Genomic DNA, 144,179 nt, shown 5'->3' on the forward strand with positions numbered 1-144,179 from the left:
AGTTGTAATAACTTAAAGCATAGGAAATTCATTTATTTTAAGCAGATCTCCTTGCATACTATGCAAATAGTTATCAATTTATATTCAATTATATTTTTACTTATTACTTTAAAAATACAATCATGGGAAGTTTTATTTTGTTGGTGATTTTGTGCCTGGATACATGGAAGATCTGCAAAACCTAGTTACAACTGTGGCATGTACTAGTTTGAAAAGAAAAGAAGAGCTTTGGTGCCTAGAAAATAAACAAGCAAGTCGATTATTTCAACCTGATGGGAAACTGAAGCATCTCTCGTGAAGTATATCTCTACAAGAGACAAGAGATGTAGCATCATAGTTCTGCGGCGCCTAACAGTTATAGAAGAGTGATATAATATCATACATGCGGCGTCTGAGAATTACAGAAGAGCGATATAATATCATAAGTGTGGCGCCTGACAGCTACAAATATTTATAACATCGATAGTTTTAGCAAAGTTTCATGTCATAAGTTTAATACAAGCCCAACAAAAACACCAGTTCAAAACATAACTTAGTGCAACACATGTGATAAGTTTAATACGAGCCCAATAAAAACATCAGTTCAAAATATGAGTCCTTTGATGTTTTTACTCTGATCCATCATTTTGTGTCATCATGTACAGCATCAATAGAGACGACATTGAAATTTTTGTACTGCTTTTGGTTGAGTCGATCGAGGTCTACTAAAAGTTCAATCTTCCACTCTTTCTGTGAAACTTGTGCCACAAGATTTTCTATATATGACAAATGTTCCTACAAAGAGAATTTTTAATTATAATTGCATAATTAATAAAAATTTAAATACCTTATATGCTGAAAATTTATGTCTTCTAAATTAACACAAATTTTTGAATGCAATGTTTTTAATTAAATTACTATGCATGTTATAAATAAAAATAAAATTGACATAATAGAGAAGTATATAAAAATCAATTTCAACGATTTTTGTTATAATTTATTTTTAAAAGTTTTTTTAATATAAACCTCAATGTATTTATAGATAATGTATTAAATATGTTAAAAATTTTGAGATAGATTTTTCTACTCGCAACAATAAAGCAAATGGAAAATAAGAAGACGTACATTTCCAGTATGATTCATAAACTCAACTGCCGAACAACCGAATGCTTCTTCTACAACTTCACCAAACATAACAGCAGATAGTCTTCCTGTACCATCATCAAGTTCAACATATGCTTGGCAGCTATAAATTTGTTGGAAATATCATTTTAAATTAGAATCAATAAAAACTATACATTAAATCTGTTACATAAATTTTCAAACGAAAGATTTGAAAGATACATACCGTGGTTGAGAAATGCTTTGGTGTTTGCAATGGTAACAAAGGAATGTATCATTGTAATCATATCCAGTTCTTTTATTATAGCCAATACATGACATGTAAAAAAATATCTAGCGCAAATCAACCACAATTATCTTCGCCTTTATCCAAAATTTTATTTTTTGCATCACATTAGAGACAATTTTTTAGAAGAATTGATTGTATAAATATTTGAATCTATTACTAAGAATAGGATTTTACTGCCATGAGTTGTAAACTTTTGATGAACTCAGCAACATCACAATTCTTGATTATTTCCCGAATGCCAACAGAAGATAGAGATGCAAATGGGTATGTCAAGCTTTTTGCAATAATACTCTTGAGTAATAAATCATTAATTGCCGCCCTTAAAATTCATAAAAACAAATACAACATAAGAAATAAAAATATGAAAATTTCATTATTCAAATTGTATGAAACAAATAATGACTTATTTGTAATGATTACCACTCTTGTAATGAAGTTGCCTCAAGAATAACAGGATTGATCATAAATTTACTTTTCGGACGTGATGATAGAGCTAATCCTTCATTAGAAATAGGCATCATAATTAATGCAAGCATATACAATGTAAAAGAAAATATAAGATTGTTAATTATTAAAAATACCATTATAAGAACGGACTCTTATTTTTGTTCCAAATATAATTGGCTTTGTCTCAACTATTTCTGAGATTTTTTTGCATTCATCTTGCACAAATCGACCCCACATAGTTAAACATATGGGGTTTAAGCTACAAAATTGGAATAAAAAAAACAAGAATTAGCGGAATATGCAAGAAATAAAAATTGAAACATAATTTAAAAAGAGTGAACTATTCAAAAAATATATTTACCCTTGATCGATAACATATATCTTTTGAATAGTTATTGGTCCATGCGCTAAAGTTATCTCTCTACATGGCTTGATTTGGATTGCAACAGCTAAAATGTCTGACAAATAAGATTTAAATTTTTAGTATATTGATAATTAAATATTCTAAAATAAAGAATGAATTACCTATTTCTGCAATTGAATTCTTGTAAGCATCTAATTCATTGAATGGAATGAGTTGGTACTTTGGTGGCTCCAATTGTCCTTCATCCTTTGGAATTTCCTCAATTATCGTTTTAGCATTCAAGATCCATTGATATTCATGTGTTTCAATTCTATACTTCGGATCCAATGGCTTCACATATGCATTAGTGATATAATATGACTGGAAAATGTGCAAAGTATCTTGTCGCGAGTCAATATCCTTATCAAATATCGTAGCTTGCAACTGATTTCCCTGTATAATATAAAAAATTGTAACAAATAATTTACAAAAAAACAAATTGTAATAAATAATTGAGTATAATGATTTTCTTTGATTTTAAATTGTTTTGAGTTATGTGTAAAATTTTTGTTTTTAAATGTATTACAGGAAGATAACTAAATTAATAGAACATCATCGACATTTATATAAGGAAGCCAAAGATTTAAAAATTCAAACATCAAAAGACCCAACAAATTAGTAGTAAAAAAAATAAAAAATAAAAACAAAACTTAATAGATATAATGCAAAAATAACAAAATCATTTACTAGTATTTAATCCACTAAAAAAAATATAAGACAATAGATAGAAATAAATACTATACCTCTAGATCAATCAATGTTAGGCTTTAGTACTTCATTGGTGAGCGTTGGCCTATTCGTTTGGGTGACTTTTCTGCCACAATCATTTTGATTTTCCAGTCTCTTGTACTTGGAGTGATATCTTTTATTGATGTATAAACCGTCCGCATCTTTAAAGCTGTTCACATACAAAGATATTAAATGTGTAAGTATAGTAAACGCAATAATAAATTAAAAAAAAAATTGCAAAGAAAATTTAAGAGTATAATAAATTAAAAAACACAATACTAAATATACAGAAAAGAAAATTCTATTAAGTGCACAATGTTGTTGAAGTAATTAAACTGAAATTATACAATCGAATCATTACCCATTTAACATTAATCTGAATATGCTAATCTTAATAATTCCGTATAGACAATATTTTTTGTGCAGTTTTTTTCTGATCGTTCAGCTGACACTGGCCGTATTAAAATCCTTACTGTAGATGCAGTCTTTGCCATTGATAAAGCCACATATAATTGACCATGTGAGAAAACAGATTGAGGTAAATATATTCCAACAAAATCCAATGTTTGCCCTTGTGACTTATTTATAGTCATTGCAAAACTTAATCTGATAGGGAATTGAGTTCGTTTGAATGGGAAGCCACTATTTTCATCAACATTTGGTAAGAATGAGATCCTTGGAATAAATACCATTTTTCCACTGTGGTGCCCAACTGCGATTTTTGCATTAATGACATTTCGATCAAAAGCCCGACAAATTAGACGTGTTCCGTTGCATAGTCCTTCTGAAGGATTAATGTTTCTAAGTAGGATGATAGGACATTTTATCTTCAGTAACAATTCATGAGGAGGAAGCCCATTTGGCGTTAGAGTATTTAAAAAATCTTCCATAATTGACTGTTCAGATGTATCTATTGCTTCCTCAAAGCTATAATATCGCTTAAGCTCACCAGGAAATCTATGAATTGGTAATGCATTTATTTCATCAATATAACTGTTCTTTGGTGTTAATATGGCCCGATTCATCATAGCTGAAATATTTATTGAATATTCATGAATATCATGGAAAACAGAATCTATTAAATGATCCAAAGAAGTACAGTCATCTTCGTACGGAACAAGCATGCCATCAGGAATTTTTATAGTTTCATCAACTGTGATTGGTGGCATTCCGTTGCCCAATTCTAACATATATTCTGAAAAGATTGGATCCAATCTTACTCGTATATTTTCAGTCAAATGATACTTGATCAATGTAGACCACAAGTAAGAAGAAACCAAACTGGCGTCAACATGTTCTTGTCTTATTCCTTTACGAACCACAGGTAAAACCTAGCGAAAATCTCCACAAAAAACGATAACTTTTCCACCGAATGTTAACTCTGAATCATTAATGTCTCGTAGCATTTTATCTAATGCTTCAATATATTATTTTCTTGATATAGAGGCCTCATCCCATATAATTAACCTTGCCACACGTAGTAATTTTGCGATGACACTTTGTTTACTGACACAACACATGCTATGTTCATCAGTATCCGGTGGAATTTTAAAGCGCGAGTGTGCTGTTCGACCTCCAGGAAGGATAGATGCAGCAACACCAGATGAAGCAGTTGCAAGTGCGACTAATTTTCTTGATCTTACTGCGGCAAGAAGTGCATTGTACAGGAATGTCTTCCCCGTCCCAGCAGGGCCATCAACAAAGAATGTAGCAGCTTCATTAGAAAAAACCTTTCCCAAAACTGAATTATAGACATGTCGTTGTTTACTATTAAGGGCTTCTGATGCAACAATATCTTCTTTTAGAATTTCAACAGCCAATTCATCATCGATTTCCCTAGATTCGAATTGGTCTTCACCAAAACAAATATCGTCATCAAGAAGATAGAACGAATTAATGTCTTTTCCCATTGATTCAAGTGTAAAAGAGATTGAGCGCAAAACTTGCATTCTTACATTCAATATAAAATCTTCAGTCGACGTAAAATCAATTGACATATCTTGCTCAAAACGTTCCCAAAGCTCTTTCAGATTGGATGGATTACAATAAACCAAAATAGTTGCAAATAGTCGTCTCAAACTGGACGGCATTTGATATAGAGATGCTTCATGTAAATAATCTTCTAAACTACTGTCTCTTTGTAGCAAACTATGTATAGTTGCTGCCTCACGAAATGTTGGAGCCACGACACCATCAACTGTCGTAAGATCTTCAAACGACAAAGGTTCTCTTATATGATTTAGTAATATCCGCAGATAATACCTCTCACCTTCAAATGGATTTGCTGTAACAATTCAACCTATAACAGTTTTTTTTTTTTTTTTTTTTTTTTTTTTTTTTTTTTTTTTCTGACGAGTCCACTCTTTATATTGTTGGTTCCAAACGTAAAATTCTAGAAATTATTTGTACAACAATGTCCTGGTAATTTCATCCACTCGGTTTAATGCAAAGAATTCTGTTAACATTGATTTTGCAGACCGATCAGAGTTGAGAACATTGATTAAGTCTTCATTTGCTCGAAAAGTTACTTGGTGTTTATCCTCAAGATGTAAATGTAAGCTATATACTGATGGGTACATTTCATTAACAATGAAGTTGTATATTCTCCACATAGCTTCAGGTTGAGCAATCCATCGGGCCGATTTGAATTGTTGGATTTCATCAATTTGTTGATTGGTTTGTTCGGGAACCAAATTGAAAGTAACACGATCATGCCCTTTGTAAATGTACTTATAAAAATATTTGATTGCTTTTATCGTAGAACAAATCTCGACATTAATGTGACAGTCAAATGTTGCAAGCAAATATGGATTATATGGAACGACCCAACGGTTATCTAAATTATGGCCTCTCAGTTTGACAGTCATTCCATTGTCAGAACGCTTATATATTGGAAAGCAATTATTTCCAACAGTCATACCTGATGCAAAACTTTTTGGATTTGGTTTTTGCAACAACCATTTTTTTTCATGCAAACATTTGTTGGATTCAACACTCCACATGGTCCATGCATCATATGCTTGATAACAGCATTATGCAAGTGCAAATTTGTATTTTTATCAGGTATTTCTGTCGATACAATCTCATCAAAAGATTCAGGCGCATAGAGTTTCCAATCCCTCTGTAATATAATTAAAAAATGTGCATGTGGAAGCCATCTTTTTTGGTGCTCAATAACATAAACATATGCCGAGACTTTTCCAAATATATGCTGCTTGAATAATCGATCCTTTAATTTTTCTAATTTTGCATGAAAGACCCGAGCAACCAAATCAGGCCGATTTTGACTCTTCTCATGCATGCGTAATTCATTTGAAATTTCTTGCCAATTTGGATTGCACGTCATTGTTAAAAAAATGTCTGGTTTACCATAACTCTGAACTAAAGTCATTGCTTCCATATATCGTTTTTGCATATCTCTTAGACCCCCAATAAATCACTAAGGCAGAATAATCCGTTTTCCAACATTAGAAGCATCAGTTTCCTCAAGTGTAATGGTATCAACAATACCTTGATATAACTCAGATCGAATATGTTGTTGTTTGCTACGGAAATAATCTAATCTTGACGTCTCGATCTTAATATACATATCGACAACAAATTGTTGCAATAGGCAACCAGACAGTAACAAAATTGATCTGACATTTTCTCTAATTTGTAATTTGTAGCAATAATATTCATGACACGAAACAATTGGATCCTTCATTTTTCTGTTTAATGCTGCAAAAGTTGCGGGGGAATGAAATATTACAAAATTGGATGTCTATAAACTAAGTACAAAATGAGAAGATTAAGATTACACTATAACCTCGTTGTTCTCTTCTAAGTAATTCTTCTGCTGACATTGATCGGTGAGGATCTATTGATCGGGTTGTTTCGTTACTTGTTAATGTGCTTCCTCTATTGACCCTTTGAATGCCTTCAACCAGTATCGCCAAGAGGAAATAACAATGGATACTGAAGTGGATCATAGCAGCCAAAATAATATTGAACTATATGACTTCCACTAGAATGACTAAAGACACAAATGTCTCGTCCTCTTAGCTGATCTGCATCTTCATTTTCAACCCATATTGCTGCAACTTGTGAAGATGTCGGGGCATTGAATACACGTTGATCTAGACCAACATCTGATCTTATATGGATTACTTGATTTTTCAAATTTGACAAATCACCAAGAGACCGGAAGAACATAGAATATGGATTGATGCGAAGAATATCGATGAGTTGAGCTATAATTGATGGATTCATTCTGTCTGAATCAGAAATGTGATTTTCTAATTCATGCTTCGTATCATAGAAATACAATTGAAGATAAGAAGGATGGTCATTTAAAGGGATTAAATCATTGATATAGTGATAGATCTGTCCCTGAGTTTGAAATGTATAAATTCCTGTATTTCGTCTGCAAAGATCTTTATCGAATTTAACTCCAAAAGATGTAAACGCGAACTTGTTATTATAAGTCCGAACATAGGTCTTAAAATGCACAAATTCATCTATGTTCGAGGTGAAAAGATCATAAAGTTGATCAGGGACAGCATTTGTGGCCAAAGAATTTGTCCCATCAGCACAACAAAATCCGTTTGTTTCATGATAGAATCGCTTTGCTTTACAATGTCTGCAACAAGGCACGTACGACAAAGAATATGCTTCAGATGACACGATTTGTAATAATTGCCTAAGTCCAGCAGAGTGGCGATACCCCTCACTTATTGAGTTCAAAAGTGAATATAAGACAATAGGTGTAAACTCATCGATTGTTCTTTGAATGATTTGACCAAGGACACTACTGGAAGAGTGGCAAGAGTTGACAATGGAATCAAAAGAATGAATAATATAATTATACTGGTTTCTTACCCCTACAAGGTGGCGGTATACTTATTTCAAAACTTGACTGTTCCCGAACAACACATGGAGCCTATTTGAATAGAATGTTCCCAAATTTCAATGAAAAAGAATAGAAGGATGTTTGAATACGAAAGATGACAAAATAATTTCAGGAAAACCTGTTGAATCAGAAACTAATTAGAGACGGTTGTTTCATCTATGTATGTATTTCCTGATTTACGTGTCAGAAAATCCATAGAATCACTCGGACAATTAAAACGATCTGTCACATTGTTTAATGATGAAGTTGCATCTGAATCAACCACACAGACATTTACACAAGGAGGAACACATACTTCATGAGATGAAATCAATTCACCGATGTCAACATCAGTATGGAAAATTCGTTGTCTCTTTGACACATTTTGTAGAATAGTAAAGTCTTGAATGATGTTTATATGTTGGACATCATCATTTGAATGTTCATCAATTGATATAGTCAGTTGATCACCATCAAATGAAGTTGAATCTTTTAATTGGAGGGAATTGCTGCTAGATGCCTTTTTTTTAGCATATCTTTCTCTCTATTTTCTACGGAGTTCTTCATTTTTCTCTTCTGGTAAATCTTTATACGGGATATTCTCCGCTCGTTGTTTTCTATGATCTTAAAAAAAAGTCTCCAAACTTAACTTTTACAAAATTAATATTACTATTTCAAAACAAATGCTACATAACTTATTAACACAATCTTACCACTTCTCATTATGTTAACGAAGCAGATGATTCTTCCAAAAGTTGAATACTGTTACACACAACCAAAACTAAATGAATAAATAACAATTGCGTAATGCGAAATTCATACCTCCATGATGCATTTTAATTTTATAAATAATTTCGTTGATTCATATATTGAAAAATACATACAACCAAATTATTTATACTTTAAATCAACAAAAAAATGAAGATAAGAAAATAATGCATGGAATGAAAAAATACCATGAAAATGAAATTTATAAAAAGCATAGATCGATATCACATATCAAAATTCTTGAATAAAATATTTCTCAAAATTAATTTGACATTCAAAGCAAGTACCCACAAAAAAATTATAAGTAGGGACCAGCAAAAAGAGATATAATATATATATATATATATAAAGGCACTTACAGGTCTTGAAATGAACAATAGAGAGTCTTTTATATATTTAGATCTCTTGATGAGGACAATTCCTGTTTAGACACAAAAGGCATTGTAAGTTTTAATTTTATTATATATATATACACATGCAGATTATGTGTAGGCAGATTTTCCTTACCATGAAGAAAGAAATAAAACTAAGGAAATACGTACCTTCTGAAACAAAAACCGAATTAGCTATACAAGACCAAGTTAGAAGTGAACACAAATGAGCCATAAAGACTGTTTTAAGGTGCCTGTTGTCCTCAATCATCCAGACGTCTTATCACCCTGCAAAACCACTGCTGCAACCAAATCTTTTTGCGGATTTATGATGACTTATAATCTATTACTATATACCTTTAGTCATATTTGTATGATGTTTGCCCAATTACTTGACACCATTGTTTTCATTACAGAAGAAAAAATTTAGTGGAAGATGGCAATACACATGTAGTGTTTTATTATTAATATTGTTATAATTGATTGAGATAAAGAAGTTTTATATAAAGCCTCTTTATTTAAATCTATGACATAGATTTAATTTTATTTGTGCAGGTAAGTGTTGAAAAGAATGTAATGAGTCAAGAATGTCATTACTCTTTTTATAAATGTCTTTCTGTTAAATTATCATCCAAAATTCTAATAGATATGTTATCCAAAATCATTCTTTAAATCTAATGCGATCTTAAGGTTATATTCTTTTAATAATAACAATTTAATTTAGTCATACAAATATGAGAATTAATTACCAGTTAAATATATTGACATACAATTAATTTGTTTATTAAATTATTTTTTTTATAGAAACTAAATTATTTGGAGTGATGGAGTCTGGAAATTGATATATTAAAACGTAGTTCAATAATTTATTTCAAGAAGTCGATGTCTAATATCAACAACCAAGTTAATTTATATTATATAGATGTATATCTATATATTAGCTATACATGATGATGATAAGATCAAAACGAAACGATCGATCGATAGATCATCACGGATAATTTTTTTTTTTGTGGGGTAATATTATATCATATATATCATTTTCAAAATAATCGTTGATCGCAAATTTCAAGATGTAGGTCCCCCAACTATTTTTGTATCCCTCCTCTGTCTCAACATCTGCATCCACTCTTGATCCCTTCAATATCTGCCTTAAAAATGATCTCATTGTTGGACCAATAAAATAAAGTCATATGAAAAAGGATTTGTGATTTTTTTAATGAGTCATTATCGACCTTTTGTTTTATTGCCACATTTTGCATGTGAGGATTAAATATGTAACTATTGTTGTCTCTACATTATAACTTGACATTCAAACCGAGAGTAGAACATTATTTTATCAATAGAAGCTGTTATTACGTACTCAAAATTTCTGTACTTCATGGACACATTAATATCATATCCTACTTAACAAAATCGCTTTGTAATCTTCAAACAACATTGGTAGAATAAAATACATATTTGATGCTTCTATTCCAATCTTTGATGATGCCTTGGTCATTCCCCCTTATCATTATTCTATTCATGTTCCTGCATGTGACCTGGTTCCAGTATTTGATGTGTCCATTTCCCGTCCTCCTTTTTCACCAATAAAAAAATGAGTTTTCTTTACCTGCAAGTGGAGACCTCGAAGTCAAACCGCCAGGACTGGCTTATTTGTTGTTACATGACTGTCTATCTAGAATGAGCTAGATAGACACAAACCAGTACACATCTCGATGTCACCCTCTACAGTTCCCACGTCTTTCCTCTAAAATCTTCCGAGACTTCCACTTTTGCATTATTGATATGCCTGTGCTCGAGATCTGTGTGATATCTTGTCTGTCTGATTGAGTTCAATCTTCTTGATCCATTCCTCGGATTTGCTTTATACAATTTTATTAAAATTACAATTTTTTCTAACAGGAGCATATATGATGAATATGTTTTTTCCATCAATTGATCAAAATAGAGAACCTGAAAAAGGACAAATCAACATGAAATATGTGTTGTGCTGCAGCTGTCCTCCTCCATTTTTATCTGTTATTTTGCTTCCATTTGTAGGAGCAACGTGGAATGCACGTTTATCTAGTTTAAAGAAATAATTATTTAAAAAAAAATATATATTTCATTAAAAAAAATTGATTTCAATCAATAATCTAAAGCATATGGAAAAAAAATGTGAAATCTAGTGAATATTTAGGGTAATGATAATTAAGTATAGTATAATAATTACATGCTTGTATAGATTAAAAGATAAAAATATTAGTTCAAAATATGACATAGTCTAACACATATTTATAACATCGATAGTTTTAGCAAAGTTTCATGTCATAAGTTTAATAGAAGCCCAACAAAAATATTAGTTCAAAACATAACTTAGTCTAACACACGTGATAAGTTTAATACGAGCCCAACAAAAACATCAGTTCAAAATATGAGTCATTTGATGTTTTTACTCTAATCTATCATTTTGTGTCATCCTGTACAACATCAATTAAATGGAAGCTACTTTTTATATATGACTTTCAATGATAAATTAGTTCCTTCAAACCCAGTTGCATTAAAAAAATTCAACAAAAGTATGCTAAGATAGTAAAAACAAACTTTTTTATTGATAAGATTAAAAAAAAAGTTTAGTTTGTTCGACGCATGTTGACACCATGAATATACAACTCTCAATTACCATGCATAAAAAACACCCAGATTTATCTGAAAATTATTTCCCATTATTCAAATTGCAGCGCCCATCAATGCTAATTCAAAACCTTATGCTTTATTATAACCCTACATGTTTGTATTGACCAAGAGAGATCTCAAACCAAAGCCACCACCTCCAATGCCAGCTCGAGTGTATGCAGTCACTCTTGGAGAGACAGACATTGATGCCCCAAGAATATATAGAGCAAATGCCATTCTTGGTATATTTCTAAGACCACTATATCGTTAAGCTTAGTTAAGATTGATTGGATATGCATGATTAACTACATATTTATATAGATCATTGGATCATGACATACATTGAGACTCCAGAAGAGTTCATGAAAACTGCACATATTTGAAATATAAATCTGATTCAAAACCTTATGCTTTATTATAGCCCTACCTGTCTGTATTGACCAACAGAGATCTCAAACCAAAGCCACGACCTCTAGTGCCGTATCAGTCACTCCAAAAGAGCTCATGAAAACTGCACATATTTGAAATATAAATCTGAAACCCTTGCGGCTTCAAGGGTTTGATGAATGAAATTATTAGATTTGAAATATCATCTCTTAAATAAAATTATTATTTCAAATTCATATTACGGTTTTGTAAGAAAATATACATTATTAAAGGAGAAATAAAATGGAACACATAGAAGATCTAATAGAAGATAGAAACACAAATATGAATATTTGTAAAGTATTATTTTATTATCTCAAAGCAAAATTACAGAAATTTGAGGCTCTTCGCCTCATTGTTTAAACGCTCTTACTCTTCAAAAATTTGCATGTCCCTCCTATCTAAAGGAGTAGGCAATCGAAAAGAAGATTTAAATAAGAATTTTAAATTTCTGTTCTCTTGCTTTAGTGCTTCTATCTTCATGTTGGACTCTAGAAAAAGCCGCTAAAGGATAGAAATATTCTCGTTGAGTTTGTTAACTACACCAGTCTTGGATTGTAGTCGTTGAGAAAATGCGACAATGGTTGATAAGTATCGGGTACCGAGACTCACAAGCTCGTAGATAATTTTATCATTTGACTTATTAGTCAGATCATTATTGTATTGCATTATAGCACCTACGGTAGAAGCAAAAATAATTGGTGAACGAGGTGCAGAATACCTCATATATTGGTTATGAGAAGATTGCTGAGTCATTGCAAAGCGAGCATGCAGAAAGAGATTGCAGAGTAAGAATGCAGACTAAATTCAGAAAAGTGAAGAAGATGAGATGCGAAGGAAGATGAGCTGAATAATTCTTTTATAGAGGAAATTATGACAAAGCATCTCTCTATTGCTTCACAGCATCTCTCGTGAAGCATCTTTCTACAAGAGACGAGATGTAGCATCATAGTTCTACGGCGCCTGACAGCTACAGAAGAGTGATGTAGTATCATAGTTGCGACGCCTGACAGCTACAAAAGAGTGATGTAGTATCATAACTGCGGTGCCTGACAGCTACAGAAGACCTGTAAAAATCCTACGGATCAAAGTTATCTGGTCTAAAACAGAAGGCCACCGTTTTTGTTGAAAAGAAAATAGAGAGAGAGGTTAACGGCTTAATTTTGATGAATTGTCTACTGACTATGTTATTTAGAAAAACATTTAAAGTATATCGCTTATGTTTTTCTAAGGCAATCGAGAGTTTACCATTGAAACCGAAGATCTTAGACATGGGTATGGCTGAAAAAACTCCGAGAGGTCGAATCCACACCGTTTTCCACCAAAAAACCCTTCGAAGAGAGCAAAAAAAAGAAATCCAAAGAAGACAACGGCCAAAATCTCTTCGTACAGAGCTTTAGTGCAGGAGTTCATGAGAGAAACCCTCATTTAATGTATTTGTGCTGAGAAGTGAATTCTCTCTCACCAAATGAAAACCAAGCGTCCTTAAAGCGGTTTTTAGTTTTTCTTTTTGGTGAATTACGACTTGTTTGGATGCTCGACTAAGTCTGTCTTCGACTCGTTAGATCCCTAGATTAACTACTCTACTCGTAATACCATCAACATGATATAACATCATATTTAATGCATTAAGCTACTCGTTCATTATTAATAAATCATTCAATTACAGTATTGGTATTTAGTCTTAACAAAAAAATATAAAGACATTAATTATGATTGATTAAAGATTGCAAAAAATAAAAAAATAAAAAATAAAAATTGTGCTTAAACTTCTAAGTTAAAGAAAGAAAATGAGAGAGAAGTCGACAGAAAAATAACTGAACGGTTTCCATTAATTTTTTACAATCTCCAATTCAACACGTCAATCAATTTTGGATTCTTTCCCGACAGCCTCACCTATTTTATCATCAAATCTAACTACTTTCTCACTAAAAGTCTCACACTCTTCAACTGCTAAATGAGATATATAATACTTTCAAAGGATAATTAATTATATATATATAGGTGTTGTCTGTCCAATGGAAACGAAATAAGTATTAAAAAAAATAACATGTTGATAAGGTAGCAGCTAGCTAGCTAGCTAGTTGTAATTAATGATGTTATTAGCTAACATCATGCGGGAGACATCATTAATTAATTAGTAATTACATCAAGGTATGCACTCCACCATAAACTATTTTATATGTTAGCAATTTATATTAAAGGGAATATAAATAAAAAGGTGCGACGTGTTAGGTGAATCATTGCCTAATATATAAATTAAAGATTAGATTTAATTAAACACGTTTCCGGTCAATAAAATATAACTCAAAGTATAGGAATTGGACTCTGTGTTTGGGATTCGAATAATTGAGTGGACCCCACTCGATTAGGAAACGTGCTGGTTGGAGATTGAAATAATTCAATAATTGCCCCCACTACTTATTTTTTTATTTTCCATTTGTTACTAAAAAAAATAATATTGCCCATCGTTACTTTATAATGGTTCACACATATGAACTAATGAAAAAAACTAATTAAATAAATAAATGAATCAATTAATCAAACAACTAATTATTTCCCCATCGTTACTTTATAATGGTTCACAACCTAATATATAAATTAAAGATTAGATTTAATTAAACACGTTTCCGGTCAATAAAATATAACTCAGAGTATAGGGTTTGGACTCTATGTTTGGGATTCGAATAATTGAGTGGACCCTACTCGATTAGGAAACGTGCTGGTTGGGGATTAAAATAATTCAATAATTGCCCCCACTACTCTTTTTTTTTATTTTCCATCTGTCACTAAAAGAAATAATATTGTCCATCGTTACTTTATAATGGTTCACACATATGAACTAATGAAAACAACTAATTAAATAAATAAATTAATCAATCAATCAAACAACTAATTATTTCCCCATCGTTACTTTATAATGGTTCACACATATTAACTAATGAAAGTAACTAATTAAATAAATTAATTAATCAATCAATCAAACAAAGCTAGCTAGCTAGGCCCATTTTACCCATGAGATCGAGAGTTTTTGATCTTTTTTCTACTAAGATCTTAATTAACCCACCTCTTGTGATTAATTACCTAGAAAAAGACAGCTAAATAACTCAGGAAAGTTTGCATGCATACATGGTGAATTGATATTGAAAATAGCTCAACTGCTCAAAAAATGAAATTGATCGACAATATATATTTTAATTAATTAAAGGGTTCCAATCACATGGATATTTGCTGAAAATTAAAATCCAAAAAAGTCTATATGTTCCTTAATTGGCATTTGGAGCTCCATCATATGGAATATATATATATATATACATATATATGAGATTTATTATGATCAGCCACTATTCACTTTCACACCAACCACTTATAGTATTTTTATAAGATATAGGGATATTTTTTATAGGATATATAAGTACTTTTTATAGGATAAGAAATCCCACCAAATCCAGAAAGACAAAACCCTCTACTTGGCCATACCCCATTGACCATACTACACTATTATCTTCGAAATTATTAGGGTAAAGTTGCCAATAAATTAATGAATTGTTAATTTGTATCAATCACTTTCTTATAATCTCATCTATCCGAGTCTAGAAGCTAGCTTGATTTGAAAGCACACTGATTGCTGCACCATCGTACTTCCACTCACCATATATATATAGTGCATCCCATCGTTCAAAGTATAAAGTCTTATAGCTATTGCCTAACTTGCCTTAAAAATAATTAAAAAAATGATTATAACTGTTCACAACAATAATAATAATAATAATAATCATACATTAAAAACTCGTTGGAGGATAAACACAGCTGAGTGCAATTCAATTTTAAATATTATTTAATATTTAAACATGCAGTTGAGTGCATTTAAACTTTAACTTCTGTGGCCTCACAACTGACAAAACAAACAAACGATGCTTACCCTCTTAATCTACTCTACTATTATTTATTATTATTTACTTTATTTTTAATATTATTTAATTTTTTAATATTATTTAATATTTTAATGTTATTTTTTACTTTTGTTTACTATTATTTTACAATTAGATTTTTTCCTCTTTTTATCTTTTCTTTCTAAATTACTTTTAACGTTTCTCACTTTCTTAGAGATTTACAGCTAAATGAAAAAAAAAAAGTAAAGCGAAATATATAAAGCTGAATTGAAATGATGACTGTCATGCACCAAACAAATTATTAAGTACCTTTTGTTTTTTTGACAAAAAAAAAAAAGTGCCTTTTGCTTTTTAAGCGCTAAAGCCAAAACTAATACATAAAGCTACGTTAATTATGGGAGGGGGCTTTCTATAATATATATATATGTCGTTTTCTCTCAAGAAAGGTTGAGAATTCTGACAATGAAAGAAAATCATCCATAATATATACACAGCAGTTGGAATATCGCTTTCCAATATAGAGTTTGTGGAACCGATAATCACGTGTCTTTCTTTCTCTTGAAGTCATTGGGCAGGGAACTTTCATTCCCGTTGTTAGTGAAATAAAACATATATAGTTAATTTATGGTGTTTGCTTGTTGATCTACTATTATATAGCTTCAATTTAAAAACAGTTCAACATATATAGTACATCTTGGTTTGATTTACTGTTCTTGTATCTATCTTCGATCAAATTTCATAATTTGTTCCACCGACAATTTTTAATACCACAATTTAACTCAATCCTTTAATCTCCCTTGATTTTTTTATTGGTCGTTTGATTTTATTGGACTATATTTTTTTATTGTCAAAATGTTTTTCATCTATGACAAATTGACCACCTACCTAATTTGGATAGCTAAGAAGTGCAGAGTAATATTTTAATATTTCTATAGTACATTTGACAATAATACTATCCATAAAAAGGTTGAATCAAGTCTCGAAGAAAAAAACATGCATCTACAGCTAATCAATAAAGTAGGGCGGAAAAATGAGTAAATGATAAAAATAACTATTTATGAGACCTATCAAAGTAGCGATAAGGTTTGCATATGGATCATGACCAATATAGAATCTTGTGTATGTAGAAATGCTCCATAGGGTCACTGAGTCTAATAGTAACTTAAAAATGACCCAACAACACTGATGAGAATTTAAATTAGCCAACCATGGGTTTGTGTCAAACATAAAAGATTAGTCTAAAATATCGCAGGGTGGGGCTTCTATATATAATAGCTTGATACATAGATTGATGCTTACGGTGCGCAATTATTGAGCAAAAAACTGTATCAGAAAAGATTGAATACGATTTTATATATAAAAATATTAATGATTTTTAGAGCTAATTAATATAAAAGTATATATTTTTCTTGCATAACATGAATAATAATTAATAATTAATTGAGTTGATCGTGATCATCATGATCAGTAGGTGACCCGCGAATTTCATAGTGGGGAATCTAAAACTTGATTATGCACCAACCATCAATTAAAGTTAATTAAATGTTTATTAATTACGTAAGCCTGAAATTAATTAAATTAATATGCTCTTATTCGAATCTAACTACTCAACAAATCTAATTACTCTCTCACTAAAAATCTCCACACTCTCCAATGTCACCATATCTTTTGTCTTGACTCTCACCCGAAATCATGTGCATAATTTATTTTATCTCGCCAAATTTAACTACTCTCCCACTAAAAATCTCCACACTCTCCGGGTGTCCCACGATTAGCTATTGAGAATGATGAATGAAAGGCTTTTTGTAAGGAAATAATTAAAAGTTTGATAAAATAAATAATAAATAAAGGTATGATTAAAAAATAATAAATGAAGTTAATGGTTCCTGACGCAATATCATGCAGAACAATGAAAGCACGGTTGATCTCTACCCTCAGAGCTATAGTAAACTCTAAAAGTGGTTCCTCTGGGATATGGAATTCTGGAATGTGTGGTGGATGTCTACATTATCAAATAGATGTATGAGCAAAACGACTCAAAATAGAGAAATTGAAATAATTAAACCACCACAACAAGAGTAGCCTTACTTTTGGATGAAGGTGGATGCGTTTGACCACAAGAACAGAATTGAAAGTGCCAAAACCAAGATGTAGAAGACCAGAGCCAGCAAATGGCCAAGCTCGACTCGAGCTCGGCCCGCTAATGCAAAATTTTAACAGATCAACTGGAAAGGTAAAAAAAATATAATAATTAAGCACACTGAGATATGAACATAATCTCTTCAAATATATCAACATATGTTCAGATCTAGAGGGGAAGAAAACCAACAACCGAAATAAAAGGTTTTTAAAAAAATATTCATTAACTTGGATTTGTAGGAAATGAACAACATGCATTCATTTCCCTGCAGATCCGCGATGAAAGAAAAAACAAACAAAAGAGAAAAAGAACAGAGAAAATGAGACTGAAAGAAAAATAAAAAATAATGATCAGCTGAAAGGAAAAAAAAAAAAGTTAACAACGCTGACATCTAACACGATCTCTCAAAATATATGAAGATCTGTTCGGATCTAGAGGGAAAAAAAGGTAACACCAAAACATTTCTCACCAAACCCAAAAAAGTAACAAAGTCTCGTCTCATCTCTTTGCCCCATATTCTCTCTTCTTCTCCTTCTTCTTCAGAGCTCTCTCTCTCTCTCTCTCTCTCTCTCTCTCTCTCTCTCTCTCTCTCTCTCTCTCTCTCTCTCTCTCTCTCTCTCTCTCTCTCTCTCTCTCTCTCTCTCTCTCTCCGTGTATTTTTGAAGCATCTTAGAGGGCATCGATGGAGTCAATCTCTCCAAAATATCAAGAAACTCAGAACGCAAGCCCATCTTTCTTGCCATCCCCCAACAGCCGTAGCTCCAACAGTAGCAGCAGCAGCAGCGCCACCAACAGTAATGGACTCCAGCCCATTCGTATGATCTCTTAAACTTGTTTTTGGTTCTTTGGATATATGTGATCCAAGCAGTCAAGAGTCATCTTAGATTTTTGTAGACATAAATTTTCAAACTTGTTGCTTGTCATTTATGGCTAGGATCAATTTTAATACTGAGTCTGAAATTTGAAGCTTGGTGTATCTAACTTTAAGTATATAATGGCTCTAGAATAAGACTAACTTTGGTTGCATAGGATCGATTTGATAAAACAAACAAACAAACAACATATTTGGGTTAAAAAGGAATCTATAATAATTATATACCAATAACCATCAAACTTAACAGCATATTTCTGGTTCTTGATATCCACCGTCGGATCAGAAACCAAGAGCTGGGATGGGGTTCGAGTGGTGCTGGCTCACTCTTCACCTTCTCCAAGTTCGTGCTTGAATCCAACGACACTGAGCTTGTCTCCAGAGAGTGCTCGCCGGAGGCAAAGCCCGAAACCCAAATTTTTGCTCCTAAAATTCAAACTCGCCCATCGTATCAAAATTACACAATCTTTATCATTCTTCAAGTAAGAAAAAACACAAAAATGAAAGAAAATAGAAGAAGACTAAGAAGAAAGTGGCCGTGGAGGAGGTAAAAGTTGATGGAGATTCTGTGAAGAGGAATAAACGGAGAGAGAGAGAGAGAGAGAGAGAGAGAGAGAGAGAGAGAGAGAGAGAGAGAGAGAGAGAGAGAGAGAGAGAGAGAGAGAGAGAGAGAGTGGTTCAGCAAGACGAAGAGTAGAGATAAGAGAGAAGAGAGACGAAGAGAAGAAGAATCGAGAAAAGTAGAAAAGTAAAAAGAGAAAGAAAAAGGACAAAAAAAACTAAATACACGGAAAGAGTGAAGACATCAAATACACAGAAACGAAATGAGAATTTACTGCTCATTCCTGTAGCAGCGGGATAGGCGCTTATTATTATAGAGAGATAGTATCATATAGTGATATATTATTTGATTATATATGTTAGTGACAATATACTAGTGAAGGTTTTGGTCTTGGGTATTACTCCCTTCAAGGTCTAAGGTTTAACACTTTATGGGTGCAAGCAATTTTTTAAGGCCACACCTTCTAGTGAAAAGTCAGTGATTTAACCAATTTCGTATAAGAAAACTTTTGAGAGTACGGTGTACGGGACCAGGATTTATTATGCAAGGGTGGGTTCGAAGGGCCCTACCTTGGAGAGCTTCCCCAACATATAATTAAAAAAAAAAAAAAAAAAAAAAAACTAGTGATAATATGGTAGTGTTTAACTTATTTATATATTTGATTACATTTATTAATGATAATATAATGGTTATATACCTGAGTGTATATAATCAAATGTATAGAAATGTATTTATAAAAAAAAAAATCTATATTATAATTTATTATACTATAAAATGTATTTATCCTTAATATATATAGTTTATATTAATAACATATGATTAAATGTTCATATTTAAGATTAAAATTTTATGTTAGAAAATTAAAACTTTTAATTTTAATGTTATATAAAATGTTATAGGAAGATTTATAAGATTAATTTTATATTATATTAATTTTATGTTATTAGACTATTATTATACATGAATAATAAGATTTTAAAATTTAATGTTGTATTGATTATCAATTTTGTGTACAATATAATATTATTTTACATATAATTATATAAATTATATAAAAATTTTATATAATATAAAAAATTATTTAGAAAATATTTATATAATATAAAAATTTAATTTAGATATGAACTTGTCCAATCATGTGCGATATGGTGTTAGAAAAAGAAAAATAAAAATTAGACCGATTTTGACAAAAAAGAAACCGATACTAAACCGGATCCGATTCGGTCTGATTCACCAATCTTTTTCACCCCTAATTAAACTACTTTTTATTATCAATAAGGTAAAAGAATAAGGTTAGCATGATTCCTCATTTAGCCATCTCATTTTGATCGCTCATGTATTTAATTTTTTTTAAAATTTTTTTTACTAATTAAGGAAGTGACTATTAGTGTATTAGTATTTTTTTTTAATTTTTAAAAAAATTAAACATGTTAAAAAAATGTTTGAAATAAAACAAAAAAAAATACAATTTACACGAGAGACACACGAAGCGGACAAATTAGGGGGCATGGTAGCTATAAAAGTTTTTGTATAACTTTCAATAATTACAATTTTACCCTTCTTATTGGTGAAATAGGGTGCCTCTCTCTTCCTTTTGATGATTCTGTTTCTAGATAGAGCCCTTCAATAGCTTTAGGGAGAGCTCAATTGACAATAGAGCCCTTCAAAATCACGACGACATCACAAAGAACCCAGATGAATTCGCCTAGGCTCTATCAATAGCTCTCAGATAACCCAGATAAATCCCTTCAAACTCACGACAGAGTCCTACCCTTGTTCCTTGTAGTGCAAATTCTTGTAATCTTTGATTCTTTTTCGTCACACAACCAAGTCATAGACATTCTAAAAAAAAAAGAAAAAAAAAACCACATAGATTCCTAATTCCACAAGCGTGGGGTTAAATATTCAAGTTGGACGGGGAAGATTCTCTTAAATTTTTCTGGTTTGCAATTGGAAAAGGTAACGGTGTTTATTTTTGGCATGATGTCTAGTGTGGTGAAAGGGCTCTCAAGTAGGTGTTTCTCACGCTTTACCAAATTTCTAGTGACAAAGAGGCTTTTTGTGATTGATTTATTGCTATCTAATGGCTCTATCTATTGGAATGCTATTTTTTTTTAGAGCTGCTCAAGATTGGAAATTGGATATGTTTGCTGATTTCTTTGACTCGTTGTATGCTATTAATTGACAATGAGATAAATGATAAGTGGAATTAAAAAAAAAAATCGGTGTGCTCATTCCTTCTATAAGTCTCTCTCCGTCCTTCAAAAAAAAATCTCTCTCCGAATTTTCTAATGATCATTGTTTTTCTTGGAAGGCTATTTGGAAATACAAGGTACTAAGATTGCTTTCTTTAAATGGATTGTCTCTTTTGAGAGAATTCTCACCTCGGATAATTTGAGAAAATTTGATATTATCATTTTAGACTAGTGTTTTATGTGCAGGAAAGATGGGAAATTAGTGCATCAAATTTTGTTACATTGTGAAGTTGCCTAGTGTTTATGGAATGAGGGTTAGGTTATGCTTGGAAAAATGTGAGGGATATTCTAAAGTGCTGGAAAGGAATTAGGGAAAACGCCCACATCACTATTGTGTAGAGAATGATCTCTCGTTGTATTACGTGGTCTTTGTGGATGGAGAGAAACAAGCTCTGCTTTGAAGACATGGAGCGTTCTTTAGAAGAACTCGAGTGACTTTTTTACAAAACTCTCCTAGACTTCGGCCATTATTTGTAATATGGACAATTGTCATCAGTGCTTAGCTGTAACTAGATATGTTTGTTGTATACTCCCATCGTTTTTGGGTCATGCCTTTATTATCAATAAAATTTTGCTTTTACTTATGAAAAAAATAAGAACAAAAAGTTAAAAACTAACAAATATATTTATATTTATATTTTCTGTGATGTTATAATTTTTAGAAACAAAAAGCACAATAAAATGATGTTTTCGCTCAAGAACTTTAAGATGTAATCATAATTCATTAGAGTTATTTTTAAAGATTTTAATCTACAACTTCATCCAGCACCCCATAAATGAAAAACCTTGCTCCGTCATGGTCTTTCAATGAAAAAAGGTGCGGTGGTGATTCAAGACACAATAAGTACCAACTTCTAACTTAGCAGATAAGTCTTCTAAATATTCCTCCAGGGATATCGATTAACACGACTTTGCCAGAACCTGATAGAATAAACGAACAATGCATACTCCTTTAGGGGCACAAAAGGGCCTTGTCTTCGTCTCCAACTTGCGGTTTAGAAGAGTGCAATTTACTAAGAAATTCTTTGAAGGCATCAACTTCCTCGTCTTGTACTTATTTGAAGAATTAACATTGGATTGAGAAAAACTACTACTAATTCTGAAATATCAGCTACTAAGGCTTCCTGCACCTGCACAATCTCACACTTTTGGAAATGCTTCCTTGAAGACCTTACCTCCACATCATAAATTGCCAAAATCTGATTGCGGATCCTTCTCCAAACTCAAGTTGAGTATTCCCAAAAATAGCCTCCATCCTCTTTCTTACATGCTTCCAAAACCCCACAACCCATCTGGTCCAAGCCTCTCATTCGAGCACCAGCCACTCTGAGCTCCAAAAATCCTTATCTATTACACCCTTCCACAAAGCCCCTCGTTTCTTGTTTATATCACTAGCCATTTTCCCAATACTGTGGATTGAGCAATAGCAAGTCTCAAACTCTGAACCCTCCCTAGACGAAGTGCTTACCCTTGCCCAATTTAGAAGATGAAATTTGTACACTTCCCTCTCAGATCCTAGCTATCAGAAAATAAAAACTCAATCCAGTGGCATTTCCACCATTTTTTATGCCTTCAGTTGCCATTTTGTCTAATGTTTTTTTCTTTTTTTGATAGGTAAAAGTAAGTTTTATTAATAAAAGAGGCATAGCCTGATTACACTATACAAAGAACATGCCAGGTTACAACTAAGTATTAGTGAGAGTTACAAGCAAAGTATGGAGATCATCTGTGTTACAAATAATGGCCGAAGCCCAGGAAAGCAGTGTACTGTAGAAAAAAACGTTTCAGTTCAGCCATAGAGTGCTCCATATCTTCAAAACACCTCTTGTTTCTCTCCAACCACATACACACCACATAATGCAGTGAGGTATCATTCACCACACAGCAACGATTAGAGCATTTCCCCGGATACCTTTCCACCAGCACATAAGATCCTGAACACTTCTTGGCATGACCCATGCCACCCCTATCCTATTAAAAACTCCATACCATAAACACTGGGCCACTTCACAGTGTAATAAGAGATGATCAACTGATTCCCCATTACACTTACACATATAACACCAATCTAAAATAATGAACCCATGTTTTCTCAAGTTATCCAAGGTAAGAATCCGCCCAATAGATGTTGTCCAGACAAAGAATGCAATTTTGGAAGGTACCTTGCACTTCCAAATAGCCTTTCAAGAATAGCTATGACCATGGTATAAATCCAAGAGAGCCAAATAAAGGGACCGCACCGAGAACTTTTTATTTCCACTTGGATTCCATGACAGCCTATCCCTCATCTCATTTCCAAATGATACAGCATATAATGAGTAAAAAAGACCAGAAAACATGTCCAAATGATATAGCATGTTTAGATCAACTTTTGAAAGTGGACATGCCATTTTGTGATAGCTAAACGACAGATCTCTAAGATGCATGCATATGCCCAACAAAAGAAAAAACAAAATTAGAGAGAGAGACCCAAAAAATAAGGAACTCCTAGCATCAGTTTTAAACCAACAGACTTACTGACCATGTCCTAAAATCTCGAAACTTTCGCTTCTACGATTACAGGCCGAAAACTCACCAGAAAATGACAGATCGCTAAGATGCATGCGCACGTCCAAGAAAAGCAAAAAATAGAAAGTAAACTAGGAAAAAAAGAGGGAGAGAGTAACAACTTCAGGGACCAATTTCGACCAAAAGATTTGCTGACCAAGTTATGGTACCATGCAACACAAAATTATATCAAAATTAATTAACCACAACCAAAATTAAAGAGGTGTTATAATTTTTTTGTACTAGTAGTTAGCCAGTAGATAACCTGGTTTGTAATTGCTAAACCGATAGCACTGGTGGCGCTGCAATAGGATCTCATCCCCAGTTAAAAGCGAGAATAGATGAAAATAAAAATAATTGAAAAATGATTGTAGAGAAATAAAATAGATGGCATCCCAAAAATTATTTTGCAAAAAAAAAAAAAAAAAAAAAAAAAAAAAAAAAAAAAAGAGTGCTGAAACATACATGAGAGCCCACAATGCAGAGAAATCCACTATAATCAAGAGAATTGTTTGCCTTGCATTTTCATGAAAAGCCAAAATAAGTTATCAAAACAAGTGCAGGATGGTTTTAAGTCAAGAAGCTATATCCTCCATACAGAATAAATGAATTTGGTATAAAGCAGCCAGAATAAAAATTGAGTTGTCACTTGCAGTGGAAAAAAATGATGATATGTTTCGAGCATTAATTAAAACAATTTCTTTAAATACAAACGAAAATAAATGGCAAAGCATAAAATGGTTGCATAATTTATTAGTACATTTGTAATGGTACTCTACCTAAGTATACAAGAAAGACACTGGCACTGGCAAAACTAGTGGATGGAGTAACCATGATAAAGATGACATGTAGCATGATTGTAGCTATCTCAACAGGTGAAATATCGTTTTGTGGGCAAATGCATCGCAACCATACCAATTTATTATTTAAGAAAATCCCCAAAGAAACCTGCAAAATGTCAAAAGGATTTTAAAGGAGCGCAACCTTCTTTTCGAGCTTTGCACCAAATTCTTTTAAATCTGAAATACCAATTCAATCTCAAACTTTCCCTTCTTTTTCCAGTTCCAGGGTTTTCCCACAACTCCACAAGAAAGTAACAGCTCTTTTCTATGGTCAATTTCTTTTCACTCAACGAAGTCATAGGCATTCAAAAAAAAAAAAAACCCACATAGATTAGTTCCAGCCCCTCTAAATAATAATTCATTTGTAATTCATAATTCGTTTGTTCAGAGTTGTTTTTGAAGATTTTCTTCTACAACTTCATCCAGCTCCCCTAAATAAAAACCCATGCTCCGTCAATGTCATTTAGTGAAAAAATGTGATAGTTATTCAAGACGACAGTAACTACCAACTTCTTACTTAGTAGAAAGACAAAAAGAACAAAAGGAAAAATAAATTTACCTCATTGTAATTGTTCGTAATCTTTGATGAACACTCATCCATTTCAACTGCAGGATTAAAGCACATGATCAAAGGGAAACACTACAATACAAAAATTTATACAAAAGGGAGCAAACTTGGAGCACTGGACCATCAAGTTGCATCCTCGCCCCGAGAGTAATATCATAATCAAATATATATGTCATGGAAACGTGATTGCTTATAAAATGGCTGATTGCAAGCTTGTTACAATCCTTATTTATGCTTAATAAGGGCACATACAAATCCAAGATCTAAAGAACACACTGGACAACAATATCACCACGTATTACACATATCAAACAAAGGTTTATATGTGTTCAAAGCAAAATGCAAAACAAACACCAGTTACTTAATTTGCTGGAAAGCATAATGGCTGTAAAAAACTGGGCTTGGCATGGGAAAGGGTGGTGAAATTTCAGAACCTGAATTATTGCCGTTGGCTAGGGCTGAGCAGAAATCCGAAAATCCGACTCCGACTCCGACTCCGCTCCGGCTCCGCTCCGACTCCGACGGAGTCGGAGTTTTTTTCCCCCTGGAAGTCGGAGTCGGAGGTAGAGGTGTCCCGACTCCGATCCGATCCGACTCCAACTCCGACACACCGACTCCGACTCCGACTCCGACTTCCAATCCGACTCCGACTCCGACTCCGACTTCTACTCCGACTCCGACTCCGATATTGTGCATATTTTATAAAAATATTTGTTATCAATATATTAACATCTAATAAATAATAATCTATAAACATTATAATGAATAATATAAGTTAATATAGTTACTATAAGTTAATTTACATTACTAATTTACTATAAGTTAGTAAGTTACTATAAGTTAATATAGTTATTAGTTACACTATAAGTTACTAATTACTATACCTTATATAGTTAATTTACATTACTAATTTACTATAAGTTACTATAAGTTAATATAGTTATTATATAAGTTACCATACCTTATATAGTTAATTTACATTACTAATTTACTATAAGTTACTATATAAGTTACTATACCTTATATAGTTAATTTACATTACTAATTTACTATAAGTTACTATATAAGTTACTATAGCTTATTTTATATTTTACATTACTAGTTTACTATAAGTCAATATATAATATATAGTTATATATATACTATATATATTAAGGGCTTGTATAGTATATAGTTACTATACTATGTATAGTAATTAACTATACTTATATAATATATATAGTTATACTTATATAATATAATATATATATAGTTATATATTAACTTACTAATTAACTATACTTATATAATATATATAGTTATACTTATATAATATAATATATATAGTTATATATTAGCTTAGTAATTAACTATACTTATATAATATATTGGAGGAGTACTTATATACTATAATATATATAGTTATATATTAACTTACCAATTAACTATATTTATATAATATATTGGAGGAGTACTTATATAATATAATATATATAGTTATATATTAACTTACTAATTAACTATATTTATATAATATATATAGTTATACTTATATACTATAATATATATAGTTATATATTAACTTACTAATTAACTATACTTATATAATATATATAGTTATACTTATATACTATAATATATATAGTTATTCATTAACTTACTAATTAACTATACTTATATAATATATATAGTTATACTTATATAATATAATATATATAGTTATATATTAACTTAGTAATTAACTATACTTATATAATATATTGGAGGAGTACTTATATACTATAATATATATAGTTATATATTAACTTACTAATTAACTATATTTATATAAGATATTGGAGGAGTACTTATATAATATAATATATATAGTTATATATTAACTTACTAATTAACTATATTTATATAATATATATAGTTATACTTATATACTATAATATATATAGTTATATATTAACTTACTAATTAACTATACTTATATAATATATATAGTTATACTTATATACTATAATATATATAGTTATATATTAGCTTACTAATTAACTATATTTATATAATATATAATAGTATACTATTAGTTAATATATATTAAATTAATATCACAATATAATTACATAATTATTAAATATATTCCCTTGGATATAACAACAATAAAAAAAATTTGTCAAATTTCTAATATATAACTCTCTAAGTTAGTAATAATTAATAAAGTAATAATTAACTAGTGATTTTTTTAGTGAGTTAATTAAATAATACACATTAAATTGTTACTTAATTTTATTTTTACTAACTTAAAATATATTTTTACTCACTTATTATTTATTAATTTATTTTTATTGTTTAGAAGTAGAATTTAGAAGTAGAAAGTCTTAAACGGCGCCGTTATTGGAAACTGGGTTGCGTGAAACGGCGCCGTTTCACGCAACCCTTTATTTTTTTTCAGATTTCTGTCACTGAAACGGCGTCGTTTGGGGTGAAAATAGCCCCAAACGGCGCCGTTTCAGTGTTTGCTATTAGGTCTTTTTGCCCCCCCCCCCTTTCTCTTCTTCCCCCCCGATCCCTTCGAATCCCCCTGCGCCGAATGCGAATGCAGCGAATCCCTCTCTGCCTCTCTCACCTCTCATCTCAGATTCTCTCTCCCCCCCGATTCCCTCCCATCCCCGATTCTCTGCCTCTCTCACCTCTCACCTCTCATCCCGATCTCTCTCACCTCTCATCTCAAAACCTTATTATTAGGTTTCCCGGCCCCCCCCTCTTCCCCCCCCGATTCCCTCCCCTCCTCTTGCGCCGAATCACTCTCTCTCACTCTTTGATTTCTCTTTTCTGTTATGGATTTGGTTTTGGTTTTGATTTGTATTTTCATTTTTTGGTTTTGATTCCCTCCCCTCCCCCTGCGCCGATTGCCGAATCCGTCGTTTGGGTTTGTTTTTTGAGGATTTCTCACCGACTCCGTCCCGACTCCGCTCCGACAAGTCGGAGCCGGAGCCGGAGCGGAGTCTAACACCTTCGGAGGCGGAGTCGGAGGCCAGATTCGGCCTCCGATAAAATCGGAGTCGGAGTCGGATGGCTCCAATACCGACTCCGATTCGTCGGTGCTCAGCCCTACCGTTGGCCTAGTTTGTTCAAAGCACAATGCAGATACAAAAGGTCGAACCCAAACAATAAATTGGAGAACCATTTCCATTCCCCTACTTTGTTTCCCACAATTTGCTACGGCGTTAAAATATTTTTTTCCATGATAATGCAAGAAGACAAATTATGTCAACGGCCGCATACAATCGAAGTAAACAACTAAAATGGAATAAGGAAACAACAATTGATATCAGAACATGGATTGTTCTAGTGAGATCACATAAACGTAATCCTGGCTGACGATATCTAGTGAATGATAAAAGTTTGATCTTAGATACAGGGTTTAATACAATATTTTTTTAATGAACGAAGAACTTGACAAAAATGCTTCAGGTAGATATAAAGGGCTCACCAAGATAAAAGGAAAACAACTTAACCGTTTGTTTTCAGAACTGCCATATTGGAAAGGTCCCACCAAGCCCACACATAGCAAATATCACAGGGTAGTTTCTTGATGCGTTTTCCATTCACATAGCAAAGCAATAAACACAACAGAAAACCACATTAAGAGATGCACAAAAGCTATAAACAATGTGTATTATAACTACGCATGATGGGGCACACAGCAGCAATGTGTATCATGTTAAAGTCTGTTTGCAACATATAAAATTCCCTGAAGCTGAATTAAGTTTTGGTAGTTCAGCATAGAGAAGGTTGATTTGTGAGAAAAATCTTTCAGTATTTCATTTTTTTTGATAGGTAAAGAGATTTTATTGATCCACGTAAAAAGGCAAAACCTGAGTATACAGGAAGTATACAAGAAAGAGCCTAATTACAAGCTACGTGCTACGGAAAGTAGCATAAAAGTCATTAAAACTCATTCCATTCAATACTTTCAGTATTTCATTGTGAGTGTTGGTTTCAACTCTATCTCGCTTTCTAATAGCCATCACAAACATCGCTGAAGTTAACCTCTTTTGTTTGTATATTTCATTGTGAGTGTTGGTTTCAACTCTGTCTCGCTTTCATGCCCTTCGTTTCCACCTGCTTTTACTGTGGCTAATCACAGTGAGAAGGTGAAGCGAGACTTCCTTTGGGGTGTTATAGGGAGGAAATACCATCTGGCAAGTTGGGCAAAGGTTTGCTTTTTGTATTTCAAAAGGTGTGTTGAGGAATCAAAATTTGCTATTGTTTGACCTTGCATTATTAGGGATATGAACTTCGCGACATCCACGTGAGAGGGGTGCATTGGGGAGAACTGTATTAGATTCCAAATATGGATGCTTGTGAGGCGAAATATGTTCTAATGAGGTTCAAGGTGTGGTGGGGTGCCATTATGGAACATTATAGGGAATTATGGGTAAGATGGAGCTAAATCATATTTTGGAATTATTTGTGGTGTGGTGATAGCTTCCGAAGGAAGCTTTCATAGAGGTGTTAAGCGTACCTTGAGTTAACGATGCTTCAGCGATGAACAATTTGGAGATTGCAGGTGCCTCTTCTCGGTAGAATAGAAGCTTCATCGAAGCAGCGCAAGCCTGGGAGGTAGAAGCGTCAAGTTAGTTTTTTCACCTATTGCACTCCAAAAATTTGAGAAGGGGCTGAAGTCAACTTTCTGGGCCCATCCAAGAAAAAGATGTTTAGCGTTCGCTTTCTTTGTCACGTCATAATAAACAATAAGCACCCATGGAAGAAACTTTGGAGAGCAAAGGCCCCTTTGAAAGTGACTTTCTTTGCCTTGACTGTATCTCTAGGGAAGATCCGCCACATATAATTCAAGAATCTTCCACGAGAAAGCAGTCTAAACAGAAAATCTGCTCTTAGAGGTGCTTGAGTCTTCCAAATATTCCTCCAAGGATATCGATTAACATATGATGAGTTTGCGAGAACTTTATAGAATAAATTAAAAATGAACGCTCCTTCTTTAGGGTCACGAAAGGGCCTTGACTTCGTCTCCCACTCTCGGTTTAGAAGAGTGCAATTAACTAAGAAAATTCTTCGAACGCATCAACTTCCTCGTCTTGTACTTCTTTGAAGAATTGAAATTCTATTGAGATAAACCACTGCTAAGTCCAAAATATTAGCTACTGAAGCTTCTTGCACTCGCACAATCTCACTACTGAAGCTTCCTGCACTCGCACAATCTCACACATTTTGAAACAATTCCTTGGAGACCTTACCTCCACATCATAAATAGTGTTGAAATTTAATTGAGGATCCTTCCCCAAACTCAAGTTGAGTATGCCCAAAAATAGCCCCCATCCTCTTCCTTACATGCTTCCAAAACCACACACCCCCATCTGGTCCATGTCCCTTGTTCGAGCATCAGCCACTCCAAGCCTCACAAAACCTTGTCTATTACACCCTTCAAAAAAGCCCACGTTTCCTGTTTACGTTTTCCCAATAATGTCAGATTGAGCAATAGCAAGTCTCAAAGACATAAAACATTTGGGCAAGTTGGATCGAGTAGTTTTGGCCAAGATAAATCCAGCCTCTATTAAGCAAATAAATCTCTTCAACCTAGCCTATTTGAACTTCATCTTTTCAATCAGACCATCCAAACTAGCCAATTTGAACTTTGTCTTGACTAAGGATATCAAACAGAGGTTAACGTCCTAGGCAAGAAGGATACCTTACACCTCAATATGCTACCAAGCCCTCCGCATTACAAACATTTCCGATTAAAACGAATTCTCAATTTGCTAAGTTCACTTTCAAGCCTGACACAGACCAAACCATTAAATAAAATTAAATTAAAAAAATAAAGAAGTGCCCCTTTACTACCTTGAGAAGAACACCTCCATGCCAATTACGTAAGCTCTGGATTTGTGAGCTACAGAAAATTTGGTCATTCTCTAAAATCTAGGTGTTTCCCCATGCTTCTCCTAACCGGTAACTTCCTCCCCTCCTGTGATCCCAATTCCTACTCTCAATCAGGCATAAAGTGTGAACACCCTCCGGCAGTAGTTCAAAAACCCTTGTATCTATCAACAGTTGTTTTAGGAAACCCACCCTACCATACCTTTCAAATCCTGGCTATCGGAAAGTAAAAACTTAATCCAATGGTGTTTCATGCCCTTTTTTACTGTGGCTAATCACAGTGAGAAGGTGAAGCGAGACTTCCTTTAGGGTGCTCCGAGGAGGAAATACCATCTGGCAAGTTGGGCAAAGGTTTGCTTTCATATTTCAAAAGTTGTGTTGGGGATTCGGAATTTGCTATTGTTTGATCTTGCATTATTAGTGATATGAACTTGGCGACATCCACATGAGGGGTGCATTGGGGAGAACTATAATAGATTCCAAATATGTATACTTGTGAAGCGAAATATGTTCTAATGAGGTTCAAGGTGCGGTGGGGTGCCATTATGGAACATTATAAGGAATTATGAGTAAGATGGAGCTAGATCATATTTTGGAATTGTGGTGTGGTGATAGGTTCCGAAGGAAGTTTTCTCAAGGGTGTTAAGCATAACTTGTATCAAGGATGCTTCAGCGGTAAACAATTTGGAGATTGCAGGTGCCTCTTCTCAGTGGAATAGAAGCTTCATCAAAGCAACGCAAGCTTGGGAGGTAGAAGCGTCGACTGTCGAGTTAGTTTTTTCACCTATTGCATTCCACAAATTTGAGAAGAAAAGGTTGAAGTCAACTTTCTAGGCCCCATCCAAGAAAAAGGTGTTCAATGTTCGCTTTCTTTGTCACGTCATAATGAACAACACACTCCCGTGGAAGAAAATTTGAAGAGCAAAGGCCCATTTGAAAGCGACTTTCTTTGCTTAGACTATATCTCTAGGGAAGATCTGCCACATGTATAATTTAAGAATCTTCCACGAGAAAGCAGTCTAAACAGAAAATCTGCTCTTTGAGGTGCCTAAGTCTTCCAAATATTCCTCCAAGGATATCGATTAACATATGAGTTTGCGAGAACTTTATAAAATAAACGAACAATGAACGTGCCCCTTCTTCAGGGGCACGAAAGGGCCTTGTCTTCGTCTCCCACTCTCAGTTTAGAAGAGTGCAATTGACTAAGAAGCTCCTCTTCGAAGGCATCAACTTCCTCGTCTTGTACTTCTTTGAAGAATTGACATTCCATTGAGATAAGCCACTGCTCATTTCAAAATATCAGCTACTGAGGCTTCCTGCACTCTCACAATCTCACACTTTTGGAAACACTTCCTTGGAGAACTTGCCTCCACATCATAAATGGTGCCAAAATTTCATTGCGAATCCTTCCCCAAACTCAAGTTGAGTATGCCCAAAAATAGCCCCCATCCTCTTCCTTAAATGCTTCCACAACCCCAAACCCCCATATGGTCCATGTCCCTCATTTGAGCATTAGCCACTCCAAGCTCCACAAAACCTTGTCTATTTGTACCCTTCCAAAAAGCCCCAATTTCCTATTTATAACACTAGCCATTTTCCCAATAATGTCAGGTTGAGTAATAGCAAGTCTCAAAGACTAAACATATGGGCAACTTGGGTTGTGTAATTTTTGTCAAGATACTCCAGCCTCCACCATTAAGCAAATAAATCTCTCCCAACTAGCATATTTGAACTTCATCTTTTCAATCAAACTATCTGAACTAGCCAATCTGAATTTTGTCTTGACTGAGCAAATCAAAGAGAGGTTAATGTCATAGAATAGAAGGATACCTTACACCTTAATATGCTACCAAGCCCTCCGCATTACAAACATTTCTGATTAAAACGAATTCTCAATTTGCTAAGTTCACTTTCAAGCCTAATACAGATTCAAACCATTAAAAAATAATAATAATAAAATAAAGAAGTGCCCTCTACTACCTTGAGAAGAACACCTCCATGCCAATTGTGTAAGCTCTGGATTTGTGAGCTAGAGAAAAGTCGGTCATTCTCTAAAATCTAGGTCTTTCCCCATGCTTCTCCTCAACGGTAACTTCGTCCCCTCCTGTGATTCCAATTCCTACCCTCAATTCCTACACCCTCCGCCAGTAGTTCAAAAACCCTTGTATCTATCAATAGTTGTTTTGGGGGGAAACCCACCCTACCATACCTCTCAGATCCTCGCTTTCGAAAAGTAAAAACTTAATCCAACGGCGTTTCCACCATTTATTATGTCTTTAATTGCCGTTTTGTCTAATTTTTAGTTCAACTCTTGAAAGTGGATATTCCATTTTGTGATAGTTAAATGACATATCACTTAGGCTAGGTTTGGATACAAAGATGGTTTCAACTCATCTCAACTATCTCAACCCTTCCAAATTCCCACCAAAAATATAATAAAGAATTCAACTTTTTCAAATCCTAAAACAATAATATATTAAAAAATAATATTCTAACAATATTTTATTCAACTTTCATCTAAAACCATCTCATCTCATCTCATCTCACTATCCAAACCTCACCTATGATGTATGCATATGTCCAACAGAAGAAAAAACATAACTTAGAGAGAGAGAGAGAGAGAGAGAGAGAGAGAGAGAGAGAGAGAGAGAGAGAGACCGACCCAACAAATCAAGGAACTCCTAGGATTAGTTTTCAATCAACAGATTTACTAACCATGTTCTTGTAAACAGATTAGCTGAAAATCTCGAAACTTTCAATGTCTAAAAATGTCTTGCTTAACTTAGAATTTGGCTAAAAAATCTTCTGGCCTAAAGGTCCAAAGTTTCAAGTCTTTTCACTTCTACAATTACAGGCCGGAAACTCGCCAGAAAATGACAGATCACTAAGATACATGCACATGTCCAGGAGAAGCAAAAAATAGAATAAAAAACTAGGATATAAAGAGGGAGAGAGAAACAACTTCAGGGATCAATTTCAACCAAAATATTTGTTGACCAAGTTATAGTACTATGCAACACAAAATTAATTTACCGCAACCAAAATTAAAGAGGTGTTATGATTTTTTACTAGTAGTAATTAGCAAGCCTCTTAAGAGTAGATAATCTGTCAATATTATTTATTGGTCATAGGCAGAAAGGAGGCTCTATGAACTTGCATGTTATAACCAAACCGTACCTTGGCGACATTGTAGCAATGAATGCTCAAAAATGAGGCCGCAGTTGTACATGGACAACAAGAATATAACTGGTGGCAATGAAAGAAATGCCTACGGATAACATGGGTATAATTGGAAGCTACAAAACTGAGCCGCCCACTCGTTTGTGTTATGCAATCTTTCAGGAAAATGGGGTCAAGGAAATGAGAGATAGACGGTGACATGGTGAAGGGTGCATTATCTTTTTGCGGGGTCATTTTGACATTCTAGCCAGCAGCACATGTGAGACCTTTGCGAGCAGAAGTAAAATGTTATTACATGGAGAGCAAACTAACTATGAAACTACAAATTTAGACACAGCTGACTAAGTGTATTTTGATTCTTGAGTAAGTAGAAATGTGTTACAGTTAACGTAATTAATTTAGAATAAGTTATATGTCAGAACCTTGTTTATGAAGATTGGCACAAAATGAGGTGAAGAAAATATCATTTTGTTTGACTCACTCCTAGTTTCTTCATTAAAAACATGCAGGAATATAAAGAACACAGTTAACCCAACAACCCACTATTTTTTTTATTATTTCCTGATTCACTATACCAATCAGCATAGAATATATAATTGCCTTTTCCAATATTAACTAATGCACATCTCCACCAGAACCCAACAAAATAAAATTTTGTAAGCTAACCACTCCCACTTATCACTCGAGCATTTTAGCAAACCTACCCAAGGGAATGGACAGATCAGAATTAATATAGGTGCACCTAAACTGCCTTGACATGAGTGAGAACTGAAAGTAAGCAACCAAGTGATAAGGATGGACATACCTTCTTGAAAAAACAAATGGCGTTTCTCACGGATCTTTCATCAAATGTTTGGAATGCAGGCAATAAACCATAAGCACCTGTTCTCACTACAACAGATTGGACTTTTCCCGGCGTTGTAAAATCGCCGGCAAATAGGCATAAATCCCCGCTATAGTAATATTCCAGCGATTACCTAATCGCCGCTAATTCGCCGGTATTATTCTTCCACTTTACCTATAACACGGCGAATAAAAAAAATCGCCGTTCTATACGTAATATTTCGCAGCGAGTTTGGTATCGCTGGCATATAATTTGAATAGCGTCAAATTCTATTCCAGCGATTACGAAATCGCTGCTACATTAATTAGCAGCGCTTCCATAGTCGCTGCCATATACTGTCCATGGTTACAAAACATATGGCAGCGATACATGCATCGCTGGCAACTTATTTTGCAGCGCTTTTGTAATCGCTGCCAAATACGCAACCATTTCAAAAATAATATGGCAGCGATAGAAAAATCGCTGCTAAATAGTAAGGCAACGGTTTTTTAATCGCTGCTATATAGTTTTCCTGTTTCACAAACATATGGCAGCGATTATAAAATGGCTGCCATACCATTTTGCAGCGCTAAAGTAATCGCTGCCATATAGGTTTCAATTTCCAAAATCATATGGCAGCGATAGAAAAATCGCTGCCAAATTATATAGCAGCGGTTCCTTAATCGCTGCTATATACATTGCCTGGTTCAAAATGCTATCCCAGCGATCCTAAAATCGCTGCTATATGATATGACAGCGCTGTCTTAATCGCTGCTAAATCCATTTCTACTTTTCAAATTATATGGCAGCGATAAAAATTTCGCTGCTATATGATATGGCAGCGGTTTGTTAATCGCTGCTATATGGTTTTCTGTATCAATAGCATATGGCAGCGAGATAAAACTCGCTGCCATATGATTTGCCAGCGACTAAACATCGCTGCAATAGGATTTTCTAATGGGAATCTATCGTATTAAATGGTTTTTTGAAATTATTGACGGCGATTAAAAAATCGCTGGAGAAACCTGAAAATCGAATTTTATATAACCTAGTAACCCAATATTCTTAATGGGTTACTAGGTCTCATTTATACTTTCTCCATTCATCGAATAGCACCTGATAGACATGATCATTTAATTTTCCATACTTAAACAAAAATTGAGCTAACCATTTCTATTCAATTCAAAATTTACTCATATGCATCAAATGAATTGACCAACAATCATATAATATCTTTTTACATTGGGTGGTGCATTATACGAATCATATCAATTACAAACTGAGCTACTAATTACTCAAAAGATAAATATCACTAGTATAAGTTATTTCTAGATGACTCTACTCTCACTAAAACCAACAACTACCAGTAAAACATCTCATATTAGTTCAGGACTTTTCAACCAATTAAAACATCCAATTTTCACAAGATGACTTTTACAAAGAAAGGTGGTGAACACCAAGATAACGCCGCTCCCACAACGGTCAGCCCATAAAGGTGGTTGGCCATATCACCTGAAAATAACATGAGATATCCACAAGGGTTCAGAAATTGACAACAGGCCCATCAGAAATTGAGATAGTTTAAGAAAATATAAATGCAGTGGATTTAGTATTAATCATAGAGGCACAAGGTAAACTAACTAATTATGGCATGCTGTTGAAAGTGTATTAAGTCTTGCAGAGATGAGATTTATTTGTTGTTAATGGTGAGACTAATAACTTACTAACATTTGGTCATATAAATCTTACTGTCGGGCGATTCAAGACTTGGACAGAAAGTGGCAAAAAAGTCAGAAGCCATAGAGTGCCCTTCATCTCATCCTATAATAAGCGGTTTGAGGAAGAATCGCTGGCCAAATAAGAAACTGATCCTAGCATTTGGATGACCAAGAAAAACCCTATTATTAAGTTGTTCTTTCCGATAGCTCGCTGCAGCATGCAATTACTAATTGATATGGGGGTTTCTATTGTATGCTAATATATATATTTACTCGGCTGTAATGTCGTAATTGCATGTACACTACAAGTTTCTCTAGTTTTTGTTTTGGATCACATTAAGGAAAAAGCAAAAATCCTTAAATCATGTACCTTAGCCAACTATTTTTTCCAAAACTTGTTATTCCCATCAATTCACCTATTTGCATGCGCCAGGTACAAAATGGGCGCAGCCGTACCACGAGTTGCTTAATATTCAAGCAGCCATGGATGGATTGATCTATGGTGCATGTGCAATATGCTCGAAGAAGCATGAGAATTTTAGCTACAACTACGTCCTGGGGACTCAATTTATACAAGCTCGGCCAAAAAATGATGAAACAAGACTCAATTTATACTACTCGGCCAAAAATCTGATGAAACAAGACTCAATTTAAATAAGCAAAATGTTGATTCAATTTGTTAACTCACTCCCCATGCAGAATCTGAAAAGAATGGCATGAGCAAGGTGTGTATCGATGGTTGTCAAAATAACCCTGATTGTGTCCTGCTTAGGCAAACCATTTCCGTAAATTATTCCATACATGATGAATTAATTGAGTGAGTTAAATGACCAATCAGTTTGGAAATCTGAACGATGTATTTAAGCAAAACTGTGGGCAAAGTTCAGGCCTTATATCTAACCTAGAGTATCTGCCAACCCTTGATGGGTCGATTCCCAATATGCATGCAGCAGTTATACTAACTGCTGGCTGGGGGGGAAAAACATACCGCAAGATGACTCACATACCAATATGTTAAGTCAGCAGCAAAATCAGCACTCAGCAATTAAGTTGAGATATTGGCATGACCAGCTTTTTGTCCCCTTCCATTATGACAGGTGCACCACAACCAAAACTTAAGTTATACTACTGCAGTGAGGGTACTGTAACAGAACTTAATCACTTCTTGTATGCAATCAGTGTTAATGAAGCTTACCATCATTATTTGGGACATGTCGAAGAGCTTCATCATTCAGGAATTGGTGCTCAAAGCCTTTAAAACTGTAAAACACCAACAAAGGAAGTATTCATTGCCTAAATAGTTGATACATGAGACTCATCCAACCAACATTATCTGAAAGAACTAAACACTTGGCACGATACAACCTACAGCACACGCTTGAAAGCTAAGGAAAAGTGTATAACCTGCTATGATTATAAATCTGATTCCACGGGGCTTCCTTAAATACTCTGCCACATTCTCATATTCTAGATAAGCATTAACTCTACTTAAATTTAGTTACACGTTTTTTGCAGCCACAAATTTAAAAAGGTTGTTCCAAGGCAACCTCTTGCCCCTATTTTGAATGAAGCCATTCAGATCCATAAACATGTTTTAGTAGTAAAACATACAATGATAAATAACAATAAAAGCGACATTAGAATTGGTTATGGATCTTACCTTCACTCTATTCCCCGATTGATAATGCATGGTAATTCAAACCAAATCAACAAGTTAGTCTAGTATCTAAAATATAGGGCGCTCATAACTAATTTTCAGGTCTGGTTTCTGTTAATATGTTAATATGTCCGAAGGAGATGGGATTAAGTTGACAAGTGACTTTAATGAGTACCATCTTAGCGATGGTGTTAGTAAATCTCTAACTGCCGTGGAATAGGTTTATTTTACTTTAAATAAACCTACAGCACTTGTTGGGTTTCTTCAGTCCTAAGATGGAGAAAGAAGCAAGATATTTGTAAAATAATAGAGGGGAAAAAACCTAAAACCTGTCTAATGCAGAAATGGTTGATCTCTGTTGAATATCATTAACAGAGAGTATGGGTTTCCACTGGCAACCTCAAGACATATCAATGCATACTTCCCTTCTTTACCGTTGTTTTGAATTTCAATGCTCTTTCATCTTGCAATGCCTTGTTGTTGCAAATGAAACATCCTCCTTTTTATTATTAGAACCAAAATGATTATAAAAATAAATTTATAATCATATTAATATATGTAAAATGTCACAAATTATTTTCACGAGTTACAAATTTATAGCAATTTGTAAATTTATTTATTTAGAATTATAACATTTTTATAATTATATGCAAAAATTATAGTTGACGTTTTAAAAAAAAAAAAAACCCAAATCTGGTCAACCCTTTAATTTCTTATTGAGTTAGCATGGTCAATAACTCAACCACAAACACAAATGTCAAACTGCTCATGTGGCCCTTGGCCTGCCTCTCTTATCAGCACTAAAGGAAGGCTAGAGCCTAATGGTAGAGGCAAAACCCAAAGATTTGAAGTAATGGCAGAGAGAGATCCAGAGGCCTGTACAAAAAGGGACATGACTATCAATTAAGGGTGACCTTCCTTAAAATCTAGATTTGTTGGGTTTCTCTAATAGGGTCGGTGGCCATCGATCCTTAAATCATCAATTTATTTATTTTTCTAATTCAGTTTAACTAATCTATTTCATATAAATAAACAAAAGTATATTGAGTCTTTTGTTTATTAATAAAAATAAATAAAATAAAATCTATATTTCCATTCAATTAAATTTTTATAACAAAAGACTCAATTTTGTTATCTGAGATCCCAAAACGAGTAAAAAGATAAATTAACTTTAAACAATCTAAAATACTAGGATATGATGTTCTATTCTTTTAATCACACTAAAAGTAAATTTGAATAATTCTATATAAAACACACACTAGTTATAACATATATATAACTAATATGTGATATTATAATCAACATATAAATAATCAGATCCCACATTGTACAAAGAATTCATAGGAGAAAAACAAGCTGTTTTAAACAGGCCATATATATAAGTGTAAACATAGAATTGGTCGTTAATGTTTTAGCTCTATATGTATTCATCAAAATACTGTTTTAAACATGGAAGACAAACGGATGACAAAAATAGTATTGAAATTTTGGATTATTCGCTTTATACATGGTAGTCTTTAAAACCAAAAAGTCCATACCAAGTCCACTGGTTTATGCATCTAGGATTTCATGGATCTAAGTTCTTGTACTTTTCTGCCACTCACAGCAAATCAAGCCAGAAAGTAGGCCAAAAATACAAAATCATAGTTACCTATTTAGCAACAACAGTCGCGGCAGGATGTGCGTGATGTTTTAATTGCTATTGCTGCACAATGGCAATCTGCTGCAAATTCAAACCAAATGCAAATTAAAACACACAATTATTTCCAAGAAAGAGACAGGGCCTAAGCAACCAATTATTAAAACAATATTAGTAGTAAAACATATAATACTGCAGGTGTTTCGCAGTTGTTAAAAGTTAAGAAGTGTGCTGACAGGTGATCCCTAATCTCAGAAAAAACTGCTGTGGGAAGTTTTACATTAAGTTCATTGCCTGCTTAATATTCTCAAAGAATTAAAAACAGATGATTATATAAGTACAAAAGAAATCAGGACAGAATTTATGGTCACCACACCGCCCCCCCACCCAGAAAAAAAAAAAAAAAAAAAGGGAACCATAAAAATAACATGCTTGTACTCACTGTTAACTAATTAGCAATCTTTTGGACAAATCTTCTAGTTTTTTTTTTTTTTTGATATGAGGAAACATATTAAGGATCTGAAAGAATCTTTTTGTGACCTTCAAAGACATATCATCCTTCCTATGGCAACAGAACTAGTTTTCTTTATTTTTTTGCAGGCAATGGTTGCTCGTGGAGACCTTGGAGCGGAACTGCCCATCGAGGAAGTTCCTTTATTACAGGTGTATTGATGTTAGCGATATGCATCACATCTTTTTTCTCTAAACTTATTCATAAAGTTGGTCAATTTAAATAGCTTTGATGTATGATCTGCCAAATTTTGGTGTGGGTATAAAATGTTTGGGAAGAATAGATTTAACAATCATATGCATGTTCAATATCTCAAGTTAAAGGAAGAACCCCCATACATCTTGATCCAAAAATGGAGTTGTCAGTTTTGTATACTTACTTTAGTTTATAATAAGTATTTCTAGAGAATAAAAATTAACTTTTTTTAATACTTTATTTAATACATATTTTAATACATGTGCACTAAAAGTTAGCAAAGAGATTTACTTTAGCCCGGTAGTTTTTTACTAAAAACTAGTTTGATGTTGATACTGTAACTATTTACAGTATTACAAACTGTGATAGAGTACTTAAAGCAAGCGATATCTGCAAGTAATAAATGTGTAACCTACTCTTAACAAAATAACACAAAAAATGCTATGCCATATTCGCCTATTTGATAAAAACACAAACTGTGGCTTCTAAATGCATGATGCAAAAGTGAGTACTCTTTTGCTGATCTAAGTTCTAAAATAATGATTCAAAGACTCTTCTACATCATATTAGTGATCATGAACATAGAGCAATCAAAAGGCTAAATTTGTCATCCGTTTTCCAAAACTCATATGGCATCCAAAAATGTCTAGCTGGAAAAAACTCTGTTGAACATTTTCCAGCTAACTAACATATAGGTTTTTTATGTTTTTTGATAGATATTATGGATTTTATTCATAGTAAATAGGCATAGCCCAAGTACACGGGTAGTATACAAGAGAATAAACCTAAGTACAATCTAAAGCAGAAACAGAACTAAAGAAAAACATTACAAATGTTGATATCCCTTAAAAGATAACTCGCCCACAAGTTTAAGGTGTTGAGGGAAGAGATAACCCTGATTTGTATGGAATAGTCCCATCAGAAATCATGTAGATGAGTTCTCTTATACTATCTCTTTTATACTTGTCAAAATTAAAATCACATACCTATTTAAGTGAAAAAAAGAATACTTAACACAATACAAATTAAAAACTGTCTGAAGGCTAGGGAAAATGATCACCACAAACCACCAACATCAAACCAGCCCCACAGGGTACTATAACAGAAACAAACCAATAAAACACAAATCATCCATGCAACAAATAAAGTATAAACCATACAAAGGAACAGATGAGAAGCAAGAAATGTCAGGGACTCTTATATACAGAAACTGGAGAAGCACAGATTTCAAATAAAAACCCTAAGCAACTCGCTGCATAGGCCAAAAACTAAGAAACAGTTCAATAATTAATTTTCCATAGTGATAAAATCAGATAAACTAAATACCAGAGAACAGCCCAGCAGCATTTAATTTAAAATCACTAAAGCCAGTTATATCTATCTTGGCAGGTCGGCTACCATTTGCATCATTATTGAACTGCAATTGGGGGTTTCAGAATGGAATATTGTTTCCATTTTACATTCAAGTCCAAATTTTAAAACTATAGTTCAATTAGGAAGCAAAAAATCAGTTGTTAAATACCGAACGAAAAGGATGGGGCTAAAAAATTATAACTTGAAGTGAACGTGGGTGTGTGGTGAGAAGCAGAGAAGGAGAAGGTGCTTACCAGTGGTCGGAAACTCAGAACTCCAAGCACTTCACAAGCCGTGCAGCACCAACTTTCCCATTCAATCTTCGGTGGAGATAGAGAAGGGGAAACAACTGAATGCCCTAGGATTACAAAATCAGAGGGTTTTCACGAGTGAGAGAGAGAGAGATAGTGTGTGAGACAGAGAGAGAGAGAGAGAGAGAGAGAGAGAGAGAGAGAGACGAAGAATGGAACCTGAAGCTTTCAGCCGTATGGACTCTGGTTCAACCTCCGTGGGAAGAAAATGGCGTGGTGGTGGTGTGGCTAAATCGCTGGAGATTTCCTTCGGCTGAAATAGGTAAGCATATGGCGTCGGTGGTCTTTTGGAGAAGGACAGTATGTTTTACTCGGCTGTGGAGAACGAAGGAGCAGGCCGTAGGGAATCGGGGGGTGGGTTTTGGTGGTTGCAGGGGGGGGGACGCGGGACGAGGATGAAAAATAATACTTCGCGCCCAAAGATAGAGGTAAAGTGACGTAGTTTTGGCGCAGGCAAAAGTATATTGCAATATAGCAGCGATTTTATAATCGTTGCAATAGTTATTATAAGCCCCGGCTAGTAAATGGTATTATTAGATCATGAATTTCGCGGGGATTTTTAACTCGCCGGCAAAACATACTTTTGCCAACGAAATATTTTGCGGCGATTATTAAATCGCCGGAATAACCCCGATTTCTTGTAGTGTCTGTCTATAATAGCATCGGCCACACCACCAAACACCGGAACTCTTTGGGCAAAAAGAAATAGTAAGCGAAATATCCTGATAACATAAACAGAACTAATTAAACCGATAATATTTTAGCAAACCCAACAACATTCTAACTCACCATAGACAGAATATAGTTGTTGATTTGGTGGGAGACTACGATAGGGAGCAAGATGGTGAGAGTAAATAGGGCCAGGGGATTGGGATCTGTTAATTAATGGGGCCGCCCACGTGGGCAGACCCACCTTTTTCCTATTTCACCTAATGCATGGCTTTAAGCCATGCGTTAAATGACTTGCATGCATTGCATGCAGAGGCTGGCCTTTGAGGCCAGCCATGTAGGGGGCTATAAAAAGCCCCCCCCCCTAAGGTGATTAAAGAGCATCAGATCAACGAGAAGATCAGAAAACTCTCTCTCTCTTTTATTCTCTCTTAAGTAGTATTTAGGCTGTTGAGTGTTAAAGCGTTACTCTGGTTTTATACTACATAGTACGCTTTACCACCAAGTCAAAACTCTTGTCAATCTGAAGAAACTTGTGGAGCAACTTTACAAGCTGGGCTTGAGGTACTTTCCGCTGTACATCCTAACAATTGGTATCAGAGCCATTTAATAATTGCTTCCAGTTTCTTTAATGTAAACTGTGTTTTTTTTATTTGCGCATATGTGATGCTGCAGTATTTTTTTTTATAAAAAAAAAATATATATATATATATATATATATGGCCGAAGCCGCTGCTGTGGTGCAGCGCTCACCACCCACACACGGTGGTGCAGCGTGCACCAACCCCACGCATGGTGGTGCGGCGCGCACCACCTGAGCATGGTGGTGCAGCGCGCACCGTAGGGTGCTGCGCGGCACCCCTGCAATGGTGCTGCGTGCACCACGGTGCAGCAAACACCGGTGGGAGCCCACGGTGCACGGAGCATCGTGGGGGCACCACGACGGTGCTGCAAGCACCGCCTCGGTGCTGCGCGCACCTGAGGGGTGCTGCCAGCACCAGAACCGCGACGGCTCGATGCTGCGCACCGTGAGGTGCTGCGCGCACCAGAGCAGCGCCGGCTCGGTGCTGCACGCACCAGAGCAGCGCTGGCTCGGTGCTGCGCGCACCGTGAGGTGCTGCCAGCACCACCTGCGAGAACCGTGCGCGCACCACGGTGTCGCGCGCACCAGCAGGTGCCCACGGTGCTCCGTGCACCGTGGGGGCACTATGCAGCACCACCTCGGTGCTGGGCGCACCAGAGGGGTGCTGCCAGCACCGGCTCGGTGCTGCGCGCACCGTGAGGTGCTGCGCCAGAGCAGCACCGGCTCGGTGCAGCGCGCACCGTGGGGTTCTGCGCGCACCGTGAGGTGCTGCCAGCACCACCTAGGTGCTGCGGCAGCACCCAGCTTCCTCAGGAAGCAATTTCCAGCGATCGGAGGAGCCGGAGATGTCCATAAACGGTTTCTGGAAAAAAAAAAAATTTCGGAGTTACTGTTCACGTGAACAGTAACTCGCGGGAGGAAGAAGATGACTTTAGTCATCTATCCTCTGTGGGCCGGGCTGGGCTTGGGCCCTTTGGGCCATTTTTTGTTTTGGGTTTAAGTAGAACAAAAAGAAGGGGGCTGGGCTTTTTAAGCCCAGTATTTTTTTTGTATTTTTTTTAAACCCGAAAATTAATAATAAAAAAAAAAAAAAATTGGCATGATTCAATATATGTTTAGATATATTGTTATATTACATGTGATCTTTTATTTAATTATGAGATTAAATATGATAACATGTGAATATTTGGTTATATTCATGCTATTTTTTTTCCATAATGTTATATTACATGTGATCTTTTATTTAATTTTGAGATTAAATGTGATAACATGTATATGTGTATTGAACATGTGGAAATATGATTATTTTATCATCTATGAAAGCTGGGTTTGAGACTTGAATGTTTAGACATTAGTCTCTATTTCTTTCAGTGATAAAATTGAAAATCCCATTAAGTGGTCTTAGCTAGAATTGTCAGTGTGAATGATAGGCTGAAAAAATTGCAGTGACCCCAGTAAGAACTGTAAATGCACTGAATAGCCAAAAGACCATGGTGACCCCAGTAAGAACTGTAAATGCACTGATGGAACAAGAAAAATTGACTGTAATGGTCTCATATGAACCATCTTTGTAGACTGGCCCAACAGGTTGCCATGGTCTGGGTAGCTGTCCTTGTAGACTGGCCCAAAAGGTTACTGCGGATTTTAGTAGGTTATGTCTTTACATGTGACTAGGTCTAGATGACTACTTGAGATAGTGGGAGTATGGTTGAGATTTATGATGATAAATTCTCCCATATTCGTTTTTTTTTAAATTTGCGCGGGAATTGAGCTAGAAATCTAATAATTGGATATTGTGGCGCAAGAGATGATTCTGAAGCCTAGCGATTTTTCGATCTTGCGACATGTCTAAATTATTCTTTTTCTAACTTGAAAGGACGCGGCAGATTTCTAAGGTGTGTGAATAATATCCCGTCTTTGCGTATTGTAGTGAAATGGCATCCAAGAGTATTGTTGCCGACTTAAACAAAGGGGAGAAATTAGATGGGGAAAACTATGACATATGGCATCGCAAGATCCAGTATGTCTTAGATGAGCAAGAGGTCTTGGAGGCCTTATCTCACACTCTTACTAAGCCCGAGGAAGGGAACTCGGAACAACACAAGATAGATCAACAAGCCTATACCCAATGGGCTAAGAAAAATCGGTGCGCGCGCATAATTATGTTAAGCAGCATGCACAATGATCTGATGTGTGAGTTCGAGGTCTATGACACTGCCCAAAGCATGTGGAATGCTTTGAAATTGAAGTTTGGTGGAACTTCAGCCACTAGGTTGCGTGGATTAACCATGAGGTTTGACTCCTATAAGATGCGCTCTGACCACACGATGAAGCAGCATCTTAGGGCTATGTCAACTATGATCGGCGAACTTAGGTCGGCAGGAAACAACCTGACAGATGAACAGCAAGTGCAGGCAGTGATAAGATCACTACCGAATTCTTGGGACAATATGAGCCAGAACCTAACGCATAACAAGAATATCAAAGACTTTGATGATGTCTCGCGTCACTTGGAATTGGAGGCTGAGCGCCTAGAGGCTGCTAAGCCCAATCATACGGCCTATGTGGCTAATGCTGGTTCGCGCAAGGCATCAAGGCCTAAGCGCAAGAAGTCCAAGAATGGAGTAGCTGCTGGACATATTAAAAAAGTGTCAGGAACTTCTCAGCGCACCAAGAGGGGCAAGCGCGGGAAAAACAAGTCAAAATTAGAGTGTTTCAACTGCGGAAAGATTGGCCACTTCGCTCGTGACTGCACTGAGCCGAAGAAGGTACACTCTGACTTTTCTCGCATTGTTTTTGTAACTAGCCATGTGATGGTTGCTGAATCCTATCCTTTGTGGACTGTTGATTCAGGAGCGACCGAGCACATAGCGCGAGATAGAGTCGGATTTGTGGAGTATCGCCGGATTCCAACTGGGAGCCGTGATATCAAGGTGGGGAATGGAGCTAGCGTGGAGGTACTGGGACTTGGTACCTACAAGCTGGACTTGCGGGGTGGCCGCACTCTTTTCCTCCACAATGTGCTTTATGCTCCCGAGATCCGACGAAACTTACTTTCAGTTGTTACTCTATTGAAACTTGGTTTTCGAATTGTATTTGAAAACAATTATGTTTCCTTGCTTTTGGGGCATGTGTTTTATGGCAAAGCTTTTCTTCAAGACGGTTTTATGATATTGGATTTGGTTTATTCTAATATAAATGAATCCATTGCTTTTCTTTCTTCATCAATTGATAATTTGGATTCATACACATGGCATGCTAGGCTTGGCCATATAGGGCAAGATAGAATGACTCGATTAGCTAGAGAAGGCCTGATAGGCAATCTCGCTAAGGTCATCTTGCCCACGTGTGAACATTGTCTAATGGGAAAAGCTAAGAGAAAACCGTTTGGAAAAGCCACAAGGGCATCTTTTCCACTGCAATTAGTCCACTCAGACATCTGTGGTCCAATGAGTGTGAGGGCAAGACACGGAGGTGTCTACTTCATCACCTTTATAGATGATTTTTTACGTTACGGTCATGTCTACTTAATCTCCCATAAGTCTGAAGCATTGGAATGTTTTAGGCGATATCTAAGAATGGTTGAGAATCAGTTAGATAAGAGTTTAAAGACTCTAAGAACTGACCGAGGACGTGAATATCTCTCTAAGCAATTTAAAAGGCTCTGTGATGAAAAAGGAATCAAAAGACAGTTAACGATGCCAAGTACGCCACAGCAAAATGGCGTGGCGGAAAGGAGAAATCGAACACTGCTTGAGATGGTTAGGTCAATGATGGCGCAAGCAAACCTACCAATTTCTTTTTGGGGGGATGCACTTTTGACTGCTGCCTACATTCTTAACCGAGTGCCCTCCAAATCAGTAACTTCCACCCCATATGAACTATGGACCGGCGAGAAACCCAATTTGAGTAGCTTGCGGCCATGGGGTTCAACGGGTTTTGTTCATGATCTTTCTCATAAGTATGGGAAATTAGGCCCTAGAGGGAAGAAGTGTATCTTTATAAGGTACTCGGAACACTCTAAAGGGTATGTGTTAATAGGTGAACAAACTGATGGAAGTGTAACTGAGATTGAATCACGAGATGTGGACTTCATTGAAAATGAATTTCCAAGTAGAGGTGAGGTTGATAGGAGTTTGGAACTTCATGAGATTGTGGAACAAGAGGAAAGTGCTCCAAGGAATTTAGTTGAGAATGAGGAAGAAATTCTTCGAGCTCCTACAAATGATAAAAGAAACTTAAATCCGAGTGGGAGCACACCGCTTGTCAATCAATCACAACAACCTCAGCCGCGTAGAAGCACACGTGAAAGTATTCCCCGTCGTCGTTTTGAGATTGAAGGGGAAGCTTTTATGGTAGCTCCGCATGATGATGATGAGCCTAGGACAATCCATGAGGCTCTCTCATCTTCTACTAAAGATGAGTGGATGAAAGCTCTTAATGATGAAATTGAGTCTATGAAGACAAACCAGGTTTGGGATCTGGTTGATCTACCGAGAGGGCGTAAGACTATTGGGAACAAATGGGTTCTAAAAGTCAAACGCAAGTCGGATGGATCAATAGATAAGTACAAAGCTCGCTTAGTGGCGAAAGGATATACCCAGCAAGAGGGTATAGACTATGAGGAAACTTTTTCACCAGTGGTGAGGTTTGCTTCAATTCGCCTGATTCTAGCTATAGTAGCAAACATGGATTTGGAACTCTACCAAATGGATGTTAAGACAGCATTTCTCAATGGAGAACTAGATGAGGAGATCTATATGGATCAACCAACGGGTTTTGTGGTCAAAGATCAAGAGCGCAAAGTGTGCAAGCTCAAACGATCTATATATGGCCTAAAACAATCATCTAGGCAATGGTACCTCAGATTCCATCGAGCCGTTCTTTCGAATGGGTTTACGATGATCACAGAGGACCATTGTGTCTATGTCAAAAGGTCCAAGAAGAGTTTCATTATGTTGTCATTATATGTTGACGACATACTACTAGCTGGAAATGATAAAGGGTTGATAGTCGCCACAAAAGAGTGGTTATCCTTTAATTTTGAGATGAAGGATATGGGTAAAGCAGAATACATTCTGGGAGTTAAGATCTACAGAGATCGCTCAAGGAAACTTTTGTGTTTGTCTCAACAGACTTACATAAAGAAAGTCCTCGAGCGTTTCCTAATGAATGAATGTAAACCCATTGACACCCCTCTTGCAAAAAGCGAAAACTTATCTAAAGAGTTATGTCCTAAGACTCAAATAGAAAAGGAAAAGATGGCTCGTGTCCCTTATGCTAATGCTGTGGGTAGTCTGATGTACGCAATGATGTGTACTCGACCTGACATATGCTATGCAGTTGGCTTAGTGAGTAGATTCCAATCTAACCCCGGACTGGCTCACTGGAAAGCAGTTAAAAGGATTATGCGATATCTCAAGGGAACTGCAGACTATGTGCTGTGCTATCAAGGTTTAGATTTGCAGCTAAAAGGTTACAGCGATGCCGACTGGGGCAGTGACCTAGATGAGCGCAAATCAACCACTGGGTATGTCTTTCTGCTCAATAATGGCGCCATTACGTGGAGCAGCAAGAAACAACCTTGTATAGCTTTATCCACTATGGAGGCAGAATACATAGCTTGTTCTGCAGCAGTTCAAGAAGCTGTTTGGTTACGAAGATTCCTCAAGCATTTAGACATTGGCACGGATTATTCGGATCCGGTGACAATATTCTGCGATAGCACGGCTGCTCTCGCATATGCTAAGGACTCTAAGTACCATGGAAGAACCAAACACATAGATATCAGATATCACTACATCAGAGACATGGTAGCGCAAAAGGAAGTGGTTCTGAAACATCTCTCTACGAGTCGCATGGTTGCTGATCCCTTAACGAAGCCCATAGCAAGAGATGTCTTTGAGGCTCATGTTAGGGATCTAGGACTGCGTAGATTGTAAATGTTTTTGTGACATTGAGATGTAACCTTTCCTTTGGGATATTAATACAATATGATTCAGTAATTGTCTTTATCGTATTGTCTTCACACACAAGATATGTCAACAGGCTTAGATCGGCTCACTCACACGAGCGATCGCCTCTAGCGCTTGAGAAGCGAGTAGAGATGAGACATTGTGTTCTAAGATACTTATCCAAATGGATAAGTTGGTTGACACAAAGATATGTCGTTTTAGTGGGAGCTAAAATAAGGTCCAATGAGTGGACTATGCATGGGTTACCCCACAACCTATGTAGCCTGTGGTTAGCCAGATGTGAGATCCTCTTTAACGCCTTGGAGGCGGGCAAATGGAGGAACTCAGGTTAGACGCTTGAGAAGCGACTAGACTAAGATCTGTACGGTGTTGATATAGACATATGCTCTTTGAGAAAGAGAAATCCACCGTAGCATGTACTTCATACTACATGTGCTTATGCGACCAAATGAGTAAGTGAGTAAATGGTTCCCCTCTTTCTCACTGTGTGAGTCTCATTTTTTTGTGTCCTTTACTTTTAACTATGTCACAAGATAGAGGTTATGATGTCTGCTACTTTGGCATGTTGTCTATGGCCATGATCCAATATGGTCTAAAGAGGCATTGCTGGGAAAGCGGTTTGACCAAAGTTGAATGATATGAGTGCAAAAGGAAGATTCTTTGATATCGCATCTTCAATAGTGTTTGCTGACGTCAACTATGACGCTACATATTGGTAGCGACTAAGGTTGTGAACATATTGAAATGATTTAGAGATAGTCGAGCATTGTTCTGAGTTTTTTCTAAAACTCAAGAGGGTTTCGAAAATGCTTGAACTGATGCAATCAAATGAGTCTAGGACATAACCAAACATTTTGGGGATGTTACTATGCTAGTCTTCTCTGGGAGAGATTTAGTGTATGTACTCCCACATTTCTATAGATATGCTTGGTGGTCGCACGGCCTATTTACTTGTATAAATAAGATTGAGAACATTAGAGAGATGCTGACCTGGGGTCATGCCCACTGTATGCGAGTGGGAGATGTTAATTAATGGGGCCGCCCACGTGGGCAGACCCACCTTTTTCCTATTTCACCTAACGCATGGCTTTAAGCCATGCGTTAAATGACTTGCATGCATTGCATGCAGAGACTGGCCTTTGAGGCCAGCCATGTAGGGGGCTATAAAAAGCCCCCCCCCCTAAGGTGATTAAAGAGCATCAGATCAACGAGAAGATCAGAAAACTCTCTCTCTCTTTTATTCTCTCTTAAGTAGTATTTAGGCTGTGGAGTGTTAAAGCGTTACTCTGGTTTTATACTACATAGTACGCTTTACCACCAAGTCAAAACTCTTGTCAATCTGAAGAAACTTGTGGAGCAACTTTACAAGCTGAGCTTGAGGTACTTTCCGCTGTACATCCTAACAGGATCTATACCGGAATTTCCGCAAATCTCATTCCGATCAGACTTCAACCAGAAAACTACACATATTTCGGCCGCAATGGGAATCAACAAGTGTCAGAAACTGCGGTAGCTTTGGACAGCCCTGCAGAGAAAAACCGAACAAAGAACCGCGCTCGTAATGTCTTACGATGGCCGGTTGTATTCAATAACACCATCAAAATATATCACATGCTTCTTCCCACGAATCTACCAACGTACGGTAAAATAAAAAATTTTTAAGAGTCCAAACACTACAGGGTTAGACGATCAATAAAAACTCCAGGAACCTGGCTGGGCGCATGATTCTCTCTCGCTCGGGAAGAACGGTAAGGATCCGTGTCTCAGGTTTATAAACCAAAAGTAAACTGCGGGAGTTCAATCATCAATGTATTTGGAGGTTGTTTCTTTTAACCGTTGGCGTGAAACTCGTTTGGCAAGAAAGACCAGAGCAGTTTGCGCCCATATTCTCAATTTTTCTTTTTTCTCAAAGAAAAAATCAAAATCAAAATTAAACATCTTCAAATATCAAAAGAATACAAGTCATCTATCCAAAAAATAATAATAATAAAGAGAGAATACAAGTCTACTATTCTGTTTTTCAAATTTTCATCCGATAATTATTCATACAAAAAAATTAGAATAAATTTTATAAGTTCCAAACAAAAATTATTGTTAAAAAAAGGAAAAATGAATATTATAAATGAAATCTTGGTATTTAAATGATAATGAATGTGTGTTCTACAAATCGATGTGAATATTTGCTTACCACAACATTTGCTACTTACCAATACCCATAATTAGAAGGGAGTTGCTATCCGTGCGTAATAAAACGGAGTGTCCAGTACGTGCTGACGTGTCATTATTATTAAAAATAATAAAAATACAAAACTAAAGAAAAACAAAGAGAGCGCGCGCCTTTTCAAAATCCCTTACAAATGTTTAAAGAAAATTCCATTCGGTGAAATATACATCTGGCCCTCTCATGACTCATAGACTTTCACCAAATCCACGCATGGAATGTAGTGCAGCACGCATGCAGAAGGTAGTGCAGTAGGCAAATTCCTTTTTCTTTTTTTTTTTCAAAGTAAGAATTTTCTTCTTTTTCTTTAAACATTCTATATATATTTGTAATTCTAAAAGAAAAAATCTTCACAACCTCCCAATACTCTAATACCTTTTTTTTTTTTTAATTTTTATTATTTTATCTTTTATCAAATATTTAATATATAAATAATAAATAAAATAATTAAATTAATTTAAAAAGAATAAATTCAAAAAATAAATTAAAAAAATATTAAAAAATTAAAAAAAAAGTGGGGTGTTGAGAGGTTGTGTAGTAAAACCCGTTAGCTTATTCCCTTGTAAGTCTCTACCGTTTCAACCAAAAACAAGAGTAAACAAATGAATAGCTAAATAATATTTTGTTCTAATAAATTAAGCAAAGCAAGCAAAAACTAAAAAAATAAAAAATTGCTTACATATATTGCAAGTTTTTTAAATCTCCAATTACTTATGAAATCTCTCCAATATAAGTGTTAGAGAGAGAAACAAACTCATATAAATCCAAAAAAAAAAAAACATAAAAATAAAGAGAAAGAAGAGAAGCAAACCCATGTAAACAGACACCACGCCAGGAAAAGAAATATTGGTTATGCACATCGTCTCAGTCAAGGAAAGAGTGCAGAAAGAGAGATGGAAAAATACCTTTTCAGTGACCATACGGAATGAGAGTGGGGAGAAGGAGATATCTCTTTCTTTTAAGAATGCATACTTATATCCCCTGCCATGTCACTTTGTAAGAAACACTACGTTTTTTGTTAGTATATTTAGCATTTCCCTAATTAGAAATATCTCATACATAAAAAAAAAAAAAAAAAAAAAAAAAAAATAGAAATATGGGATAATTTAGAATGTAGTCTAAAAAAAAATTAACCATTTGTAAATATAATTTTTTAAATATTATTATTACAAATGTACTGATTTTAAAAATATTATCATTTAAAGAGATGAATAATTTTTTAAAAAAATCGTTACATATGAAAAATAAATTATATGGGTACAACAAATAATTAAATCATTACGAAAATGTGATCAGATAAGTTAAAAAGTTTTCTTTCAATCATTCTCGAAAAGAAAACAAATGAGTAGTTAAAAATGTACAAATAAATGAACAGAACAAATAATAAAGAAATATTATTTTAATATGAAAATAACAGGTTGCTACTTGCCAATAACCATAATTAGAAATATCTCATTAAAAAGAAAATTGAAATCTCGGATAATTTAGAATGTAGTCTATTGACCATTTGTGAAAATATAATTTTTTAAATATTATTATTACGAAAACACTAATTTTAAAAACATCATCATTTGTAGAGGAGTAATTAAAAAAAATCATTACATATGAAAAATAAAAAAATATGGGTACAACAAATAATTAAATCATTAAGAAAATGTGAACAAATAAGTTAAACAAATTTCTTCCAATCATTCCTGAAAAGGACAAAAAAATGACTAGTTAAAAATGTATAAAATAAATGAATAGAAAAAATAATAAACAAATAATAAAAATATATTATTTTAATATGATAGAGAAATAACAGGGGTGAGATGTATACGGTTTTTTCTATTTTTTAAAGGTAAATTAGATTTATGAGAAAAGTGTAAGAAGTGTATTTTTTAATCAAAGTATAAGAAAATTTATAGAAAACTAAATGTAAATGCTATAAGAAAATATATTTGCAATCATGAATTGTATAACTGTTGCGTAATCGTTTTAAAAATAAAAAATAAAATATAAGATCTACATGAAAAAAATTAATTTTTTAATAATAGATTATATTATTTTTTTAAATAATTATACGATATTTATATATTTCACGATTATACGTAAAGTTAATATCAAAATCAAAGTTAATTATAATTCTTTATAAATGAGTATAAAAACCCAACCAGGTTCTCATAGATGGTCGCGAAAACAAGGAATATAGAGGATTTAATTACTAATTTGATTGGTTTTTTTTTTTTTCATTATATATTTTTGCTATTACTATTAAGCCCCATTTGTCTTCATAGATTATCTCATCTCATATTATCTTAATATCTAAATATTATTAAAAAATAAATACATTTTAATTTCAAATTTTTAAATTTTTAAACTAATCTTTACAACTTTCCAGAACTTCCAAAAAATTCAAAATTTTAAATTTCAAAACAAAAACAATACTAACAAATAATATTTTAAATTTGTAATGTTTTTATTCAAATTTTTCTCTCTTCTTTCCCAATATCTCATAAAATATTTTAATTAAAATTATTTTTTTATTATTTACAAACTATTTCATTACTATTCACATATTTCTTATTTTAAAAATTCTATTTGGAATCGTGTTCTTCATAGCACATTGCACACTTTTATTACGTGACAAAATGGGTTGAAGAAAAAGAAAAATTATACTCATTATCCTCACACCAAATACCACTCACGATTTTTTTTTTCTTACTAAATATATTATGTATATATGATGAGTAGAATAACTAAACTAGTTTAAAAAAAATTAAAAAAAAAAAGAAGTATGATTTGTTGTGGAATGAAAAGTAACAAAACTCGAAAAAAATCATAAACAGAATAGAAAAATGATAAACAAACATCACTTTTTATAACATATTACACAACCATATTTTAAAATAAAGGATATTTTTGTAAAATAACTTATAAAAGTAATTTTACTTTATAAAAATACTTTCATGTTAAAATGTGTTGTAAAATATATTATAAAATGAAAAATCTAATTGCAAGTATAACTGTGTACTAATATGTACATTAATATAATGTGATTGATCAAAAAATATATTTTATTAAAAACAATAATAATTTAATAAAATTATTAAAAACAGTGACAAATATGTTATATGAGTATTATTACTCAACAGAATATGCCCCTTTTCACTCCCACTTGTCCGAGTCAAACCCCCCTTTCTCATTCTTTCATGGTTGGTTGTGATTTGCTGGTAATGTTGATGAAGGTGAAGTCATATCTGCTGTTTGAGGAAAAAAATTAAAAAATATAAAAAAATATGAATAATGTTAAATGCATTGGTGAAATTCGGTCGTTTCTAGATAGAGGATAAAAGGCAGTAGCCATGCGCCCGTGAGCGTCGCGGAAGATTTGGGGATGGCCGGGACATTTGGAAATGTGTGATTTTGGCGTGTGATTTTAGCTTTGGAACGAACGAGGAAAAATAAACATAAAAATTTACACGCTGAACATCTGGAAAGTGTGGGGAATAAGGGAATGCTGAATAGCCTGAACTCTTCTTATTTTCTCACATCTCATCTTTGTAAACATCTTTACAGACAAATGAAGCGATAGTTTAGTTCTATTTTTATTTCTAATGACAAAAAGGACTGACAATCAACCATGGAATCCCAACAGGCAATCCTTATACGTCAGTATCTTTTCGTGTTGCACATCATGTGTGAACGTTATTCCAGTTTACGAGAAGATAAAAGATTCTTTTCCCTTTTTTTATCACGTGATAGATAACGAAGGAAGTAGATTGACGACAACAGAAATTTAAACGAAGGAAGTAGATAGACAACCACTAACGAAGGAAGTAGATAGCAGCAAATTTAAACGAAGGAAGTAGATAACGAAGGAAGTAGATAGACAACCCTTAACGAATGAAGATAGTGACAAATAAAAATTTAAAAAAATATACATGTATTATATTTTTCTACCGAATATAATTTACATATTTAGGCTCTGATTGATTGATCAAAACTAAATAATTTTATTTTATTTTATTTAATGATTATAATTTTTTTAAAATTTTATATAAAATATAATAAATAATTTAATTTTTTTAAATCTTAATATAAAATTAATATTAAAAAATTATATTATAATAATATTTTATTTAATATTATTTAAAACATCTCATCTCATCTATATAATTAAATGAGACCTTATTTAACGAGCGTCAGGCAAATATATATTTTGACAAATAATTGAAACCATAGAAGAAGTTATTTCAGAACTCCTAGCTAGTCAACGTGCATAAAGCAAATTAATGTTGCTTTAATTTAACAAGCGCCATGCGAAAAGAGAAAACTTTTATGCAATTTTGACGCAGAAATGAGTGATGAAAACATGCATTATGCATGTCAAGAATAGAACTCCAAAGTCTGGGGGAAAGTAATTAATGTGCCAAAAATGTAAAAGTCTTAAGGTTTGAATACGGGCTGTTAGTGTTAGCCACCTCGAGTCATTGACGACTGCCGCTACAAGTATAATTTGCGTGCATTAGTGGATTAATTGATCTAAGTATTAATGCTTGATGTTCATTGAACAAAGTTGACCACCCCAACAAGAAAAGGAAGAAAAAAATAGAAAACACATGATCGTCATTATATCCATGCTTGTCAGATTATGGGAACTTCCCATAATTTGGATGGGTTTACCAAGTTCCTCTGCAGGAATAGATAAGGAAGCATTTGATCATCAGCAAGGTGGAATTAGCAATTTCTTTGGGGGGTAAAATTTTTTAATGCGTGACACATTGAGATTCAAAAATTATAAAAATATAACTATATATAAACTAAGATCTCGATAATTTAAAATATATACGTATAAATCAAATTCTAAAAGTATAGCGCCTTAATATATGTTTTATATTTTTTATGATAATGTTTCATGAAATAATATTTATCTATTATTATTTTTGTAATGAAATATTTAGAATTTATTTACTTCATAGAAACTATAAATTGATTTTTTTTTTAAATGTCATTTTTCATTTTAGTACATAAGCTATTTTAGTTCAATAAAGTCTAGAGGATAAAACCTCTCAACTATTTTCCATATAGATCATTATCCTTGATTGATTTTTCTTGAATTTTCACTTTAGATTCTATATTAATTAAAAACCTAATATTGTATAATAAAAAATTTTGAGAACCATATTAATAATTTTATTATTATTTTAAATTTAGTTTTAATTTAATTTTAGTGAAAGTACACTCTTGAAAATAAATAATATATGTATATATATATATATAAGTTATACAAAATTCTATGACTATAGGAAAAAGAATTGGAGAGACATTTTTAAAAATATTGAAATTTTATAAAATTTTACAAAGTACATAAGAATTATAAACTTTTTGGATGGCCATTTTGTGTATTTATAAAATTATGATTAAAAATTATGATATATTTTAATTTTTTAAAAATTTTTGGGGGCCCTCTTAGGTGAACGTAGGTCTGCTGTTGATCATTAGGACTGTATTTAAAAAAAAAAAAAAATTTAGCCACAAATTAATTATATAAAAATAAATTTACAAAATAACTTAACCTGATGTGATATGTAAGATTATAATAAAAAATATTATTTTAATATGATAGAGAAAAAATATGAGTGAGATGTAGAAGTTTTTTTTAAAGATAAATTAAATTTATGAGAAAATTTTAAGAAGTGTATTTTTTAATCAAATTATAAGAAAATTTATAAAGAACCAAATGTAAATGCTATAGCAAAGAAATCTCAAAGTTGACTCTTATAAATGAATTAAAAAACCGAACCTCGTTCCCATAGACGGTCGCGAAATCAAGAAATATAGAGGAAATAATTATTAATTTTATTGATTTATTATTATTATTTCATTATATATTTTTGCTATTTTCTGTTTGGTTTTATAGATTATCTCATCTTATATTATCTTAACATCTAAATATCATTTAAATATAAATATTTTTTAATTTTTAATTTTTAAATTTTTTACTTTTTTATCTAATTATTATCTAATCATTACAAGTACTCTCCAGAACTTCTAAACAAAACAGAAAAAATTCAAATTTTTTAAATTTAAAAACAAAAATAATATTAATAAATAATATGATAATAATATTTTAATTTATAATATTTTTATTCAAAATTTTCTCTCTTTTTTTCTAATACCCAATAAAACTTTGAACTAAAATTATTTTACTATTATTTACAAATTATCTCACCATTATTCACATATTTCTTATTTCAAAAATTCTATTTGGAATCTTGTTCTTCATAGCGCACCTCACACTTTTATTACGTGACAAACCGGATTGAAGAAAAAGAAAAATTATATTTATTATCCTCACACTACATATTATTTATGATTTTTATTCATTTTTCCTTACCAAATATATAAAGTATAAATGATGAATAGAGTAACTAAATTAGTTTAGAAAAAATAAAACAAATTTTAAAAAATAAAATGAAAATAAGTATCATTTGTTGTCGAATAATAAGTAACAAGGCTCGAAAAATAAATCATAAACAGGATAAAAAAATAATAAACACACATAACTTTTACAATATATTACACAACTATGTTTTAAAATGAATAGAATTGTAGGTTCTGATTTGCTGGTAATCTTGATGAAGGTGAAGTCATATCTGCTGTTTTAGGAAAAAAATTAAAAAATATATAAAATATGAGTAATGTTAAATGCATAGGTGAAATTCGCTCGTTTCTAGATAGAGGATAAAAGGCAGTAGCACATGCATCCGTGAGCGTCGCCGAAGATTTGGAGAGGGGGGAAGAGGGACGGGAGATTTGGAAATTTGTGATTTTAGCACGCTGAACATCTGGAAGCGTGTGGAATAAAGTAATGCTGAATAGCCTTGACTATCCGTAATTTCTCACAAAACTCTGCTTACCCAGCGTTGGGACCACTGGGGGAATCGGCTAACGTGTTGATTAAAAAACAAAGAAAAAGGAAAAAATACAAATCAAACCCAATTGAAGAAGGGAAAATCTCTCTACATAGGGTGCCGTCGCTCGAAGGTGGGTGATTGGATTCTCAGTGAGACTTGCATTGAGAGGAGGAGGCCGAGGGTGGAGAAGGCTTATGGGTTGGGTTTTGCAGAGGAAGAATCATTGGAACTTTTATTTGAGCTTTGAAAAAGAACTCTTGCATAATTGCAAATATCGTTTCTTTATAAACAAACAAAGCACTAGTTCAGTTCTGTTTTTATTTCTAATGAGACAAAGGACTGAACCAACCACGGAATCCCAACACGCAATCCATATACGTCAGTATGCTTGCAAGTTGCACGTCATGTGGGAACGTTATTCCAGTTTACAATAAGATAAGATTCTTTCCTTTTTCTTTTTCTTTTTCACGTGATAGATAACAAAGGAAGTAGGTTAAGATAATGACAAATAGAAAATTAAAAAAAATATATACATTTATTTTATTTTTCTACCCAATATAATTTACATACTTATTTAAGGAGCGTACGAGGCAAATATATTTTGGCAAATAATAGAAACGATAGAAGAAGTTATTTCAGAATGCCTAGCTAGTCAACATGCATCAAGTAAATTAATATTGCTTTAATTTAACAAGCGCCATGCGAAAAAAGAAAATTTTTATGCAATTTTGACGCAGAAAGAAGTGATGAAAGCATGCATTATGCATGTCAAAGATTCAAGAATAGAACTCTTATGTCTGGGGGAAAGTAATTAATGTGCCAAACAACTGCAAAAGTCTTGTTTGAATACAGGCTGTTAGCCACCTCGAGTCGTTGACGACTTACTCGCTACAAGTATAATTTGCTTTTGTGTGCATTAATTCTAAGTATTAATGCTTGATGTTCATTGAACAAAGTTGACTACCCCAACAAGAAAACGAAGGAAAATAAAAGGAAACACATGATCGTCGTTATGTCCATGCTTGTCAGATTATGGGAACTTCCCATAATTTGAATGGGTTTACCAACTACCAAGTTCTTCTGCAGGAATAAATAATGAAAGCAACTGATCATGATCAGGGCTGCATTTTTTTCAAAAGAAATAATTTAGACACAATTTGATAACACGAAAATGAATTTACAAAACAATGTGACTTGATGTGATATATTAAATTGTAAAGTTAATTTTATTATAAAATAAATCTAACAAATTTCATAAAATCACGTTAGTTTGTAAGTTTACTTTTATATAATTTACATACTAAGTGGTTATTTGGATATATAATAAGATGAGATTAGATAAGATTGTTTTAGATGAAAATTAAAAGTTGAATAAAATATTATTAGAATATTATTTTTTTAATATTAATATTATTTTATTATTTAAAAAAGTTAAATTATTTATTATATTTTATATAAAAATTTTAAAAATTTATAATAATAAAATTAGATAAGAGTTTCTTAGTCAAACGTCCTTCTCGTTTTTAAATGCAAAAATGGTCATGTCTCAGCTGAAGGTATCTCCATTCTCAACTAATATTCAACTAGACTGCTGCCAGTCAATTCTATCATTCCCTTTTCCATTGCAGAAAAGTCAATAATGGCGCCTTTAAACATATCTGCAAATTAATAAGCCTCACTGTATCACAAACAACAACATTTGACCGTTTAAACTACATGGCATATTCAAGGTTTTAAAGACATGTTCAACTGACATTATTATATATACACATAGGTTTTGATTAGGTTAAGGTTTAACCATTTGTTGCAATTCTTTGCCCTGTTGATCAGATATTGAGTTTGTCTCAGTTATGTATACATGCCGTGTGGGATTCAGCTTTGTTTGGCTTTGCATGTAGAACATTTATTGTTTGTTTCGCGCGTTACTTGTTTTTATATCCCATGAAGTTAGAGCGAGCCTAGCTATAGGCTTTGTCCCAGTCAACTTGAACATTTCTGAATTCACATACAGAAAGAGAGAGAATTAAGCAAGAACAGAGCAATTCCCAACTTCCCGGACAAAACATATATACCCAGAGGAAGGGTTCTTTGATAAATAGGTTCGAGTGAATCAGCTGCATGCGGCAGGTATTTGACGGCAAGATGCTTAAAACTGTGCTTTTCTTCACGATCACATCTCTTGTATACTCTACTCATGCATACACCAAATATTGGTTCTGGAAATTGTTTTCTGCTAAGGATGTCGGTGATGATCATGATGATGAACGCGACCACCTCGACGCTGACTGTGCGGTGTGTCTAAGCCAGATTTTCCAACATGAAAAGTTCAGGGTGCTTCCCGCATGCAAGCATGGTTTCCATGTCCAATGCATCGATACCTGGTTGAAGAATAATCCCACGTGCCCTCTCTGTAGGAGAATCATCACCCCTCTTCCAACAAAACTACAACGGCGCCATGATGATGATGATGATGATCATTGCTTTCCTTCTTTCTTGCTGTTTTTGCTGCGTCAGAGTCTTCCTAGGTGGATGGAAAATCTAGACCCCGCGGAGCTCACATTGACTATCTGTGACTATCTTTTTGAATTCTGATGCATGTATATTGATGCCTAGGTAATTCATTCATTCATTATTATTCATGATCTCTTAATTCGTGGCTGCCTTTTAAGTTTCTGATCCTCGTACACGCAGCAGAGGAAGAAAAAAAAGTTTCGCATACATTTTCATACCTTAACTGCAGTCGGCCCAGTCGACAGCATTAGGCCCAAATTTCGTCAGCCCAATCATAACTTCAGACCAAAAAAAGGGTACCTGTACCCAGGTGCAGAGCAACTTCGTGCATGTTTCTACTAAATGTATATACTAATATAAATGAGTTTTTTTCTTTTAATATATTTTTTTCTTTTTTGTTATTATGTGAATTTAGTTATACTGCTAAATTTGTTTTATTAATGTGATAGCATGGTGTAACGATACGGGATTTATTAAAAAAAAATTAAAAATACAAAGATAAAAAGGATAATAAAAACCTAAAATTTCAATTTTTTATTTTCGTACCTTCGAATGTCATTTTTTATTTTTTAATAAATCGCATGCCACTATATCAGTCAAAATGAACTATACAACTGAAACGACGTTCCAGCAATTCTCAAAAAGAAAAAAACAAAAGAGAGAGAGGATGGAGGGGACTGTGAGTTACTTTCTCGTTTCTCCTTTCTTTAGGGTACTTTCTCAAGAGCTCAACAAAGGAACGAAGAAAAAAGTAATGGCCGGGCCACCAGTACGTACACGTTTGTGTCTAATGCTTTTAAGCACTAACTGACATCAATGGCCATCATGTCTCGAAAATAAAATCATTCTCAATTAATCATTGTGTCTTTGTTTATATTCCCTTTTTTTAATCTAAATTGTGGCAAAAAATTGAGGTGAAGCCAAAGAAATTGATGATAAGGCTGAGTTTGTTCGGAGCTTCACGCGATTCCATTAGTACCCATCACGGAACAAAGTTACAAAACATCAGAAACCCTCAAAAATCGATGTATTTTGTTTCTTTTCTAATTTACAAAGTTGTCGTGACAAATGCAACTAATAATGTAATAATATGTTTCATATTCTTGAAGAGTGCCCGTAAACAGTGACAAACACAATTATATCTGACACTACACTAAAATAAGTTTTTTTTTTTTTTTGGTGTATAAAGATGAACCGTATGACCAAAACCCTTTAGCAGAATTCTCATTTTCAAATATTAAAGAAATAAATAATTAATAAACTCGAAAAGAGATTGAAAAAGAGGGATCAGGATCTCTATATAAAGTTTGGAACAACATAGTCCAGTTGATTAAAGACTGTACAAATCAATCTTTCTTTATTAGCATCTAAAGTATCTTTTCAAAATTTGGAAGGACCGGAATTTTTGTCCTTTTACATCAGCATCAAGAGCGAGTGCTAATTACACCTATATTTGGACAGTATAAATATTTTATTTTATTTTATAATTATAATTTTTATACAAAATATAATAAATAATTTAATTTTTTTAAATAATAAAATAAAATATAATAAAATTTGATTTAATTTTTAATTTTTAACTTAAAATTTTAATTTATCCCAACTTAATTCATTGTCTAAATAAGATATTAATAACTAATAAGATGAGCAATTAGCTTTTCTTTATTTTTCTTTTTAATAAAAGAAGGAATTTTTTTTTAAAAAAAAAAGAAAAGAAAAAAAAGGGTTAATTATCTCGAGATTTGTGATAAGATAATGGCATAAACATAAGCATGTGAGAATGCAGAAGCTGACCCCACTCTACTGACTTTCTTATTAACCTAATTATCTTGAAATTATTCAACCTTATCCCATCACGGCGGCTTTTTTATGCTCTTCAGTTAAAAGGTGGTGAAGAACATAGTATTTTGTGATTGCTATGCAGCTTCGTGGTATCTTGCTCAACTCTTTTATATGCATATCTTCTTCGTGAGGAACATAGTATTTTTTGCCTGCGACTACCCACAATTTAAGCGTTCCATGTCTCATTTTTATGTAACCAAAAAAAAAATATTGGAAAAGAAGTTCTTTGAAGTTGTTGTTTGAATTCAGTGGGAGAGATAGACAAAGTAAAGCGAGACCTTGGTATTTATTAAATTTTAATGCTACCTAGAAATTCATATAGTCAACAATAAATATTATAGTGCTATTTCGAGTTTTTATCTCTCTTTCATTTTAAGTCATTAAATTCAATAAAAAAAACTTAAAAATGAGATATTATCATCTTCAACCATTCGAATCCAAAATCAAGAAGAGAGTGCTATGTATATATTTTTTTTTATAGAGTTTGCCATACCTAATCTCATCGCTATTAGATATATTTTTAATATATGAAATTATTTAAATGTACTGTGAATATACTTAGGAATGTTAAAAGAAGAGTAGCCTTACTGAATTATGTATAGAATTTACAAGTGAGAATCGAGTAATTTTTTCAAATTATAAGATTCCAAAATCCAAAAGTAAGCAAAAATGGGTAAGTTTATGAATAGAATAGGCTGACTAGAATACAATTGGTTGGTGTACATATTTTTCCTTCGGTAATAGGACATAACAACAGTCAAGGGAGAAAGCACCAAGAAGACCCGCAACTGGGCGAGGAAAGGTACCTTCTTCTTCTACTGTCACATTTCGGTTTCGCAGCCGTCGCTTGCTTTTCCTTCTTCCTCAGCCTCCTCCTTCTCCAATCCTTTAAAAAAGTCAAGTCTTTGAGTCCTAAGTGGAGGGTTCTTTCTTTCCTTTCGTTTTTACTTCTTTGAAAATTCTCACGTCTTTGCCCACCACATTCCACAAACACCCAAAGAACAAGTCCAACTTCTTCTCTCTCTTCCTTCTCCCACTTCTCTTTCTACTTCTAGAATCTATAGAAACCTCACCCATTCGCCACCCACAAGCCCTGACCAGTTTTTAGCACGGCATTTGACAATTCTAAGGGAAATCGCATTTGGGTTCTGTTCCATTTTTTGAGTTGCAGACTTCTGGGAATCTGACTCTTTATAATATTTTTCAAGTGGATCCTTGGCCAATTCATTCATCAGGGGTGGAAAAGAGAAGGAACTTTGATAGGCAAGCATGGGGGATTCATCTAAGTCGAGTCGGTCGCCATTGGACGACTCACCGGTCGTGCAACTGACCGGTAAAATAATGGTGGTAGCCATCATAGTGCTCTTCGTTGTTGTGGTGTTTGTCCTTTTTCTCCACCTCTACGCCAAATGGTTCTGGTGGCGCATTGAAGGATCCAATCCTTCTGCTTCTCGTCGCCGCCGCAGACGCCGCTTCGTCTTCGCCCCCGGCCAGGACCCGGCGATCGCTGCCACCCTGAGAAGAGGGCTCGACCCCTTAGTCCTCCGCTCACTCCCCGTAGTGACATTCGATCCAAATGATTTCAAAGATGGGTTGGAATGCGCGGTTTGCCTCTCTGAGCTAGTGCCAGGAGAGACGGCTAGGCTGCTCCCCAAATGCAATCATGGGTTCCATGTTGATTGCATTGACATGTGGTTCCAGTCCCACTCCACCTGCCCGCTTTGCCGAAACCCAGTTGCTCCTGAAAGCTCCGAGGCCAACAACAATCATAGTGTCGAGGTACAAGAGGATATCGAGTCCTCAGGAGAAAATTCAGTCTCTGGGTATTCTGTTGAATCTCCAAATTTCCCCACAAACGTGCTGTTTTGGGGAAACCAGGCTCGGGTAAGTTCTGGGGGCGCTTGTTTGGAAGAAGGTCCTTCTTCTCAACCCCCTACTTGTCCATCGCCTTCTTCGTCGTTAGCAGTTAATAGCAGGCCATCGGACGGAATGTTGGTGATTGACATACCAAGGCGGATGACTGAGAATTTGTCATCCTTATCCCCTTCGGCAAGCAGGTTTGCCGAGGAGGAATCGAAGTCGCCCGTGCCTGCGAGGCTGAGGTCATTGAAGAGGCTTTTGAGCAGGGATAGAAGGGCAAGTCCTTGTAGTCCCGGTTCTGTTGATGTTGAGCAAGCAGGGAGAGCACAGACTTAGAAGCAAGTCCTTGGTAATTAGATTAAACATATTTGCTAGGACAGGCTATAGATGAGAACTCAATTCAGGATTATTTGAAGAAATGTTTCTAGCGATGAGAAATTGTTATTTGGAAGGTCTTGATGACGTCCGGTTCTACCATCCTAGAAAAATTGGTCCTTTTGGGGAGGAAGAAACTCCCCATGTTATTTTACTCAATGTTCTTTTATTCTTGATCTCGACAGAGATAATTTAGAGCTCGAGGTGGGAGATCTCAGCGATCTGAATCTCTTGTCATAGAGGAAGTTTGTATATCTGTTATTGAAACGGAAGTGAACAGTTTCTGAATTGTCAATATTGTATGAAAGTAAAATATAATACCGTGTTAAAGATGCATTCCTGTTTTATTCTTGATTAATTGCATCATCACCCCCTTCTCCAATTCTTTGCTCACCAATTATTTGCTCATGCGAATTTGAAAGGTTTTGGGGTGATAAGCAGAAAAAAGCTAAGTATTTATATGACAAATTACTGACTTATTAGTCAACCAGATAATTGGACACAGTTCATACTCTGTTTCAGGGAGGGTGGTTGGTTCGAAATCTTAAGTTGTACCTTAAACCAGCTTGAATGCAAATGGTGTAGAGGTGATAATGGGGTCTGTTCTTGGGATGCGGTTTTCACAATGCTACTGTTGCCAACTGACAGTGGCTTTGTTTGTTCATGACCTACCTTCTCATTTAGCTGCTCTTTACTAGATTTAGGCTTCTTCTATTTTTATTTTATTTTTCTCCCATAGGTTCATATGAAAGGATTTGTCACGACAGTTTAGTGTCCATCTCCCCCTCGCTCCTCTCCCACTCTTTTCACCGCAGTTGGTTAGTAACAAATAAACATAGTGGAAAATATTACTGGGGATAATACAGTGAGGATGAAATCGAAGATGGAATGTGGATAAGAGCAACGAGAAACACTGTCCAAGACAATTGCAGACGATATTCTTTGGTTTTGATGGGTAATCAGGGGACCATTACAGTTTTGATTTCCATGAAAATTATTTACAGCAAAATAGCTGTGCTTTTGAGGGACTACAAACTTTGTTTTCTGACCACGTATCAGCACCAAAAGATGGATCAATGTAAGTTTCTGAAAAATCACATCATATGCCAAGAAAACAGGATACAAAGCATGAAATGGAATTACAGACGACCGCCCTGAGGTTCTCTTGTTTCTTGAATGAAGGGATAAAACAAAATAATATAGCTCCAAGTTGGTTGATTTTTAAAAGAAAACGATCCTGCCATATCTGATATTTGGAAATTAAGAAATAAAATTTTCTTCTCAGCAAAATGTTCGGAAAGTTTTTCCTGTCCTCAAACTTCCCACAGTTTCTCAGCAGATTAAAAAACTCTTAAATGCGGAAAATGCAGATGCACCAGATTCAGATTTGACTAAAAAACTTCTTGATGTTTGTTGGTGCCCATACACTAAGTTACGAGGTAAACAGGTCCATAGGTCTGAATGGCATGAGGTCTGTCAAGCTGGTCAAGACACACATAAGATATCCCATTCTCCACTCTCTTTGTGGGGTTGAAAAGACCGGTGAGAGGCCCAGATGTGGAACGCCGGTGCCACTGCCTGCCATCATTGGTCTTGCCACTGCCATGTATTGGACCAGAAACGAGACGCCGTTTTGTAACAGAAATGTAAGAACTACTTGTTGGTTCCACTTGAGGCCTGTTGCTCTTTCTGTCAGTCTTCCACCATGATAAAAGAGAATTTTTCCATGATTTCTTGCCCTGTTTCTCTTCGGGCAATCTTTTCTTTCCTCTTTCTTCTGGATTGAATGGTGAGCTCTGGAAATCTACTCCTCCTGCGTGGTGTCTTGCTTCTTCCAAGAACTAATCAAAGGCAAATCCAATGACAATAGACTTGAAGAACGGTTTGCATGTAAACAAACATATATATTGCATACGCAATAGAAATAACTTCTGAAGGAAATATAAATGATCAACAATTGAACAACAACAATCTCAGTTCTGAAGATCAGTCAACTGGTGTTGACCTAACAAAGAGTGGGGGGAAAAAGAGAATAAGTTTTAATAAGTTTATAGTCCACTGGGTGAGAACATGCTAATTTTTTCTCCAACGTTAGAAAATTAACAGGAGAAAAAGAAGTTAAAAGCCATCACCTGCGAGAAGTCCACATAGGGATCAAATCCATCGCCGCTGTAAGCACTTGTTTCATATCTCGAATATGTTGGAGATTTCTTCATCATTGCCTGAACGTGGCATACCCAAAAAACTATAAAACAATGAAGCAAACTCAAAGAATTTAGAAGAATAAAAAGAAAAAGAAACATTCTGCATTACAGTTCAGAAGAGCTTGAGAGAATAATCCTCCAAACTGTGAAATATAATAGCTGGAAGCAGCAAGAAAATGGTTCTGAAGTAAGATGGATGATCTTTTAAAAATTCCCAAGTGGAGGAAAGTAGGAAAGAGAGAGCTTAATGTGTAATAAACACTTCGGTCGGACATATTTTACAACTGGTTTGAACTTGCAAGCATCCACAAAAGGCAAAAGCCAACGACCCTATTGATATCCTATAATGGCGCGAGTTGGAGAGATCATGAAACACTTTTGGTGGTGAAAATCTTTTACTCGCTTTTGCTTTAGGAAGAAATAACAGGCGGTGTGTTAAAAACTTGACATTGTCGCAATCTCTCCCCAACAACATTTTCCAAATGTGACACTCAAAAAGAGCACAGATTTAGCAGTTTATAATTTGAGAGAGAGAGAGAGAGAGAGAGAGAGATACCGCAGGAAGGCAAAAGCTAAATGAACTAATGAGCACAAGCACGAGAACGAATTAATTGATGTTGGCAATATACTTGCACGACCAAACAATGAGTCGACCTCACAACACAGCAACCCCTCTTGGGGTTAGCTTTGCCTATCCACTCCAATACAAAGAGTTGAGAAGATGCAGCCTTGAAGGGAGGCTTTAACCAGTCACTAAAATCACAAAACAATTAAAATTATATATATATTTTTATATATGTTTGTTTTGGGGGGTGGGGGTTGCTCTGAAAAAACACGGAGGGTCTGAATCTGATGCTCTTTGTTTGCCATTTAAAACAGATTAAAAAAAACGACTCTTATTATAAAACAAAAAAGGGAAATCAAAGGTAATAAATTATATATATATATATATATATTTTATGGGATCCTGTACTGCCTACTCGCAACAAATGCGGCGCATGTTACGGGGGTTCCGAGGCTTTAATGCGTAGTGTAAGGTGTACGTCCTGTTAATGTAAGATTCAAAAGAATAAAGGCCAACCCCCTTTACCCAATTTCAGAAATCAATCCATTCCATTTAAGACTCGAAGAAAAGACTATTTTCAGTGCAATCCCTTTTGATAATAAGATAAGATAAAATAAAATAAAATAAAATAATTTATAAATAATAGTAAATTAATTTGTAAATAATAGTAAAACGATTTGAATTAAGATGTTTTATGAGATTTTGAGAAATAAAAAAAAATTAAATAAAAAATATTATAAAGTTAAATATATTGTTAGAATAGAGTTTTTTAATATAATTTTATTTTAAGATTTGAAAAAATTAAATTATTTTTTGTGTTTTGTTTAAAAGTTTGAAAAAATTATAATAATTATACAAAAAAATTAAATAATTGAAATTAATAATTGTTTATATTTATAATATTTAAATATTAAAATGAGATGAAAAGATATTACAATTCAAAAGGGCCTAAGACTCACCAAAGTATGCGGTTGATATGAAATGAGAACAAGTTGCAGCCCTCCATGTTTGAATTAAAACAAGTTCTACCCCACCATGTGTGAGTCTACGATTTACTCGAAAGGAAACTATGATTATTGCCACACCCCCAATTTCATGATTTCTAAGACACTGCAACGTGGTTACTAATTATAATGCTTTTGCTATCATTATTAATCAATGGAGTAAATAAAATCAAATTCTTGCTTCCGTCGCCTACACACACTCCAATCCACCAGACCGATTCAACAAGCACTTACTGAGCTAATCAATTTAGAGAGAAGATATTTATAATTATGAACTGTGCAACCACCGTATAATTATTTTGAAAAAAATGAATAAAACATCAAATCTATATAAAAAAAAAAAAAATTAATTTTTTAATAATAAATCTCTTTTTTTTTTTTTAAAAAAAAATGATTAAGCAAGTATAAAATTACTAATCAATTTATAACTGAATTGTTAGCCTTCCCCCTCCCCCCACACATAAAGACAATGAGAAGTGCTAGGGCAACCCAAGCCATTTTTATAGTCTTGGATACTTTCCAAACCAATTAGAACTTAGCTAGATGACTCATTCCTGGACGCTTTTTTGCTGCTGTTTACCCCACACTAAGGCCTGAATTAGTATCCATCAAAACCAAAAACTTTTCAGGACATAACACATTGGTTCACACCATGCTCCAGCAAAAACGCCATCTTCAGGCTGTCAAAATACAGCACAGCAGTCTGCGTAAAGAATGATGAGAGAAGAAAAATAAGCTCTAGCACAAAACTTGCTAGATTAAGTAATGTTTGAACACCAACTACTCTTACACAAAACTCAAGACTGTAAATTAAGAAAGCGTGACAAACATGCAATGTTTGAAGATCATCTCACAACCTGTCGACATATAAGAACGAGAAAACATCAACAAGGTGACCCAACTGAGCCTATCAACCGCTATACACCATTAAGTGAGACACTTGACAAACTTAAGAAGCATTTAAAATGCATCCCTTGACTCGCAAAAGCCTTTGTCACTTGACCCCTTAAATATTTCACTTGTCACACTAGATGTCAAAGTTGAAGCAGAGGCAGTGCCATTACAATGCCAAAGATGGAAACTAGCAAGAACATCATCCAAGTTGGGAATGACTGCTTCCTGTTTATTCTCCTATCCTTAACCACCGCATCTTCTCCTGTAGAGTTAATAACTCGCTCTAACATGGGTGTGGAATTTTTTTGAGATGGATCTGGTGACACCTGCTCAGCAATAAGCTTCTCAGAAAGCTGCTGCTGCTGCTGGTTGTACTTGTCCACGTACTCGGGAAACAATTTCCTAAATGCGGGGCTGTAAAGATAAGAAAGAGTTAGGTTCAGATTGAAACGATTGTCACAGAATCTAAAAAATGTTGATATATTAAAGCTTTAAAGAATGTGTGCAAGGGGACAAAGCCAGCTTCTTTTCATCCCTTCTATTGCATAAATTCAGTCTTAGAACTGGTTTGGATTCAGAGATGAGATGAGATGGTTTTAGATAAAAGATGAAAGTTGAATAAAATATTGTTAGAATATTATTTTTTAATATTATTATTGTTTTAGCATTTGAAAAGGTTGAATTGTTTATTATATTTTGTATAGGAATTTGAGCAAGTTGTAATGATGAGATGAGATGAAACGCTTTCTAAATCCAAACGGGGCGCAAACAAATTAATTTTACCATAGATGATGGCAACAGTTGAATGATATTCAGGGAGCCTTTTGGAAAGACATAAGGAGTGTATCTGGATTCGGGACATCTGGTCATGAACTCTTACACTCGTACAAATGTAACTAATAGGTCATTCACCCATATGTCATGGACTTCAATGCACAAAGGTATATTCATAAAAATGGAGGCTAAAAAATTGACTTTCAAGTGCTGATTAAGACAGTAAAGAAAATGAAAAAAATCCTTTGAAGGTGATGCAACATACTTACTTCTTACAATTAAAAGAAAGGGAAGCCTTTGCTAGACGTTGCTTCTCAGCAACAGTAGTGTTCACACTACCAGTGGTAGGACTGTTGTCCATCTGCACGAGTAAAATGCATCCTCACATTTAAACAAATTGTGCGAAAGCAATGAGAAATTCAGACATTCTTCAAATATATGCCAATAGAATGGGCATAAAAGAAAATCACAATTTCATGCATCCGATTTTTAACACAATTAAGCTCATCTAAGCCTTAATCGGGTTGGTAATATGCAAAATCGGATTTTACATTTAAAAAAAAAAATAAAACAGAAGGGGCCCACTATCTTCATCACCAAAATGTGGAGGAGGAGAGAACTTGTATCATCCAAATTCTATCATAATATTCTAAATCTAGCCCTGGTAATTTGAGATTTACCAAACGAAACTGAGACTCCAAAAGAAAAAAATAGACAAGATAACAAGAGGAAGTGACTCTTTTAGCTACATATTTATAAGAGCAGCGGTATATAATATAACAAATGGTAAAGGCCTTGGGGAAAAGCCCTTCATTGGGGAATGCTCCCCCCAGGTCTAATATTCAAATCCCCTAGGATGCAAACAATCTCTAGGGACCATCAGACTGGGGGATTTTCCCCTTGAATTACCCGAGATGCACTTGCGCGAAACTCCTTGCCGAAAGCCTATGCACCCCTGAGATTAGTCGGGACATTGTTCTCGGACACCCAGTGCCAATAAAAATATAATACTAATATGGCAAATGATATTCTAACCAAGCATATGAAACGTAAAATATGAAAGAGCTGACTAACCATGAATGAAAGAAGCCCCGTGAGTATGCTGGCTCAGAAAGGAAGGAAAAAACATTAGTGAAAGACCAAATAAGAAATATAGTTAGAACCATTCATCCCAACAATAACTAAGGAAGAAATAGAGTCCACCGCAAACATTCCTCCTAACAATAACTTGTCAACAAGAAATTATGGTATTATGCAGTCATATAGAAAACACATACACAAAAAGAGTACTTCAGAACTAGAATCTGTCCTACCTTGACACAGACCACATTGGATTCCAACTTTCAGGATGAACTGCAAAATAAAGAAGTCAAAGGAAAACATAAGATAGGGTAGCGAAGAGACGGAGTTATTTTCTTCAACTAGTACCGTCAAAAACTTACAATCACTCATTGACAAGCATATTTTCTTTTGGGTCATGAAACGGCCATTAGGAGTGGTCATGCTACAAGGCAGAAATTGTCAATAAAAGTTAGAAGCAACCAAGATCAATGCATTTAGGAAATTTGAATCCTGATACTACAAGTACCATATTTCTTGAAAAAAGTATGGCATCCAAACAATAGATTACCTAATTCCTGGTGGCTTATAGGGATATTCTGGTGGAAACTTGATCTTTCCGTAGTAATATCCACCTTATATAACAAGCAGAGAAATTTCAAGCAATAAAATTACATAAATGAGTCTTAGAATGCCAAAATCACATTGATCAGGACTACAAAGAGAGGAGAAAATATGAAGAACATCCAAAATCACACACTAACAACAAACTGAACAAACCTGCAAAAGGTGTTCCTTCACTTCCCTCCAGCACATAATCTGGAATATGAAGGATGGAGGATAAAAACAAGGTTAAGAAATCTTAACTTTTTTTTTATCAGTAAATAGGAATTTTATTAAAATTAGGTGAAGCCAAGTACACGGGACATATACAAGAAGAATCTTAACCAAAATGACAACATAAATAGATTAGCTAACAGAAAGACAAAGGCAAGATTGTGAGATGAGGAATGTCAGGTATAGTATGGCAACCTTTATTATTCACCACAAAGCAGGTATCATAATACATGCAATAACCTGAGGGAAATTGGAGTAACTACTCATAAAAAGGTGAACTAAGCAAGTTGTATGATATGTTAACAAATGAACCTTCATCCTCACATGAGATATATAGGTAAGAGACATTGGCTACAAATGAGTGCAGTTGTTGACCACTCAAGTCCAGTTATTAAGCACCTTTATATATGTGGATAACTTCCATCTGAGGATGCTGAAATCATTTGAAAAACTTGAACAGGTACCATCCAACCAGGAAAAGAAGAATATTGTTTATAATAAGTATTGACCAAAATTATCACGACTATATGAACAAACAATCTGATAGTTTATTCTTCTTTACCCACTATAACATTATTCAAAAGCCTCCTAAGATCTTATCTTGCATGCATAAAAAAAACAGAAGTGGCAGCAGAGTTCAATTACCAATTCAGAATATTTCCAATTTGTAACATCAAAGCTTGACAATATTCTGCAGAAAAATATAGTATTTGGAATAAACTTACGCCACTCAAGAATGTCATTTGGGGAAGGACGGGCCACAACATGGGAAACTGGTTCCTACAAGTTCATAGAAAATACAATCAGCACCACGTACACCTTTTTTAATGGGCATATATCCAAGAAGATCCAGTTCAACATGGAAAAGAATAGGAATGAGACTCACTTCACAAATGGAAGGTCTGACAAACGATCTTTAATTTAATTTTTTTTTTCAATATTCAATGAATCAATTATGAGTCCAAATAGGCTTTGAGGGTATGGCACCTGCTCCATGGTGGAGACCAGGCCAAAAACATTTGACCTGGATGATTCAACTGTACTCCAGCTAAACTTACGCCGAAGAAGGCATATTAAATAGGACCAGAGTTTACTATACATATCCACATATTAAGGACCTGTGAAATTAAATTTAAATAAGAACTCTTTGAAGTGTAAAAAATGGGAGCCGTACTTTACAGAGTGCTCTATATTCCTTCTGGAGGCGCTTGATACATGACTTCTCTGCCATCTCACAACTACCAAAAATAGTATATGAAGCCCCAGCCAATCTTTTCTTCTAATACAATCTTTACTGCCTGTTCCCTGATAAACATAAAAGAAGGAGACAACTATTAGTTATTTAAAAAATCCAAAATAACCTTATACTACCTTAAAAGGAAAACATATCTACTAAAGAAAAAGAGAAAATTCTAACTTGAGGAGAAAAAAATGCAATCTACAATTTATGGAACAGAAATGTGAAATTATATAGAACCCGAAGAGAATTTTTTTCTTTTTCCTTTTTAAAAAATCCTAACCTGATGCAAATTTAGGAAAGCTTGTTGGTAAATCTGACATTGATGCATATATATTTTTTTCTTTGATATATTATTAATGAAAAAGCAAGAGGGTTCTATCCAAGTACACAAAGAATATACAAAAGAGGAACCTAAATAAATGTCCATCATGGATATTAGAAGCGTACATCAATCATAGATGAAACATGATATGCTTTTCATGCAAATATAACGTCCATCATCATGCACATTGGTAGTTCTGGCAGGGCATAAAAGCTAATGAAGATTAGTCCTCTATATATAAGCGATCCTTTTCCACTTCCACTCAGTTTGCATAATATGATGCAATCCCCAAAAGTGAAGACTGAAAATATCATGAATTGTTTAAAGATTAACAGTATGAATGAAAATTGTTGTAAATGCTTTACAAGTTTCTCAAATGAATGCATATCTGAACTATTTTCTAAAAATATACTTCTTAGCGATAAATCTATATATCAATAAAATAAATCCAATCTTATGAACCTTACAAACAGTGAAAATTTAACTTCATTTAACCCAGGTGGTTGCTCATCCACCACCATCACCACTCTCTACAAGGTTCTTTTAGAGTCCACTTCATCGAAGGGGTTTTGGCTATTTTCAAAAAGACGAGGATGAGAAACAAGCATCATTTTTTTCACTTTAAATTTTGCATCACTCCATTTTTTTTTTTTAATGAATAAGAAATTGTATTGAGATAAGTAGCAAGGCAAAGCCAAATATACAAGAAGTATACAGAACTGAACCAGTTACAAGTCACTAGTTCCATTAAACACAAAAGCCGAAGCCCATTAAAATAAGGTATTAAAGAAAAAACGTCTAAGTTCATCCACCAAGCATTCCTTATCTCCAAAGCATTGACCATTCCTCTCATCCCAAATACACCAAACAGCAGCAATTTGCAAATTACCCCTTAAACCTCTCCAACAAGCAAAAATATTCACCATCCTCCTAGGCATCACCCAAGCCATTCCACTTCTATTAAACACTTCATATAATAACACCCTAGTCACCTCACAATGTAATAATAAAATATCCACTCATTCACCAGCTTTCTTACATAAGAAGCACCAATCCAAAACAATTAATCCATGCTTCTTGAGATTGTCCAAAGTCAAAATCTTCCCTACGGAAGCAGCCCAGCCAAAGAACGCCACATTTGAAAGCACCTTACTCTTCCAAGGAGAGGAGTGTACCCTATTCAGCCTAGACAGCAACTTGTACAAAGAATGAACTGAAAACTTCTTATTACCAGTTTGCCTCCAGACCATGTTATCACTCACATCCCGCCCAAGTTGTGTAGCATACAGTAAGCCAAACAAATCAGAAACGGCCTCTATTTCCCAGTCATTAACAGCTGTAGAAAATAGAACATTCCAATGGGATGAACCACCAGAAGAGTCCAAAATCTCAGCCACCGAAGCATCCGGATATTGAGAAATATGAAAAAGATCTGGATAAACAGCGCTAAGAACCCTACCACCACATCATGGATTATGCCAAAAAATTCTGGAATTATCACCAACCAAAAAACAAAAACTGTTTTACAAAATCATCTCAACCACTCCTAATACACTCCCTCTGATTTCTTCCCTCCAAATATATTCTATACCTCCGACCAAATGGAGCTTTATGATGAGGAAGTTAATAGGTATTTTTTTTCATTGATAAAGACAAGAAAGATATATTTGTCATACTGGTTTTAAATTACTAGATCAAGCTTCCACATAAGAGCTCAAAATCTCCTTGCTGGACGTTCTAAAAAAGCCAGCAAGACCATCACCGGACTTGGTGGCACGTATAATCCGGGCTGTGCAATACTACAGAAATTATGCTTCGTCCATACTTCCAAGTCAACATTTTCAAGGTGGTAAATTCTAATTAAAACAACAGTATAGTTCTATCCAATTTTATTTAATAAATTGCATTAATTTTCTAGAAATTTGCTCCTATTCATTCCTTCAATCGTACTTTTCGATGCTTCCAAAATGAGGAATTGTAAGGGTCACAAAATAAATGAAGAAAATCATTCATTTATCACTCTCAAAACTCAGACTCAGAAACTAAACTCTTTTGAGGACAGAATGATACAATCACAAAGAAATTCCTTCTTCAATTTCACGATATCTATTTCCACTGCAAATTCAAATCAACGAGCCAAAATCCGGATCCAACAATAAAATCTCGGCAAATAAATTAACTGAATGAATAAATAAAGAAAAATATGCAAGTAAACCTCGAATCAAAAGATATGAAACGGAAAAGATTCTTACCTGAAAGAGATTGAGGTGGCCGGGACTTCAAATTAAGGGCTCTTTCGTTAGATTTATACCTGGTATTCAGAAATCGAGTAAATGAGGGGAAGGGGAGTTAAGATTGGGGAGGTTTGGATTGAATTCAATGAATGCTTAAGATTTAAAATAAGGGTTTCCGATGTTTATACAGTTACCCACCAAAAAGCTGTGATCGGGGGGGATTCCAGGAGATGGGGGGCTGGGTCTTCGTTCAAAGCGGGATCAACTCTACTCATAAAGACGTTCTTATCCCTCTCGTTTCCCTCTTACGTTGCTCGAGTGCCTTGTAAGGGAAGGCCAATTTTGTCCACACAACTTTGTTTACTTTCTGCCGACTTTCCTTTTATTTTTTTCCCTGAGGAATTTGTAGATTTCTTTTAGTAAATCAGAGGAATTTGTAGATAACTGACCAATGGAGACGGTTTCCTTAGGCCATAGGTATTTTTGAAAATACGAAGTTTCTCATACATTTTTTTGAATTCAAGTTTCATGGTATCCCTGATCACTCCAAAAATACGAAAACCTAAAATAAGTTGAATTTGTTACATTCACCTTTTTTATATTATTTGTACACTTTACTGATATGATTAGTCAAAAAAGTTATTTTATATTAACAATAAGTGATTCAACATATCACATTAATGAAATACGTAAAGAATATTTAAAAGTGATTGCATGTGTAATTTTTGATCTTGTCTTTAAAATCCAAGTATCAAATCCTAATCTCAATCCAAACAAATAATTAGTCGTAGGCATCCCTGACCAATCGAACAGGATCCAAGAGCCCATTGTATGCTTTTGAATATGGTGCCAACTTTGCTTTGTTTTTCACACAGCTTTACACTGTCATGTATTGCCACAAAGGTGCAACCAGTAGGAGCAGTTTCAAGTTCCAACTTCTACTTTCGGCAGCACCAATTTCTGTTAGTTACCGGACAAGCAACAGCTGTTATCAAGACGATTTTTTTTTTTTTTTTTTTTTTTTTTTTCTCAGGGATCCAAAAATGTCTTCCTACCACTTGTTAACCAGATTATAATATTACCCTTTCATCTCCCCCAAAAAAAGAACTAGTATTAATATTTATATCACGTGCCTCATCACATAATCCCTCTCTGTAGATATGTATCAACTATTTCCACCAAATCTAGAGGTCAGAGTTGCAACATTAGCAGTCAACATTGAGCACATGATCCCACTGACAGCACTTCCCCTACCACACAAGATATTACCGATATTTAAGTAAGGAAGTGAGCCATAAATCAAAGACTCCCATACCATCTTAATCACAGGTTTGAAAAACACCATCTGCAGTTCACTCCCATAGAAAACAAACAAGATACCATAAACCATGAAGTCCTGGTCTAGAGCACTGGCTGCTCTCACTTTTGCACTTTCACTGCTATCGTTTTTGTGGCCTGGTGGAGCTGGAGACAACCGTCCGTTAACACAAGGATCTTCCTTCTCGGGATCATCCTCTCAGGCTCTCAAAGATTTGCAAGGGGACAGGAAGAATCCTTATAAGCAGGTGGACTCATGCTTTCGAAAGATACCTCCATCAACTTCGAATCCCATACAGAACAAGTAATTCCTGCCACCAGTGGTGGTCTCAAGTCTTTCCACTGTCAGCCGCTTCACCATGGCTTACTCAAATATATGTTCTTGTTCCAGGTCCAATCCTCCATCTACCGGCTGAGAAAGTACAGAACAAGGATTAGTGGAATCTCAACAGAATCTAGTTTTATTTTTCTTTCATTCGCATATTTGTTAGACATAGGGTGGCAATGTATTACTTTTTTCAGACTCCAAGAAAGGTTATATGTATTTTTTAGAGGTATAATGCATTCACAGTAGTTTTGGCCAACATGGGCTGTGGATTAATGTTCTCAACTGAGAATGCTCAGTATCTGGATGTAGAATTAAAACAACTCCTTTGTTTAACTTCGACTTCAAAAGCAAATAGCTCAATGAAAGTATATTCAATAGATTGTACAAGTACAACAGCTAGAACTAAATGACCAAAGTAATTTCCTCTCTTACTCAATCAACTTTCTGATTCAGTTATATGTGCTAATGTCAAAGTCTACAAAATCAAAAGCACAAAGAAAGCTCACCCACACTTACACGAAGGATTCTGCCAGGCTATCCTTTCAGTATTTTTCTTCTCCACTTGAGTTACAGATTAGGCATCTTATGTCAAAATTTACAGTTCTGAAAACAGAGAGTAGATTTCTTTGTGGAATTATTCAACAGGACATCCTTTCTTTCGCATTTCTTGTTGTCAGATTGGTCTAGTTTTTTATTCAAGATTACATCTTCCATCAGTTTACCCACTGCTGCAGCATTTACAGAGCCAACATGACCTTTTTCTTGTCCAACTTACTTTTCACCTCGGTGATACCACCATCCATGGGACTATGAGAGTTTTGTAAATTTCCCACTGCACTGATCAGGGTTTTTTGCTTAAAGCCTTACATGCTCAAAAATGGCACACCAGAAAGAAAGGAGATGGTCAATCTCTTTCCTCATTTCCTTCAAGTCTTTCGTGTATGATAAATGTTTGGGGGAATCGGCAAGAAGACCCTCATTCTTGGATGACTTGGCTTCACTGGAAGCAAGCGTAATATAAAACTCAGTAAGATGCTTGTTTTGGCCTCCACTGATCAGGTTGAGCAGCAAATCTACTGTAATAAGCAAAATGCATCAACACACAAAGGTTAAAAAGGACAAAAAAATTCCCAAAACCAAATTTAAGAAAAGCAATGCTAGAATATCATATCAAAATTAACAGATATTGCCTATTTGAACTATTGCAGATACCAGCACAAGCAATGCAATTCAACCATCACGTTCCCTACAATATTTTTTTTTATAAGTATGTTCGCTATAATAATTATTGGAAGACCAAAATAGTCATACTCATTTCATTGTAACATTTTATCTTTACACATGGGAACATGTATAACCATGGTAAGAACATATTCCATTTTTGTGGCATAATAGACTGTTAAATTCTATAATTTTTGAACTAGAAAATAATTCCTCGTGTCACCTACTGATGTTGAATATAAATTGGCCTATACAATGACCTTTATTTTTTGGAAAAGTAACTCTACAATGATTGGTACAGAGTGATATACAGAGGCCAATTTAGATAATAAAGCATGTAAGTTATTACTTTTCCCAAGCAATTCCATTGAATGATAGAACTTTAGCTAAGATAAGAACTTTGTAATAAAAATACAAGCTTCAAATACGGCTACAATACAAACTTGATAACTAATCAGCGCCTTAATTTCACAGAAGCATCTGACCTGAGAAAAGCTTCAATAACAAGTGCTCCCTCCCCTCTCTGCTTTCACTTCTCCAAGCAAATGATCAGCTCTCATGGATGTGAATCGTGTGATTATCGCAATATAAGCACGGCTGAATGTATTCCTGTGAAACAGAAATGCATGATTGATGTTTCAAATATATCTGCAGTATCAATATATGGAATACCCGATCATACATCTCAGAAGACTATCTGTTCATCACCAAAACAAACGTAAAGAACAAGCTTAATGTATAGTTTTCTTTACGATTGTTCAGGGACCAGATATTAAGGGTGATAAAAACTGAAATTACATTTTTTTTATTTATTTAATCACCGCACACCGTACTTATTTATTTATTTTTCTCTTACCAAATATAAAGTGTATGAATAATGAATAAAAAAATTCAATTAGCTTGAAAAGAATTAAAAAATTTTAAAAATAACTTAAAATAAGTGTGAAATGTGACGCGTAAAAATGATAGTAGAACTCATATATTATATATATATATATATTACAAGAGAAAATAACAGAAAAGAAGCTCTGAAATCTAACTGCTACCGCTACCGCTACCTGCAAAGGGGAGAGGTACAGAGACAGCTATCGGTAACTTGGTGCATAATCCAGCACCCCACGGAAGACGCTGTGAAGATAATGGGCCTGTTTTAAGTCCGGCTTTACAAACGGCTTTCTTCTTTGGGCCCAAAATTAGTAATCCAAGGTTCTAGGGCCCGTGCTTGAGGAAATGGGGAGTACTTTACGGCATAGAAGCCCACCCAATCCATCGAATGACGTATATTTTGCGTAATTATGATCAATGCCCATGACCACCACCATTTGGAGAAGAGGTCGAATCCAACTTTAGAATTATTATCTAAATTAGAAGAATTAGAATAAAATAAAATAAAAATTATATTCATCATCCTCATATTATATTCATATTTAATTTTTTTCTCTTATTAAATATGTAGTGTATGAATGATGAGTAAAAAAATTTCAATTAGTTTAAAAAGAATAAAACATAAATTATAACAAAATAAAAATAAGTATGGTACGTGGAGATAATGAATAACAAAATTTTAAAATAAATAAATATAAAATAAATTTTATAATATTTATTTAACATATAAAATTATTCAAAAAATGAATTAAATATTATAAAATTTAATTTAAAGTACGTTAATTATGCGATGGACAAATCTCATACGAGTTATTATTGCTAATTTGCTGTCCCTGCCTGGCTTTTTTTTTTTTTTTTAATCTTTATCGGCAGTCTTATAATTGACTTACTTTGATGGTTTTAATGGAACAAATCATCAATAACAAAAAAATAATAATAATAAATAAATAAATAAAATAAAAATAAAAGAAGAAGAAAAAAAAGTAAAATTGGGGGGCGATGATCGAAGTACTTTTCCTTCTTTGCCATTTCAAACAGAAAGACATCAATATATCGACCCAAAAGCAATGAGAAACGTACGTACGTAAATGGGTAAATGCATAACTGGACAAGATCGATCGGTTGATCTTTGTGCAATTTAAAAGAGGTTAGAATGAATCCTCCTCATGATTGATCCGAGTAGTACTGCATATATGAAAAACAGTTCAGGTCTTTGAAGTTACAAATGGTGATGATTTTTTATTGAAAAATGCTAAAGTCTGCCTTACCCATCATGGCCAAGGCTAAAGGAAAATCATGGGGTTGAGATTTCTTATTTGAATTTTATGACTTAGGGGATCATGTTTTGCATGCAAATATGAGAATTTCTTAAAATTTTTCATAATTTTATTTTTAAACACCACTCAAATATAAATATTTTTTAATTTTTAATTTATATTTTTCTCATCTAATCATTATTCAAACACAACAATCAACATAATTTTTACAAACTTCAAAACAAAATATAAAAATCAATACAATCTTTGCAAGCTTCAAAATAAAAATAATATTAAAAAACTATATTAAAACAATTTTTTAACTTTATCTATTCACTTTTACAAACTCTAATACAATACTTACTTTAAAAAATATTTGTATTTAACATTTTTTTTTCAAAACTCAATAAAACAATATATTCATTCAAATTCTTTTAATACTATTAAAAAAAATTCTAAATGCTCTACATATCCAAAAGCCTACTCAGGGTAGAAGATGGATATACTCATAAAAGAATTATATAGCAATTGTCGTTGCCTAATTAAAATTTTCAGCAATATTAAACCCAAATGAATGTTGCGAACGATCTCTAATTTATATGGAATCTATATATGAATAAATCATTTTTCAAATTACTAATAGAGCAAACTCACGTAAAGTTATAAATTTATAAGGATAATGCTAGTCCCCCGCCCCCTATAAAACTACTGATTGTGGCTATCGATTCTTTTTGTTTTATTTATTTATTTAATGATTAAGAAAATATTTTTAAATAATATTATAATTTTTTAAATATTTAAAGATATAAAAAAATATATAAAGAAAAAAAAAAAGAACCTATTTGATAGCTATCGTGACTTTTGTATGTAGCGGTAGTAGATCCAATTTATAATATCCTTTAAATAAAAGAATGAGAAATGCTGCTGTTAGAGCATTGATATTAGTTTGGTTAAATTCATCTTTAAATTTAATAAATATTAACACTTTTTTACATTTATCTACTCCATCAAAATTCAATCCTCACATTGGATTAGCCATTTATTTTCTATATAATAATAAAATATTATTAAATTAATAAATTTTTTATTTAATTTATTTTTTCACATTTTGTAATTCTACCAATTAAATGTTAATAGTAATTATATTCTAATTAGATTAATATTTAAAAAAGTATTATTAAATGTTAATAATAATTATATTCTAATTAAATTAATATTAAAAAAAGTATTATTAAATGTTAATAATAATAATAATTATATTATATTATATTAATATTACAAAAAAGTATTATTAAATGCTAATAGTAATTATATTCTAATTAAATTAATATTAAAAAAAGTATTGTTAAATGTTAATAATAATTATATTATATTCAATTAATATTAAAAAATATTATTAAATGTTAATAATAATTATATTCTAAATGTTAAATGTTAATTATATTGATCTAATTAATTTAATTTATTTGTTTGGAATGATAAATTAATATTTTAATATTTGATGAATGAGTAGTAGTCTTCTATCTTTAGTCAACTACTGTAGTAAAAATCTAAATTATTTTAGACTTGTCCAATCTAATGTGAAGGATTTTTGAGTCAAATTATGTAAAATTTGGCTAAGCATCTCATTTAGCTAAACCAATGTGAATACTCTTAACCTCTTACATACGGGGATTCCAAATTTTTTTTTTTAATTTTTTTTTACTTAATAATTAAGAATTTTTTTAATAATATTAAGAATTTTTTTTAAAAGTATTAAAAAAGTAACCAAAAAAAAAAACACTGGCTGAATCGATCCATGTGTAACTGTAAAGCCCCCAAAAAGTATCGATAGACATAATGATTCGTGACTGCTTTCTTTCATTCAAAAAGTAAGCAAATTAAACGCAATTCCCGGCGAAGGTACGCGCTATTCAAGTCAAGCACCTAACAATGATTAACTGGTGAAAAAAAAAAATTAAAAAATAAAAACAGAAAACATATAAACCGGGTTGTTGTAATATTTTTTGAAAAATGCTAGTCATTTAGCAGGGGTTTGAGATTTTATTATTATTTAATGATTAATGAAATATTTTTTAATAATATTTTAATTTTTTTAAAATATTTAAAAAGTTAAAAAAAAGCAAGCAAAAAAAAATTAAATAAATAAAATGGACTAACGAGAGCTCTAGCAGAAACTCTCAATAGCCGTCCATATTATTTTATTTTATTTTCTAATAGAATAAAAGACAGGAGACATGAAATTAATTGGCGAAATTGGCGCAATATCCGTGCATGCACGGCGTGGAAAATTATATAATTGGCGTAGATGTAGGCACCTGCAGCTTATTATAATTAGTACTACTTAATTAATTAATACCGCAATAACATGATGCAATAACATTACTGCCGCGGTCACATGGGCAGTTGCGTTTTCAAATCATAATTAATGTGACTCTTTAAAAAACATGACATGCAGCTCTGATCATCATCATGATCAGCCAGCTTTGTTTTTGTATTATGTACGCATCGAACGGTGGATACATGAGGCGGAGAAGTATTTCCAAAACCAAAATATTAAAACAAGGATAAATAAAATAATTAAACAGATGATGATGCAGGAATATTCTTCCAAAAGGTATTAATAATTTCAATTATTTGTTTTCTCTATTCAACAGGTAATTTGTTTATAAATTATGTTGGCAGAGGTCGTCGTGATCATTATTAATCTTGCCGACACTCTAATTGTTTGGTTCCGCATGTATATATGTGTTGTTTTAATTATAATTTATCTTGATATGTCTTGATACCACGTTTACTTCTGGATATGATTCCATGCCTAATTGGTATTTTCCATTTATTAAATAATCTTCTAGCTATACTATATATATATAGGAAAATGCTACTTTTTCTCCTGTTGGAATTTATTTATTTATTATTTTTTTGTACTTAATGATTAAAAAAATAATTTTTAATAATATTGTAATTTTTTAATATATATAATTTTTAAAATTACATGTAAAAAAAAAAAAAAAAAAAACTAACGGAAGCTTCCAACGGTGGCTGAGCCACCCATATATATAATCTGTGTATCATTATTCAGGAAATTAAGTTATGACTAGTTGAATATAAAGTGGATTAGTTATGGAGAGCTTATGTTCTAGAGCATTAGCATATGCATATGAAAAAAAACTTTTTTGGAGATTGAGTTTGAGAAAAACCCACATATTAAATTATGTATATTTGAGTCAAAATATTAATAAAATAATAGTTTATTATTATTATTATTATTAATTTTTTCCCTAAATTTATTTTTTTGATACATTATATTAAAAATGCAATAAAATGATAAAAAAAATATAATATGTTATAATAATAAAATAAAGGTGAAGGTGAAAGTTTATTATATAATTGATGGAGGGAGAACAGGAAATGGTTGAGAGAGAGAGAGAGAGAGTGGGAGAAAAGATAAATAATTAGTAAAATAAAATTTGTAGAGTGAATAGTAAATTTTTAAATTTGTATAAGTATTGTTCATAACTATGTAAAAATATAAAGATGCATATCAAACTTAAACTATCTTATTATTATAATTTTTTTAAATTTTCATATAAAATATAATAAATAATTTAAAATTTTCAAATTTTAAAACAAAATTAATATTAAAAAATTATATTATAATAATATTTTACATATGCACATGCAATAGACCAATACCATTGCTCTAACATACAAAAACAAAAACTCAAAAATACAAAAACAATTAGCAGTAGCTTCCAACGGTTGGGACTGTACATATATAATCTGTATCTCGTTGTTCAGGAATTTGAGTTAGGACTAGTTGAACATAAAGTAGAAAGTAGATAAGTTATGGAGAGCTTATGTTCTAGATGGTATGGTAGGGTACATGCTACATACTACTTTATTATCTTTAGGTGCTCTCTTTAGCTCTTTGTATAAATATATATATATATATATATATGATTCCAGCTGTTCGGCATCCGAGGCACAATAAAGGAAATTAAAGGCCATCGTCATTACTTTATTATTATTATTATTTTATGCGTTCCTTTTTGTAGAAATATTCCTTAAAAAGGAAGACCGTTATGTAATTTAAATTTATTATAACAAATATAAAATACATTACAATTATTTGTTAGTAACGCATTTTACATTTTTACAACAAATTGAAATGATGTTAAAATTTATTTTTCTTGTAATGATATATTTATCACTTGGTATAAAAAATAAGTCCATTTTATAATCTTTTTATATATATTTTTTGGTTCCCAACTTATAACATATTTGAATATAGTGCGGTTTAGATAATGAAATAAAATGAAATAATTTTAGATTAAAGTTAAATCAAATATTATTTTTAATATTATTATAATTTTAAAATAAAAAAAACTAATTTTTTATTATATTTTATATTTAAAATTTTAAAAATAATAATAATAAATTAAATAAACAAAACACTTTCAATATTCAAAATGGTACTTGAGAATTGATTCTCCATATCAATTATATATAATGTACGTAGAGCTAGGGGAACAATTTCTTACCTCCATTGATAGAGGCCGATCCGTACGTGTCGGTGGAAGTATTTAGTTCAACTTAACCCATGCAAGGCCTTCCTCACGATTGTCTACCATCTGCCTGTAGTACGTAAGTACGTACGTAACACGATAACAATTAGTACTGTGAGAAGACAAACCTTAATTAGTTAATTGCTGATATGTCGGATGATAACTGTTAGTCGACAAGCATTCTTGCTGTTTTTGAACATGCAGCTGCATGTGTTTCTTCTAAGGAAAATGCTTAGGCCACAAGTGGTAGATCCCGCTGGCCTTTTTTTCGGTTTTTGTTTTGTTTTAAACTTTTGCTTAATGATTAAGTAAATGTTTTTAAAAAATATTATTATTGTTTAAAAAATATTTTAAAATGTTATAAAAATAGATATAAAAAAGTCTAAAAAAAAAAAACACATATTATAACTAGCCGTAGTGCTACCCTTATTCTAATAACCCGGATCCATGTAAAGGGAATCATCTAATTGAAAAATCATTGCAGATTTAAAAAAAAAATTGCATGTAAAGTACGAAGCTCTCATTGGCGTACTGTAAAAGTTCCCAACTGGCAAATTAGGAGATGTGAGAATTAGATACATTTATACAGAGAATCATGACACGTACAAGCTTGCCGTACTTACGAGTTATATTAATTATAAAAGAATTAATATATAAAAATAAATTTACAAATTTATATAATTTTATATAATATATTAAATTATAAAATTATTTTTAATATAAAATAGATATAACGAATTATACAAAATCAGTTCAACTTATAAATTTATATATATATATTTAACAATTCTCATGTATGTTTTTAGAATTTGACATGAATATCATGTAATATAAAGGGTGAGGTCATTTGGCGACGATCGAGGAGATATATATAATAACGGGAAAAAGACAAAAGACAATTACTGCCACTTCTGGTTGAACTACTGCAAGTTGCAAAAGTGAAAGTTGAATTAAAATTAATATTGGATCAAACACATGTTTAAATATCTAAAATATAGAAAGAAATCAAGAATAAATGGACAGAATAAAGCTGGCAGTAGGAATCCCCATCACGTGGGCAGTGGGCACGACAATTTGATGAAATTAAAAAAAATAAAGAATATATTACAAAGGAAAAGAGGGTAGAGAAAAACAAAAAAGTTCAAGATTTTGCTTCAGGCCCAGTCTCATGTGATAGGCTAACAGAATATATAGGTCGCAGGGAACATACATTATTAGAAAGTGACCAAGCCCTTACCTCTATTCTCTATATATTAGTCCCATATGTTTTGCAGTTCTCTATACTCCAAACCATTCGCTCAATTGCTCTATACAACCGATAGAAAATGACCCAAATCAAGGAACTCTTGACAGGCCAGAAACTTCAAACATCCCACAACTACATTTCCGTCATCAAACGAAAAAAGAAACTCTTCTTGGCTCTTTCGGTAACATTATTACTTGTTGCTGCTATTGTTGGCCTTGCTGCCGGAGTTCATTCCCGTAAGAACTCCGGCAACAGCGAACTCTCCGCCTCGGCCCATGCCATAGTTAAAAGCTCATGTAGCAGCACTTTGTACCCTGACTTATGCTACTCAGCTCTTGCCTCTGTCCCCGGAACCAGCGCCAAATTGTCCAGCCAAAAGGACGTCATAGAAGCGTCCCTGAACATCACAACCGAAGCTGTCGAACACAACTTCTTCACCGTGAAGAAGTTGATCAAAACCAGAAAGGATCTCACCAAGCGTGAAAAGACCGCTCTCCATGATTGCCTGGAGACCATCGATGACACCCTGGATGAGCTCCACGAGGCAGTGGTAGATCTCCACTTGTACCCAAACAAGAAATCACTGACCCTACATGCAGATGACCTCAAAACCCTGATTAGCTCTGCAATAACCAACCAAGAGACTTGCCTAGACGGATTTTCGCACGATGGAGCAGATAAACGCGTCCGGAAGGTGTTGCTGGCTGGTCAGGTCCACGTAGAACATATGTGTAGCAATGCGCTAGCCATGATCAAGAACATGACCGATACTGATATAGCCAATGAGGGTAAGACCACGAATCGGAAGCTCAAGGAGGAAGTTGATGGAGTCAAGTGGCCGGAATGGTTGTCGGTGGCGGACAGGAGACTTTTGCAATCGTCTTCCGTGACACCTAACGTGGTGGTGGCTGCGGATGGTAGCGGCGACTACAAGACTGTTTCTGAGGCGGTAGCGGCCGCACCGAGTAATAGTAAAACAAGGTACGTGATTAGGATCAAGGCGGGTGTTTACAGGGAAAACGTGGAAGTTTCAAAGAAGAAGAAGAATATCATGTTTCTGGGAGATGGGAGAACCAGCACCATCATCACAGCAAGTAGGAACGTGGTTGATGGAAGCACGACCTTCACCTCTGCCACAGTAGGTATGTCTAATACTTTCCTTCTAAAGTCATTTACTTTTATTTTTCAAATTTCAAATCTATTTTGATTTTACGTTTTTTTTTTTTCATGTTAATAGTGTGAATTGTCATCATTTGTTATATATATCTATTGCTAGTAGACGGTGAGGTTATATATATATATTAATTATGTTATGTGCGATTTGTTAATATATAAAATAAATAATAAAATTTAATTCTTTTCTTTAAATTTTTTTTTTTAAAAAAGCAATAAAAAAAACAAATGTGTGAGATTAAGGTGAAATTGAGTAATTATTTTTTATATAATTTTTTCTGGTGCAAGACTTATAAAACTAATGTTTATCAGCTCGAATCATATCCTTAGGCATTTTTTGTAAACGATTTTTAAGGGAGTAACGTTGGATATAAATTTTATTCAATATCTTTGAAAAATAAATAGACTTCCATGAAAAAGTTACAAAGAAATCAAAATTTTATGGTAGGGTACACGGTAGTGCACTGCCAGTTCCCGCGGGTATTTTATGTATTTTTTTAGTATTTTTAAATTTTGTTCTTAAAATTTATAATATTATTAAAAAGTATTTACTTATTCACTAAATAACAACAAAATAAAAAATCTCAGTGTAGACCCCGGTTTTTAAATTTAGGGTTGACAGCCTGGAACACTGGGATTTGTACTTTGGTGCAGAACAACACACAATTGCAATTTGCAGCGTCCCGAAACCCCACCCACTGCAGAAAAGCAGAGATGGGGGGACAGACCAGATATAAATATAATTAACTAGGCGACAAAATGATAATGATTAAATTCCCGTGAGAATTCAAAGATCAGCATGTGGCCGTCTTGTTTGGCAAAAGAATAATTAAAGGTCAATTAATCAAGGTGATTAATGATCATTAATTCCGCCGATAACGTCGCTAATACCTACTTGATTAGCGTTGTAGAGTTTAAAAATTCCATATGTGACGTCTAGCTTGTACGTACTTCTTCTGAAGCCATGCATGTAGCTAGCATGATGTGAAATAAGGAAATTATATTCGCGTATGATCCAAAGAAATAATCAACATAAATTACCTGCTTATATATATATATCCGTATTAGGAAAAAGAAAAAATAAATGATCGGTAGAACACTTGCACCTTAATTTATATAATTGCATCCAAGCTGTACCAATAATAATGGGTGATGCTAGGTTACATTTTAAATGTGTCTTTTAAAAATGTCTCTAATGCATTTTGTTTCATTTTTTTAAATATTAAAAAAATGCATAAATTCATTAATGTTAACCTTTTTAAATTAAAAAAAAAACACTGGGACACTTTTGAACACAATTAAAAAAGACAACTAAGCATTTTCCATAAATAATTTTCCATGTTCTTAGAATGACAAAAATGAAAAATGACTTTCTTTTATGCTTGTTTGGTAACTATCTCATATCATATTATTATTATAATTTTTTTAAAATTTTATATAAAATATAATAAAAAATTCAAACTTTTCAAATCATAAAATAAAATTAATATTATAAAATTTTATTATAACTAAACTATGCTGTCACTTCTACAAATGTATGATGACCGGTCTCTTTTGTAAAGAAAATGCTAGGATCCTGCTGGGATTTTTATTTTTATTTTTAACTTTTTCTTACTTTATGGTTAAGGAAATATTTTTTTTTAATAATATTATGAATTTTTTAAAAATATATTTAAAAATTATATGTGAAAAAAAAATTACTTAAAATACACGAGCGGGAGCAACTGTAGTCTACAGCCTCCCGTTTTGTAATTCAACGTCGTACTGCACGCGGGAATTTATTTTCGATTGTTGTGTTTGGCTGTTAGCTGAATTAGAGACGAGTGCCCTACAGCTTTCCTTGGTCGTATTTTCAGTACTTTGGTTCTTAACACTAGCGAGGCAGGATACTTCCGTGGTCTTTCGTTGTAATGTATTTTTGGACTTACCGCCAGCTTTTTCTTTCTTAAAAGTCACAAAGTTTTAAATTAAAGTCACAGAGTTTTGAATCTCATCTTAACTCGGTTTTACTTTTCATTACATCTCAACAGTAAAAAGGAAAAGATGATACACGTATATCACCTTCTTTATTTTTAATTAAAATATTTATATTTTATTTTCATATTACTCATCAATATTACTTTTTTATTAATATATTAATTATTATATAATCAATAATTAAATCATATCTAATCATTGGTTGGACTACTACTTTATCAAATCCAAAAAATTTAAAACTATCTCATTTTATTTCATTATCCAAACATATATTTTTTTTACAAATTATCTCATATCATCTTCATTCATCTTATCTTATTACTATTTAAAACATTTAATTTTATCTAATCTAAAATATATACATATATATATATATATTTATTGGACTTTTATAAATTTTAAGAAATCATAATTCAGTTCAGTCATGACATTACATATATGTTATAAAATTGGTTTTTGTAAACATTTTCTCTACATATGAATGATACTTAAGCGACTTATTGCGATTTTTGAAGTATTTAAGAATTTGTTTATAGTTTCTAATTTAAAATTGAGATTTTCTTTTGCCTTTTTCGCTTTTGGTGCCGCGACGCTACCTTCAATTATGGATATCTTTTTGAAATGAAACCAATTTGCGGTTCACCGACACAATAATGTTTTGATCAACTGATCTGTAGATCAGCCGAGGCATTCGTATATTGTAGAAGCACAGTCCATTTCCATTTTACGAATCCATATGGCATTTTGAAATCTAATCCATGTTCTGACGTGGAGAATTTGAGTACTTAATCTTGTGTGTATTCTTAATACAATATTTAGTTGGAATGATCATAAACATCATCTGGCAGCCCTTGAATGCATGGGGGCTGGCTGCATCCCGTTGATACAATACCATTAATTTATGATGCAGTTGATACGCACAAGGTTTATCTGTTTGTTTCTTTAATGATTGTATCTGCTTGCCTTTATATCCCATAAATAAATCAGATTGATTAATGAAAATCACCATCTCTATGTGGTTGCAGCTGCGGTTGGCGAACGATTCCTTGCCAGGGGCATAACTTTCCAAAACACCGCGGGTCCCTCAAAGCACCAAGCCGTAGCTCTCCGCGTAGGGTCCGATCTCTCCGCATTTTACGAATGCGACATGCTTGCTTACCAAGACACCCTTTACGTACACTCAAACCGCCAATTCTTCGTGAACTGCCTAGTGGCCGGAACCGTCGATTTTATCTTCGGCAATGCGGCGGTGGTGTTCCAAGACTGTGACATCCATGCACGACGCCCAAACTCGGGACAAAAGAACATGGTCACAGCACAAGGCCGAATGGACCCTAACCAAAACACCGGAATTATAATCCAAAAATGCAGGATTGGAGCCACCAGCGATTTGCAACAAGTGAAGAGCAACTTCCCGACTTATCTTGGGAGACCATGGAAGGAATACTCTAGGACAGTGATCATGCAGTCATCGATAAGCGATGTAATTGACCCTATTGGATGGCACATTTGGGACGGGACTTTCGCCCTGAACACATTGTTCTATGGGGAGTATCAGAACACTGGGGCTGGCGCAGGAACCTCAAAGAGGGTGAGCTGGAAGGGGTACAAGGTAATAACAAGCGCTTCCGAGGCCGGAGCTTACACTCCGGGCAGCTTCCTTGCTGGCAGTAGTTGGTTGGATTCCACAGGCTTTCCCTATTCTCTTGGTTTGTAAACCATGCATGCAAGTGTTCGGTCTAGACCGTCAATAATGGTGGTGTATGTAGTATGTAGCATCGGCTGGTTGAGTATTTATGCGGAAATTGATCTCTAGTACTATGAATTTAATTATTTGATCATGTAAGATCATGTATGTGTGCGTAAGCGTGTTAATATGGCATGAACTGCATGCCTTCAGAGAGCTAGCGCGCATGCATTTCGGATACATAAATTAATCTTTCCAAGGTTCCATTTTATTTTGGTAGATATTAGGCTTTTTTTAAAGCTTAAGATCACTACTATATATATACGCATACCTTAATTATGATTGTGATTTGATAGGAAGATGAACTAGATATCAAAATAATGTGTAATGGCATGGCCGCGAAAATAATAAGAACGAATCTTTATAAATATCTCTTAGGGAGAATTATTTTTCAAAACAAGAAAAGGAAAGATCATAACTGTGATACACGTTGCGAGGAGGTGGATGATTACTTGGAAATTATTAAATATAGTAAACGTGCTTATCCTTTTCCGGTTAAAGAACTGGTAAAGTTGCAAAAGTGAAAGATTGAAAGGAAAACTGGATAAATTAAATTTGTTGAAATATTTTATTTAGTTAACAAATATTAAATATATATATATATATATATGTATGTATTCAATGAAACTCGCTCTAAATATATATATATTATCTCGCTCTAAAAGAACCACACACACCGAGACCGACCAATAAGAGTATCGGTCCCACGGTCCAGAACCATTCAATCTGGTTTTGCTTTTTACTTTTGCTTCAGCTACAAGTTTCGGATTTTTGAAAAAGTTGATCAATCCGTTTCCATTATTTTAGGAGTTCTTTTTGGATGGATGTTGACATTTAAAGCATTGCAACCCAGAGTGACGTGATCAATAGGATGCATGTGTACATAATTGTTTACGAAAGTTATTACTTTGGACTAGCAAATAATGTTAGCTTAGTGTCACGGACTTAGAATTTCTTCACTCGACCTGTGCGGCCTTAGGAGGCTTTCTCTCCCACAAAGCTCCTAAGTAAGCCTTCTAAAGGACTCAAGACAATAGAGAACAAACTAGAGAGAGAAGATAGAGAGAGATGCTCTAGAGAACTTGTTTCTCTTATTGCTTGGTGATTTACACAAATGAGAGCCCCTCTATTTATAGGGAACTCTTGGTACAAAGAATGGTTAGGATTGTGACACTTGTCATCAATCCAAGGGTAAAGAACTTTCTAGATTCCTACTCTAGAATTGTCTAAAACGCCCATTCTAGATGACTCCACACAATTCCACAAGATTACAAAGGACTTGGGGGCTTCTAGAAGGTTAGGAAATTCTCTAAAAAACCCTAGGTGGTGACATTCTCCCCCACCAAGCTTCGCGACGTCCTCGACGCGGTGTCTTCATGGAACCTCCGGATGTGATCTTCAAACTGCCACAATGACTCCTTTGGTTCCCAAGTTGTCTCGCTTTCGGGCAATCCCTTCCACTTGATCAAGTATTCTTGGCGTGGCATATGACTCTTTCACCTGATGACACGGTCCGCCAAGATTTCTTCTACTTCCTTGTCGAAAGTGGTAGTTATGCCCAATGGTGCACGCTTGGACTCTCCTCGTGTTGGCTCCTCTTCATCACCATGGTAAGGCTTCAAGCAGCTGACATGGAAAACTGGATGAAGTTTGAACTTGGAGGGTAAGTCCAGCTTGTAGGAGACCTTCCCTACTTTCTTGATGATTGGGAATGGTCCCTCATAACGTCGTACAAGCCCCTTGTGTAGCTTTCTTGTGAACTTGTGTTGGCTCGACAAGATCTTTACTAACACCAAGTCGCCTATACGATATTCTGCGTGCCTCCTCTTCTGATCAGCCCACTTCTTCATCTTCTTGGTTGCTTTGTCTAAGTAGGAACGGGTCACATCCAATTGCTCGTTCCAAGACTTAGCAACCTTGAAGGCTGTCGGACAATTCCCCGCGTAGCTTGTCTCCAATGACTGGGGAGTAAGTGGCTGCTGTCCCATTACAATCTCAAATGGGCTCTTGCTTGTGGACTCGCTCCTTTGTAAATTGTAGGAGAATTGAGCGACATCCAATAACTTGGCCCAATCGGATTGGTTGGCACTTACAAAGTGCCTCAAGTATAACTCTAACAAGGCATTCACCCTTTCAGTTTGCCCGTCAGTCTGAGGGTGAAAGCTGGTAGAGAAATGTAGGGCAGACCCCATAAGCTTGAATAGTCCTGACCAGAACTTTCCTGTGAAGCGAGGGTCTCGATCACTGATGATGCTCCGTGGTAAGCCCCAATACTTCACCACATGCTTGAAGAATAATTTTGCAGTTTCTTCAGCTGAGCAATCTTTAGGAGCCGCGATGAAGGTGGCATACTTGGAGAATCGATCTACCACCACAATGAGGGTACCGCAACCCTCGGATTTAGGTAGAGCCACTATGAAATCCATGCTCACACTCTCCCATGGTTGTGAAGGAATGGGTAGTGGTTCTAGCAATCCTGCAGGACTCTGATTCTCCACCTTATCTTGTTGACACACAAGACAAGTCTTCACGAAGAGTTCCACCTCGTCTCTCAGTTGAGGCCAATAGTATGAAGCTTCCAGCAAAGCTCGAGTACGTCGTTGGCCCGGATGTCCAGCCCACAAGGAATCATGGCATTCCTTGATAAGGTTCCTCCGTAGGTTTCCCCACTTTGGAACATAGATTCTCCGCCTGAGGGTGTAGAGAAGACCGTCCTCTACCCAGAATCTCTTGGTTTTCCCTTCCTTAGCCATGTTCACCAAGTTCTTGGCTAAGGGATCATACTCCATGCCTTCACGGATCACCTCGAGTAGCTCCCCTTGAGCTTGAGTGATAGCAGCAAGTTCACCCTTCCTACTCAATGCATCAGCAACAAGGTTGGCCTTGCCGGGTTTGTACTCCAAGACAAAGTCAAATTCTGCCAAGAAGTCTTGCCATCTAGCTTGCTTTGGGCTTAGTTTCTTCTGACTCTGGAAGTAACTAGTGGCAATGTTGTCTGTCTTGACCACAAAATGGGAGCCAAGCAGATAGTGTCGCCAAACTCTGAGGCAATGGATGATGGCCGTCATCTCCTTCTCTTGCACGGTGTATCTCCTTTCAGTCTCATTGAGTTTGCGACTCTCATATGCAATGGGATGTCCCTCTTGCATGAGAACTCCCCCTATGGCAAAGTCTGATGCATCGGATTGTACCTCAAAGGGCTTGGTACAATCTGGTAGGGCCATGACTGGTTTCTCCGTGATGGCTGTCTTCAGATCGTCAAAGGCTTCCTGACACCTTGATGACCACTCCCAGGCCCTGTTCTTCTTGAGCAAGTCGGTGAGGGGGGATGCTCTTGTGGAGTATCCCTTTATAAATCTCCTATAATAGTTGACAAGCCCAAGGAAGGATCGGAGCTCGGTAACCTTAGTGGGAGGCTCCCACTTCTTGATTGCCTCAATTTTTCCCTCCTCCATGCTGAGTTTTCCACCTTGGATTTTGTGGCCAAGGAAATGGACTTCGTTTAGAGCGAATGAGCACTTCTCTTTCTTGACATAGAGTTGGTTTTCCCTTAAGACACGGAAAACAACCCTTAGATGCTCCACATGTTCTTCAAGGGTAGAACTATAGATGACGATATCATCTAGATAGACTACCACGAACTGATCAAGATAGGGATGAAAGATCTTGTTCATGAGCGTGCAGAAGGTAGCTGGAGCATTTGTGAGGCCAAAGGGCATCACTAGGAACTCGTATGCCCCATAGCGAGTTACACAAGTTGTTTTGGCTTCGTCTCCTTCCGCAATCCGTACTTGATAATATCCCGATCTTAGATCAAGCTTGGAGAAGTACTTTGCATGGCCTAGTTGATCAAATAAATCAGCAATCAAAGGAATAGGGTACTTGTTTTTTATGGTTACCTTGTTTAGAGCTCGGTAGTCGATACACAGCCGCAACGACCCATCATGTTTCCTTTGGAACAACACAGGTGCCCCGTATGGTGCCTTGGAGGGTTGGATGAATCCGGCATCAAGTAGCTCCTTTAGTTGCCTCCTTAGTTCTTCAAGTTCTGGAGGTGACATGCGATAAGGGGCTTTGGCGGGTGGTTTGGCGCCGGGTTCCATCTCGATCTGATGATCCACCTCTCTCCTAGGTGGTAGTTGCTTGGGCAACTCTGGCGGCATGACATCCTCATAGTCACTGAGGACCCTTTGGATTTCTTTGGGTGGAGGGGAGGAAACCTTCACTTCACCTTCCTCCATAGAAGCCAAGTATGATACCTCGCCTTTCTTCCATCCCTTCTTGAATTGCATGGCGGATAGAAGTTGGGTGGTGTTTGGCTTGGACACGGTGGGTATCATGCATGGACCCCCTTCCAAGATGCACACCGAGTTATAGTGGGGAAGAGACACTACATTGAACTGTCTCAAGAATTCCATCACCAACACGATGTCAAAATCATCCATAGGAGCGACCGAGAAGTCCACCGTGCCTCTCCAAGTGCCAAGTTGTAGCTCCACCCCGTGAGCTACGCCATCGAGGGGTTTGGCTTCAGAATTCACAGTCTTCAGCCACCCTTGACCCTTCTTAAGAGGAATCCCTAGCCGTGTGGCCTCTTCCTTCTTAATGAAGTTATGAGAAGCTCCTGAGTCGACCATGGCGTGACTCTTCTTCCCATTGACTAGCACCTCTACAAACATCAAGGATCCATCCTTGGTGGTTGGCTTCGTGCTTGCCTTCAGAGAGTTGAGAAGTTGTAGACACCCCAGGTGCGACTTCTCCTGAACTTCCTTCTCCTCCAACATAGCGTTGAGGGCCTTCCTCTTGGGACAATCTCTAGCCCAATGTGGGCCGTTACAAAGGAAGCAAGCATCCTTTGGCTTCTTGTCCTTTGAGTAGTCCTTCTTGCCCTCCCTTGATGTTGAAGGCTTGTCTCCACGGTCTTTGTATTGTGGCGGCTTGAACCCCTTCGCTCCCCCACCCTTAGTGTGATTATCCTTTGAAGACTTGGGTTTTGAAGAGTTGTCACTCTTATGGTACTCAAATTCTTCTAAGGTCTCTGCCACGGTCAGGGCGGTGGAGATGTCGTTGACTCCACGACGCTTGAGTTCTTGAGCCACCCAAGATTTGAGACCGTCGATGAAGTTGAAGAGGAGATCTTCTTCACTCATGTTTGTAATTTGAAGCATGAGGGCAGAAAATTCCTCAACATAGTTGCGGATAGAAGAAGTGTGCTTCAACTCCTTCATTCTCTTCCGCGCATGGATAGCCACATTCTCGGGATAGAATTGCCTCTTGAGTTCACGCTTGAACTCTTCCCAAGAATCAATGGAGCAAGTACCCTTCTCTATCTCACTATGCTTACGACGCCACCAAGTACCAGCAAGATTAGTAAGATAGAGGGAAGCAGTACGTACCTTGACACGCTCGTCTTGCATGTTCAAAGCTTCAAAGTAGCGCTCCATGTGCCACATGTAGTTGTCAAGTTCTTTGGCATCCCGCTTGCCATCGAACTCTTTTGGTTTGGGGGTATCCACCCTTGGTGTCGCCATCATCCCAGCTCCGACGACGCCCCCATTGGCCACTGCACGCTTGCATATAGCCCAATCCACCTTGGTCTCCTCTAGACCGACGCGGTATTCCTCCATTTGCCCTTGGAGTTTCGTTAGCTCCCCCAAGACCCGGTCTTGGAAAGCAACGTTCTCAACACGTTGTGCTTCGATGGTAGGGTGGATGGTGCTCAGAATGGACTCCTTGAGCGATTCGGATTGTCCCTCCAATCCTAGCTCCTCCATACCTTGCTCCACGATGTCAAGTCGGTCCCTGACATCCGCTACCGCCACTTCCATCCTGGTCACCGTGTTGTCGAGGGTGCTCACCTCCCTGTGAGACTGATCCCATTCCTCGATCTTGGCCAATATCTTGGCCATGGCCCTCTCGATCCCATCGAGACGAGACTCCATGGATGAGCTTGAGTCCTTTGACCTCTTGCTCTTTCTTGTCTCCTGGACCTCCATGGTGATCTCACTTGGATCCGCCATCCTAACTTGGTTGGCTCTGATACCAACTGTCACGGACTTAGAATTTCTTCACTCGACCCGTGCGGCCTTAGGAGGCTTTCTCTCCCACAAAGCTCCTAAGTAAGCCTTCTAAAGGACTCAAGACAATAGAGAACAAACTAGAGAGAGAAGATAGAGAGAGATGCTCTAGAGAACTTGTTTCTCTTATTGCTTGGTGATTTACACAAATGAGAGCCCCTCTATTTATAGGGAACTCTTGGTACAAAGAATGGTTAGGATTGTGACACTTGTCATCAATCCAAGGGTAAAGAACTTTCTAGATTCCTACTCTAGAATTGTCTAAAACGCCCATTCTAGATGACTCCACACAATTCCACAAGATTACAAAGGACTTGGGGGCTTCTAGAAGGTTAGGAAATTCTCTAAAAAACCCTAGGTGGTGACATTAGTCCCCACTTGAGAAGCTTTTAATTTACACCTTCAGAAGTGAGGTGGGGGGCCAAAGCCCCACGATATATCCTCATCATCGGTATCCAGTATATATGTAACTTTATGATTTAATTTTATCTCCCGTCACCTGCCGTTTGAAGCCTCGGAATCCATTTAGAATAGAGCAGGTCTCGCCAATCGCCATTTATTGTATGCTCTCATGTGGTGCCTCAGTGCTTGATTGCCCCGTTTTTAGCTGATCATCAGCCACAATCTAGTACGATAATGTTCCAATAATAAACGGTACAATTGTTTTGGATCCATTTTCTCAGTGATCATCACAAGGCCGCCTGCTGCCAAAATAAAAGCTACAAATTAGCACCTACTACTTGAAGTTTTGAAGTACTGATAAGCTTCGTATGCAGCTCTTGAATGCATGGGAGGCTGTAGATCTAGATATAACCATTTATGATGCGGTTGATTGCACATATATAAATGGTTATCGGTTTGGTTCTTTAATTAATTTATATCTGCTTACAAATTCCATAAATAAATTAGATGGATTAACAGGTTAGTTAAAAAAAAATAGATGTATTAATTAATGAGAATCACCATTTCCATGTGCTTGCAGCTTCCGTTGGTGAACGATTTCTAGCCAGAAACATAACCTTTCAAAACACAGCGAGTCCTTCAAAGCACCAAGCTGTAGCTCTCCTGGTAGGGTCGTCTGACCTCTCGGTATTTTACTGATGCGATGTGCTTGCTTACCAAGACGCCCTTTACGTGCATTCAAACTTTCAATTTTTCGTCGGCTGCCTTGGCCCTAGTGGCAGGTAATCACGGTCGATTTTATCCTTGGCAATGCCACGGATACTTGTCATTAGACTGTGACATCCATGTGCGACGCCCAAACTCGAGACAAAAGAACATGATCACGGCATAAGGTCGAACTGACCCAAACCAAAACACATACACGAATTGTAATTAAAAAAAGCAGGATTGGAGCCTCTTCTGATTCGCAACCAGATAAGAGCAGCATCCCCTCGTTTCTTGTAGGCCATGGAAGAAATTCTCTACGAACGTCCCTCGTTGAGGGAAGATGCTTTCTCAATATTCTGTATGATGAGCACTGTACAATCTATCTTACATATACACGTTTCTGTAACAAATTAACCGTTTCTATACTAAAAATAGCAGCTGGCTAAGCAAAAGAATAATAATTATTTACAAAGAATCAAAATAATGGAAATAAGCAAAACTGGAAAAGAATACAATTTATCCCTTTTCAGGTTCTAAGCTTAAACGACTTGTAGGCTCTTTTGAAGAGGAACAACCTGCAGTTTGATCATCTGTGGTGTGTAATAGCCCCCCACAAGATGGAGAATAGAGATTCACTATTCCCATCTTGGACAAATTGAACCGAAGAATAAAGGAAGGTAAAGCTTTTGTAAATATATCAGCAAGTTGACATTTTGAAGCAATGTGAGTTGTGATGATGCTGCCCTCTTGGATCTTGTCTCTGATTAAGTGACAATCTAACTCAATATGCTTTGTACGTTCGTGGAAGACCGGATTGGTAGCAATGTGGATGGCTGCTTGGTTGTCACAGTAAAGCAATGCAGCCTGAGAATGAGGAACCCGAAGATCAAGAAGTAAATATCGAAGCCAAGTAAGCTCAGAACATGTGGAAGCCATGGAGCGATATTCAGCCTCAGCTGAAGAACGAGACACCACAGATTGTTTCTTGGACTTCCAAGAAATAAGTGAGTCCCCTAGAAGAATGCAATACCCAGTCACGGAACGACGTGTGTCAGGACACGAGGCACAATCAGAATCACAATAGGCCTTGAGTTGAAGTTGAGAGGAAGATGATAGCAAGATGCCCTATCCAGGTGCTGCTTTGATGTACCGAAGTATTTTATGAGCTGCAGCCAAGTGTGAAGTGGTGGGATGATCCATAAATTGACTAAGGAGCTAGACAGCATAACATATATCATGCCTAGTGATGGTTAGATATAGCAAACGGCCAATGAGTCTTCTATAAGAGCTCGGGTCTGAGAGTTGAGCACCAGATGATTTGCTAAGTTTAAAATTCTGCTCAAGTGGCAGCTTGAGAGGTTTGCTACCAAGAGTCCCTGAGTCGGCCAAGATATCCAAAGTATATTTTCTTTGGCATAAGTGAATGCCTTTGGAAGACCTTGCAACTTCCAAACCAAGAAAATAGCACAAACAACCAAGATCTTTGATCTTAAACTGAGTGTTCAGAAAAGATTTGAGTGATGCAATGGAAGAGGAACAGTTATCAGCCACAATAATATCATCGACATAAACTAGTAAGGCAGTGAAAGATGAACCATCTAGTTTAGTAAACAAGCTGTAATCAGCTTTAGATTGCTCAAATCCAAAGGCAATAAGAGAGGAAGAGAATTTAGAATACCATTGTCGGGAAGCTTGTTTAAGACCATAGATACTCTTGAGAAGTTTGTAAACTTGAGTGGGTCCTCCTTTGTCATACCTAGGAGGTTTGCGCATATATATTTCCTCATCCAAATCGTCATGGAGGAAGGCGTTGTTAACATCAAATTGGAGAAGTGTCCAGCCTTGTACTGCTGCTACAGATAATAAAACTCTAACAGTAACGAGCTTTGCTACTGGAGAAAAGGTCTCCGTATAATCTATCCCTTCTTGTTGTGTGAATCCCTTGGCAACAAGTCTTGCCTTCAACCTTTTTACAGATCCATCAGCATGAAATTTTGTTTTGTAAACGTATTTACAGTCAATTGCCTCTTTTCCAGGAGGTAAGTCAGTGATTATCCAGGTCTGGTTCTGTTCTAAGGCTGACAGTTCAGAGTTCATGGCTTGACACCAACCAGGATGTTTGATAGCTTGTTTGTAAGTTGTTGGGTCAGAAACAATGGAAATGGAATTTGAAAAAGCAGTAAAAGATGGAGAAAAATTCTGGTATGTCAGAAAATTAGCTAGAGAGCGGGGATTACCAGCAGAGGGTGATGGAGACTTGGACAGCAATTGAGAAGGAGCTGAAAGTGAAGTCTGGTGGCAGTGAAATTCCTGCAAGTATTGTGGAGCTGTCCTTACTCTATTTGACCTGCGAAGAGGAGGAGAAGGTGTGGTATCATGGGTGGAAATGGAAGGGTCATTATAAGGAAAAGAGGGGAAGGGATGGTGGGATGTAGGAATATGTTGGTGTGATGAATGTGGTGCTGAAATGGAAGGTGAAGTGGCTGGATGATGGGGAAAGGCAGTGGTAAGAAAATCAAGAGAGTCGGGCAAGGGTTTTGTAAAGACAAGGGAGGGATTTTGAGAGGGATGAGACAAGGATTGAAAGGGGAAGATAGACTCATGAAAGAACACATCTCGAGAGATAAAGGTGGTTTTGGACTTAAGGTCAAGTAATTTATAACCTTTGGTGTCAAAAGGATATCCAAGAAAAATGCACATGCGACCTCAGGGATCAAATTTTTTCCTATCTTGGGAAAGGGCGGCAGCAAAACAAAGACTTCCAAACACTTTTAAGTGAGCATAAGTGGGTGGGGTCTTGAATAAAATTTCAAATGGTGTCGTGTTTTGAAGTAAAGGACTAGGAGTCCGATTTATGAGATATGTGGCTGTTAAGACACAATCATTCCAATATTCAAGAGGGAGACTAGCTTGAAATGTTAAAGCACGAGCCACATTAAGCAAGTGTTGGTGTTTTCTCTCTACAACTCTATTTTGTTGTGGAGTGGCCACACAACTAGTTTGATGAATGATGCCTTTGGTGTGAAAGAAAGATGGCATTTGGAATTCTCCACCATTATCACTTCTTAAAATTTGGATTTTGAGGTTAAATTGAGTTTCAACCATATTGGCAAAAGACTCAATGTTATTTCTGGTTTCTGCTTTATTATGGAGAAGATATAGCCATGTACTTCTAGAAAAGTCATCAACTAATGTGAGAAAATACTTTGAACCATCATAGGCAGGGACTGAACAAGGTCCCCAGAGATCACAGTGCACAATTTCAAAGGGTCTTGATGTTTTATGTGTGCTATGAGGGAAATGAAGTCTATGAAATTTGGCCAATGGACAGATGTAACAAGGCTTTGTATTAGAAATAGAAATGCTTTGTATTAGAAATAGAAATGCTTTGCTTTACGATGGGATCTGAAATTAGATTTAAAACAGGAAAGAAAAGGTGACCTAGGCGACAATGCCATAGGTCAGTAACATTTTCAGCATGTAAAACAGAAGCTGTAGCTGAGTTCTTGACAGGTGAAAAATTTGAAAGTGTGATGACCAATGTAGAGGGAGGGACAACAGTGTTAAGCAGGTAATAGAGGCCATTCTTCACTTCACTCTTCCCAATCGCTATCCAAGATAAAAGGTCCTGAATTAGACAAAAGTCAGAGAAAAACACTAGACAGTAAGTGAGATTGGCAGCCAACTTTTTAACTGAAATTAAGTTAAAATTAAAAGATGGAACACATAAGACTTCGGTGAGACAAATGGAGGGTGTTAAGTGGACTGTGCCAGTGTGTGTGACAGAGACATTGGTGCCATTTGGTAATTTAACAGAGTGAGATACATGGGCATTAATGGTAGTGAAAAAGGTGGTGCAACAGACCATATATATGGTCTGTTGCACCAGTATCAATTATCCAAGAAATATTTTCAGAAAACAAGGAATTATGTGTGGAGGTCGATAAACAAAGAGGAATACCAGATATGTGAGCAGTTGAAGTGGAGGGAATGTTGGATTGAATCTGGTTAGCAGATGGCTGAACAGTGTTGGAGGACTCCCTTGGTTGGAGTAAAGCCATTAATTGCTGATACTGAAACTTAGTAAGGCCAACCTGATCATCACTGGTGTCCTCGAGGTCAGGAGCAATTTGAACAGCAAGAGCATTAGATCCTTGAGATTTATTAAAAAGCTTGTGTCTAGAGGGATAGCCATGGAGCTTGTAACATTTCTCCATGGTGTGTCCAGCCATATGAGAATGAGAACAGATGGGTGCTTCAGCATTACCAACCTTGAAACAGTTTTCAAGGGAGTGTCCTGTGATTTTGCAATGAGAGCAGTATGCTCTTTCTTTCTTGAATTTGAGTTGGGGTGAAATTGTGGTAGAATATTGAAAAGGTTTTTGAATGGCAAAAGCCATTGAGTCAGACTGGTTAAAGTTGGGAAGTAACTGGTGATGGCGTTCTTGCTGTTGGATAAGGGAAAAAACTTTTGTGATGGGGGGTAGAGGATCTGAAAGCATTATTTGGTCTCGGACAGATGAATAGGTGGGATTTAAACCCATCAAAAATTGAAACACACAATCACGTTGATAACGATCTGAGAGTGTTTTCATTGAGCCACAAGCACAAACAGGTATAGGATCATAAATGAGCAATTCATCCCAAAGAGTTTTAAGGTTGCCGTAATACACACTTACAGTGTCAGAGTCTTGAAAGAGGCCAGCAAGTGCCTTTTTGAGCTGATAAATGCGGGGTGCATTCTGATGGGAGAACCAATCGTGTAGATCAAGCCAAATGGCGTGGGCATCGTCGATGAAGGCAACGCTAGACCGAATGGAGGAGCTGATGGAGTTGTGAAGCCATGAGACAACAGTATCGTTGCAGCGTTCCCAGAGGTCGAAGAGGGGGTCGTCTGGGTCAGTGGGTTGAGGGATTGAGCCGGTGATGAAGCCCAACTTATTTTTGGCACGGAGGGCTCGTCTCATTGCGCGGGACCAAGTAGCATAGTTCTCGCTTGTGAGCAGGTCAGTGACCAAAATATTTGCAGGGTTGTCGCCAATATCCAGGCGAAAGGGGTTGCTGGGGTCGGCGAGGTTTGAGTATTTGGCCATGTATGTGGCACGGGGGGTGTTTGAGGATTTGTCTGAATGAGCAAAGGAATGGTTGGGACTGTTTGATGAGCTATCGGATCCTTCAAAAACCTCCATAATTGTTGCTCTCAGGGCTCTGATGCCATGTAAGGAATCAAATAGAAGAAAAGAAGAAGCTGGAAAAACAGAGAGCAGGTGCATGAAGGATGAGGGAAGATGCTTTCTCAATATTCTGTATGATGAGCACTGTACAATCTGTCTTATATATACACGTTTATGTAACAAACTAACCGTTTCTATACTAAAAATAGCAACTGGCTAAGCAAAAGAATAATAATTATTTACAAAGAATCAAAATAATGGAAATAAGCAAAACTGAAAAAGAATACAATTTATTTCTTTTCAGGTTCTAAACTTAAACTACTTGTAGGCTCTTTTGAAGAGGAACGGCCTGCAGTTTGATCATCTATGGTGTGTAATACAGGCAGTCATCGATAAGCGATGTAATTGACCCTACTGGATGGCACGTGGCCGGAATGGGACTTTTGCGTTGCGCACATTGTTCTACGGGGAGTATCTGAACAGTACTGGAGCTAGCTGGTGCTGGAACCTCAAAAGATGGTGAGCTGGATGGGGTTCCGAGGCCCAAGGTAATTACATTCTTCGGAGCTTCCTTGCTGACAGTAATGGGTTCCACTGGTTTTCAGTATTCTCCTGATTTGAAAGTATTGATTTTTTGCGAGCCAACTCGAGAATAATTTGCTGCGGGTTTTTATGAATTTTCAATGGGCTCGGCCGTAGAACATAGACTTGGGCTGATAGACACCAGGTCTTTACACTTTTTTCAAAGTTTAATGTTAGTCAGCTTGTAAAAGATATGTTTGTACGCATACACGTTCGAGCTCATATTTTAATTTCTTGTTCATAATGTAAATAAAATAAATGCAGAATTGCTTCAATATACAATTAAAAACTTGGAAATGTTGATGATCTTGAGAGGATCATGCGTTGGAGTAATTGCCGGTTACGCGTGTGAAGCCAGCGTTTGGCATGGGCACGTTTGGACGTTGCTATATATAAGAATATTCCATCCAATGAAATGTAAAGATCACTTGACCCCTATAATAATTAATTGATCTGATCCAACCAACATGCACTTTCAACGAAATATTTGAAATATATATGCTAGCTAGCTGAGAATATACATATATATTTGAAAGAGACCTTCGCGCTTTCTTTAACTTAGTAGCTACAAAAACATAGTGTACGCGGAGCATGATATGTCAATAAAGAAAAAATAATCAGCTTTCACAATTTGTGCCAGCATCGACGACGTTGCCGGGTGGGTAGAGATCATGCCTGATTAATTGGCCAATTAATTTGCTACTGATATTGCAAATTAATGGTACTCATCTGCATGTTGATCTAATCATTGGCTTCATGTATCTCTAATATTTAAAAAGTAGTACACAGGCGAGATCACATGTGTACCGTGTTAATGAAATATATGAATTCATCAATACCCAAATTAATTAAACATGAGCAAAAGATTTTATATTAGAATGAAAAGGCATGATGATCAGGAGTTGGAATTAATATTGATCATTCTGGATGGAAGAGCCATACGTACGATCGATGTAATTGGTTAAGTTGTGCAGAAAAGATGCAATGCATGATCTACAGAAAATTAGTTCGATCTATATATTTAATAACATATATATATAATATGAATGCTACAAACATATTATTTTAAGGGATCTACATATATGGGGGACAAAAAAAAGCACATGAGGGAGGAAATGGTCGTCTTGGGTGTAGGTTTTACTTGTTCATCAGATACGTACAACAATATTATTGCATTGAATTCCTACGGCTGGACACAACCGGCTAGCTAGCTTGCTTCCATAATTTTAAAAATTGGCCGACGGAGCTCATCGTCATTAAAATAATTAAAAAGAAGAGTATGTGGGGTGCATGCATGCATATACATATCGATGATCAAGATAGAGTTGACAAGTGCATGTAAGTTTCTGTAGCATCCGAGTCTGAATACATCACGAAGTTCCATTTCCTTCCTACAAGTCCGGCTTCATATATTATAGAATTATTCATATATATAGTAGCAATATTATCATTTGACGCGTCTAGTTTTTCAAATACATATGTGTATGTATATGTTGTTCGGTCCAATCTTATAAAGTATTTGTAGTCTACTATACCGCGTCGATCTGTTAATTTAATCATCATGCCAACCTGCACAATGTTTACAACGTTCGTGGAAATTAAAAATAAGAAAAATAAAAAAAAAATAAAAAAGATCAAACTAAATGTTCGCCCACTCAAAAGGTAAATCTTACGTATATAGAATCTTACAATATCAGCAGTGCTATATTTACAAAAATATTATATAATAATAATTAAAAAAATTTGATTTATTTTATAATAAAAATTATTTTTATATAATTTATTTAGTATTAGAATATTTTCTTAACAATATTGTTATTTATAATAAAATACTCTATTATATGTTCGCTTCTCCTTTTTACTCTACTACGTTGATGGGACATAATATCCAGTTTGAATACAAAAGAAAAACAAAAACTTATTTATCAATCATCGATCCATCCTGTCACGTCATTTTATTCGAGGAATCTCTCCAAAACAGTAACTCTTCGAACCCACATTTACAAAGTAAATTTCAAAATTTCAATTCTGTGCACCGCATTTTCATAAATTTTTTATATAGAACTCCGTCACATCAACATTACAAGATAAAATTATAGTTATTTACATCATAACTCGTTATTTATTTATTATATCTTATGTATTAATAATAAAAAAAATTTATTCATCATTCTCATATTACATATAATATAATTTTTTATTTTTTCTTATCAAATATATAGTGTATGAATGATGAGTAAAAAAATATAATTAATTTTAAAAAATATTAAATAGAAAAAAATAAAAATAAGTATAATGTGTAGAAATAATAAGTAGCAAAACTTATTAATGATAATTATATTTTTTTACAACTTTTTATATAATTTTGTTTTAAGTAAAGGGTTTTTTTTAATAAATGTTGTTAGTTTGATAAGTTAATTTATAAAAATATTTCTTATTTAAATTGAAATTGTATTAAAAAATTATGAAAAAGATGGGATGTGTATCATTCTACATTCTACCACCCTAAAAGGATTTGAAATTAGAAGTGACCAAGAGGAACTTTGTGACTTATTTCGAGAATTTATCAATGAGTACTTGCTATTCATTGATAAAACTGTCTGGGAACACAGTTTGAGAATATATATATATATATATATATATATATATTTTTAATAACAAAACGACACTCTTGGATAAGAAGCATCGAAGAAAGATGGAATATCTTTGTGCTACGTCCAGTGGTCTTATAAAAAGACAACCCGACCGGCTCAAGCCTTCCAAAACCACAAATAGCTTTTCTTCTGTGTCATCTAATTCATTTACCGCACACTTCAATACTTTGTAGCCCCTACTTACATAGAAAACTACAGAAGATCCCTCCAAAGCTGTTCTTAGCAAAAAGAAATCAATCTTAAATGGATTCGATCTCGTCCTTCAAGGGCTATGGCAAGGTAGATGAGCTTGAAGAGCAAGCATTCCGGAAAAGGACTCGCAGGCGTCTCATCATCCTCGTTATCTCTTCCGTCGTTCTTTTGACCGTGATCATCGGAGCTGTTGCCGGAACCTTGATTCACAAGCGTAATTCATCGCCCTCTACCAACTCGGCTCCCGCCACCGAGTTGACCCCGTCTGCGTCACTCAAAGCTGTGTGCAGTGTGACTCAGTATCCAGACTCGTGCTACTCCAGTATCTCCTCCATGGACTCCACCAACACCACCGACCCGGAGGTCCTCTTTAAGCTCTCTCTGCACGTCGCCATCAAGGAGCTGTCCAAGCTCGCCAACGAGTTACCGCCCAAGCTCAATGCTAGCACCAATGACGTCCGAGTTAACGAAGCTCTAGCAGTCTGCCAAAGCGTTTTAGAAGATGCGGTGGACTATCTCAACGACTCAATTTCATCCATGGAAGTTGGTCGGGGCGACAAGCTCTTATCGACGGCCAAAATCAATGACATGAAAACGTGGCTGACCACCACCATCACCGAGCAAGAAACCTGCTTGGACGCTCTCCAAGAACTCAACTCCACGTTTCTTGAAGATGTAAAAACCGCCATGCAGAACTCCACCGAGTTTGCTAGCAATAGTTTGGCTATTGTGGCCAAGATTCTCGGTTTACTAGCCGACTTAAACACTCCAATCCATCGGAGGAGGATGCTTGGGTTTGGAGGGGAATTTCCGGATTGGGTTAGCCCCGGTGACCGGAGGTTACTGGAGGAGGGCAACAGGACGGTGAATCTGACAGTGGCGCAGGACGGAAGCGGGGACTTTAAGACAATACGAGCAGCGGTGGATGCGGTGCCAAAGAAGAGCGAAGAGAGATTTGTGATATATGTGAAGGAAGGAAAATACTTGGAGAACGTGATATTGGACAAGAACAAGTGGAATGTGATGATGTATGGGGATGGCAAGACGAAGACCATTGTCTCCGGCAGCCTGAACTTCGTGGACGGAACTCCCACCTTCGCCACTGCCACTTTCGGTAAGTATATATACATCTTACCCCAACCACTTTAATTGCCTTGAATATCATCACATGATTTTTATCTAAAGGTAAAAACCAAACATGCCCGTAAGAAAAGATTTGTAGTCAATGGAAATCCTTGTTCTGCTTGGTAACTAATGCTTATTTTGCTTCATTCATTTTCATCTGCAATCATGCATTCATAGTTAGTACAGTTTAATCCGCGTAATAGCACTAATGCTCATGATGTGGAAGAATGTTGTTTCGACATTTTACTGAGACGGTACCAATTAATATATAAGGTGCATGGGTGATATTGATAATGCTCGCAACATAATTAGTTCTCTGTCCTATGTGCTTGCCGTGCAACACGGCAGTGTGCGCTCAGGATTTGATAGCGAAACCCATGTGCCATTTGCAGCCATGGGAAGCTTCCAGCTAATTAATTAGAAGAACACGTGTACCAGACAGCAGGCCAGGTGGGGTTCTGAATCTGCCGATATGGTCAAGGAAACCACTTGGTTTAGGAGTAACCATGTGACTTGGATGGATGCGGCACTCTTACCTAAAAATCCTATTCCCACTTGCTAATTTGTTGCACTCCACGACATTCAAAGCATATCGATGGTGCCTTTGGTTCCGATTGAATCGAATGGCTATATAGATTGCCTGTTGGTGTCGTGGATTAATGTGGTACCCCCACCATGTGCCTGTCATTAATCTACAATATTGTATAGAATTTTCAGGTGGCTCGTTATGTTACCTAATTAATTGGTTATAATTAATGCTTGCTTACCCTCAAGGCCTGCAAATGGTATTTAATATGATTAAATATTATTTGTGAAATGGCCTTTTGATTGGGGGTGACCGGTCAGGTTGGGCTACTTTGTAATGAATGACATTTTTTATCTTACATTGACCATGCTATATATTTGATGTTTTCACATTCAATTTACTGGATTTACTATGCTAGCTAGGAATTAATAATGAGTAATGAGTACTAAGTACCTGCATGGAACATGTGATGATGAGCAGCTGTTGCGGGAAAGGGGTTCATTGCAAGAGACATGGGGTTCATTAACACTGCTGGTGCCGAAAAGCACCAGGCAGTCGCATTCCGGTCTGGCTCCGACCGCTCGGTGTTTTACAGGTGCTCATTTGATGCCTTCCAGGACACCCTCTACGCTCACTCCAACCGCCAGTTCTACCGTGACTGTGACATTACGGGTACCATCGACTTCATCTTCGGCAATGCTGCTGTGGTCTTCCAGAGCTGCAGCATCCAGCCCAGGCAGCCCCTACCTAACCAGTTCAACACCATCACGGCCCAGGGCAAGAAGGACCCCAATCAAAATAGTGGAATTTCAATCCAGAAATGTTCCTTCACTCCTCTGGATAATCTCACAGCTCCAACCTACCTTGGTCGGCCTTGGAAAGACTTCTCCACCACAGTTATTATACAGTCTCAAATTGCGTCATTCTTGAATCCATTGGGGTGGATGTCATGGGTCCCCAATGTTGAACCGCCCAGCACAATCTTCTATGCAGAGTACCAAAATTCTGGGCCTGGATCTATTGTAGATAAAAGGGTTAAATGGATTGGTTACAAGCCCACTCTAACGTCAGATGAGGCTGGCAAATTCACTGTGGATTCCTTAATTCAGGGTAGTGATTGGTTACCAGAAACAGATGTGAGTTATGATGCGTCTTTCTGATCTTCAAAAAATGGATTTCGAAGATTGTGCTGCATCAAAAAGGCGTACCCCTTTGTAGTATAGGAAACAATGGTTCATATTTTTATTTTCTGACAAGAAGATTTGTTAGTATGTTCATTTAATTTTTATTTATTTTTGGTTCTCTTTCTTTGAGCAATCTCTTTGTAACGTTCTTTATATCATACATTAAACTTTTAGCAACTTTCACGATTAAGAATGAGTGGATTGAAAGTACTGCCTTTTTATTTGTACATGATTGTGAGTTCTGGGTAAACTATTTGGTGCTGGCAACATGCAAGATAAGTCAGTGACTCAGTAGACAATGAAATAATAATAAAAATATTTTGCTATTGCATTGTTAGCGTGGAAAAGGTAGAGAATCAGCTGGTAATTAAATGCCCCATTACACGTTAGTGCTTTGCAAATTGTCCAACAACAAATTTATCCATTTAGACTATAAATATTGAGTATATTTTTTTATTCTTGTTTTTAAGAAAATGACGATATTTTAATTTTATTAATAATCTTCACTTGTGACGGACGGATATCATATGTGGGATTGTAATAATCTCAAAACCAAACTTCTAAAGAAAATGAAATGAGAAAATTAATAAAAGAATATTACAAAGAGGAAGTAAAAGAATATATATATATGCATATATTTTTATCATTTTATATTATATTTAGTAAAATGATTAAGATATTTAAACACATCATCTATGTCATTTAGATATTAAAATTTAATCAATAAAATTTTAAATTTTAAATTAACGCCTCGTTTGGTTATATAAATAAAATGAATGAAAGTTAAATAAGATATTGTTACAATATAATTTTTTTAATATTAATTTTTTTTTGTAATTAAAAAAAAATAAATTATATATTATATTTTACATAAAATTTTTAAAAAATTATAATTATTAGCTGATACATGAAATTTTCGTACAAGGAACAAGTTGCTAAAAATGGAAAACCCCCCCCCCATAAATATAGAAAAATTTTATTTAACATATTCACACTTCACACACTATATTTATTTTAATTTATTTTTTACTTTTTTATAATAAATATGTAGTATATAAATGATAAATAGAATAACTTAATTAGTTTAATAAAAATAAAATAAAATAATAAATAATAAAAATAAAAAATAATATTAAAATATATAAAATATATGATATAAGATGACGTGTAGTATTACTAAAACAAAAAAATATAACTTTCCATTTAAGTCACTCACACCTTTCCCCCCCCCCCCCCCCGAAAAAGAAAAAAGAAAAACGAAAAAAAAAAATTCTCCCTCACGCCCTTTGGTGGCAAGGAAAGGACTGTAAATTACGAGTACTTATTGGTCAGAAACATAGGAGGAAAGAATGGGAGGGATAGAGATTCAGAAATCAAAGAGCGCAGTAGCCCGCACGTAAAGTATAGCTGAAGGAGCCGTTAGACACAGCACGCGTTCAGAGATAGTCAGGTGGCTATAGAAGAAGAAATTGCCAAATCCTCCATCTTCGCACCGCAAGCCTGTGTTTGATTTGAGTCGCTCTCCAAAAGTAAGTACTTTGCCAGGATCATCGAACACCCATATCTACGGACGCCTATAAATAGCGAGAAATGATGCGGAAATTCGTGAGCGACAGAACCGGTCGGAACATTATCCTCGTACGTTCCTTTCACCATCTGAAACAGCTGCTGCAGAGTCCTCTCTCGGCGTCCCAGTCACGATTCCTGTCTTCTACTGTTCTCGATTCTACTTCGGCTTCCTCGAATCCCTCTGCTGCTCCTCCTGTCAACCTTGATACCATTAACCCCAAGGTCTTGCTGTTCATCTTCTTTAATTCTCTAACGTGTTAGACCAACTGGGATCCACTGTTTGATTCCTTTTTCTCTACTATACATCGTTAACGTTTCTCATTTCAGTGATTCCGTACTTGGATTTTGTCTTTATGTCGTTGCTTCTGGGTTTGCCGAATTTAACTTTGATGGATGCTTGATCTCTTAATTCCAATCTTGCCGAGCATTCACGGACGTGTTCCCTTTCACCGAAAACCTTTACTATAGAGATCTTTTTTTTTTTTTTTTTTTTTTTTTTGTGATTGTATTTTATTTTGCACCGGTGGCACTGTATGCATATCTTCCATTACTAGGTTTACTTGGGCTATTTTGTTATTTATATTGATTGTTTATAATATAATTTGACCCAACTGATTGCAACGAGTTCACTTCTCTAGCGAATCTGATTGAAACTAGTTCATATACATTGAACGTTACTTGGACCTAGTCCAGGAGCCCTCTGCAACGATGGCCGAGCATATGCAAGGTTTATGGAAAATCATCATCTCTTAGTTACTTTTCTATTTTGACCTTTCAAATCCCCCCTCCCCCAAACCCCACCCAACTCCAGAGGTTTAGGAAAAAGAAACTTGACTAGTGAACAAGAGGTAGTCCGCTCTTGTTTTTCTCAGTATTATTATTTTTAGTTTTTTGATGTTTGGGTAATTTGCTAGAAAATACCAAAAATAAATCACTCTAGGAGTATGAGAGATACTATACCTGTAGAAGGAATCATTGTATACAGGTTTTTTTTTTTTTTTATATGCAAAGAGCCTGTAGCCCTCCTCATAAAGGCCCCATCCCAATTTTATTACTAAGTCCTAACTTATGGCGGAAGAAAAACCATGGTTACAAGCGAAGCACTAGAGAGATTATAAATCTCCCAAAAACAAACCAACAAACAACACTCAAGCAAAAATCTAAATAGGCATAGATCATAAAAAAAAAAAAAAAAAAAAAAAAAAAAAAAGGCAGCCTATACCATAAAAACAAAGAATCTAATCATTGTATCCAGGTTAGATTCTTTGTTGATATAGAGGACCAAGGAGAAAAAGCTATTACAGAGGACCAAGAAAAATATACTTCCTTTTTGAGAGCATAAGAAAGAAACCAGTGGTCAAAATATGTTTATCTTCTGGATATGACCATTCATTACTAAAGTGTTACTTTTCCCAGGTTCTCAAATGTGAGTACGCTGTACGTGGTGAGATTGTCACCCTTGCTCAGGTAATAGGGCAGGCCATATTGCTTACAATTCCTAGGAAAAGTTATTTTTCAAAAAGAAAAGTGTGTCAGTTTTTTCTAGATCTTGTATAAGGAGCTTGGTTTTTCGTAACCTGATTCATGTGGTTTCTATAATCCAATATTTTTTTTTTCTCTAAGCATTATTTGTGTTGTCCTCTTGCCGCAGACGCTACAACAAGAGTTACAGAGTAAACCAGGCTCACATCCCTTTGATGAGGTATGGTTCTCGTCCCTTACATATTATTTCCAATGCAAGTTTCTTTGCTTAGGTATTACATGTTTCCCTGCCTGAGTTAAGCTAAATTTCCTTGCCATAACTCTTTTTCAATGCTTCAATAAATATTATTTTGTCTTGTTACCAATAGGTAGGCGACTGATTGCTGATAAATTTCTTGCAACTAAAGTAGAAGAAAATGATTTGGCATTCATGATGACAAGCTAGGAAGTATCTAACATGTGTATATGATTTGAATAGCAACATCTACAAGGAATAAATACTGAGTGGTAGTACCTGAAAGAAAATAGGTTTTTTTTTCCTTCTGGCAGAAAATAGTATTTAAAAAAAAAAAAACTAATTGAGCAATATCAAAAGCAGCATATTTGGATTTCTCTAGGGAATAATTACAAGAAGCACCTCTTGCTTGATTCACTCGCTCTCTAGCCACAATCTCCAAATAAATATGCACCTTTGAAATTTGACACGTCAATGTCTAGTTCCTAAGGCAAGTATTGTGTTTGCGGTACTGACTTGCATTCATCTTAATATCTTATACAGATACTTTACTGCAACATAGGAAATCCTCAATCTCTTGGTCAGGAGCCAATAACTTTTTTCAGAGAGGTTGGTTCACTGTAATAATGTGCTTCAAAGCACTAAACCTTGTACAATTAAATAAGTACTTCATTTTATTCCTAAATCATCACTGTTTAGGTTCTTTCCTTGTGCGACCATCCCGCTATTTTGGACAGAAGTGAAACGCAGGGTCTGTTCAGGTAATAAAAGTTTAAACATGCAATGTGGCTATTCTAGGATGCTATATACTTGCTAGAACACTTAATAGATATATGACTTCTTATATTTTGGTCTGTCACCATGAATCTTTTCTTCATTTATTCAAAATGTCCTTTATCCAGCCTATGAATTTCTGCTGTGTCTACAAAAATTAAGTAGACAGCTGATGATAGTGATACCATTTGAACTTAGTATTACGGGGTCTAAATGCTCCTAGTGTTGTTGTCAGCCTAGAAACCAATTATCAAATCTTGTGTTGGTTGGTTGTGTTTCGCCTTGTGTTTTACTCTAGTTCTCAAAATCTCCTTTTAATTTTAGAGCAACCTCTATAATCTTTCTTTGAGAATTAATCTCTGTTGTTTACAGTTATTGTGGTAGATTTTTAGCCTTTCTTTGAGAACTAAGGTCTGTCGTTTACAGTTCTCCTTCTGATCTGTTGCAGTGCAGATGCTGTAGAGCGTGCTTGGCAGATTCTGGATCAAATACCAGGAAGGGCAACTGGTGCTTACAGTCACAGTCAGGTACTGATCACACTGTTCACCCCAGAGAAGTTTAAGGGATAAGTTGATGCTATTTTCATGGTCCATGTTGGGATGTCATAACTGCTATTCTTTTCCTTTGCACTTTCAGGGTATCAAGGGATTACGTGATACAATTGCTGCTGGTATTGAAGCTCGTGATGATTTTCCTGCTGATCCAAATGATATTTTCTTGACAGACGGTGCAAGCCCAGCGGTTACTTTCAAGCTCAGATACTTTCTGTTTTTATAAATTCTAGTATTTTCCATCTCCAAAAAATACATCATAACAGGTTGTGTTTCCTGTTTTAACAGGTCCACATGATGATGCAATTACTAATAAGATCTGAAAAGGATGGCATTCTCTGTCCCATTCCTCAGTACCCTTTGTACTCTGCTTCAATTGCTCTCCACGGTGGTACACTCGTAAGCTTCTAATTAGTCAACTGGTTAATTAGTTGCATTCAACTACTAACTTTTTGTTGGCTCTGTTGGCTAATGGCCTATATTCTTTTTGTACAATAGGTATAAAAATTGACCTCAGTTGGTTGCTTTGGAGTTGGAAAATAGAGATGGGTTTTACTCTTTCATGAATATTCTTTCAATGTTGAAGTATTGCTTCTTTTCCTTAATTGCAGGTTCCTTACTATCTTAACGAAGCAACAGGATGGGGACTTGAAGTATCTGAGCTTGAGAAGCAATTGGACAATGCCAAGTCCAAGGGTGTCATAGTTAGGGCCTTGGTTGTTATAAATCCAGGCAATCCAACAGGGCAGGTGAGCGATAATAGGTTTTAGCAAGAGATTTTTTAGTGCAAGGTGTTTTGAATTTCTTGTAAAAGAGATTGCTTTGATGGGAAAATAAGTCATACTTTTTGGCCATGCTACATGAGATGATTTTAAGTAATGCCTGAAGGTTCTTGCCGAGGAGAACCAGCGGGACATTGTGGAGTTCTGCAAGAAAGAAGGACTTGTTCTACTGGCAGATGAGGTTGGTGATATAACTTAAGAAGGGCTTTCGAGGAACTGATTTTTCTTACGGTGCTTTATTACTCTCTTTGCTTTTTTGAATTCATGCCACTTAACTTGGGATGTGAATTACTATGTCAAAGTAAGATCTAATGTCCAATAAAATATACAGGTATATCAGGAAAACGTTTATGTTCCTGAGAAGACGTTCCACTCATTCAAGAAGATTTCTCGGTCTATGGGGTATGGTGAAGAGGATCTTTCCCTAGTATCTTTCCAGTCAGTCTCTAAAGGTAAGTTGGATTTCTCAACTAAAATTGATTGAGAAAATAGGTGAGGAGCTTCTGTAAAACATTAGATTCAAATTTAAGAAACTCGTTTTTCTATGCTGCCTTCAGGCTACTATGGGGAGTGTGGAAAAAGAGGAGGTTACATGGAGGTCACAGGATTCAATGCTGACGTACGGGAACAAATATACAAAATGGCATCTGTAAATCTTTGTTCTAATATCTCTGGTCAAATTCTTGCAAGCCTTGTCATGAGTCCTCCCAAGGTCAATTTTTTGCCTCTTTAAATTAGTGGTCTTTGTCTGCTTCTTTGTGTTTTTTATTCTCTTCATCTTTAGTATTATTCTACTTCTGGCTTTAGGATTAGACAAAGCTTAATTTTACCAAGATTGAAAAGCTTCTTAAGAGGATTGGATCAGACTAGGTCAGAACGTTTTAACTTGGGAACGTTGGTTCTTGATCATAAGTCATGAGACCTCAATCCTTCTGAATCAGAATTGATTCGACCATGATATATCATTTAAATTAGCAGGGTGTGTTATTTGACCTTAAAGTAGCCAGTTTTTTTTCCTCTTACAATATCAACTGTGTTTCAAATTCACTTCTAGAAATGAAACTGAATGGATGCATGCAGGTAGGCGATGAGTCATATGAATTGTTCAGCGCAGAGAAAGAAGGAATTCTGGCATCATTGGCAAGGCGTGCAAAGGTTGGTTAACTGTAGTCAACTAATTCTATGGGATGAATCAGTGAGGCAATATAGAAAATAGGAGCATTTAGTTTGCAAGGACTTGGTGTAAGATGCATAGTCATGTGAAAACTTGTTCCTGGCACTGACAAAGGAGAAGAATCCTATATGCATTCTTAATAGACCAAAAACTAATATATGCTATTTCTGAGGAGGTCTTGTTTGCAGCGTTTCTTGACTGACAGTCACAAATCGGTTTGATGTATAGGAATTCTTAAATTGTTAGATTGAAAATAATATATATAACAAGTTAACATACCTCAAGGCATTATGCTATGAACTGAACCATTAAGAATGTCAGTGTTAGCACATTGATCTCTAAAATTTGGTTGAGCCCCTCAGTTTTTTTTCTCTGCATACCCTCAGTGTGTCTGTATGTTTGTAAATGGAAACATTTTTTACTTTGCTTGAATGGATAAATACCAAGAGCTCCTTATACGGTGTGTCAAAGTAATTCTACCCATCAAAAGTCATAACTTATCAGTTTTTTAATTTCCTCCACAATTCAATAACCTTTATGAATTCGTTCATTAATTACAAAACTAAAAGTGCATGAGTTGGAATAAAGCAAAAGACATGTATTAGAGAAACTAATAGGCTACTAATATTTGCAAGGTAGACAAATATCCAACAACATGGAGAAGAAGAAGACTTGAATGAACAAGAGCAAGCTCTCTAAATGCTAATGCTTTCAAAATTATTATATTATCATAGATAATTGATCATCTCTCTTAGATGTTACCTCCATTTTAATCTTTTTAGAAAAGCTTAGTGCCGAAAGGACATTTGAGAAAGATTGACTAAATATGCTCTCTCTCTCTCTCTCTCTCTCTCTCTCTCTCTCTCTCTCTCTCTCATATAAAACAGGCACTAGAAGATGCATTTAGCAATCTAGAAGGAGTATCATGCAACAAAGCAGAAGGAGCAATGTATCTCTTTCCCCGTATTTACCTGCCTCAAAAGGCCATTAAAGCAGCAGAGGCTGTTGATACAGCCCCAGATGCATTCTATTGTCGCCGCCTTCTTAATGCCACAGGAATTGTTGTTGTTCCTGGTTCTGGCTTTGGACAGGTTAGTTATTTTTGAACTCTTGGATGTGGATTAGTGTTGTTTGTGATTGCTGATGAGTCTATTGGAAGTTTTGGTTTTATTGGCAAATCAACAGGTCATGAACATCAAGATAGCCGTTTTTTTCCTCCCTCTTTAGTTAGTGGTGGGAACCGAATCCTAACCACACGCCAATCTTTTAGATGCTGTTCATCAGTTCATGTCGTTCATTGGTAGCTTTGTCATAAATACCCAATTATCATTAGTTTGAGTGTAACAGAAGAGAGATCCAGAAAAGGATGGGAAAAGAAACATGGTTTTTGTGACTATTTGATTGTTGAATTTGACTTAACTACCATAAAGTTGCAATGTGCATTAGCAATTAAAATCCGATCTTTGCACATGTACAAAGTTATTATTTTTCATCCATCTCAATTGTGTGTGCCATCCATCGGTTGTTGGGTTCAGTTTGTCGGTTGGTGGGTACAGTTTGTCAATCCAGGTAGTTCAGAGTGCAAGTGTTGCACACGTGTTAGTTAGAGGATTGAAATTATCGAATGATAAGATGCTTTTATTAGCGTGGGTCTCAAATTTTCTCCTCGTTTAACGGATATTTGTGTTGTGATGCTTTGTGAAAGGTACCTGGCACTTGGCATTTTAGGTGCACAATACTCCCTCAGGAGGACAAGATTCCTGCCATCGTCTCTCGTCTGACAGACTTCCATCAAGGATTCATGGATGAGTTTCGTGACTGAAGGATTTTGCCAATTGCCATGGGTGGCTTTTTAGACAGTTCACAATAAGGTGTACCATTTTGATAGTGCGCGGAAATGTTGTAATACATTTTATTCCTTTGTTTTAAGAAGAAGATCCCTAGATCATAGTTTGGGTTAGTGCATAGTATCGAGCTTGCAAGGCTCTTGAATGTGTGAAGCTGCCAATTAGAACTTAATACTGGCCCCCCATAACCCTATCCTGAAAACAATTTCAAGTTGTTGAGTACAAAGTTTTAGTATTTTTGTTATAAATTAATATTATATTCTATTAGTTGTTTATGAAATAATTTGTAAAATAGTTAGGATAACACATGAACACATCACCTAAGTACACAAGGCCTTTTACAATCTCTTTTCTTGCCTTTACTTCTAGTGTTCATTGAAAATTAATATTTTAAATTTCATTTCAGTGATCATTCTGATTTAAGAATTGAAATAAAATATTTTAGTACTGATGCATTTTGGTTTAACATTTTGGGATTAGCTAATATATATATGTATAAAAATTCATGATTAATAAAAGAAATACATGTATTATGTAAGTGTGTATCGAAAGTTAATATTAAAAAAATAACAAACTTGAGTTAAGAAAAAAATAAAAATTTGAAAAATTATTAAAAATAATGAGATTAAAAAAAAACAATGAGGGGACATATTAAGTTACAAAAAATTTAAATTATATAGATTTCTTTTAGATTTTAAAATTACATAAATACCATATAGATTTGAGATTTACAATATACAATATACAATTCAACTACGAAAAAATTATAAAATGACCATTAAAACAGTGTAGTTTAGAATTGATTAGATAAAAATTTAGAATAGAACGAAACGAGAATTTAAAACAGTGCTGAAAAGTCGAGATTCAGGTAGGTCGGGGTTGCTCTTGCGTTGCGCTTGACAATTGACATGAACAGGTGGTGGGGGATTGACACACCGCTGTTTCTCTTAAATAGCTTGCCAAGTCAATTCCTTGTTTCCTTCATGGAAGGAGAGAATACAGAAACGCCAAAATAATAGACTTCAAATATCGGAGCGTAGTAGTAGATGAAACAAGCAAGATATGGGCCACCAAAGAACTGCAACATCTGCAGGCATTGGTCTCCTGCGAAGGTACTTGCGTCGGTCAGCTGGTTCTTTACTGGGATTTGTCCGTTCTTTCGTTTTAGAGGTTACTTGTAGTGCAGCAGTGCTTGTCTCCTTTTAGTATGATTGCACTAGCCTGTAGATGAACATGTAGTTCAGCCACATGCCAATGTCAGATGAACGGTTTGGTCCCAACATACGAGGAAATATTGGTTTTCATATCTGGGTTGGGACTTGGATAGATGATTAAACTTGCTGAGCCATTAAATATTGGTCTTCATTAATTGGTATTTTTATTTTCATCGACAGTGGCAACTGGCAACTCCCTCCCTCCCCACTCCCAGAAGAATTGAGGCGTCTTTTTCCCCTGATGATATGATTTACAATTAACATCATGATTTGGACATATCATTTGAATTATTTGGTTCAGCCACTTCTTGAGCCAGAAATTATTGGATAAGGCATGGCGCAAGTGTGTAAGAAAACAAAGTGACAATCCATTTTACAAGGAGCCTTCCTTTCATTGGGGTACTAGAAATGCATGCACATTGCACAATCGAGAATTTGTCTTTATGTTTCAAGCTCAATGGAAGTTATTGCAAGGGAAGCAACCACACGAGTTGTAGCCAGGAAAATGCAGGTTATTCCGGTTCATAATCTTCCGTGCTTGCTCACTGGCTTTCTGGGTTTGCTCCGAGTGTTGCTGCTGGGCTGCTGCTCTCAATTCTTCAGCTTTTCTATGAACAACCGCCATTCTCTTCATCAACTTCTCTTCCAAGTTTGATCTCATCCTTTGTATTTTCACCTGAACAACCATTTCAGAATATGGTTAGATGACCAAAACAGAAAAGCTCCAGTGATTCCAGTAGTAAAATCCAGGCAATCAATGGATTGTAAATTTACAAGCTATATTCCAAACATTTTTTTTTTACAAAAATACTTTGTGCTGTCTGATCTGTATCACAAGATTATCAATTTCGTAGCAGCATACTTTGTGCTTCATTCTGGAATTTCATGCACTCCTACCCTACAATCTGAAAGGAGAATGTAAGTGGGAAAAAGTAAAGCAACTAATCATGCCACCTCTTTTTTATTATATCCATTATTATATTATACAACCAGACCAAAAAACCAAGCTCTGTGCACGAGACACTCCAAGTCAAGTAAATATCCACTTCCCAAAATTTTCTAAATGCTAGAACTTCACATGGGCTTCCAAGTTAAAAATATGTGCATGATGACTTTCAGTTCTTTCTTTAGGAGCGAAGCATGCAGATATAACTTGCACAAATAAAAAAGACGAAGCCTGCAGATATAGCTGTATTGAATTGAGAAAAAAGATGCGGTCAAATGAGAAGTGAAGCTGTATCCAATTGCAGTGGGTGGCTCGAGGAGGACCAAGCCAGCAATAAGCCTGACAAAGCCTTGGAAGTTCCAACCACAATTCTTATAATAGTCCCGCTTTGACTGAAATGCAAGGATGAATTGATACTATAAGGTCACATTTGGCGTCCATGGACATCATCTCATTGATGTGAAAGTAGTGCAGGGAAATTTCAGAGCCAAAGGAGTGGATTGAAGTCTACGTCTACGTTTCATGTTTATCTTGATTAAATTTTCAATGCCACAATAACGTTACCGGTCAAATAAAGAAACAATCCCTGCTGGAAGAAAGAAAATAACACAAATCAAATAATGGCCTGAGAAAATACCTCAAGCTTTCTTGATTGAGCTTCTGCTTTTGCACTTTGGAGGTTCACCCAAGCTTGGATCTTTGCCTCTTCTCTTTGATACCTGTAATCCAAAATCACAATTGGTAATCAGCACGCTCCATTGTACATAAAAGGAAATTCTTTACAAGAAAATTACCTGAGGCAGCACTTGGTCTTTTCCTCTTCTTCCCACGCGGCAGCTCTGGAGTCTGAAACACTTTTCCTGCACCCGTTTTCCATCTCGAAATGTCTGAGGCTCTTTGATACTTCATCTTCCTCCTCCTCCCTTGAACTCCAATTTGAGGTGACTGAATCATATTGCGTCCCAAGTTGTAGCTTGGCTAAATGACACTCTTGCAGCTGGGCAATGTCAATGGTGCTGTTGCTGCTGCTGGAGTTCCCCAAGGCCAATGGTCCAGACCTATTCGAAGGCGTGTTATGGCGGGCAGGTGATGTGCTCTTGAATGGCGTGTGGCACCTAGAAGTCGTAGAACTGCCCAGCGGAGTCATCTCCGTCCCAGCATCTCGGTGTTGTACCTCATGAACCACGCCTGTACAGGCGTCTTTCATGCTTCCACCCGCTAGGTTTTTGAACAAGAACCCTTCTTTAGTGGGCTCCGAGTATCTGAAATTTGGCAAAATGGGCTCTTTGTCGTCCGTGAACTTGTCTGCATTAACAAATTTCAAATGGCTGTTGTTCATAACAAAACTAAATGCTTATTAAAATGTGCATAAAAGGGAAATTCGACTACTTTATTCTAGTTCTACTGGAAAACAAATTCATGGAGGTTGAAGCGCTAGCTCATACATTGTTCGATAAACATTTGTGCAGCTTTGAACCCATATGGGTGTCGTACTCGAACAAAGAACACAATCAAACAGTTAAGCAAAAGTCCAGAATCAGATTAAGCTTTTGGAGGACAATAAGTTTTTTTTTTTCAAAGACTGATATTAGTAGCTTAAAAGGGATAAATTGACAAGTAAAGCGAAATGGTAAAAGTTCCATATTAAAGTCGAATCGGAGATCCTTACCTTTTAGAAGAACATCTGTTGATGCTGAGACCTCATGCAGAGCTCTGACAGAGTAATAATGCTGGTCCAACGACGCAGAACCTTGAAAGGTTGAAACTACTTTTGAGACATTTTCCTCGGTGACCCTTGATTTCTCCGCAAAGACCGCCACTTGTTGCTTCACGCTGTCAGCCTGTTTGATGATCTTCGAGGACTCTGATGACTTTGTGGTGTGAGCAGGAGAGTCATGGCAAGAGCTGCTCATCAGCCATTTCTCTGCGTCATCCCACTTTGAAGGAAAGCTTTTTCTTGGATGATTACCGGCACTGAAGCTGAAAACCGGTCTACCAGGAGTTGGAGGAGCCTCTATTCTCCTCCGAGTGACCGAGTTCACTCCCTCTCTCTGAGCTGAAACCTCAAGAAACCCTCCACCTTCCGTAATGTTGTTTGCCACTGGAAATGACTTGACAAAATCAGAGGTCTCCTTGAGATTAAGCTGGCAAAGTGGGTCAGGGAAGGTGTCTACAAATGGGTTATCGTTGCTTTTCCCGAATAAGCTTGCGTTTGCCTCTAATGGAGATTCCTGAATCAAAACAACCAAAAAGAATACAAAACAACACGGTTACTGAAACCCAGAGGAATATGGAAACGAGATAAGCAATAAGAGAAGAATGCAAATTTGGGATCTTTACTCCATTGGAAGCAAATATAGACTGAGATTGAAAGTATTTGGGGCTTGTGAGATTCATGGCCATGGTTCTAAGTTTAGAGGGGTGACTGATGTGGGAGCGAAAGAAACTCTTGTGGAGCTCTTTTATGTTGCGCAAGTAGTTTGCCTTTCTGCACCGTTTTGATAAAGATCCCTGTCGTGAGAAAAGCGTCTGAGAAGGCAGATGAACAGTATTTTGAACACTGTAGCTGAACGAGTAAAAAGCATTGACTATTGGGAACCACGGTCTAACATACTGTTACGTGAATCACATGCGTTCAGGCAGGCTGAGCTGCTTTTCCTTCAAAATGAAACTACAGTGACAGAGTCCTGGATAGTCCAACTCTCAATGAAGTAGAAGAGGAAGGGGACGAAAGAGTACTCCATTAAAAGAAGATTGGGGGGGGGGAGACTTTGGGAGGTGGAAAAAGCAATTGTGAGTCTTGTTTGAGAAAAACATTGAAGTTTGATAAAAATAAACAAATAAATAACTGGTTCAACTTTTGTATTCATTTTGGGAAACTTCTTAGGTGTTTTGCTTCCCGCTTCCTTTAAGTGTGTATATGACAGGTCACAGGCTCTCATTGTGTTACAATCCAGGTAGGCACAACTTTTGCCTGTCTTCTTCTTCCATGCCTACTGCTACCACACAAAGTTTTCTAGTTTTCTATGCGCTCCGATGTGCTTCCCAAAGAAAAATAATAAATTAGTGCTTGGAGTGGGGATTTGGAATCAATTAGGTCGATTGCAACTTGTAAGAACTTCAAAAACACATTCCTAGGACATGTTTAGTGTGCAAAGAACAAGGCTAAAAAACCCATCTTGAACATGTTTTAACAGTTTGGTACTGCAAAATGTTTTTTGTTGCATTGTTTAAGGGGAAACAATGACATCGAAAATGATATGGGATTTTGATTTCCCCACTTTACTCTTTTTTAATTAATTTTTTTTCTACTAATTATGTAATAGATAATATAACTAAAATATCTTTGTTTGTCCAGCTGCTCCGATCACATGTCCAGGAATTATGAGAATAATTAAGATACGAAATTAAGGGGATCTCAGTTCAATACCATTCACGTCAATATTGTCGTATTCTTTCTGCCTGTCCATCCGAACTTGGGAGGAAGTCTAACAACATGGGCCCAGAAAAGTGGAGTGCAACCGCCCAAGAAGTCAGCTAGGCTAAGGCCTATGGATCACAGCACATGATGCAGATAATTCTCCCCTCAATGGTTCTAACTTGTAGTGACGATAGCTGGGATGTCAAAGTATTAAAATATTGATAAGAATGTTCTATATATAAAACTAATCTCCTAGCTATAAAACTAGACAAAAAATAAGATTATAAAATTATTTTTATTATAAAATATATATGATAGATCACATAAAATTTAAAATATTTTCGTTCCTTTTTTTTTTTTTTTTATAATCATGGCAAAGGGAAAAAAGATATGTAAATATTTAAGATAGAAGATTTTAAGAATAAGAACAGTCCATCTTATATATATATATATATATATGTTTTGTTACACATAAGTTTATAAACCATATATATTTATATTTTTTTTTTAATTTTTAAATTTTTTAAATTTATTCTTCTTAAAATAATTAAATTGTTCTCTTCATTGTCTATAAATTAAATATTTGGTAAAAAAAAAAATATGTGATGTGATGTATAGGCTTATATTTAAAATTTTTCTATATATATCACATAGGTTTAAATTTTAATGAAATGACCACATAATTTTATAATGCATCTGAAGTTGTGAACTCTGCACACCTAAAGCGATTACTTCAAAAGGTTGGAAAGTGATCCGAATTGGAGAGAATCAGAACCGGGGTTTGGAAGCTTTTGTTGGAAGCACGAAGTGCAGAGCATTTCCCATGCCTGAAAGGACGTCGTGATTTTTATAAGGGTGCTGTACAAATTATGATATTAGTGAATAAAATTATTTAAATTAAATATTTATTGAGTTTTGAAAAATAAAATAAATAAATAAATAATATTATAAAATTAAAATATTATCAGAATATTTTAAGATTTAAAAATTTTAAATTATTTTTTATTTAAAAATTTGATAAAGTTATAAAAATTAGTTTGAAAGTATTGATATTTAAATGTTGTTTAAAAAGAAAATAAGATTGAATAAAATAAAATGTCTAAATGGCCTTGCTTCACTCCCATCTCATTAAATGAGTAAATACTGAATTAAAATAGATCGCACGCTCTTTTGTTTATGCATATGACAACAGGTTACAGTCAAAACCATTTAGTTGAACACGATCATGGTAGTCTAGTCATTCGGAAAGAAAATATTATTTCATGTTATCGTCCAAACTTATTGTTAGAACTAAAGGGAGGTTTGAACGGTAAGTTAAATTGAATTGATATAAGATGAGATGAGATGAAAATTAAATAAAATATAATTTTTTAATATAATTTTATTTTAAGATTTAAAAAAGTATAATTGTTTAAAAAAATGTTAAATGTATTTAAGAAAAACTTATTTTTCTATATGTTTGTTATTAATATGTTAAAAATTATAAAATTTAAAAAGAAAAGTAATAAAATAAGTCTTGTAAGTAAAAATGTAAGTATATGTACCACTATTTAATTTTTTATTATACTTTGTTTGAAAATTTAAAAAAATTGTAATAATTAAATAAGATGAAATGAGTTGAGAGTGATTTTGGGTCCAAACAAAGCTTAATGACTATAAATAGGAGAGAGATAAACATGTTAAGTAAGCTCTATAATAGAGAACTGCTATAAACACAAAAAGATTATATAAAATAAACCTACAAACTGATATGGTCTCATAAAATCTGTAAAATCTATTTTATAAGAAAAATAATTTTATAAATTAACGTATTATATTAAGTCACATCAATTTATAAATTTATTTTTATATAATTTTTTTATAATTAAAATATTTTCTTAACATTTGTTATCGTCCATCAATAAATATTATAGCGTCCACTTTATACCTCCATCTTTTATACATTGAAGCAGGAAATCTTGATCCATTCAGATGCCATGCTGGAGGGCTACAGCCTTGAGCTTTCATTTCTAATCAAACAGTGCCTGCTTGAGTGGGCATATTTTGAGAGAGAGAGAGAGAGAGATGCTTTTTTATATCGATAGGATAGGTTAATGATGGAGATTATGACTTGAAAAAGATAAAAAAGAAATAAAGTTGGCATCATGTGGACGATCCCCTTTGCTTGTGCACACAAGAAACTATAGCTGAATGGTGTGTAGATTCTGATGGCAAACGCTGGCCATTAAATAATTCCTGTTCAAAACCCTTTTGGCCTAACATTTGGCTACCACTAAGCAAGAGACTGTTTCCATTTTTGTTTGACGTACAGAATTCTGAATGACAAATCAAATGCTTATCCATAAGTGCCAATAATTGTAATGGTCAGTATTCTAAAACGATATTTATAGCAGAATGAACACCCAATCAATGACACTCTTCCGTCCCACATAGACTCATTCTGAAATTAAATATTCTTAGCTTAAATCATATGGTAACAAACATATATATATATATAAGTTACCTAATTTCACACCCCAATAATTTTCAGAGAGAAAAGTTAGATGTTATAGAATATTGGAACTCTTCTGGACTCATTCCGCAGTGATCACACCATTTTTAGTGGATGCTTTAGATAATTTTAGGATAGATTCTGTGTCAAGAGTTTCAAAAATTCCATCCTTTTGAAAGAATTTGTGTCTTCTCAGTGAGCTGGAAGAGAACAAATTCTGCAAACGGGGGGAATTGTGGAGTTAGCCCCAACTTCCTACTCAAAGTATTTTACTTTTATTCTAGTATGCGGTGGCAATGAGTTTGATCGATGGACAATTTGAGAATAGCCACATATTATTGCTGTTGAATTAGTCTAGACTCAAACGAATAATGTGAAAGTTACTCTACTTTAAAGGGAAAGATAGTTGAAATGCTGAGTGATATTTCATAAAATAAAATTCTCTTCACTGCAGCTAAATGGACATAGGAAATGAATAAGGAAAAGTTATTTTTTATGAATTAGAAATTCAACACTTAACAACTATATCTTAAACGAGGGTGTAAAGATAGTAAAATATAATTAGTTTAGGGTTGAAATTGAGAAATGTCATAATTTGTAGGTGCAAAGTGTAATTATCATTCAATTAATGTTGATCTAAATTTATGAGACGTTTCCAAAGATCCTCTGCTTCTGCTGCTGGTAGACATATCAATGTTTGTGAGAAATAGGCCTAGACTTAAACAGCAACAGAATAAGACACCATAACCTTTTTGTATAAGCTTGTGAAATTCTGAATAGATCCACCAACAATATGACTTGAGACTCACCGGCAACAACAGGTAGAAGATAAGCAAAATGGGGCCCCAGATAACCAAAGAATGTAACGTGTTAAGGCATAACCTATCAATAATTGAAGTTTATATCTGCTTTAGCTAATAGAGCCTTTAGTAATCAAAAATAAAAATGTAAACAACTTTCAACACTCATGATGACATGAGCAAACCATTATTTATTCTATTACCAATATAACCACAGCCTCGAGAAGAACAAACTTCTTTCTTCTTCCTGTTTCTTCTTGCATCACGAGATCAATGGCTGTAGCATGTTCTTCTCCCCCCCACATCCCAATTCTGAAATCTGGTCTACTCATCAATCCTATCAGCAAATCTCTGGTGGTTAAATACAGCCAAGCTCCATTCAAGAAAGCACCTAGATTCCAGATCAAATGTTCCATCAGAAACAAGGTTAATTTCCTTTGATTTTTTTTTTCCGGTTTCCTGTCTTTCTTGATTCTAGTCATTAAGAGAAAAAATCATACCAACAAACTTTTTTCAACAGAACATGAACTAGTTGGATCCACTTCAGTCACATGCCTTTTCAATTTCAAGGGGAAAAGGAAAACAAAAAAGCAAAGATTGCTCAACATTTCTATTGTGCGCCTGAAACTATGAATGGTTTGTTGCAGGTTTTTGAGGATCAGTCTAATGGTATAATCTGCTATAGGGATGACAGTGGGGAAATTATTTGTGAAGGTTATGATGATGGCCCTCGCTTCCAACAACATACTCCAAGAACAGCTTGTCATCCAAGGTAGATAGCCCTAACACAAGTAGCATAATACCATGTTCCAAATTGTTGAAAACCTGTCTAATTATTCTTTTTGATGGGGTCAGAGATATCGAGATCTTTGATCTTCTTCTTCAGCAGAGTAGGCTTCAGATGGTTAAAGGCAGTGGATTGAACTATGCTGACGAAAGTGTTGCCGTACAAAAGGACTTCAATTGTAATGGCTTTAACTCGTTCTGCTGATCAATACTCAACTCTTGTTAATAATATAAATGTCTCCCCAACTCTGTACTTCTAGTGTGTACAAGGCAGGCATATACGTCAATCATAGAATGTGAACAGAAGACATGAATGCCCTTGTTTTATATTTGAAGCACATTCTTTGAACGCGAGTTGCAGAAAATGCCTTATCTCTCTGGTTTTCTTTTTTCTTTACTAAACTTAAGTATTCCCCATTCTTTTGAGAGAACTAACAGAGAAACGATGAATGCTCCCTAAGCCATAAACGCTGCCCAAATATCCAGTCCTATCATGTCAATACCACGAGTCCAGATAATTGAGATATATGTTCAACAAGGAAGTTTTCAGAGAGTACAAAACAGAGGAAAGCCCAGCCAGAACTATAGCCTCCACCGATCACAGAACCAAAGATGTTCGAACCATTTCAATACTAGCACACAGATTCATAGGAATCTCCAACATAAAATAAACGAATCTGTGGCTAGTATTGGAAATCTTTAACTGAACCAGAAACAGTTTATGCTTGCTGATTGCTCTGATGAACAAAACGAGCTCACAACATGAATGAAATCAATCTAGATCTCAACCTTTTAAGCAAAAACCCAAATTTTTTAAAAACTTTTTTACCCTCCCAACGATAATCTCACTCTCTACATGTTTTTCTATTCAGATTAATGGAGAAAAAATAATGTATTTCCTATCAAGTGACCGTCCAATTTGCAGTCATCGACTCATCGCTCTAAAACTATCAATTTTAGAAATCTCCCCTCCTCGAACTACCAATTTATTTTCCCCGCTCCCCAAACTTGACTTAGATTTCTACAGTTGTTAGCTACATACGAGGAGCAACTGTAGCAAGCTTCAAAATCACTTAGACAATGGCTACTCCAACGTAGGGGCGATTTTATGGGTTCTAGCTAAATAATGTCAGTGAACAATCGTACGAGTTCTAGTTGAATCTTGGGTGAAAGGAACATTCGGCTAACAAAGCACTCCATTTCAGCTAACAATAACATTTAGGGAGCTAGAATTCTCCTAGTGTGAACACATCCAGTAATGTTTTGCCAAGTACTTAGAATGTCTTCTGTTTACGCTGTTGCACCTCTTAGTTAGGGTCCTCGTTGAGACTTCAACTAAGTGTTGTAGTTAGAAAGAAAGAGATCGTAAATTGACAGCAAAACTTTAAAAATGAGATGTGTATGCAATTTGTAATTGCTAGATAATTATTTTGTACAAAGATTTCATGGAGAGGTCATCCAATATTATACCCCTCAGAAATCTAATCGGCTTCAACAGCCTTGTTCTGCATTTCTAACAAATAATTATGAATTGCTCTTGTTAAGAGGAAGGAAGAAAGAAAAAAAAGAAAGAAATATGGAAAGGGAAAAAAGACAACGTGGGAGAAATATTTCCGAATTGCATGCTTAAATGATCAAGCACCAAGACTCGCAGTATCATTCAACTACGGTCCCAGCTTGTTTGTTCTCTTCACACAAGTCAGACTGGGATTTACTTGGAATGATTGATGGCGGGGACCACTGATCTGGGACCATCAAAAAATAGGTAGTCATCGCTTTCCTGAACCTTTTCTTGTATTGCTTAGGGGAAATTACAGTCGGAGATGAGTTTTTTGGCCCACCGAGGATGCGCGAAGCCTTCACCCATGTTTCAAGATGCTTGTCCCATGTATACTGCCTCATGAAGTCAATGATCCCAAGAACTAACTCATGCCTCTCTTCATCCACCCCAACCAGTAAAGAGTAATCCATTACATCTATCGACTGCAACACCACAGGTGTAATGAAAGATTAAAACAAATAAGAACATCTAATGGAAGGCAGGGAAAACCTATAGACCACTTTTTTTTCTTTTGGTTTTTGGCCAATACGGAACCTATACAGCTAAATTTTGGAAATGTATAATATCCTAAGAACAAACAAATAAGTTTTTTACGTACATGTAGTTTAGATACTTACTGCAAGAAATGAAGTATCATTCCAAACAGCTCTCTCCAACAACCGCTTTGCTTTGTTTCCCACAAAAATTGGAGAAGTGGGCATTGCTTCAATCAAGTTCTCATCCAGCAGAACTTTGTTGCTCCCACTAGAATCAGGATTATACCGCGATCGAGATGATCCTTTAAGATCATAAAGCCGTGTCAAGTTCCTTCCAAACAGAAGATTCTCCATAACCAGAACATCCATCTTTGATTCTTTCCCTCCCTTGAGATGTTTAGATGTTACCTTTTGACATAAAGCAAACAAAGAGTAAGTCCCCAAGATCTAATGTATCTAAAGTTAGCATCATGAGGAATGTCTCTTGTATTGAGTGAAATGAAAAAAATCTTTATATAACCTCAATCGGTATCATTAGCAACAATGAAGCTATTTTTACTCGATATAATTGGCAACAAGATTCACAGCCTACTTGAATTAATTAACCAGTTCTAAAATGCGAGTGACAAAGAGAAGGGAAAACAGATACTAAGCAGGCGTTTCAAAACATCACCAGCTACTTATTCAAACTTTATTAGCGTTAATCGCTAGATTAGCAGACAATATATTATGAACACCCACCAAGAAAGAGTGACGTTACAGTTTTCCTGTGAAGAAAAAAACAAAAAGATGGAAAGAAGTGGACACCACCTGCTAGGCCACGACTCAACCTGTTTAGGCTCCTTTTAAAGTATTTCTCCTCAATAATAGACTAGATCCACAAGAGATAAAAGGGTTATCAATGTATATAAATTTGAGCATGTATATATACACATAACCTTAATATACTTTAGAAGAAAAGTGAATAATATTTAGATACTAGCTCAATCCTGTTTGGGTGTCTGCTAGAATTTTAATGGCCTATGTGCGTGCATATCTGATGAAAATACCCATTACCATGAAGGGGAATTGAGGAATGATAGGCTTCATAATAAAAGTCTGAAATAGCAGGATTTCAAGAACTCCTAAAATGGTCCTTCCATTGTCATGATGGTGGCTCTTAACATTTTTTGTTGGCCCTTTCAAGCCAATGAATTATGCATCACATGGCCAACAAAACAGGAATGAGACCAATAAATTTCAAAGCATAACCAAACATGTCCTCAACGAATTCTTCTGTTTAGGTTGCCATGACATTACCCCTACCCATCCAGTAAACTTCTGGAATCTATATGCTAAAGAAGCCAATGCTTGGCTAACATGATAATCAGAGTCAGTATTACCAGCTTTTTAATTCATTCCTAGACTTGACAAGTTGCCAGATTATTTTTTTTTATAAGTGGCAAGTAGATAGATTTAGAATGAGCTTGATGATTTAGCAGGACCAGAATTGCAGCACTCAAGTAAGTACCTGATAGATACCCAAAATCTTTGCCAGGCACGTTGGACTTCCTGAGCCAATTGATTCAGATAGGTACTTGAAATATCCGGGAGCAAATTTTAAAAACGATTCCAACTCTGTCTTAGTAACTTGTTTAATGATAAATCTATCATCCATGGTTTTCGCAAAGAAGACATTGCTCTTGCCGCCTGTGGCCCCCCACTTTTTACAACGACTAAGAGACCTTATGAAATCAAGCTCAGAAGGACAACAAATCTTCCTTAAGGCCTCAAAATGCTTAGCATAGTAACAAGTGACTGAATATTTCACCTTACCAAGTGGGCTATCATCTCCAAAAACAACTCTGACGTGCAATGATTTTGTATATGAGAGTGGGTCTAGAACCAGAGAGCTCCGAGATCCAGACATGGATAAAAAAATATCATCTGAGGACCCAAGACTTCTATGATAATCAGAGGCTGTGTCATCAGCAGAATGAAATGATTGGGAATTCACTGAATCAGATAGTGATAAGGAAGGCACAAAATCTGCACCATCTTTTGGCCTTTCAAGATCATTAGTCAGTTGAAATTGATATTCTGGTGATACTAGAGCATAAGATATAATACTTGTTGGCTCATCGTCATATACTGGAATGACGGTATCATTAATACCCACAGAATAAAGCAGCCTAGCCCCACCTTGGAGTTCCGACTGCCTAAAGGATGAAATGTAGACTGGATTGTACTCACTCAGCACATCAAACTTTTGAGCACTGGCTAAAAAATTCTTGTTGAATGATCGATAGAAGTTTAAGAAAGGTATTCGTGACCAGCTTACAGAGTCCTCTATGCTATCAGGGTTTTTTAGGGAACCTGCTGGTGAAAGAACAAGGGCAACCTTGGTTCCATTTTGCTCTTCTGCTTGGTTCTCCAATTGCAATCCCTCCACCAGGGCAGGTGTAGTTGAAGCTTCTGTCATGGCCACATCAGGGAACCTACATGTACTATCCTTAGGTATTCCAATTCCTGTGTGATTTTCACCAGTCCACGCAGCATCCAGGGTATCTGAGAGATTTGCTATGATAGGGAACCCTCCATCAGAGAGGGCCCTACGAAAGTTTACTTCTGATGTTAAAACTTCAGATCGATCCTGACCCATCTCTTTTTCTTGATGAACTACATCAGACTGGTTAGTATCCCTACCATTTCCTCCCCTCTGCTCAGGGCTTTTTTTAAGCTCTGCGTCCAAAGGAAGAGAATCATAACTACGAAAGCATTTCTCAGGTTTGTTGGCCACATTCACTTCTGTGAGTTTATCATTACTAACAAGGAGTTTCTCCAAATGTTCTGGATTTGAGCTGGCCAAGCCATCCTGAAAGCTTTTCATATCTAAATTGTCTGCATAAACCAGGCGATGGTCCCATATATAAGATAGAAAAAGTAACTGCCTCCGCAGTCGATTTATCTCAAGAATGTCAATAATTGGTTTTCCCTTTCTCATTTCCTTGTTCAAAATCTTTTGGAGTGATTCCTAGACAACATGAACTTAAAAGTTAGAACCCAGATATCTTTTTCAAAGGAATGTGTTATCAGTAAAAAGCAGCCAAAAAACATTTCTCATGAAATAATAGATATTGTTAAGGTCTCGTAAATTTCATGATAAAAATTACGGGTATTTGTGCCAAAATTTTCAAATTTCCCTTCATTACCAGGATCTATTGATGTAAACTCAAAAATGAACCAACAAAAAAGATCACTTTTTTCAATAAAAGATGTTTGCATATTACATGTTACAAAAATAGATAAACCACAAGGAAGGTTAAAGATGGTCAGAATCATAAAAATGTCATTCAAAGTGCACAAAATCAAAGTCAATGATTTTCTTCATTATGGAAACTTCTGATAATCAAGAGAAAATAGTTTTGAGTTAACCATTTCCATAGTGTCAATGAATCAACTGCATATATGTCCATTGATTTACATAGTCTACATATATGCTTGGAATTCAGCTTTTAAGACAATGAAACTAGTGTAATTAGGTAGGAAAACTTGAAATTAATAAAGATGAACCTCACCTCAAATTCTGCTTTCTCCTTCTGTAACATTGCTTCCAGTTCTGCAATTCGGCGCCTTGTTTCAGGGGTTTTCATGCCACTATTAAGAGGACCAGAACCAGATCTTTTTTCTGCTATTTGGCAAAGAGCATTGAGTACTTCAGAAAATAGAAACTCTGCCCGATCAACCATCTGTCACAAAACAGAAGCAAATCACCATAAGCAATTATATAACATGAATGTAATCTTCAAAGATCCAGACTTGTTATCACTTCACCTCATCTGTTTCTTTTTGTATCCAGTCCTGATTTTCACAGTTGAAGTCCAGCATGGGTGGTGGAAGGTAGACAGAATAAACATCAATTGATGCATATCGAAAGCAAGCAACCATTTTGCCAAACCTGCACATGTAAGAAAGTGAGAGGGGAGAGAGAGAGAGAGAGAGATTGAATAGCACATCTGAACTTATCATATGTTATTTATTTCCTTTCCACCCATTGGCTGTTTTGGCAGTCTACTCCCTTGAATGGGCATAATACCATGATCAAACCATCACTTTTCTGAAGATTCGCCAAATACATACAACCGTCCAAAAATAGGGCGTAAAAGAGGGTGGCTGACATCATTCAATTCATTAAAATATAGTTTGATTCAACCCAGCTGGATCTTTGTTCTCTAAATGTTGTATGAAAAAATTGTATTGATCACAGACCCAGCATAAACACTGTTGACTGTACTCTTCCATCAGATAGACAACCACTCACCATGTCGAGACTATACACAAACACACGTGCAATATATATTTATGGAAAGAAGGTACAATGAAATTACCCATAGAAACGAAGACAATCTCTATGTAAAGAATGGCCACAACTTGCCACCCTGCTCGCAGCGGCGTGGTTTGAGAAACTGAGCTCCAAAAATTTCCCAAACGATAAACCCCAGGCAGCATCAGACATCACTATTCGCCGAGTTGCAGGAGGAAATCCATTGGTCCTTGGACACCGCAGGCATCTGTGCCACATCCAGATCTTTCCTTCCCTTTCACCTGGTAAAAGAATTTCTTGTAGCTTCTTAACAGATATGGTGAGTGTACCCTGTCTATGAGTATAGCAGTGAACATGGGCTTCTGATGGCATACCACAAGAACGACATTGATAACTCTGACAAACATTCAAGTTACCTCAGTTGTAAAAAGTATTGCAAGGTTTTGTACAAGGAGATTTATGTTTATATTTATTTTTAGATATGCAAATCCCAGAAAGAGAGTACACACCTGATCGAATAAATGATCTTGTAAAAACCTACCAAGAGGTTTGTCAAAGCTGCCATAATATTTTATTCGGAAGAGATGGGACCTCTCACAAACAGTCCCTTTCCATATGCACCGGGATGATAAAGACACCAAAATGCTCTGGTGATCAGAAGGTGATGGAGGAAACTCTTCTTTCACAGGCACAGGATCTTCTTTCAAAGCTCCCTGCGCTTCTGGATATCCTTTAATATCTTCTTGCAGGGACGATATCTCTGATCTGTCCAGCTGATCTGCAGCCATTGCACTGTGACAATTGTGGGAGTTGTTCATTGTAGCTACAGGCCCAAAGCCATTAGCACTGAGATGATTATGAATGACAGCTGGGGTGCTGTTGGCTGCAGAAGTTTCTGCCACCAGCGGTTCTTTAAAACCCATTTTAACTTTCTCCTCAAAACTACAATAGGGAGAAAGTCCATAAGGGTAAGAATCTGGGAAAACATTTCCTGAAGAAGAGCAGGAGGAAAAAGCTGTAGAATTTATCAGATCTGTAGTGGGCTCAGTGGATTCAGAGAGCAGATGTGAAGTAGGGACACTGTTGGATCTTCGTGGCTCGAAAATATGATGGGTTCCCTGCAATTTGTCACCCACAGAAAGGCTGAAACCAGGTACCATTGAGATGGATCTCTCAATGCTTGGGGATTTATCTGGAAGTGCAACAGTTATTGGAGAATTCAAAGGGAGCTCTGGCAGAGAGGCTCCTTCGTCAGCAAGAAAAGAAGTCTCCAAAGCCAAGTGATACGCTGCAAAAACTCCATACTGAACCACATGCTTCACTTTCTTCAATTCATCCCCATTAGCACCTCTCAGCAAAATCTGAAACAGAGGCAAAGAAGCAGGTCTATTGCATCAGCATGCATGTACTAAACAAGATACACAAAATTTTCCATCAACAGCGTGATACGGAACTTGCATGAAAATATGCAGTTGGGGCCATTGTCCCTGTGGATGCAAATGATTATGCCTTTAATAATCCAGGTTAAACTGTGTCTGTCCATATTAAGTTCGAGGACTTACGGTACATCCTAGTGGCTTTGGGCACCCTTCAAAATACATCAGTGTCTTCAGCAATTTTTTGCCACCCTGTCCAGCAGATCCGTGATCTTCTAGAAACTTCTCCACATGAAACGTGTCACAATAGCCCAGCTTCTGTGATGAAAGATGATCAATTGAAGGCACTATTTGAGCACCTGTGCAGCGGGCTATACGCTCCAAAAGTGGCCTCTTGATGTTGAGAACAAGCGATATGTCCTTCGCAAGAAGGTACTCCTGTGCATGTCGAGAAACTGATTTCTCCACCAATAGGACATTGGGGTGGTGGGCATCTATCTTTGCCACTGCCATCTTTAGATGGTCCATTTCCTATAGGAAACAAAAAAGAAAATTTCATGCACCAGAAAATAGTAACTGACAAACTAATGTAGAACAGGGTAAACAATAAAAACCTGCTGCAACAGAGTATCAAAACTTGACAAGAGGTTGGAGACCCGCTGGTACTCAAGAGCCCCCTCAAGGATCAACAGGCGAGGTTTCTCTATTTTTGATGTCATTCGCCGGTGAGCCACATTTTTCTTACAAACAACTCCTTTGACCACCATACTGAACCAAAAGTGTTTAATTAGAAAGAACTTTAGAGATTGCAACAAGAATGATATATGAAAGTTTCAAATTGTGCTGGTAAAGCTAAAACAAAAATTAATGTAGGGACTGGATATGTGACTTCAGTAAGCATAATCCAAGGCATGATTAGTGTCACTGATATATTTTAGATTTGATAAGGCCGTACACTGAATTTTATTCTTGTTACGTTTCCTCCATGATTAGCAAGATATTTCTTGTCATATATTGATTGATGTAATCTTAACGGTAAAACCATGCAATTGCTTCTCTCATGATGTATTTTCCTTCATTGTCAGGGTGCAGCCTAGTGGTCAAAAGGATGACCTGGGATGAGCCATAGACACAGATATTCTAGGTATGATATCCCATTATAAGTTCCACTGGATTACCCAATGCAAGGTCTTGGTGGGTACGGTTGCATATCCAAGGTTTATCCCCAGGGGTGGGTCTGAAAGACAGTGCCTTGATAAGGTTTCACATCATCAAAAAAATTCCTTTATTAGGCCACTAGTATCGTGTTTTACTCTAGCTTCTCTCACAACTTATTAGTTACTTTACTACATTCCAAACCCATACACCCATACCCTAAAGTGATTGTTAGGCAGATGCATCCACTCAGACAAGACAGTTCACCATCATGAGGACAGACCATTTCAGTTAGATTTACAAAATGAGAAATCAAAATTTTCAAGTTTATGTGCAAGAATGTGAAAAGAGAAGCATATTCTTTTACAGTGATAGAAAGTATTGGATCTTTTACCTCTCATGGCGATGCCCAGAAGCTACGCATTTGACTTTTACATATCCACCTGGATCCATCCCTCCACCCTTGCTCATATCTGGCTTTAAAAGTGTAGCAGCCTCCCAGGACAGAGACGTTATAATCTCCAACCAACTCTCTTTGTCATCTTCATTGCCTATGGGAAGGTTCTCAACCTGCAACAGTTGAGCTACCAAAGCCCTAAAATGCCCATCAACCACATTCTTCATAGCCGTCTTGTGCTCCTCACTTGAGCTATCCCTAGTGCAAGACTCGCCACTTCCAAAACTGCCTGAGGTGCGTAGATATCCCCAGTCTCCTGCAGTATCCCCATAATCATCATCATCGTCAAACAGACCTGCTTCCTTGTCATCTTCTTCATCTTCTGGATCAGGGGGGAGCCATAGAAGTCCATTGTTCTCAAAATCAACAGGTTCTGTTTCGACACCCCGTGCAGCACATATAGAGGAAGGTGCTTCACACTCATCACCGGTATCATGCTCATCTTTTTTCCCTAGTGGTGGAGTTCCTTCCAAACACTGCAAGTCAAAACTCTGATGTAATTGAGAGCTGCTTAAACTTTTGGCATCGTTGTTTTCTCCATCAGGATGGAACTTATGCGATCCATCATCATTGCTCAGATCATCAAAGTCAACTTGACCATAGTAATCATTGACTTGAGGAAAATGCCTTGTTTCAGAATCTGAGCAATATACATTATACTCATCATCATCATCATCACTCCTGGTGCCACAGACAAACCAAGCAGTATAACAGGTTATAATATGAAAATAAAATACTACTTTTGTTTGTCCATGTGACAAGTACTCCGTTAGTGCAGCAATGCTAGTGCATTAGCTTTATGAGATGACATTGTAAATGACGACAAAGTGATCAACCGCTATCCTCTAACCTGTACAAGTTCTGTTATATGTTAAAGCTCGCACACCCCTCTCACTGGTTGATGGAATACAGGCTATCAGTTTAATACTAAAACATATTAATAACCATGTAGTAATTGTCATGTCCTACAAGACTTATAAAAATATTAATATATATCCTTGCAAATATTATGCTCAACGTCATTTCATAATGAAAAAAAAAAATGGAATAAAAGAAAGATTTTCAATATGTTTGAATCCAACAGAGAAAATACATATTGGGGGAAACGTCTTTTTTTAAAAAGAAAAAAAAGGAATCTGTAATAAATGAGCAGGTTAAAAAAGCCCTCTCGCACAATAAATGTCCAAGTGTGAATCCAAGAGAAGGAAATAACAGCAGAGACAATCAAACCTGTGCACAGAAAATCCATAATGGTTTGGATTTCCCATATCTGCAACAAGGTCATTGCTCCTCCTCGACACTAACTCGCCTTGCCTCTTCATGCTTGTTTCCCTCAAAGATGATTGCTGTGGGCTGAGACCTGAACTGTGTTGAACTTGTTGATAAGGATCGACTGTGTACCGCATTGAGCTAAGCGCAATGGTACTACTGTTAGCAGTGACACTAGATTTAGTGCTGTCCAAACTTGTCGCTGATGGTGAAGTACTAAGATCCAGGTTGGAGATCTGGATCCCATTATCAAGAGTAGCTATGTCCTGCTCCCATTGCTTGAAACAATAATTACATACCCGAATCTTCTCCCACTCTTCCTGGGCAGTAGTTGGGTCACCAGATGGGGCAGGAACTGAATTGGAGGTGCACCTAGCACAGAAAACTCTGCCACAAAGACGACAATGGTGTCTACGATTGAATATCGTGAACTGAGAATCACACTCGTAGCATACCCTACAGCTATGATCGGGCATCCAAAAATCCCTTGACACATTAGCTGGCTCAGATCGCCAAGGGATCCAGGATTTCACGATGCCAACTAGCTCAGAGAGCGTCTTGTCGGGTGCATCCATCGACAAATGGTCCTATTGCCTTGTTCATTATGATATGCTCATTTGCCACGCTTAACAAACCATATAGAGGTATCAAAGACGGGTAAGCAAAAACATATATCAATCCTACAAATTGAACCAACCTGAAGAACAAAAAACCCAACATGTAACTGGGCAGTACAAAAAGCTTCGAAGACCAAAATTCAATTGATGAACACAGCAATATCTGACAGCATTACGCCAGCTCTTGATTCTCCATCTCATATTCTTAATGAAACAGAATGCTTCCTCCTTCCATCCATCATCCACCACATTCTAATCATCTAAACCCGAACCCCTACTTCTTGCACAATTAAGCTTCTGATGATAATTAAAGATCTCGTTACGTCTGAACCACAACGCAAATGAAATTCAAGCACGCTTCTTTCAGTGAACCAGCTCAAACCCATCTGTCTTCTATCACTCCCACGCGGTACCCATCAATTCTTCGAAAAGATGTACAATGCAATTTCGATCCAAACTGAGGTAAACTTTCTGAATCCGATATCCAAGAGTTCCACTTACAATTGGATGAAACACTCAGTTTAGCTAGAACATGTGCGGCTTATCTTGACCCTTTTCCCCTTTAGGATCTCCGACAAGCAAACCCCATATCCGAATGAAAGTATTAAACTCAGTGATCCAAACAACTAGTATTTCTAGAGCTTATGTTAATACAATGTAATGAAATTCTGCCACTGAAAGAACAATAATTTGAAACAGGGATATGCAAGATTCTAATCATAATTAAATGTTTTACCCGCAAAACCAATTAAATGACGTCGAAATCAGATCATCTCCGGGTGAAAGGCAAAAGGGGGTACCTTCGAACCACGTGTACAGAAAACCGTGACACACCGAAAGTTCCCATAGAAAGAAGGGTAGTTGGAAAACCTGAGAAAAAATCCACCACCCAAAAAGCGATTTCCGTATGCGCTTCAAATTCAAAGGCTTCAATTATCGATCTTTCTGGTCATTCACACAGAGCCCCCCAATATTTTACACCCCCAAAAAAAAAAAAATTGCAATGAATGATGTCTCTCGTGTGAGTCTCTAAAGTTTTCTGTGAATGCGTCGAAGAAAACAAACGATCAGATGAGGTTTATATAAATTCTCTCTCTCTTTCTAGCATGGCAACGAGCCTTCATTTTTTTCTATTTCTAACTGAAGAATGAATTTGTTTGGCACTCCCGAGTCCCGACTCGGGGTTTTAATCATTTTTCGTCCTTTTTCCCCCTTTTAACTGTTTAATTATTGACATTTTCCCGTGGCAGAGAAATAGAAACTGCTAACGTGTATGCATGATACATATCCGACGGCAATAAAATAGAAATAAAGAAATGAAAACCTAATTAAAAAAAAAATCCAAATATTAAAAACTTATTAATTATCTCATATATTCATTATTCTGCTGACTTATTAAGTTTAATAGTTATTAAACTTTATTTTTGAAGAAATATTAATCTAATTATTATTTTTAATATGTTCTCTCTTTCCTTTTCTCGTTACTCAAACAAAAGATCAACTTGGTCGAATTTAACAGGGGAACAAAAGCTACTCATCAAATTTTAATTTTTATGTAAATTTATAAATTTAATTTTATTAAATTCCTATATAAACCAAACATTTGTATGTAAATTTTAAGCTTAAAATATTTTAGTGGGTTATGCATTCGCAGCCACTGCAAAACAAACCTCAAATTGACGGTTTGACCACGCTAATTTTGGACTTATACAATATCTAAATAGATAAATTTTGCATAAATTTTTATAAAATGCTTGAATCTCATTTTTAGAAAAAGTAAAAAAAAATTATTTATTATTATTGAGGCTCATTTTTTTATAAAAATATTTATCTATTTAAAAATTGTACATGATATTACTCTATATTATTATTATTAATTAATTAATTTAGTGACGCTAATCTCTCCTTTCCAAAGAACCAAAACCGCATAGGTAGCTTGTCGAAGTAACAACGATGCCGCAGCCCAACAGACCTGCCTGCTTCAAGGGTAAGAAAACTCACAATTTAGTAATTCAAATATATATATAATTGTTTTATAATTTATTTTAAAACTATATATAAAATGAAAGTAGAGTGTATGAAATGTGTAAAACTGAACTCCAGGGAAAGTCTCAAAATTTAAATTTTTTCTTTTTTAAATGGAGCTGTAGGTTAATTGATTTACAAATAATGTATTATAAAATAATTGCCACCAGCATTGCACTTTGGGAGATGATAACGGTGTCCACCTCAGCTCAAGCGTGAAGGCTAATTTGGACAGAACATAAATATTTGTGATATTGGTAGGGGCCACACGTTGGCAGCTGTCCTGTCTCAGAACAATCTATATACACTTTGTAACCTTATCCATCCAATATAGTGGGATTTGTTTAAGCAAATGATTTAACTTGCCCTTCAATTTAGAGGCATAGATATCACAAAAATCCTAATCTTAAGGTGCGTGTTTGTTTGGGATTAGTGCATAGTGATCAATCATCATCTTCTTATTTTTTTTTTAATTTTTTTTAAGTTCAATAGATTGATTTTCAATCATCTTCTTTCAAATCGTAGCTAATTATCTTAGATACCTTATTTCTTTTTTAAAAAATGCCCACTTCTTTATACGAAACATCAATCATGTTGAAAATCGTATCCACCCAGGTATACAAATTGACAAATTCTATTCGTATATCTAATTGAATTGCTTATATCTCATAATTTAATTTAGAAAATAAATTTTAAATTTTAATTTTAAAATTAAAATTTTACAAATCAGAAAAATTTATATTCTCAAGCTAGTATTATGTAGAGCATACTAACTAATAAAGTGTTTACATAATATAATTTAATTTAAAATATAAATTTTAAAACTGGAATCTTGCAAATGCAGTACGCTCTATATACTGACTTAATAATAAAACAACTCTATGAATCAAATCTAACCATTTAAATAATACGAATGTTACACTCTATACATCAATTTGAAAACATAATAACTTGGGAAAAAAATAGAAGAAAATAGCGTAAAGTCCAGATAATTTAATGTAACAAGGCAAACATATATAATGGCCCATAGCAATGAAAGGGTACGTGTCCAAGAAAGAAGAAAACCGGACGTTACTTAATGCTTGCACTGATCAAGAAATAAGAAATTAAATTACCAACAAAAAATTGCATGATCCGTGCGATCGACCATGTCCTTGAGTCCCTTTCGGTTGGGAGAATAATATAATATATGGGTATAATTGGTGGGGTATGGATAATGGATCTAGCTGTGCTTAAAGTTTGCATTGAGCAGTAGTAGTACTGTTCTGTTGCCTGGTCGAACAAGCTGCTCAGCAGTGCCTTGCTACACTCTTTTCTTGCAAAATATTTAATGATTATCAACAAAACTCGGATTCATAAAGTTGCTGGAAAGGCCAATAATTTTCAGGACGGCTTCTTCAGCATTTTTGCTTTTTTATTTTTTATTTTTTGACGTTCTTTGGGCTCATCCTCAGAAGAGTGCA

General features: G+C 35.4%; 10 protein-coding genes and 2 long non-coding RNA genes across 20 annotated transcripts; 6 read left to right on the top strand and 6 right to left on the bottom strand.

The window, feature by feature from the left end:
* Nucleotides 1-22,389: 22,389 nt before the first annotated feature.
* On the bottom strand, nucleotides 22,390-35,676 carry LOC122279702. 2 transcript variants are annotated; one of them, XR_006229656.1, is made up of 3 exons: nucleotides 29,201-35,676; nucleotides 25,732-25,778; nucleotides 22,390-25,603 (listed from the first exon to the last, which is right to left on the bottom strand). It is a non-coding gene; the product is annotated as an uncharacterized LOC122279702 (long non-coding RNA). The 2 variants fall into 2 exon arrangements; XR_006229654.1 differs by having other exon boundaries at nucleotides 22,390-25,778.
* Nucleotides 35,677-40,451: 4,775 nt separating this feature from the next.
* Nucleotides 40,452-43,637, bottom strand: LOC122279711. The gene is made up of 3 exons (XR_006229657.1): nucleotides 43,155-43,637; nucleotides 42,939-43,042; nucleotides 40,452-40,709 (listed from the first exon to the last, which is right to left on the bottom strand). It is a non-coding gene; the product is annotated as an uncharacterized LOC122279711 (long non-coding RNA).
* Nucleotides 43,638-64,450: 20,813 nt separating this feature from the next.
* On the top strand, nucleotides 64,451-66,266 carry LOC122279715 (RING-H2 finger protein ATL3-like). The gene has a single exon (XM_043090505.1). The coding sequence runs from the start codon at nucleotides 64,965-64,967 to the stop codon at nucleotides 65,889-65,891; it is 927 nt and encodes a 308-aa protein (XP_042946439.1). The 5' UTR covers nucleotides 64,451-64,964; the 3' UTR covers nucleotides 65,892-66,266.
* A 721-nt stretch (nucleotides 66,267-66,987) lies between these two features.
* On the bottom strand, nucleotides 66,988-68,956 carry LOC122279724. 5 transcript variants are annotated; one of them, XM_043090541.1, is made up of 3 exons: nucleotides 68,691-68,956; nucleotides 68,063-68,175; nucleotides 66,988-67,771 (listed from the first exon to the last, which is right to left on the bottom strand). In XM_043090541.1, the coding sequence occupies exons 2-3, from the start codon at nucleotides 68,147-68,149 to the stop codon at nucleotides 67,358-67,360; spliced, it is 501 nt and encodes a 166-aa protein (XP_042946475.1). In that variant the 5' UTR covers nucleotides 68,150-68,175; nucleotides 68,691-68,956; the 3' UTR covers nucleotides 66,988-67,357. The 5 variants fall into 5 exon arrangements, with proteins under 5 accessions (XP_042946475.1, XP_042946467.1, XP_042946483.1 ...); XM_043090533.1 differs by having other exon boundaries at nucleotides 68,063-68,152; nucleotides 68,768-68,955; XM_043090549.1 differs by having other exon boundaries at nucleotides 68,063-68,152; nucleotides 68,691-68,955.
* Nucleotides 68,957-70,435: 1,479 nt separating this feature from the next.
* LOC122279749 (ubiquitin-conjugating enzyme E2 34-like) lies at nucleotides 70,436-77,356 on the bottom strand. Of its 2 annotated transcripts, XM_043090566.1 has the most exons (11): nucleotides 77,262-77,356; nucleotides 77,082-77,140; nucleotides 74,442-74,572; nucleotides 73,993-74,047; nucleotides 73,211-73,249; nucleotides 73,002-73,065; nucleotides 72,814-72,875; nucleotides 72,685-72,724; nucleotides 72,446-72,473; nucleotides 71,641-71,732; nucleotides 70,436-71,011 (listed from the first exon to the last, which is right to left on the bottom strand). In XM_043090566.1, the coding sequence occupies exons 3-11, from the start codon at nucleotides 74,496-74,498 to the stop codon at nucleotides 70,738-70,740; spliced, it is 711 nt and encodes a 236-aa protein (XP_042946500.1). In that variant the 5' UTR covers nucleotides 74,499-74,572; nucleotides 77,082-77,140; nucleotides 77,262-77,356; the 3' UTR covers nucleotides 70,436-70,737. The 2 variants fall into 2 exon arrangements, with proteins under 2 accessions (XP_042946500.1, XP_042946495.1); XM_043090561.1 differs by having other exon boundaries at nucleotides 77,082-77,321.
* Nucleotides 77,357-78,451: 1,095 nt separating this feature from the next.
* On the top strand, nucleotides 78,452-79,060 carry LOC122303200. The gene is made up of 2 exons (XM_043114842.1): nucleotides 78,452-78,684; nucleotides 78,772-79,060. The coding sequence occupies exons 1-2, from the start codon at nucleotides 78,452-78,454 to the stop codon at nucleotides 78,794-78,796; spliced, it is 258 nt and encodes an 85-aa protein (XP_042970776.1). The 3' UTR covers nucleotides 78,797-79,060.
* An 8,787-nt stretch (nucleotides 79,061-87,847) lies between these two features.
* Nucleotides 87,848-93,000, top strand: LOC122279762 (pectinesterase-like). Its single transcript, XM_043090577.1, has 2 exons — nucleotides 87,848-89,026; nucleotides 92,060-93,000. Exons 1-2 carry the CDS (start codon nucleotides 87,964-87,966, stop codon nucleotides 92,749-92,751), a joined length of 1,755 nt encoding a protein of 584 aa, XP_042946511.1. The 5' UTR covers nucleotides 87,848-87,963; the 3' UTR covers nucleotides 92,752-93,000.
* A 15,395-nt stretch (nucleotides 93,001-108,395) lies between these two features.
* On the top strand, nucleotides 108,396-111,615 carry LOC122279767 (pectinesterase 3-like). Its single transcript, XM_043090589.1, has 2 exons — nucleotides 108,396-109,684; nucleotides 110,702-111,615. The coding sequence occupies exons 1-2, from the start codon at nucleotides 108,622-108,624 to the stop codon at nucleotides 111,379-111,381; spliced, it is 1,743 nt and encodes a 580-aa protein (XP_042946523.1). The 5' UTR covers nucleotides 108,396-108,621; the 3' UTR covers nucleotides 111,382-111,615.
* Nucleotides 111,616-112,725: 1,110 nt separating this feature from the next.
* Nucleotides 112,726-120,099, top strand: LOC122279773 (alanine aminotransferase 2-like). The gene is made up of 15 exons (XM_043090604.1): nucleotides 112,726-113,196; nucleotides 114,391-114,441; nucleotides 114,626-114,676; nucleotides 115,235-115,300; nucleotides 115,391-115,452; nucleotides 115,914-115,992; nucleotides 116,102-116,206; nucleotides 116,305-116,415; nucleotides 116,628-116,765; nucleotides 116,905-116,979; nucleotides 117,130-117,250; nucleotides 117,356-117,510; nucleotides 117,879-117,953; nucleotides 118,860-119,063; nucleotides 119,678-120,099. Exons 1-15 carry the CDS (start codon nucleotides 112,996-112,998, stop codon nucleotides 119,792-119,794), a joined length of 1,611 nt encoding a protein of 536 aa, XP_042946538.1. The 5' UTR covers nucleotides 112,726-112,995; the 3' UTR covers nucleotides 119,795-120,099.
* Nucleotides 120,100-121,404: 1,305 nt separating this feature from the next.
* On the bottom strand, nucleotides 121,405-124,858 carry LOC122279781. 2 transcript variants are annotated; one of them, XM_043090620.1, is made up of 6 exons: nucleotides 124,594-124,858; nucleotides 124,320-124,490; nucleotides 123,649-124,210; nucleotides 122,774-123,284; nucleotides 122,617-122,698; nucleotides 121,405-121,709 (listed from the first exon to the last, which is right to left on the bottom strand). In XM_043090620.1, exons 2-6 carry the CDS (start codon nucleotides 124,380-124,382, stop codon nucleotides 121,488-121,490), a joined length of 1,440 nt encoding a protein of 479 aa, XP_042946554.1. In that variant the 5' UTR covers nucleotides 124,383-124,490; nucleotides 124,594-124,858; the 3' UTR covers nucleotides 121,405-121,487. The 2 variants fall into 2 exon arrangements, with proteins under 2 accessions (XP_042946554.1, XP_042946546.1); XM_043090612.1 differs by having other exon boundaries at nucleotides 124,320-124,858.
* Nucleotides 124,859-128,846: 3,988 nt separating this feature from the next.
* Nucleotides 128,847-129,849, top strand: LOC122279808. Its single transcript, XM_043090652.1, has 3 exons — nucleotides 128,847-129,117; nucleotides 129,339-129,463; nucleotides 129,547-129,849. Exons 1-3 carry the CDS (start codon nucleotides 128,965-128,967, stop codon nucleotides 129,680-129,682), a joined length of 414 nt encoding a protein of 137 aa, XP_042946586.1. The 5' UTR covers nucleotides 128,847-128,964; the 3' UTR covers nucleotides 129,683-129,849.
* A 1,011-nt stretch (nucleotides 129,850-130,860) lies between these two features.
* LOC122279794 (1-phosphatidylinositol-3-phosphate 5-kinase FAB1B-like) lies at nucleotides 130,861-141,872 on the bottom strand. 2 transcript variants are annotated; one of them, XM_043090632.1, is made up of 11 exons: nucleotides 140,036-141,871; nucleotides 138,743-139,486; nucleotides 137,808-137,961; nucleotides 137,380-137,724; nucleotides 136,327-137,178; nucleotides 135,882-136,213; nucleotides 135,328-135,451; nucleotides 135,072-135,242; nucleotides 133,025-134,527; nucleotides 131,656-131,922; nucleotides 130,861-131,460 (listed from the first exon to the last, which is right to left on the bottom strand). In XM_043090632.1, the coding sequence occupies exons 1-11, from the start codon at nucleotides 140,647-140,649 to the stop codon at nucleotides 131,134-131,136; spliced, it is 5,433 nt and encodes a 1,810-aa protein (XP_042946566.1). In that variant the 5' UTR covers nucleotides 140,650-141,871; the 3' UTR covers nucleotides 130,861-131,133. The 2 variants fall into 2 exon arrangements, with proteins under 2 accessions (XP_042946566.1, XP_042946572.1); XM_043090638.1 differs by having other exon boundaries at nucleotides 131,235-131,460; nucleotides 131,637-131,922; nucleotides 140,036-141,872.
* Between the last annotated feature and the right edge of the window lie 2,307 nt (nucleotides 141,873-144,179).

Source organism: Carya illinoinensis, chromosome 1 (genome assembly GCF_018687715.1).
Source record: "Carya illinoinensis cultivar Pawnee chromosome 1, C.illinoinensisPawnee_v1, whole genome shotgun sequence".
Taxonomy (NCBI): domain Eukaryota; kingdom Viridiplantae; phylum Streptophyta; class Magnoliopsida; order Fagales; family Juglandaceae; genus Carya; species Carya illinoinensis.

Excerpts from the sequence above, each read along its gene's own strand:
- LOC122279715 (XM_043090505.1), top strand. The coding sequence starts at position 64,965 with ATGGGGGATTCATCTAAGTCGAGTCGGTCGCCATTGGACGACTCACCG.
- LOC122279724 (XM_043090515.1), bottom strand. The coding sequence starts at position 68,233 with ATGTTTCTTTTTCTTTTTATTCTTCTAAATTCTTTGAGTTTGCTTCAT. Across the intron at positions 67,772-68,062 it reads CCTATGTGGACTTCTCGCAG|TTCTTGGAAGAAGCAAGACA; the intron begins GTGATGGCTTTT and ends GCCTTTGATTAG.
- LOC122279749 (XM_043090566.1), bottom strand. The coding sequence starts at position 74,498 with ATGGCAGAGAAGTCATGTATCAAGCGCCTCCAGAAGGAATATAGAGCA. Across the intron at positions 72,474-72,684 it reads CCAATGTGGTCTGTGTCAAG|CATACTCACGGGGCTTCTTT; the intron begins GTAGGACAGATT and ends TTTCTGAGCCAG. Across the intron at positions 71,012-71,640 it reads CTTTCTTTTAATTGTAAGAA|CCCCGCATTTAGGAAATTGT; the intron begins GTAAGTATGTTG and ends TTATCTTTACAG.
- LOC122303200 (XM_043114842.1), top strand. The coding sequence starts at position 78,452 with ATGAAGTCCTGGTCTAGAGCACTGGCTGCTCTCACTTTTGCACTTTCA. Across the intron at positions 78,685-78,771 it reads TCGAATCCCATACAGAACAA|GTCCAATCCTCCATCTACCG; the intron begins GTAATTCCTGCC and ends TTCTTGTTCCAG.
- LOC122279762 (XM_043090577.1), top strand. The coding sequence starts at position 87,964 with ATGACCCAAATCAAGGAACTCTTGACAGGCCAGAAACTTCAAACATCC. Across the intron at positions 89,027-92,059 it reads CTTCACCTCTGCCACAGTAG|CTGCGGTTGGCGAACGATTC; the intron begins GTATGTCTAATA and ends ATGTGGTTGCAG.
- LOC122279767 (XM_043090589.1), top strand. The coding sequence starts at position 108,622 with ATGGATTCGATCTCGTCCTTCAAGGGCTATGGCAAGGTAGATGAGCTT. Across the intron at positions 109,685-110,701 it reads CTTCGCCACTGCCACTTTCG|CTGTTGCGGGAAAGGGGTTC; the intron begins GTAAGTATATAT and ends GATGATGAGCAG.
- LOC122279773 (XM_043090604.1), top strand. The coding sequence starts at position 112,996 with ATGATGCGGAAATTCGTGAGCGACAGAACCGGTCGGAACATTATCCTC. Across the intron at positions 115,993-116,101 it reads GTGCTTACAGTCACAGTCAG|GGTATCAAGGGATTACGTGA; the intron begins GTACTGATCACA and ends TTGCACTTTCAG. Across the intron at positions 116,416-116,627 it reads CTCTCCACGGTGGTACACTC|GTTCCTTACTATCTTAACGA; the intron begins GTAAGCTTCTAA and ends CCTTAATTGCAG.
- LOC122279781 (XM_043090620.1), bottom strand. The coding sequence starts at position 124,382 with ATGGCCATGAATCTCACAAGCCCCAAATACTTTCAATCTCAGTCTATA. Across the intron at positions 124,211-124,319 it reads CTATATTTGCTTCCAATGGA|GAATCTCCATTAGAGGCAAA; the intron begins GTAAAGATCCCA and ends GTTTTGATTCAG. Across the intron at positions 121,710-122,616 it reads CTCAATCAAGAAAGCTTGAG|GTGAAAATACAAAGGATGAG; the intron begins GTATTTTCTCAG and ends ATGGTTGTTCAG.
- LOC122279808 (XM_043090652.1), top strand. The coding sequence starts at position 128,965 with ATGGCTGTAGCATGTTCTTCTCCCCCCCACATCCCAATTCTGAAATCT. Across the intron at positions 129,118-129,338 it reads AATGTTCCATCAGAAACAAG|GTTTTTGAGGATCAGTCTAA; the intron begins GTTAATTTCCTT and ends GGTTTGTTGCAG. Across the intron at positions 129,464-129,546 it reads AGAACAGCTTGTCATCCAAG|AGATATCGAGATCTTTGATC; the intron begins GTAGATAGCCCT and ends TGATGGGGTCAG.
- LOC122279794 (XM_043090632.1), bottom strand. The coding sequence starts at position 140,649 with ATGGATGCACCCGACAAGACGCTCTCTGAGCTAGTTGGCATCGTGAAA. Across the intron at positions 137,962-138,742 it reads TCTGGGCATCGCCATGAGAG|TATGGTGGTCAAAGGAGTTG; the intron begins GTAAAAGATCCA and ends CTTTTGGTTCAG. Across the intron at positions 137,179-137,379 it reads CAAAGCCACTAGGATGTACC|ATTTTGCTGAGAGGTGCTAA; the intron begins GTAAGTCCTCGA and ends CCTCTGTTTCAG.